At 28.9% G+C, this 144,179-nt stretch overlaps 3 protein-coding genes across 5 annotated transcripts; 2 read left to right on the plus strand and 1 right to left on the minus strand.

Moving 5' to 3' along the window:
• Positions 1 to 1,163: 1,163 nt before the first annotated feature.
• Positions 1,164 to 39,546, minus strand: LOC129971069 (phosphatidylinositol glycan anchor biosynthesis class U protein-like). The gene is made up of 13 exons (XM_056084540.1): positions 39,396 to 39,546; positions 39,111 to 39,317; positions 27,894 to 27,958; positions 26,824 to 26,895; positions 26,493 to 26,555; positions 25,621 to 25,718; positions 15,094 to 15,194; positions 14,261 to 14,358; positions 11,217 to 11,353; positions 9,978 to 10,121; positions 5,858 to 5,982; positions 5,266 to 5,408; positions 1,164 to 2,165 (listed from the first exon to the last, which is right to left on the minus strand). Exons 2-13 carry the CDS (start codon positions 39,256 to 39,258, stop codon positions 2,055 to 2,057), a joined length of 1,305 nt encoding a protein of 434 aa, XP_055940515.1. The 5' UTR covers positions 39,259 to 39,317; positions 39,396 to 39,546; the 3' UTR covers positions 1,164 to 2,054.
• A 325-nt stretch (positions 39,547 to 39,871) lies between these two features.
• On the plus strand, positions 39,872 to 77,623 carry LOC129971501 (heat shock factor protein 3-like). Of its 2 annotated transcripts, none has more exons than XM_056085328.1 (11): positions 39,872 to 40,130; positions 50,223 to 50,331; positions 51,216 to 51,340; positions 55,926 to 56,123; positions 59,393 to 59,560; positions 61,934 to 62,202; positions 64,155 to 64,781; positions 68,781 to 68,928; positions 71,566 to 71,619; positions 72,932 to 72,971; positions 75,939 to 77,623. In XM_056085328.1, the coding sequence occupies exons 1-11, from the start codon at positions 40,014 to 40,016 to the stop codon at positions 76,208 to 76,210; spliced, it is 2,127 nt and encodes a 708-aa protein (XP_055941303.1). In that variant the 5' UTR covers positions 39,872 to 40,013; the 3' UTR covers positions 76,211 to 77,623. The 2 variants fall into 2 exon arrangements, with proteins under 2 accessions (XP_055941303.1, XP_055941304.1); XM_056085329.1 differs by having other exon boundaries at positions 68,781 to 68,886.
• Positions 77,624 to 91,457: 13,834 nt separating this feature from the next.
• LOC129972523 (uncharacterized) lies at positions 91,458 to 94,165 on the plus strand. 2 transcript variants are annotated; one of them, XM_056086687.1, is made up of 2 exons: positions 91,458 to 92,096; positions 93,690 to 94,165. In XM_056086687.1, the coding sequence occupies exons 1-2, from the start codon at positions 91,503 to 91,505 to the stop codon at positions 94,149 to 94,151; spliced, it is 1,056 nt and encodes a 351-aa protein (XP_055942662.1). In that variant the 5' UTR covers positions 91,458 to 91,502; the 3' UTR covers positions 94,152 to 94,165. The 2 variants fall into 2 exon arrangements, with proteins under 2 accessions (XP_055942662.1, XP_055942663.1); XM_056086688.1 differs by having other exon boundaries at positions 91,458 to 92,046.
• The last annotated feature ends 50,014 nt before the right edge of the window (positions 94,166 to 144,179 follow it).

Genomic DNA, 144,179 nt, shown 5'->3' on the forward strand with positions numbered 1-144,179 from the left:
TTTGTAAAATTGTATCAAATAATATTAACAATTTTTTTGCACGATATCTAACATAAAAATAGATAATAATATAAATATCATTCTATGCATATGACGGCACAGTTATGTCACAAGATGTGAAATAATAAACCATTTAATGAGTCAAAATGAAATTTTAGTAGCCATTGGCATCAATTTTAAATATTATATAGCAAGATGCTATTCATCAAATTAGAAACATGCAGTGTTGTTATAAGTATATTTCAAGAGTCAAAATATATACATCCAAAAGACTTTCTTATACTTTTTATGATAAAGAAAAAATTCTTACATTTTATACTAGACATTAAAACTTCAATCACTTTATAGTTGAATAAAACTTCATATTTGCCCCAACAATATTTAAAAAATATTTTGTATCCAAATATCAATAGGAATCTTTAGCACGAACATAATTTTTGATTTCAATTAATTTTGTAAATATATATATATATATCTACAATATACCCTCTAAGTAGCACATTTATCTTTATCAGCATATTAGCTGATATAGAACAAGAGAAATAAAGACAAAATATACTTTAAATTGGAAATATATGTGAATACAGAAAGAAAATAAAAATTAAAATATTGAAATGGAGAAAACAGAAGTAAAAAAAAAATCACCAGAAATGCTAAAGGATTTACATCTTGTAGTATATAAGATATTTTAAAGATAAAACACGAGAAAACAATACAGTTTCATTTTATCACTAATCAAAATAAATTTCTTTAAAAATAAATTCAAATAGCAAAATAATGCCTTTATACATTTATAAATGAGCAACAATTTTCTGTTTTCTTTAATAAATCAATGGAATGCAAAAATTGTTTTCTTTAAAAGAAGAATAATTTTTGCATTCCAACTGCGATTATAGAACGTAATCAACAATTAATATGATGCATTTTTATATTAGTTTATTGAATTTTCAATACAGAAAAAAAAAAAATTAAAGTTAATCACAGCAATGTTGCTCAATACAGACAAAACAATATTATATATACATCACAGAAAATACCAAAAATAACTAATAACACATTAAATATCTGTGCTTCATTATTTTTTTTAAGAATGTATTCCACAGAGTTTCTTAGATACAAAGATATTAAAATGACAAAAAAAAAAAAAAAAAAAAGGTTCATGACTAGAAAGAATTAATGATTTATACTGTGCATATATATATATATAACAACAAGAATGAATGTGTATATAAATTTCATATAGCAATTCTAGAAATTCATATTTAAGCCAAAACATAGAAATGATCTAAAATAACATATTTTACAAAAAAGTAAAAAAAAAAAAAAAAAATTATGAATATCTTTTACTCCCCCCCCCTTTCTTCCTTTCACTACATATTATTCTTTGTTTAGTACATTAAGTACATATTATTCTTTGTTTAGTACATTAAGGTATAAAATAATATTTTTTAAAGTTGTTGGTTTAAATATAGAGGCTAAATGGCACGCAATTTCTATTTACAATACTTCAGTTCAGTAATCACAGAAATAGTTTATAAGGGTATGCCATTTAGAATTAAAATATTGATCATCATTCAGATGATTAGCCAATTTCAAATTCAATTTAGCTATATCCAAATCAGTTCAAAGTTCGTATTTAATAAGTTTAAAAATCATACTTCAGATACTTGAAAAGAAAAGCAGTAGCTTAAAATATAATAACAATCAATTGGAAAAATTTCACCTTTCTTATGATATTTAATTATGTATACCAGAGCAGTCGGAGAAAATTAATCAAAAGATTTAATAAATTCATAATAATCAAGTTTTGAAAAGATAATTTTTAAAAATAATATTATAAATCAAACAAGTATAGAAAATAACAGGTAAAAAAACTACTAATTTCTTTTTCCTTTGCTAAGTTACCTGACTTCAGTTTCCATGAACTTTGTATAAATGAAAAAAAATATTATTCAGAGTTTTTCTTTATGTAGCACTTTAAAAACCTGATTAGCTAATTATTTAAAAATTATGCACATTTTTAAGAAATTTTCCATTTAAAACTTGGTATCATTCTACTGCAATCTCAATAACACAAGGGATCCATCTTCATTATATTTTACACCTTTTTCAAAATAATATTCCCTTTTTATGAACGCAGATAAAATATCAGTAAGTAGAAAAACCTAAAAAGAGAAAATGGGAAAGAAGCATTAATTTTTTTAAAAATTAAAACTTTCCAGAGAAATTATCAAACAGTTTAATCCTTTGCTTATCAGCAGTATAATTGTTCACCAGAAAGTTTTTATCATTGCTTATAGAACAGTATAAATGTTGTACCAATAACAAGCTGGTATTTCCTTTTCTTAAATAAACTTTCCAGCAATATACTGACTGCCTTACGGAATTCCTTGCCTATCGTATCCATGCCATAGAATCAGGAGATTTTTGACCAGCAGATATTAAAATCAGTATCGGCATTAATAAGTTCTGTGAGCCATGTTTTCAGCAGCTTTTATTTTTTAAAAAAAGAATGCATGGAATGAGTAAGTTTAATTTCATTCATGAGTTTACTCAACCAAACTGAATTGCTTTATATCCAGTCTTCCATTTTGTGATATCAATTTTTTCATATCAATAATAATTTTTAACAGAGAATGCTGACTTATATAGAGAATTTCATACAGAGGCAAGCTTATAATGATGTTTCTAGAAATAATGGAAATCACTTTGCAGCGTAATATTATCACAACTTTAACATTATACAGAAAAATAGCAGTTATAAACAAATAACCGATTATATCAACTTGAATTAATGCATAAACAATAATTCACATCCACATATCGAAGTAAACCATAGCCAATATTACTTTGTTCAATTACATTTTTAAAATTTGTTCATTATTTGCGTTTTACAAAATGTTTGGATAGAATTTTTTAATTGTAATTTAGTTATCACTTAAATACAAAACTTTAATAAAAAAATTTCAAAAATGTGATACAAGTAATAAATAATTGAAATTCTCATCAAAAAGTTAAATTAACAACATACTTTCTAAGTATTAACAATATAGTGAGAAATGTTTGATATCATAATTGTTTCAAACTAGGATAGGTAAAAAATATTGTTGATTTTGTATGTAGTTTATTAAAATTCAAAAATTCAATTATGATTTAACCTATGGAATAGAAAATAGAACTTACTGGAATCTTAAAACATTATACATAAATCATTACCTTGTTTGCAAAAACATGATTGATAGACACATAAAAGTAAAATGAACATCACATTGCTATGTCCAAGTTTTAAAAGAGCTAAATTCATAGTTTCAGCAATCCTTTAGAAATTTATTAAATTTCAATTAATTTTCATATTTTAAAACAACTGCAATGCAGGCTTTTATTTGTATTATCTATATAAATTATACATATTTGGTAAACTTTTACTTATTATGTCAAATACTATACAGCAAAAGATTTCATATAATTTTTTCAGTGCCCTCATATATAATACTGTCTCCTACAAAATCAGTAAATTACCATTTTAGGGGAATAAATGAAATAAAATTGTGATACAAAACCATTTCCAAGGTTCAGACAAAGGACAAAATTATAAAAGAGCAACCTGCTTACTATGAAGCAGAGAAATAATCCATTAAAGCTTAAAGGTTATCTTAAATCCAAGAAGTTATTTTTAACAAATGTGATTAAGGAAAGCATTTTTTACGATTTTCTCATTCTGGATACCTAAAGATTAAAACTTATAAAGAATAAATAATATAACAAAAATTCATAATGATTAATATTTATTAAATTAAAATCTAATATATTTTAAGACATTAACAAAGAACTGAAACTATACACTAAAATAATTTTATGTATAATGCACTGGTAAACTGTAAGTTGCTGACAATGAGTTATTATTGCTTAATCACTACATGATTTCAACCTTTCATTATGTGTGTTTGTGCATACTAAATATTAGACACATACAAAATGTTCAGCAAAAAAATGTCATAAAAAGTTGAATACAAAGGTAATGCTAATGTAATGTAGTTTCAAAGGTAATTTCATATCTTTTTATAAAAGATTTAAAAAATAAAATTTTATATAATTTTTAAATAATTCAATAAAAGTGTACATTGTCATTTTATTTGGTCTCTTGAATGTGTTACAAGTAAACACATTCAAGGAATTTTATTGGGTTGGCAACTAAGTAATTGCGGATTTCACTCATAGATGGCTTCAGTTGAATTTTTAGGTTTGCAGACGTAGTACAAATGTAAAACACATTTTGTTATTTGATAGTTGTCAATTCAGCTGTCAATCAGTAAAAAAAGTTTTTTGATCGGTTGCGTAGTTTTCGTTTGGCATTCGATAAAAAATAGAAAATCAAAAGGAACATTTTCGTCATATTTTGCTTTTTTATTTCCGCAAAGGAAAAAAACGCATCTCAAGCTCATAAAAAGTTATGTGCTGTTTATGGTGACGAAGCCTTAAAAGAACGGCAGTGTCAAAATTGGTTTGCCAAATTTCGTTCTGGTGATTTTTCACTCAAAGATGAAAAACGTTCTGGTCGTCCAGTTGAAGTTGATGACGACCTAATCAAAGCAATAATCGATTCGGATCGTCACAGTACAACACGTGGGATTATGATGCTGCCTGAAAGATGGCAAAAGGTCATTGATCAAAATGGGCAATACATTACAGACTAAAGTTATTTAGTTCCATAAAAAAATTGTCTTTGATTTTCTAAAAAAAAATCCACAATTACTTAGTTGCCAACCCAATATATGAATTTATTTTCAGAAAACAAATTATAATCACTACATGTAAAATGAATAGATTGTATAATATAATTAAGTTTATATAAGTCATAAAAAAACATAGAATTATTTATGTACGAAGCAAAAATTCACGTGATCATAAATTTATTAAAATTATTGGCAAAAGAATCGACATCAAAACAAATAAATGCAAAAATTTTGATTTCTAATAGATTTATATAAAAAAACAACATAATGAAAAATTAAGAAAATAGGAATGAACCTGAGATATTTAATGGTTACAAAATGAACACAGTAAAAAAAATTAAAAATTTTATTAAAGGGGAAAAAAACAAAAAAACTACAATTTCTCTGAATAAAAAGAAAAAAAAATTTCAAGGTAAAGGAGAATTTTAGTTTAATTATTAATTTTATGTAAAAAGTAATAAATTCATATATTGACTATGATAAACAGAAAAACATAAACCAATTTTATTTTTAAAAAAATGAAAATTTTTACCTGCCCAGTATTGAAAGCCAATGTAATAGCAAAATAAAAATTGGCATTGGCACTTCCAGAATAAATCCATAAATGCCAAAGGGTAGGGGCTAGTAATGTGCAACTGGCCAAAACACAGCAGACAATGAATTTTTGTCTCATGACTAAAAAAGTGAATAAATAAAAATTAATTATTCAATAAGATAAATGAAAAAAAAAAAAAAAAAAAAAAAAAAAAAAACCCTGACAATTTGTGTTAAATCAGAATGCTAATATTTTAAAGAAAATATTATTGTACAATTATGAAACAATTAAATTTATCCAAGTATCAGCAAATAAAGATATACAATTACTATTAGATGAAGCCAGAAGCTAACTTGATTAGGATTTAAAGTACTATACTGAAAATAATAAAATTTAAACTAAAAAAAAAAAAATTCTTTTGAGCATTTTTTTTAAAAACATTTTTTAAAATGTGCTTAAAGCAAGATATTGATGAAAGTGTTGTAAAAACATTATTGGTTAGAAAAAGTAAGAGAATTCAAGTGTTAACATATTTCCAATTTATTCAATTGCATGATTTTAATTAATCTTGAAAATACTTGTTACTTACAATGCAACAGGTGGCTCCAAATAGTAAGAAGAGCTAAGTAAAAACCAACCTCACCAATGCATGGGTATGATTTGAAAATAGAGATAATGATGATATGTACGAACATAAGGAAAATTGGATCTTTCCTAGAAATTAAAGAGGAATACAAGTATAACAAATATTTATTGAAGTTAATGTTTTCTCTTTGTTTAAAAGATGAATTCATAATAATCAGACAAAACTCTCAACAATATGTAAAAAATATGAAACTCAAAAACATAATATATTAAGCAAAGTAATTAACACAGAATTAAAAACAAATTATTCAAAAAAGTATTGCCATTGTTTAGTTAAAAGCTACAAAATCCAAAAATGTAATTTTCAGATACAGTCTATTTTGATTCATCATGAGAAATAGTAAAATTTATTTTACATGTTTGTAATTTTCATGGTAAATTAATTGCTTTAGATTATAGATTAAAATGTTTAATAATTAAATGGAAATTCTAATTGGCTGTAATAGCCCATACATCAATTTTTTTATGGATTTAATTATTTCTACTTCAAAATGTAAACTGCTTTTATGATCACTTTTGAATCAGTAATTATTTAGGTGAATTATTATTTGTAATAATTAAAGTTATGTATTAACAACATTAGTGCAGAAAAATAGATTATTAATTATAGTTTATATTAACATTGTATCCTTATACATTGCATTAGATATTTACTTTAAAATTATCTTTGGCATTCTTCACAAAATCTATTTATCATGTTATGTAATAAACAATTATTGCAAATATAGACATTTATTTTAGCGACATCTTAACTGAAACTCAGAAAATGAATGTAAACCAACTTCATTTTCTGAGTCATTTTTTCAGCTTGACTCATGATTTAAGATTCTTCCATTTTATTTGGCAGGGATTTATACCCAGAATGATATTCTTATGGTATTACCTTTTTATATTATTGAATTAGGTCATTATACTTCTGTTAAGAGATTGGAAAGTGAGGAGTTTTAGGACTTTAAAAACCCTTGAACAAAGATAACAATTTTTGAGTAATTCCCTGAATGACCATATTTGAAAAATATCAATTGAGAGTGTTTTTCTCAAATTGGATACATTTTGCTTCAGTCAGTTGACTTTATTTTCATTGGTATTATTTGTTTTATTCTGCAAAAGTATCCGACAATAGTTTAAGAGTTCAAGTTTTTATACAGAATATGGGTGAGCATATTTCTTCTTCATAACAAGACAGGTTGCCTTGATAATGTGCATCAAATCATGCATGTTACAGACTGACAGGTGTTTTTTTTTTCTTGTGACTTAATAATGTTACATATACTATCATACTTTATCATTGAAAGTCTGGATTCCAAAAATTTTGCTCAATAATTATGATGTAGGTTGTTTGAAACAAGACATCAATAGAGATACTATATTTAGGTTTTAGTTCTAGTAACCAACAAAGCAAGATTAAGCTTTATAAGGGGCCTTAAGCAAATGCAAATCTCAAGGTTCCTTTTCACCTTTCAGAACCAAACACTTTCTTACTGATTTTAATTCAATTTTTATATAAATAGTTCTAAGCAGCAAACTTTGATACACCGAAATAGCAAAATGCTTAACTGCATATCGCCTTATCTTTTTGACAATGTTTAATTTACATTAAATTTTCTGCTTGCTAATTACTCAAACTTTGCTAAAATGTCACATGTAATAAAATGATATATTTTTTCACGGTATGTACATTATGTACTTAGCAACAATTATGGACTTGCAAAAGGTATTTGAAAGGGAAAGGAGAGATTTTAATTTTATTGCACTGGGCAATATACCTAAAATACTTGAAAATGTTAGCTAGCAAGAGAATATTTTGTCCAAGTAAATATTCTCTATCCAATGTCCTGTCAAAAAAATTATGTTTTGTGCAGTTTTGTCATTTTAAATTCTAAAATGTTTAATAAATTTTGGTAATTTACTTTAGAAATGAAGTTATTTTTTATGTATCTATATATAATTTAATAAGTTTTTAACTTTGGAACTTTACTCTCTTAAATACTAATAAATAAATCTAAATAATCTTTGGAAATAAATTTGTTTAAGCTTACATAAATTAAAAATTCTCTTAAATTTTAATAAAATATTGTTTACTTGTGTTATCTAGATTAATTATTCTAAAAATAATTAAAAAAAACGAATGATTAAATTTTCTTTTGAATCATTAAATTTTCTGATGCAGCAATGATTTTTAATTTCAAGGAACATACAAGTATCATTTTAAAGTTATATTTTTGCATCAGATATGATTTTCGTTAATTAACAAGTCATAAACATAGTCAGCACTAAAAAATGAAACTTTTAGAAATTATATATAGAGTTATCTCAAATTATAAATGACCTCCCCCATATGTCAACAATAGTTTGGATGTTAGAAACTTGAGGTTACAAGAACCATTGCAACGTAAATGAACATTTTATTGCAAGATGACGAAAGGAAATATTTATCATTTATCATCTTCACTTTTGGATGTTTTGGAATTTAAAAAGAAGAACATTTCGAAGAGCGAAGGAATTCAAAGTTTCAATTTATCACACAAACATTTGCTTGACTTTTTTTGGCAGTAACAAATTCCGGTGGAGTTTGATTCAATTACAGGTATAAATACCGGTACTTTCTTGCTTTCTTCAACTATGTTTATAAGAAAAAATTGCACTGTATTTAAAGGGAGGAAAATATATTAAGAATTTGTTGTTATTCTAACATAATATCCCATATAGGCACTATTATTCTAACATAAGTTTATTTTTTGATTCCCTTTAATGGTAAATTTCTCTCATTTATTCCATATGTTAAGTTGGGATAACCATTTAAAAAGATTGAAAATGACAGCATTCTGAAAATTTTACTATATAATTTAGAAAAAATACTAAATTTAAATGCATGGTTAACATTTTCCACAATGATTTTTCAATTGTTATTTTGAATGATATTAAAGTTTCTATTCTTTTCTATTCAATAATTTTTAAGACATACATTTACTAATTAATATTGTACAATATTACATTGAATTAAAATTTCTGATTGAAGTTATGAAACAATTTAATGTAAAGTAAAAATTACTGTGACCTATCAATTATATATATATATATATATATATGACAATCTTTATTTTACATTAGAAGCCATGTATTTTTAACTACTGCTAATTTTTTATCTGTTTCTTTGAAATGGCAAAGTTTTATATGTATTTGTGTTAATTCTGCAGAATTTGTATTCCAAATTAGATTTTGCCATTTGGAAAAACAGAATGCATTTTAATTTTTTAATAAGGACATTTCTTGTATTAAAAAAAAATTGTAAGCTATCTCATTAATTTTTTTTTTCTAGATTGACAAACAGTTTTGGTTTTTAAAAGTGACAGTAAAATCCTGAATTGCAGAGAGTATTCTAATTAATATATATATATATTGGACTTCTTTTCAATATGCTAAATAATCTCATACATCTTTTCAATTACCTTTGCATTACATAAGCACACACTGTTTTTAAATTTGGAAAACGTTTTTCATTGCTAATACACTATCACACTTCATTCAGTGCATTAAAATAATGTGACAGTTGCAGAATTTCGATCCTTCAGTTTTTCACTACAGCTCTAATAAGTTATGTTTTACCTTTATGTAAAAATATTAGGATGGAAAAATAAACCAGACTCATGTTATATCTGTGCATTTTTAATATATATTATTTATTAATATATGTTAAAATATGGAAAGTAATAATCAGGTTAACACAGTGTGTATTGATTTTGAATAATAAATATTTTACATAATTATGAAATAGTATACACATTTGCTTGTAAATACTATCCTTGTTCACCAAGGAATTTTATTTGGAAAATTTATAATAAATATATTTCTCATTTTTCTCCAAAGACATACCATCATATCATCCAGTCAATTTTTATTTTTTGAACTTATGAAATACTTATTAAATTATTTCAAAATTGCATCTTCTAACTACATCTTGTCCACAAAATACATGCAAATGACTTACAATACCACACAGACAAAAAATGTTAGGGGGGGGGGGGAAACTTTGGAAACTATAAGAATTATGAATACATACTTACCTTAAACGAACTGCAAGAGGAATCGTGTAAACAAATACATTCAACTGAAAAATACACAAGAAAAAGACTCTGAAATGTTCAAACATCTCTGTGAAAAAATACCAAAACAAACCAATGTTTGGAGTTAAATCTGGAACGGATAATCTGAAAGAGGCAAAAATATTTTTATATAACATCAAAAATTGTTAATGGAATTTAAATAGCAATTAGTTTGAAATTGATAATGGAATGCCTTCATAATAAATTTAAAAAAACATCTTTTTAATAATGTGCAGTGATTATTCAAAATACAAGTATTGTAAGTATAGTAACTTGTAAAATGCATACTTTAAAAATTAAAAAATGAAGCATAAGAGCAATAATAAGTAACAGAAAGTGAATTTAATTCTTAAAAAATTATTCATTTTAGAAAAACAGAAAACTTATTTTGACAAGGTTACTTTCTGAAAAAATGAAGCATGTTTGCTAATTTTCAGATTTCAATAAAAAAATTTAATATAACTTTTTTACATATGAATCCATCCTTTCATTTTCATCACTATTTTAATTATTATTTCTTAAAATTAATACTAGTATTTCATTATAAGAAATACTAATTATAAGAAAACACATAAAATATATAATTTAAAAAGCAATATTTTTTTGAGTTTCTATGAAATTTTTTTTTTAACATTTGGAGTAAATCACTATTTTAGGTATTCATTAAATGATAATAATTGAAAAAAATAAATGTAATTGGATTTGAGATCGGAAATTGTGTCCGTAGTTCTTGTTGGCATAGATTTAGAATGATTTAAGAATTTTGGCATAGTCAATTTTGAAACATTTTAGTAGAAGGAAAAAATAATATTACATATTTTCTTGTTAAAACTTCTTTTCAAGTCCTTGCAAATGGGAAATGCACGCACAAGAACATTTGCATACGAACGCAACAATTTATAGAATTTAAGAACACACACCTACACATGATGACACACACACATAAAATTCAAGTTATTAGAATTTGTAAACATACACAAGCCCAAGCATTATAAAATACTTAACAGAACATCTACCAGCTTTCCACCTTTAATAAAATTTATTTTTATCATGAAAAAGAAGAACAGATATATCTTTTCTAATTAGTTTTACTCACACATTTAAGCATTGCAATTAGTGCAGTGAGAAATTAAAGAAAGAGTATAAAAAAATTAATTTCTTAAAGTATTAAAACTAACTAAAATTTGAAAAATAACTTACATGCAGCCAAAAGTACTCTCAAGGTAACGCCAGGAGCCAGTAATTCTACGGAATCCGCACAATAATCCAATTATTGAAACGACAAAACCACCAAGAGTGAAAAATATCTCAAAATACCTTGCTCTGTCATTGGCTGTCTAGACATAAAAAAAAAAAAAAATGTATACAGACAGTTTAATTTTATCTATTAATAAATAAAGCAAAGTGTGTATAAAAATGTAAATGTTCATTTGTTAAAAATCGGAAATCTCCAAAAGTTCACCGCTTGCTTTTAAATTTTAACACAGTGTTACATTCAAATACAGGTAGTTTTTTATATACTTATTACATAGATGTCATGTTTTTATATTGTTTTGAAAATGGAGATGGTGCTATTTAAAGCAGTGCGATCTGCTGGAGGTAAAAGCAACACACGCTATATTAATTCTTTTAAGATCTCAATATTTCCAATTGCATTGTTAAATTGAATTTTCCTAAATTTTGATTTAATTTCATTTTAATTTAATTATTCCAATTGACATTTCATTGGGATTGAGCTGTGTATTTTATCATAGCTTCATTTCACACATTCAGTAGAATGGCAAAGGAAAAGATTGCTACATGCACATATACAAATCTGGTTTTATAACAAAACCACTTCAAACAAAATTAACGACGTAATATGTTCTGCAATCCCCAACATCAATAAAGATTTCCATGAAGTTGAGTCAAAAAATATGATACATGTACTTTGTGGTTCACTGAATCCAATTTCACCAAGCATGATAGATGAGAAATACTCCAAGCATCTCTAAACTATTAATATCTTACACATTTACAAGAAATGTTGGATATCCACTGCAAGAGGAACAGCAAAAGATGGCAGTAAATTAGCAACCATAGAAATGTGAAACGGATGTATCGAAGTAAATAATTGGTGGATTGTTCTATATTTGCCTTTACTATAACTCAAATTAGGAAAGGAGTTGGCAAAGAATCTAACATTATCATAGAAATTATGATAGGTAGATTTTACATCAGACATCCCAACCAAGATAACTGCCCATTTCGTCGTATGCTATTAACAAATCTCCCTGGGCCAGCATCTTTCCATTAATGGAAAATTGTCAATGGTTTTACAATGCCTGTTTCTTAACTCTGAATTTACTGGAAAATAATCAACACTGGAATGCATGCATTAATAAAATGTGCGACATGTCACATCTAAATAAAATTTATACATTGTATGCAATCATACTGATCGCTCTCCCTTATCTCTAGCAGATTTGGTAAGAAAAATAAATAACATGATTAAAAATATTTTCCATCATACATGTAAGAAAAATTCAAGTATGAACATAGATTTCACAGCAGAAATGTACAATGAAGCAGTGGGTCATTGAAGTTTTGTGCTTAGAAATCAAGGTCAAAGTTCTCAATGAAATGGGAATCCTATTACTGAATTGATCTGCTACTGCTTCATTCAATGTAATGCGCCGTGAACAAAATAACAAAACAGGTTATCTTTTGTCATAAGTGCAATCAAATATTCCTAAGCAAATGTTTCAACGTAAAATACATTTACAATCAAATAATACAATGACTTTGCTGGGGAAATCTTTTTTCTCAGATGTGCCAGAAAGAACTGGTAAAACATTTTCAATTATATTAATTCTGGCAGCAATTACATGCAAAATGATATGCCTCATGTCTTATATCAGGAATATCTGCGATTTTGTGACCAGAATGTTGGAAGGACTGCCAATTGAAAGAACTAATAATTCTGCTTTAATATAACCGTTGAAACTCACATGTGCAATAATTTCAAAGCATCTGTCATAGGATAAGCATGGTAGAAATTCAAACTTATTGTTTGAAATAATGCATAATGGCACATTAAAATTTGCACCAGACCTTTCCTTGTTCATTGTAAAATTTGTTTAGAAATATCAGACCATTTCAGAATGAATTAATATTCCTTGCAGGAGATTGAAGGCAAATATTGCCTATAATTCCTTGATTGACACCAGCATATGAAACAAATACTTGACTGAAATACTCTAATTTGTGACAACGCATAAAGACATCGTAGTTAAAAACAAATATATGCATATGAGCCCAGCTACAAAATGATTGATTAGCTGAAATATTCTTATATCAGTTGCCAGAAATCGAGAAAGGAATGGTGCCAGTTGATCTGACCTCAGAACGAATTTCCTTACTTCATAGTTTCTATATTTTAGTGGCATAAAAAAAATGGTTGAAAAAAGTATTTTCTAATATTCAAAACAATGACAAAAATCATGACTGGCTGAGTGAACGATCTACTCTTGCAACCAAGAACAGAGACATTTTTGAGCTTAACAATATTATTCAGTTTAACATTCAAATTGAAGCAGTCACATACAAGTCCATCAACACAATTGTGGAAATAGATGAAACAGTTAATTATTCAACAGAGTTTTTGAATTCACTCAATCTACCAGAGATGAAATCACACATACTACAATTGAAAATCAGATTGTCAATTGATTGCAAAATATCAACCAACCAAAGCTTTGCAATGGCTGTATTCAGCTTGTATTAAAAAAATTAATGAACTGCATCATAGAAGCAACAATTTTGGCAGGACCTTTCAATGGTGAAGATGTCCTCATTCTTCACTATTCTTAAAATTCCAACAAATATGCCATTTAAGAGATTGTAATTCTTAACTTGAATGGTAAATCAGCCCAGAACCATCAACAAAGTTCTGGGCTGATTTTTAGAATTGCACGGTTTTGATCCAGATATGGATTCTTCTCACATGGACACTATATGTTGAATGTTCTAGAGTCAGCAAAACGATCTATCTCTATATTTGCTCTAATGGAATTACAAAAAATGTTGTATATCCACAAATATTGTAAAGTTAATCATATTTGAAACATATACTTTCTCTTTCCTTTTCTTTATCCCTCCTCCACCCCAATTTAACCAGACTGAGCCGCAGCAACACATGGCCAGGTGGAGCTAGTTTAATAATAAAATTGTTTTAAAGTAAAGTATTTAACTTCGTGTCTTACCTGATATACATACATGACAAGTGGCACCAGAAGTGTACAATAATAAAATGAATGGAAAGTTAAAAAAGCAAGAACACCCCCTGCTTCAAGCCAATAGCCTGAAATGAAAAGAACAGAATTAAAAAAAAATAACATTTGTAGAAATAAAATGACAACTAATGACATAGATTTAAAAATAAAATATTTTTCATCAAGAGGAGACAAAACACAGGCAACAAAAAAATTGTGAACTTATGTGAATTCAGTGGATTTTATAACAATCTTATTTAAAGAAAAAATTTTTTATCTATTTTTCAATTATTTTCTAATTTTATTATATTTTTCAATTTTAATGTCATTATTTTAAAATAGTCCAGATTTCATTTCAATTAATTTTTTTTTTATTTCTCTTTTGGTATATAGTGTCTAAGGAGAGTTACTACTTTTTGCCTAATGGTTCATGTTAAATAGAAAATATCATTTAACACAAAATAATGAACTTTCTTGCTTATAAAGTATTTGCACGTTTATCATGTTACATATTTCTTAAGATCTCTAGCTTATACTTGGTATTTTCATTGTGCTATAGGTTTCATTTTCTGCAGATGCCACTGCTGAATGTCTTTTGAATAATGCATACATAATTATACTTACTGATAAAATATCTTAAGAAATATTTCTCTATACTTTGGTTTATTATTATCTGTTGACATATTAGATTTTAAATCTTAGTTTAACATAGATTTAATAGTAATAAATAAACAGAGAAATCTTACCTCATTTCTGATTTTCTAAATCTAATTATTACTTAAAATTAGACTAATATTAACATAAAGGTAAAAATAAATACTTACCTACGGTGGTCAAAAACAGAAAGAAAGCCAAAAGTAAGTTCTGAAATAATACAGTGGATCTTCCAGCACAAGAAAAGACTGAATAAGGATTTAGCAGGTATCTATTTGAAAAATTAGAAAAATCAAAAGAAATATTTACGCAAACTTATCCAATATTGTTATCTTATTTCATAATCATTACTAGGAAGCAATATAATATATTTCTATGAATAAAGAAGAATGTGTGTGTGTGTATCTGTTGGCACTTGAAAAGCCAAATGGCCTAGAAAAACTCAAGAATTTAAAAAATATATAATTAGAATATTAATTAATTAAAAATAAAGCAATATTTTGGCACTTTTTAGATGACTTCCAAAAATATTACAATACTACATAACTGATTTCTCATCATTTAAAAAAAAAAAACTGTCTTTTTAATTACACCAATTTAGTTTTTATACAAATTTTCCCTGAAGTTTGGCAATTTTTAAAAAATACTCTTGTTTTTATTGCAAAATTTTTAACAACAGATTTCATTGTTGCTCAGAAATTCAAATTGTTTTAATTCTTCCATTAAATATTTGATCCAATGTTTTTCTTCCATGCTAAAATTAAAAAAGACGTCATTCAACATTTGAGTTGACATGAACAAGAAAGAAAAGCTACAGCACCCCAATAGTTAGAAGACAGTTGAACCAAAGCAATAATATTTTTAATGGCACCATGATGCCATGGGATTTGGCACCATTTGGGTGGTTTATGCACTCAATGATCAGGCGACAAAATAATGTGACTTTAATGTCTAATAATTTATTATTTAAAAATAGTTTGAAGAAGGAATCTGAAATTATGCTTAAAAATTAACTGCAATGAAATACAGTAAAAACTCCTGGTGAACCAGGAGATTATCACTGGCAGCAAGTATGAAATAAACAGTAGAGTTGTATGATTTTTTAAAAAAGAGGATGACTAGAATTTGGGAAATTTACTTCTGCCATAAATATCTGTGTTCGCTTAAATCAACTATAAATATTTTTAACAAATTAATAAAATAAAAAGAACAAAATAATGATTTTTCTGTTTCTAGCGAACAATAAATGTATTTTCATTGATAATAACTCACTAAAAATGAAATTTAAAATTATTTCAATCTGTTCAGAAATTCAACTTGATTTTATCTAAAATATAATATGTTATTTCCAAACATGTTTTTGTTAAATCTGCAGAATGCAATTATAATATTTTTGTTAGAATTTATTAGATGAAGATAAAATAGAGGACATGTGATGACTCCATACCAAGCAGCATTAAGAGAACAATAATAAATCAAATCATTCATTGCATTGAAAATTACTGGAATTAAAAGATACCAACACTTTTAATTCTCTTTGCACCCACCCCCAAAGCATTAAACAAGTGTTTAAATGTTTCACAAAATACTTTGCAATGCAAATTAAAAAATTAAGTGCTTAATTCATTATTAATAATCCAGATAAATTTTATAAGCTCTATTTTTGAAATCACAAATATTATTTTTGCTGAAAACAGCATTTTCAAATACAAATTGCATTTTTTTCATTTAATATTTTGTAAATGTTAGCACAAAGTAAAAAAATAAAACTCTAAAGAATTTGATTTTTTTAACAGAATATGGCCATCATTTATGAAGATTTTATTATTACTACTGGTGCTTTAATTTTAATTATAATTTAGGAGGAATAAGTTTGACTAATCAGCTGACTTTCTTTTGTTTATTTTTTTATGATCTATACTAATAATAAAGATGAGAGACTAAAGACTCTGTCAATTAGTGCTCTATAAGCACAATCATTTGATCTAGAGCTACAAAATGTGGATATATATACACTTTGGAGGGTGGAAATGTGAACTGTGAATGCTTTTTCGAATTTTTAATTAAAATGTAAAGTAAAAATTAAAGGAAATTTTGACATTTCACCACCATAACTTCCAAAAATATTAGACTTTTTTTTACCTCATCATAAAATTGAATTTTTTTTAATCATAGTAATTAATTTCCAAAAATATTAAGATTTTTTTACCTCATCATAAAATTGATTTTTTTTAATCATACTAATTGGTGCAAATTTTTCCTGAATTTTGGCTTTTTTTTTTTTTTTTGCTTAATTTTTATTAACAGATTATATTGTTGCTTTGAGATTCAAATCGTTTACAATGCTTCCTCAAATAATGAGTCATGTAATTTTCTTCCATTGTTGAAAATTAAAGAAGAAAGATTCTGTTAATTATATGCCCAATTTACAAAAGAAATAAAAAATTGAAACTGCAATACTTTGAAAGTGAAATGATGGATGAACCAGGTATTAATGTTTTTAATAGAGCTCTACTGTCATATGACTGTTCTTCATTAGACAAATTCACATACTTATTGAGCAGAGCATACAGGACAATTAAAATGACAGATTTTCATTGCCTAACAATTTGGAGAAATCATAGACATAAAAATACATCTATAAGACTTAAATGAGATTAAATATATACAAAATTGCTGGAAAACCAACTGGTTGCCAAAGAGGATTAGCTTATAATAAATTCTTATAAAAACTTACTTTTTTTATTGTTTGATTTATGGAATACGGAGCCAAATATTAACCCTTTAACAGAGACTATATGACAAATTTTCTCACCTTAAAAATACATATAGGAAAAGTTTCATGCTCTGGCAAAATATTTCGTAACTAAAAAAAAAATTTTTTTTTCTTCCTGTCTTTAATTTTCTCACAAGAAGTTCAGACAAACATGTCCATAGTTCTCAAGGGACTCGAGTATTCCCCAAAACTTTTCTGTGATGTCTTAAGCCCTTCTGTGTGAACATTTATTACTTCTTTAAATTAGGTGCATGGAATTTGTTTCCAGGCTCCTTTTCTTTAAATGCCTGGAAAACAAGTTTAACTGTGATCATAATACAAATTTTTTTTTCAAATCTAACACTCTGCTGTGGAATTTTCCTTCAATTCCACATTCCATCAATAAAGTCTTACCATTCTCCAGACTTTTTTCGTAGTCAGTACATGTGTTTGTAATCAACAAAGAAAGAGTTCCAACAGAGAAAACGAATTCAAAACCCCATAAGTAGACACCAAATTCAATGGAAAGTGTCACTTGCAAAAAATAATCGCCTAACTAGTAAAATATCTACATAGAAAAGCAATATGGAACTTCCACTGAATGCATTTTTGGTAACTCATACATTCTTTAAAAAATACAATATGCCAAGGGAAGGAGAGGGCAAGATTTCAAGAGCAGCAGGAAATGGCAAACTGAGAGGGACATTTGGATAAAATGAAGTAAATTTTGTTCAAAAAGGAAAAGAATGGAAGACTAGCAACATAGTTTAGCATATATATGTAAGATACAAAAAAATATAAATATTCTTCTTTAAGCAATTCTATATAAATAAATTGAGGCATGTCTCTCATTCTCTTTTGTTTTTTTGCAAATATGTCTAAACTTTTTTTATGAAATACTTTTATTGTAAAATAATACATATTGTTACGAATTCTGTAAATTGGTGTAATTTGTCTTATGATAATGAATGTTATATGTATCCCATTGTATTTCAATAGCAAGTCGCCAAATTGGCGAGATATTGGCTCATTGGCGATGTTTTAGGCAACTAATTTTTGTCACCAAATTTGGCGACATTTCGCCAAGTTTGGCGACGGAAGTTGGAAACCTTGGCGACAGAGAGAATTTTCTAGAGGGATCCTGATTTCTTGAATTCTCTCCAAGGTTCTGGATTTTTCTAATATGACATAACTTCCTGTTAGTGACGTCACTTCCGGCAGAGAGCATATAAAAACAAGCACGAAAGATTAGGAGTTGTATTTCGGCCACGGCAAAGTATAGACAGCAAAGCACTGTGAAGTCTCTCCTTACCGGGGATAAGCCCCTGCCGGGGCTAGGCGCCCCGTCAACCCAACCATCAAGCTAGGAGTTGTATTGGAGCCTTAGACAGCAAGCAAGCTGTAGGCTGGTGACTGAGCTATTGAATGCGCAGTCTTCGTTAAATAAATAGCTTTATTTATTTTTTTAAAAAGGATTCTGCTTATTGAATTTACTCTAAGCACATCGCAGGAAATTCGTAACAAATTGGCGTCAGAAGTGGGATCGAATAGTGAAGATAAAGGAAAATGGCTGATCTTCATCGAGAATCTCTGTCGAAACTCACTGTGGCCGCATTGAAAGACGAACTGTCGGCGAGGAATTTGCCCACATCAGGACTGAAAGATGACTTGATCGAACGTCTTCGAGAAGCTCTTGAAAGAGAGCAAAGTTGTGGTGGTATATCCGACAACGTTGGTGAAACGAATGAGCAGAGTAAGAAAGCTGCGGAAGAAAAGCAGAAGGAAGAATCCGCATTGGAAGACAAATTAACGCAACTTTTGTCATTCATGACAGAAATGAAAGCTGGACAAGTTGAAATGAAAACAGAAATGAAAGCAGGACAAGTCGAAATGAAAGCAGGACAAGCAGAAATGAAATCTGAGATGAAGGAAATTAATAACGCCGTGAAGGTAGCCAATGCTAAAGTAGAGGGATTTGAAGGAAGATTAGAAGAAATGGAAAAGAAATTTGAGAAATTGAAGCAAGAAATGGAAGTTCAAGTTACTGAAGAATCAAGAGAGTCCTATGAAACTCCTCAAGAATTTGGATTGGCTGCTGCAAATCAATCTCAAAATGCTCGATATATGCCTGTTGTCAACAGACCCTGTATAAAATTACTGCCGTATGACGGACAAACATCTTGGCAGGTGTATAAGACGCAGTTCGCCATTGTCGCAGAAGCTAATGGCTGGGATCCAATTACCAAAGCTCGCCAATTGGCTTCTTCTCTCCGAGCCGAAGCTGCAGATATACTGAGGACCATTCCCGATAATGAACAGTTAAATTTTGATGCTCTTTCAAGTGCCCTAGAGTTGCGTTTTGGCGAGAAATGCCTGAAGGATTATAGCCGACTTCAGTTAAAGACTCGCCAACAAAAACTCAACGAAACCCTTCAAGAGCTCGCAACGGACATTGAAAAGCTGTCCCACCTCGCCTTCTCCGATTGTCCTACTGAAGTAAGAGAGACTTTAGCTGTGTAGTATTTCGTCGATGGCGTCAGAGACGTAGAAATACAAAAAGCACTACGAATGGCGGAAACTAAGGATCTGAAGTCCGCTTTAGTCTACGCGATCAAGTTTGAAGCGGCACAACAAGCATCGAGAAGGGATCGTCACTTTATCAGAGGTGCGGAGGTGAAACGAGATGAGGATCCTTTACTTAAAGTTATGACACAACTGTTAGAGGAGTTCCGGGGGATGAAGCAGAGGTCTGGAGAGGAGACAGGCAAATTTAAAAGAAACAACGCCCGTTGCTGGAAATGTGGAGCAGAAGGCCATCTCCAAAGGCAATGCCAGGCTCGCCAAGATCAACGGCCTAGGAGCCTGTCGAGGAATAATACTCAGGAAAAACTAGGTAGTGGCGGTCTCGCGGGGCGGAGGTTGCCAGAAAATGAAAAGCCCCATTTTGAAGTGTTACAAATTTCATCAAGCAGCGAGAATGGACTGTTTATTGAAGCGAATGTAAATGGATTTCCGTGTCGAATGGTCGTTGACACAGGGGCCAATGTCACCATTTTGCGCCAAGATTTAGCACAACAACTTGGCGTAAAAATTCTTCGGACACCGCCCTGCGTTACCCTTTAGACCGTGAAAGGGGATAAAATCCCCATTATTGGCAAGATGCATATAACAATTAAGTTTGGAAATGTGTTATATGGCCATACCGTGTTTGTAGCCGAAATCATCGACATTTTTATACTCGGTTTGGACTTCTTAACAAAACATAATTTTGTAATTGACTTTGAGAATAATGTGCTACGCTCAAATTCGGAAGATGTAGCGTTATTCCAGTTAGGAGCTGTTGAAAGAGAACCGTGTCATCGAATAACTTGTAAAAGTGATATTACTATTCCAGCTCGAATTGAGATGCTTGTAAGAGGGGCCGCTGAGAAAAGTCAAAACTTTCGACATGGTCTAACTGAATTTCCGGACTCTGAAAATTTTCCAAAAGGTGTATTGGTTGCTTCCGCACTGGTAGATCTTTCGAAGGAAACTGTACCAGTCAGAGTTGTTAATCTAACTGGTAATCCTAAAACAATCAGGAAAGGCGACGTATTAGCAACATGTGCTCCAGTCACCTGTATACAGAAACATCCCGAAATCATGTCGAAAAAGCCTTCTAAAGAACTCGAACTGAATCTGTTGAAGCCCACTGAATTGAATGAGGAACAGAAAAGTGTAGCATGGAAGCTTATTGACGAATACGAGGAACTGTTTTCCTGTACATCTGGTGACCTCGGGAGAACGAAATTGGCTCAACATCGAATTGAAACTGGGAATCACTCTCCTATTAAACAGAATCCCCGAAGACTACCAATTGCTAAGACAACAGAAGTTAAAGATCTACTAAGGGACATGCAGGAACGAGATGTCATCGAGCCTTCGTCGAGTCCCTGGGCTTCTCCCATCGTGTTAGCCCGGAAGAAAGATGGATCTACGAGATTTTGTGTAGACTATCGACGGCTCAATGATGTCACAAAAAAGGACAGTTATCCACTTCCACGAATCGATGACACGTTAGACATTCTTAGCGGAAACAAGTGGTTCTCTACCTTGGATTTGAAAAGCGGTTATTGGCAAATAGAGATACATCCTGAAGACCGTGAAAAGACAGCATTCACGACAGGAGGACAAGGACTTTGGCAGTTTAAGGTCATGCCGTTTGGTCTCTGTAATGCACCAGCTACCTTCGAACGCCTCATGGAGACAGTGTTGAACGGACTCACTCCGGAAGCTTGCCTTGTTTATTTAGACGACATCATCATTGTAGGGAAAAGTTTCGAGGAACACCTCAGCAACCTAAGGAGAGTATTTGAAAAATTGAAAGAGGCCAAATTGAAGCTAAACCCCTCCAAATGCAACTTATTCCGTCACGAGGTGAATTATCTGGGTCACATAATTTCTGCTGATGGTGTTAGAACTGATCCACAGAAAGTGTCAGCTGTAAAAGACTGGAGGCGCCCTAAAAATGTGCATGAGCTTAGAAGTTTTCTCGGTCTGTGCACATATTACAGAAGATTTGTTAAAGGATTTTCTTCAATCGCGAGACCTCTCCACAGGCTGACTGAAAACAAACAGAAGTTCTTGTGGACAGACGAATGCGAGGAAGCATTTAATAGCTTGAAGGCGGCTCTAACATCGTCTCCCATTCTAGTTTATCCGGATCCCGAAAAGCAATTCATTCTTGACACGGACGCAAGCCATGAAAGTGTCGGAGCAGTTTTATCCCAAGAAATTAACGGTCAAGAACATGTCATCGCATACTGGAGCAAGTGTCTTTCAAAGCCTGAAAGAAATTACTGCGTCACCAGAAAAGAATTACTGGCCATTGTAAAAGCTGTTGAGAACTTTCATAGTTATCTTTACGGTCGGAAGTTTCTGCTCCGAACGGATCATGCGTCCCTGACATGGCTTTTAAATTTTAAGAACACCGAAGGCCAGATAGCTAGATGGATTCAGAAACTTGAAGAGTACGATTTCGAGATCAAACATCGCAAGGGGTCCCTTCATGGTAATGCTGACGCCTTATCAAGAAGACCATGCTCGAATGCTTGTTCTTACTGCACTACAGTCGAGAAGGAATATGACATGATAACACCTGTCATTCGTCAAATAAAGGATTCGGTATCGACACAAATAGACCGTTGGAGCGATAAAGAAGTCAGAGAAGCTCAACTTACGGATCCCGACATAAAACCTATCTTGGAACTTCTTGAATCATCTAGCACTAGACCCAGTTGGCAAGATATCTCCAGCTATCGTCCGGATAGCAAACGCTATTGGGCTCTCTGGGATTCACTCCATATTCGTAATGGTGTATTATACAGAAAATGGGAGTCTGAGGATGGCAAAACATCAAAATGGCAATTAGTACTCCCACGATCAAGAATACCGGAAATGTTGGAACAATTACACAGTAGTCCAACCGGAGGTCATTTTGGAATATTGAAGACCATCCAAAAGGTTCGGGAGCGGTTTTTCTGGAGCAAAGTAAGAGATGACGTAGAAAGATGGTGCAAGTCCTGCGATGCATGTGGGGCCCGAAAAGGACCCAAAACACGATGCCGTGGAAAATTACGGCGCTATAATGTAGGGGCACCATTTGAAAGAATCGCGTTGGACATCTTAGGGCCTCTCCCACGTTCAAATGATGGCTACAAATACATCTTAGTTGTCAAGGATTATTTTTCCAAGTGGCCCGAGGCTTACCCGATCGCTGATCAAGAAGCTACAACAGTTGCCGAAGTATTACTGCAGAACTGGATTTCTCGCTATGGGACGCCCCTTCAGATGCACTCTGATCAAGGCAGAAATTTCACTTCTGCTGTATTCAAGGCACTTTGTGTCCTTCTTAAGATTGATAAGACACAAACTACACCCTTACATCCCCAGTCAGACGGCATGGTTGAGAGATTTAATAGAACGATCTTAAACCATCTCTCTATCCACGTTTCCATGAATCAACAAGACTGGGATCGGAAGCTTCCTATGTTCCTGCTTGCCTATCGAAGTGCCGTCCATGAAACCACTGGATTCACTCCCTCCCAGATGCTCTTCGGTCGTGAACTCCGTCTGCCCTGTGATCTCCTGTTTGGGCGCCCACCTGATGTGCCTTCTTCTCCTGAAGAATATGTCCATGAACTACAGGAACGTTTAGAAAGTGTGCACGAGTTCGCCCGTAATCGGATCGACATCGCAACGGAAAAGATGAAGACCAGGTACGACATGAGAGCTACAGGACATGAATTTCACGAAGGTGACAAGGTTTGGTTTTGGAACCCGATTCGACGAAAAGGACTTTCTCCAAAGTTACAGACAAATTGGGACGGTCCATATACAGTCCTAAAAAGACTAAATGACGTTGTGATTCGTATCCAAAAATCTAAGAACTCAAGGCCTAGGGTAGTGCATTGTGATCGGCTGGCCCCTTATTTTTGTAACTCTAGGGACGAAACTAGCTGATCGAAAGAGCCACTTATATGCTTGTATGTAACTGTGTACTGTCGACCATTGTATATACTTGTAAATAATTTTTACCTATTCAAGGATTGTACTGCCCGGGACGTGCAGTCCTTGAGAGGGGGGCAATGTTACGAATTCTGTAAATTGGTGTAATTTGTCTTATGATAATGAATGTTATATGTATCCCATTGTATTTCAATAGCAAGTCGCCAAATTGGCGAGATATTGGCTCATTGGCGATGTTTTAGGCAACTAATTTTTGTCACCAAATTTGGCGACATTTCGCCAAGTTTGGCGACGGAAGTTGGAAACCTTGGCGACAGAGAGAATTTTCTAGAGGGATCCTGATTTCTTGAATTCTCTCCAAGGTTCTGGATTTTTCTAATATGACATAACTTCCTGTTAGTGACGTCACTTCCGGCAGAGAGCATATAAAAACAAGCACGAAAGATTAGGAGTTGTATTGGAGCCTTAGACAGCAAGCAAGCTGTAGGCTGGTGACTGAGCTATTGAATGCGCAGTCTTCGTTAAATAAATAGCTTTATTTATTTTTTTTAAAAGGATTCTGCTTATTGAATTTACTCTAAGCACATCGCAGGAAATTCGTAACATATTAATTTCATTATACATCATTTTAAAAGACTCATTAATAGCAGTTTAAAGAAGAAAATCCATTTTAAAAAACTGAATGGATAAACTAATTTAGATTAATAATAACATTCAATGAAAACATACGCAATTCATCTACAAAATTATATGTTGCCCTCTACTAGCTGCACGTAAGTGGTAACAGGACAAATTTATCTCACCTTTTTCAGTTTTAATAATTAATAAAGAAATTGCATTTTTGATGAATGAATTTGTTTTATATATATTCACTGAATCTTAAAAATTTCTTTCATAACAAATATTTATTTAAAAAGACATTTCCTTCTTATGCCAATTAAAAAAAAAAAAAAATCATGGACAAAAGTCATGAATTTAAACTTATTTTTAAAACATTTAAATTATTTTCAATGTTTCTGAATTTTTTTTTAAAGAAACATTTAAATATCAGTTAAAATAATTTTTATGGCAAGAAATAAAAGTAAATAAGAGTTAAAAAAAAATACTCTTAAAAAAAAGTGGAACAGAATTTTCGCCACCACCCCTCAAAGGGTTAATTTTTATTCACATCATTCAGACAGATGATTCCTTTTCTTAAGTGAGGATTTCTATTGACTCCCTTCTTCACACATATAAATAAATATAAAAATTTTCAAAAATGATTATGAAGAACTAATTAATGATTAATAAAAATATTTAAATTATTTTTGTTAGTAAAATTTTATAAAGGACAAGATATTTTTTTTATCTGGTACATCAGTCAGGTTATAAATTCACAATCTGTTTTAGATTGTAGCTTTTAATAACAAAATACAACTATACACACATTACTTACACAACTTCAATTAAATAGCAAACCCATACAATATTATCATATTTCAAAAGTAATGGTTCTGTATTCTTTGGAACCTTTTTAGCTTGTTCCTTCTTAACCTAATAAAAAAAATATGCATATCTAAAATATTATGCACAAAATATCCTTCATAAATCATAAATCAGCATAAAAATAAAATAATCATTTATGCAAAACAAAGCAAATCTCAAATATATTTTCAGAATTCTATTTTTGCTTAATATTTGGTATTTTAAATTTGTATACATTTCAAAAAAATTTATTTTTATAGCAGCTAGAAATTCATTTAATAATGGAAAAGTTGGATACAAATATTCAATTTATCTTTGCATGCATTTAATTAATTAATTATTTTTTTTCTATTACATTTTAAAATTCAAAATCAAGCAATGTACCATTGTAAAAAATGGAGTAAACATTTTTAGGAATGAAATTCTTTTCTTTTAATATAGTTAGAGATATAAAGACAGGAAGTTAGAGAAATGATATTCATTGTGTTAGCCTTTACTACTAATCTCAAATTTAGTATTATTCTTTCATTAAATTTCACAAGGAAATTTCATTTACTAATTTCATTACTAGCAGAATAGTACACAATATATATATAACAACAACTACAAGTTTTATACAATGTGCAAGTAGATTAAGCATTCTCACTAATATAAAAGTCCTATTCAAATGATTACAAATATCACTGTTCCTTGCAAAACTAATGACAAAATTCTATTTCTGAATTTGCAAATGATATTTATTTGTGAAATTTAGTGCATGTATAATAATGTCACATTATTTTGAGGCTAGAGACTTTAAAAAAAAATGCTTAGTAGCTACAGGAAAAGTAAAACTTAACTTACATATTCCTCAAGATAATATTTTGCAAAGTGTGACAGGATCGTAGAAACCAGCAAGTCACAAGCCTATATAAAAGGAAGAAATTTTTACAGTTGCATACATTTCATAGTAAAATCGCATACAAAAATTTAATAATTTTTTTTTAAAAATTAGAAATAAATTTTTTAATAATAATAAAATTTTATAAAATTAATACATTTTTTTCTAAAATACATAAATGAATAAACATGCAATAGTTGAAAAATTTACAGAAATAAAATGTAGATGTTGTTCATATATTTTTATAAATAAATTATACTTATAATTCATAAATAATTTTTTGAACAATATTACAATAAAGAGCACGTCTATGCTGTCTGGAATGTAGGTTACGAGATAGTCATATACAGCCAATGCAAATGGACTCTGAAAAGAAAAATTAGAATGAGTTAAAAATATTAATCATATTAGTTTTAATCAATAAATCATAACAAAAAACAAAATCAAAGCAATTAATATAAGAATATTCAAAAACCAGGATATATTTGGAAAGTTTAATCTCTGGAAATTGCAAAAGGTTGGTAGATTTTTTTTTTTATTCCAGGATTATCATGTGTACTTTTTAAGAAAAGGTTTCTTTAACAATATATACAGATATTTTATATAGAATCACACTTGCAGAAAAAATTGGTCAAGAAGGAAGGGGTCATGAAAACTATGTAATAATTTTTCACAAATATTTTCATTACTTGTAAGCAAAAATAACTAAGAAAATCTTCTTGAATAATAACAATAGAAAATAACATGAAGTGTTAAACAATTTGTGATATTTTTTTTCCAAACTAATTTTAATTCATGGTTTTGGTATTGTGAATACCAAAATAGCACCGCAAGTACAGAAAGTTACTTCAAAGGCTTAGATAAGAAAAATAATAAATGAGCAGAATAATGATCCATTATATTATGTCATATTCCATAGAAATCTAATTTATTATTAAAACAAGACAACAATAATGTGATTTAATTAGCATACAAATGCTTGATTCTTTTTACATTATAAAAGATAATATATAATAGCAATATATATTCTTACAAAATAAATTCTGTCCATTAACAGCTTAGAGTATATAAATAATAAAATCATATTAGAATTCAAAACTTCTACCAAAAATGGAAATACACACACAAAAATAATTAAATACATTTCTGTGATACTGATATTAATTTCATGAATCATTCAATCTACTTATACCATCATTAAAAAAAATAATAATATTTAAATAAGATTCAATCTTATAAGCATAACAAATAAATTCTTAAAACATTTTAAGCACTGCCTACACTATACAAAGATGACATTGGCTATACATATGAAAACTGAAGTATTCAGTCTTATTTTTTAAAGTTTTCAACATAAATTTTACCTCATGGATAATATCACTATCATAAGGATTAATGCCTCTCTTCCATAAACTGACTCCTTCAACAGCTAAAAGATAAAATAATAATTTTTGAAAACTTCACAAAAACATTTCTCAACATGCATTGATGACATCTTTTAACAATTCTTCCCTAAGAGAATAACAGTTTTCTTGAATACATATTAAATATTATTTAGTAAAAAAAAAAAAAAAACTTAAATGCACCAATTTAATATAATCATTTTGAACAAGTGAATGTTATGATTTGGTAAAAAAGTATATAAACAATAGAAATTTCTTCAGAAAAAAAAAAAGAGATTAGATTGCTATTATAATACTAGAGAAGAGCTCAGAATCAAGTTGATTAGACTACAATAATTTTAATCTGTATCACAGTAGTTAAGTAGCTATTCAATGTAAAATAAAAGCCATGAATAAGAAATGCTGATTTGTTTTAATTTAAAAACTTTCATTTAGTACTTTCAAACATATTGGACTTCATTCAGAAGCATAATAATACAAAGAAAATATAGATGTAGTGACGAGCGCCTGTTGGCGAGCGCCATCTGCTGGTTGTTAGACGGAGTTGACGCTGGTTAGACGGAGGGCAGATCAGACGGATCTGGGCGAGAGTGAAGACGTAGCAGATCAGACGGATCTGGGCGAGAGTGAAGACGTGGCAGATCAGACGGATCTGGACGAAAGACGAGACGCGACGTATTCGACGAAATCTACTGAATGTTCAATTCTTTTATGTTAATGTATATATATCCTAAATGTCCTAATCGTCCTAAATGTAATTAAATGTGCGTTCTAAAATAGTAGTGATTTCTGAGTCCTACAAAATATGGGGGTTCGGCCGAGATATTAATGAAGACCGGTACATAGACGAAAGAAGAGCCTAACAGGAGTGAAATTTGACGTAGAGCAATTTGACGTGCTACAATAAACCTTTTGGATACCAACTCCTTGTAGACTGACGCAGTGTGGATCGACGTTGAAGAAATTGTGAGTACAATTTTGATTTATTCTCAAGTATGGCATTTCTTACACGAGCACGAAAGAGCGACTTACTAACTTTAGTAGACGAATTAGAACTAACGGCACCACAGGATGCCAAAGTGCGACAGTTAGTTACAATGATAACAGAGTCGAAAGACTATGACGAAGAGTTCGTAAAAAACTTACTTTTAACTATCACTCAGGAGCGCGAAAGGTTAGATGCTGAAAAAGCCGAAGCCGAAAAGATAGAGCGTGAATATACTTTGAAAAAGTTAGAACTTGAGTTAAAAAGTAGAGAAAATACTTTAACTGTATCAGATATGCCTAAGTATGATATATTAAAATTGCTAAAGAATTATGATAATAGCGGAGACATAAGTGTTTACCTTTCGTTATTTGAGAAGCAAATAAGTAGGGCTAACATTGCAAAAGAAAACTGGATTTCTTATTTACTCGGGTTATTACCATTGGATATAGTCAATTTAATTGCTCGCGAACCTGATCCATCAGCTAATGACTATGATTACATAAAAAAACTGTTGCTTAAAAGATTTAAATTAACTTCCGAACAACTCAGGCAGAAGTTCTTTACTCACAAACGAGATTCTTCTTCATCATGGCGGGATTTCGGTTTTGAACTGAATAACTTTTTTGAGGAATGGATAAATTGTTTAGAAATAACCGATTTTGAAGATTTAAAGCAGCTAATGGTCGTTGACCAGTTAAAGAGTAAAATACCAAATGACGTACGCGATCATTTTCTCGACGATTTGCCCAAAATAAAGAAAGTAGAAGATTTGGTTAATAAACTGGACGAATATGAAGCTGCACGAAGTCACCTTAAAAAGGAAACAAACAGAAATTGGCGTGTTTCCGAAAACAGAAGTAAATTTGATATCGCGAAAGAAGCTAAAAATTCACCATTGCCGTTCGTTCGTGCTCAAAAGAATTATGCTGATGATAATTACTATAACAAGAGTAATAATAAATGTTTTAATTGTAATGAGACTGGCCATAAATCAACTAATTGCAAGTTTAAAAACAAAGGATTGAAATGTTTCCAATGTGGTAACTTTGGCCACAAAGCCAGTAACTGCCCGCAAAGAGATTTTAAAGTGTCTCTCTCTAATAAAGTATATACTCGTAACTCTCCAAAAACTGTAAATAAGCTTAGTAAAAATGTTGAAATAAATGGTGTAAATTGTGATGCATTAATTGATACTGGAAGTGATATTACTATGATTAATTATGATTTTTATTTGAAAATTGGTAAACCTAATTTAATGACTGATAATGTGAAATTAGCTGGTATAAGTGGAGATAGCATTACTCCTCTAGGTTTTTTTTATTGTGATATATTAATTGATGAATATGTAATATCAACTAATGTGTATGTGTTAGAAATAATGCCGAACGACATAATCATTGGCATGGACGTATTAAATAATCTAAGCTTTTCATTTCAAGAAAATCAAATTATCATTCATGAAAAAAGAGCCCAAATAAATTACACCCGGCTGGTGAGAAACGAGGTCAAGGTCGTATCACTACGTTCCTCGGAGCTGAAAAGAGACAGTCAGGCACCTATTTTTGCTGAGACTGGCAATAAAATAAATACACATCCTCTCCCATACTTCATTCATTTAACGGATTCGATAAACTATGATGAAATCGACATGAGTCATGTAAAAAAACCGTTGAGACAGGAAATAAATCGTCTTTTAAATAAGTATTCGCCAAACAAAACAAAAAGTACGGATTTGCAAATGAAAATAATATTGAGCGATGATATTCCGATTAGTCATAACCCTCGAAGGTTGCCCTTTAAAGAACAAAAATTCGTTGAAACTCAGATTGATAAATGGTTACAGGAAGGGATAATAAAACCCAGTAGTTCAAATTACTCTTTTCCCGTAGTTTTAAGCAAGAAGAAGGATGACAGTTATAGGTTATGCATTGATTATCGTAAGCTAAATAAAAAGATGATTAAAGATCGGTACCCTTTACCCCTCATAGAAGATTTGCTCGACAAACTTGAGCAATCAAAAATATTTACTACTTTGGACTTGAAAAACGGATTTTTTCATGTAGACGTAGAGAAAGATAGCACAAAATTTACGTCTTTTGTAACACATCATGGCCAGTGGGAATTTCTTAAAGTACCATTTGGACTTTCCAATAGTCCGAGTGTATTTCAGCGTTACATTAATGTGATATTCAGGAATTTGATGCTAGATGGAACTGTACTGATTTATATGGATGACATTATTATTCCATCCAAAACCGAGGAAGAAGGGCTAGAAAAATTACAACGTGTTCTAAAGGTTGCATCAGAGTACGGTTTGGAGTTTAATTTTAAGAAGTGTCAGTTTTTAAAACCACAAATAGAATTTTTAGGCTATAGAATCCAAAACGGAACTATACAGCCCTCTGTATCTAAAACGGTAGCTGTACAAAAATTTCCACAACCACAAACTGTTAAACAAGTACAAAGCTTTTTAGGCCTTACTAGTTATTTTCGGAAATTTATACCCCACTATTCAAAAATCGCAAAACCTCTTAGTGATCTACTAAGAAAAGACATTGCATTTAAGTTTGAATCTGAACAAAAGGAAGCTTTTCAAAAACTCAAAGATATTTTAACTCAGGAGCCAGTTTTGCATCTCTATCAACAGGGATCAGTTTTAGAACTTCATACAGATGCTAGCAGTCAGGGGTTCGGAGCAGTGCTGCTGCAACAGGGAACCGACAATAAGTTTTATCCTATTCATTATTTTAGTCGAAAAACTTCCCCACAACAAGAAAAATATAGTAGCTATGAATTAGAAGTTTTGGCTGTGATCGAAGCATTAAAAAAATTTAGACATTATTTACTGGGTTCTAAGTTTAAAATTGTGACTGATTGTTCCGCTTTTCAACAAACTATGAGTAAAAGAGATCTTACACCAAAAGTTGCAAGATGGGCTTTACAATTAGAGGAATTTGATTACCAAATTGTTCACAGATCAGGAAAACAAATGGCACACGTAGATTCTCTTAGTCGAAACGCAGTACTTGTAGTTACTCGTTCATATAGTGAAGTGACCACTAAAATAGCCAATGCTCAAAATCAGGACGAATTCCTTAAGAAATTGAAAGCTTTGATAGATAAACAAGAAGACGGTGAACACATTGTGAGAAATGGAGTTTTATACAAATACGATAATGGTAGAGAATTGCTCATAGTCCCAGAAGCATTACAAAGAGAAATTATTCGAGAAATTCACAATAAAGGACATTACGCTGTGGCTAAGACGGAAGAAATTTTAAAGCAAGAATTTTACATACCAAAGTTGAGGTCAAAAATAGAAAGTGTGATTGCCAATTGCGTGGAGTGTATTCTTTGTAATAAGAAACGTGGGAAAGGTGAAGGTTTCCTTAACCCCATCCCAAAAGAAAATTTGCCTTTAAGTACTTATCACATAGATTTCATTGGCCCTATGCCTTCTACAAATAAGAACTATCAGCATATTTTTTCAATAGTCGACGCTTTTACAAAATTTGTCTGGTTGTACCCGGTTAAATCAACATCTACTCAGGATGCAATAACTAAACTTAAGCTTCAACAATCTACTTTTGGAAATCCGACGAGAATAATAACAGACAGAGGTTCAGCTTTTACCTCAAAAGAATTTGAAACATACTGTCAGGATGAAAATATTGAACATTTCAAAATTAGCACTGGAATTCCTCGCGGAAATGGGCAAATTGAAATAATGCATAAAATTTTAATACCCATTCTATCAAAACTCTCAATAACAGACCCTACCAAATGGTATAAACATGTTGCATCAGTGCAAAAAATAATCAATAGTACTGTTTCGAGGAGTACAAAGTTTACCCCGTTTGAGCTTTTAACTGGTGTAAAATTAAAAGATACAACTGATTTACATTTAAAGGAAATATTGGAACAAGAATACACAAAAGCAATGATGGAAGATCGAAATAATATGAGAGAAGAAGCAAGGGAAAACATTTTGAAGATGCAAGAAGAGAATCGGAAAAGTTTCAACAAACGAAGAAAAGTGGCGCGCATCTACAAACTTGGTGAATTAGTGGCCATACAACGGACGCAGTTTGGAACTGGACTCAAACTAAGACCAAAGTTTCATGGACCATATCGGATTGTTAAGGTTGAACCTAAGGATCGCTATGACGTGGAAAAAGTTGGATGTCATGACGGACCAAATACAACTTCCACAGCAGCCGATTTCATGAAAGCATGGTCTTCAGACTAAAAGAAAAAAAAAAAAAATGTTTATTGTTTTTTCCAGATACTGTTTTCTTTTTTTTTATTCTTTCAGATTTTTCTACTTTAACTTTCGAGGACGAAAGAGACGTCAGGATCGCCGAATGTAGTGACGAGCGCCTGTTGGCGAGCGCCATCTGCTGGTTGTTAGACGGAGTTGACGCTGGTTAGACGGAGGGCAGATCAGACGGATCTGGGCGAGAGTGAAGACGTAGCAGATCAGACGGATCTGGGCGAGAGTGAAGACGTGGCAGATCAGACGGATCTGGACGAAAGACGAGACGCGACGTATTCGACGAAATCTACTGAATGTTCAATTCTTTTATGTTAATGTATATATATCCTAAATGTCCTAATCGTCCTAAATGTAATTAAATGTGCGTTCTAAAATAGTAGTGATTTCTGAGTCCTACATAGATGAAATCTTAAAGACATTAGGATAGAAAGACACTTAAATACACTTAGACTGAAATCTTAAAGGGCACTAGGAAGATAATATATTTACAGTCAAACCCTTATACATCAAACTGACCAAGCCACAGTTTTCCAGTCATGTAGGGTCCAAATGATGTGGTCATGAGTCAGGAGAGATGCTGCAGGCAATGCCATGCTGTTAATAAAACCACTAGTGCTGGTCTTCTACTGCTGAAGTAAAATTTCACTACAGAGTCTTAGTGAACCAACCAACATAAATCCCACATTGATTTTTGCAGTTATTTCATGTAGTGTTCGATTGTGTGTTAATAGTAATTATTCTACGCATACATCGCTGGTCTCAGCCATTAAATGCAGGCAGTTTCCCCTATGTTGTCTATAATGGGAGGTTATGCCTCAAATTAGATATTCACAGCACACTACACTATGGATTTTGAAAAACCTAATGATTTCCAGAATGGAATGTTCCATATGTCTAGCTTCAACTAACATCCCATATTCAAAGTCTGTTAATTCCTGTTGTGCTGCCATAATCAAGTCAGGAACCTTTTCTCATTAATAACTTGAATATACTGGGTGCATAGTGTGAAACAGATGCAAAAATTAAACACTTTTGTGCATGCAGGGATACATAAAAAGAATATTCTACATACAGGATTTCTTCCTGACTTATAATAAATTCTAGTTTTTATTGAAAAGTTAAAAAAAAAATCTATTTAGAAATGTTTACAATTTTAATCTTAGATTCAAAACCACTTTTCATATTTTAATATGATTTGGGAAGTCTAAAAATGGTTATAACTTTGTTTAAATGTTGAATCCAGCTTCATCTCATATTTATACTGGCAACAATATCTTTAGCAATAACTAATACAAAGAAATTCTGAAAATCTGAGATAAGAACAAATCGAATAGAATCAATATAGGTTACAAACATTGAAGATTCAAATAACTGGTAAATTAGATAAAAACGGATTTACAAAGTTATTTTCACCAAACATTGGACGACAAACATCTATGACTATAAAAAAAGAACTATAATCAATCAGTTACCAGTTATGTGTTAGCTTAGAAAACTTAATTTATTAATACCAGATAATGCTGCTTATTTCCTTATTTATACAATTTAAAAACATTTACACTTAAAAAGTAGTAGAATGTCCTTCCTCCCAATTTTTAAAATACCAATTCAAATTTTAACATTGAAATGACACAAATCTGGCATATTATCTTATATTGATTAATTAATTTGAATAAACTAATACATATAGTTTTTATTTTATCTTTATTTTTTATTTAAAAAACTAGATTAAATATATTTATATGGATAGAAATAATAAGCATAAAAACAAGAAAAAGCGAGTAAAAAAACACTATTATTACAGCTAATTTTACAGTTTTTTTAAAAAAATTTCATTTACAATTTCAGATTCTACATCTCATAAAAGTTTTTCTCAATTATTTTTCTTTGAATGTTGTTGCACTTCACCAAGAGCAGGGAGGGGGGGGGGGGGGAGAAAGAAAAAAAAAGAAAATAAAAAAGAAAGAGGGGAAAAAAACCTCTTTGTTTCATTAGCTTTTTGTGACAGTTTTTTAATTTCTCTTCCCTTCTTTTTAATTTCTCTTTTTCTCTTTTTTTTAATTCTAAAGAGCTAATACATGGTGCAATACCTTTTATTTAAAAAATAAAATAAAAATATTTGACTAGGAAACATATATATTGCAAATTCACATCTAATGCAAAATCAAATTGTTAATTTTTGTTCATTTCTTTTTGAAGAAAATTCACAGCATATTCTCAAAATGTCTGAGTAATATGTCCTTTTTAATTTGTCATTTAATGCTACTTTTGGAAACTTAGCACACTATACAGGGTTTAGTATATATGAGTTGCTGAATATGCTAATTTTCTTCGAAGGATAATTTACAACTGCTGCGTGTGATATTTTCATCTTTGTGTCCACAAACGAATTTTTGCATCTGGCTTCTTTATTCGTACTATTTAATTACAAAAACATGTACCAACCACAAATTATTCCTTCTATTGAAAAAAAACTCAGGAGAAAATTAAGGTAATTCAATGTTTTGAAAATGAGGTATAAGCCCTTAACTTGCACTTCAAAATGATATGCAATTTTTTTTCTACATTTAAAAATTAAGCAAACAAAAAAATTAAAATGCATGCGTGATGCACGGGATTCACAAAAAATCAGAATTTCTGATCATACTGGTATTAATATTAAATTCTGTGATGTTTCTTGGATTTACTGACTATAATTTTTTTTTAATGAAAGAACAATCAGTAGATTGATGTGGTACTCAATATTAAGTAACTATAAAATTTAATTAATAGTTTATGTTGATTTTTTGGCTGTGATGCACAGGACAAACTAATGTGATTTGTGGACAAGTGTGATTTGTTTGCACACACTTGAGATTTATAACATTTCTCAATATATTTAAGTTGTTATATTTAGAGAATACATGACAGGTGAGATACTAATAATGTATTCACATGATGCAGATATTTATTTACATAAAATAACTGCCAGTAGATGGCATTAGTGTATGCATACTTTGAAATGTTTAAAAAAGTAAATCGTTAAAAGTAACGAAATGATGGACTATCGCTCTTCCTAAATGCAGCTAACCCAATTATGCAGGAACAATCTTATAGTGATACAAACATAGAGATAGGAAACTGGATCTTGGTAAATTATGATGGAAAGGAATACCCTGGACTGGCAATTCAAATTGAAGGTGCAGAAACTGAAGTATCTGTGATGAGGAAGAGCGTACAAATGGTACACATTAGAAATGGCCTAAACATGAAGACAAACTGTTCTACACACAGAATAACATAGTAAAAAAGATAAACGCTCCTGAAATTGTAAATTCAAGAGGATACTACAGCTTTGCAGATTTATATTAAAGACAGATGATGTATGTTTTCGTAACAACAATCAATTAAATTGTATTTTTTAAAAACCTTTTTTTTTTAATCATTTAACAAAAATAAATATGTAAACACCAAAAATTTCTGAATGTCTTTTATTTTCCCCTTTCTTAAACACTTATTTTAACATGAACAATGCACAGGATAAGGATGTGTAATGTACGGGACAAATTTAAAATGCTTATATTTTGAAAAATTATTAATATGAATTTGTCTTAATAATAGAATTTATTTTCTTCTTAAAAGTACAAAGTAGATTAGAAATTATTTCTGTCTGAAAAAAAAATTAGTACTGCTAGTAAAACTTATAGCAGTTTTAATGTGATGCACGAGACATCCTTTAAGATATATCTAAAATCATGAACTACAATTTGAAAAAATTAAAATGAAAGTAATTTTCTTTTTAAACTAAATAAAAATATACCTGTAGCTACTTTGAAAAGCCAAAAATTGAATAAAAGTGTAGAATATTTGTTTACAGACATTATTGAAGTGTACATGCATGAATTCCAAAATTTTTTCAATATTGTAAGCACTATTTTTGACCTCCATGAAAACAAACTGTTTAAAAACAAAAAAAAAAAAAAAAAAAAAAATACATGAATTAAATAGCTCAGACTGTATGTTTGACTAATCTATAAACAAAACAATTTTTTTTTAATTTTATTTTTTGAAGGTATGGTTCACTTTTAGGAGAATCGCCCATGGGATAAATTCTTCTATTACTACCACAGTTAATGTAAATTTTCAAAGACTACCAAAGTAAATAAGAAATAATAACACAAATCACAGAAGAGTTTTGGAAAATACACAATATGTATAACAATTTTAAGAAGGTGTAAAAATTAATTTTTGCAATAATATTCCTGAATGTTGTGGCAGAAACATATTAAATTTTTAAAAACTAAATTTCTAATTAAAATTTTGCTAAACCTGTCCTTAGTGAGCCCCTAATATCCAAAAAGTAACTTCCCACTAAATTTCCTAATTTTAGTGATTTAAGCAGCATATTGCTTTGTCTATCAGAAAATCAATATATCTTGAAAATTTTTTTTTACTGTGAAACGAAAAAAAAAAAAAAAAATGTAAAAGTTATAAAAAGAGCAAATACAAAAACTTATAAAAATGATATAATCTGAACAATAAAAGTTTCTTAAAATATTTTTTTAATTCCTTTTAACTTTTAAATATCAGACTAGTAGAATTAAAAAAATAATAATAATTAACATCTGACAAGATTGGTATAACAAAAGATAATTTTCTTAAGAATAGGGACATCTAAAAGAGTACACTGCAAAAGAAATTTCCATTATTGGCAACTTGTATCTTCAAATTAAAATTTCATCAAACAGGATTTTACATAATCAGTTAAAGCAATAATTATTTATTATGATTACAATAAATAATCATATGGTTAAATCCTATTCATAAGTCATTTTTACAGACTGCTCAAAACAACAAATTAATGAGAATAATAATTGAATTTGTAACATACTAAAGAGACTTCACAGTAATAAGAATCAAAAATGGCTAAATATCATAAAAATCTTTCATGTGTGCTTTTAGAACAACTTCTCCCATGATTGATGTATCTATTTCTTTTGCACAACATACTTATTTTTTGTCTACCATAACTAATCTGTATACTCTTTAAAAAATAAGGAGGATTAAACATAAAATTACAAGGCATAACTAAAATAAATTCTTCGCTATTTAGAACTCTAAAAGTAAAAGAAGCTTAAATGGTTTTCAAGTTACAATAAATTTTGCATATATCATATTTCACTCTTTTAGAATAACCGTTTCAATATACAGCGGTGCTCACAGTTGAAGGAAGAAGGGCAGAAAAAAAGTTTATCAAGCATTATCTTAACATGTATTGAAACTCTTAGTTCCCATCATCAATTTCTTCCCTTTTGCCAGTTTTTTCTTTTTCCCTTTGATATATCCTGTAAACAAAGATTTGGAATTGTTTTCAATTTATTATATTCATCCAGAAACAAACAAAAAAGAATAGTTTCTTTGCACTTCTTGAGAAAATTAAGCACTTTTAAGGTCTTAAAAATGGTTCCAAATTTAAGCACTTTTTGTGATGCTATGCACCCTGATACAAATGAAAACCCTGCCAATTTATTGCCTATTTATACAGTTTGTACACCATACTACAGCTATCTGTATATTTGCATACTGTTATTCCATGACTTTGCTACCTCAGTGTATATCGCCTATATTTTAAAAGGCATATTTAACATCCATGATATTATTCTTCAATTCTGATGCAATAAAATAGGATTTCAATATCAATATTTTCAAAGCACAAAATTCATTTTATAATTTTTTTCCATTACACTTCTGCAGAGTACTAAGCTGTACAATAATGGGGGAAAAAAGCTTTGTAAGAAAATTGTAATATAATGTACATTATTGTAGGCAAAGTCTTATATTTTAATAATTTCGGAAACAAAATAAATGTACAACATACATCAAAATTTAGCATTAATAATAGCATATATGAATAAATAATATACAAATAAGTCACCTCTTTTCCATGAATTCATTGGAGTGGATATTTCAACTCGATTTCCTAAGGCATCTGCCTTATAAGAAAGTATATAACGAATACCGACTGCCATCATAGAAACACCATACAGATGAAAACAATATGGTTCAATATCAGATTCAGACATGTTTGATAAAATTTTCCAGTCTTTTCTTTCTATACTGCAATCAGTTCTCTTTTTACCCCCTACAAGGATAACATAAACTATTATATATGCTAAAGAAAATGAATTTTAATGCATTCGATATATGAAAAAAAAGTTACTTAAAAAATCTTTATTTAAAAGCCATCCCCGGCTTTTATTAACATTTTTAGCTGTTTTTTTCTGCAACACTCCACTGTCAGGTTTAGAAGCAAACAAACAAAACCTAACAGCTTGTGAATTACGAATATTGACAATATTTAATTCATTTTCCGAAAAATTCTTGTCAAGATTACGTGTAATATTTTATTTTCATAAAAATATAAATGAAACTTTGAAAACACATTGATAATTTTGCAGACTATCATATTTCATTTCACTGAATGTTTCTTTGAATTGTCATGCTTAAAATGCTAGAATATCTTTTCGAATATATATAGCTGATATTCATGAAGTTAATTATTTCAGAATATTTTAAATTGTTTTTCATGCCAAATTCGAGCGTTTATCGTTTATAACAAAACAAGAAAAGAAAGAAAAAAAATCCACACCACATTTTAATTCTTCTATTCCCGAGATGGCAATACCTTATAAAGTATATTTTTATTTTATTCTCTCCATCAAGTTTTTTGACTGTTGTTGACTTCGCTCATGATACATGAGTCAAGTGGATTAGAAATGAATATTGCTTCCATTTAAAGAAAGATTTCTGTTTTAAGACAAATTTACAACTGCATTGAATGCCCTACGCAATGCATTCATTTGAATCAAATTCCTCGAATGTCCCGGCTTTCCTTGTAAAGCTGTGGAAATTAGTGGAAGATCCAAATTGCGATGATTTAATTGCTTGGAGTGATGTAAGTATAAGAGTTAAAAATATTAGTTTTTTTAATATTGTTTTTGAAAATTTAGGAAATTTTATTACTTGTCATTCTCTTAAATAACTTATAAGAATTTCAGATTTCCAGAAGTATATGCGCAAAATGTTGACAAATACTATTATTACTTTCGATTTTGATATTACATTAGCAATGCGTAGTGAATTTTAACTGCATTTTCTAAAATTGATTTGATCTATTTAATTCTTCTGGGTGTCAAATTGCGTAGTATTGTTTTGTTGCGCGTAATGTGTTATTTAGGGCATTCAATCTTCCGGTGTCAAAGACATTTTTGTCCATCTGCCTTTAGTATCTCCAATAGTTTGTGCATCTCTGACTAGCCCTTTCTCTATTTTTACAATTATTCCCCGGAAATTAGTGAACTTCTTCATAACATTGTGATGTAGAACGATATTTTGCGCAGTTTTCCCTGTTGCCGGTTTATTTAATGCTTCTTTTTCTTCCCTCCGCTTTTGTTATATTACAGTGTTAAATTGCGCAAATATTTTTAGTCTATGGTTAAAAAAATCGGTTGCATATATTTGCTTTTTTTTTTTTTTTTGCACATTATTATTTGCACTCTTGAAGTTGCGTTTCAAACGCGTGTGTAATGATGAAATTTTTGCAGACGAACGCCCGCAAGTTTTGATGTAGCTCAAAGAAATAATTACTACATTTAGAAGTTAAAATAAGCGATGTTCTGTGCAAATATTTTAAAGAATTAAAAAAAAACCATTTAATTATTCATAATTAAATTTCTTTAATTTTTTAAAAAATTAATTTGTTTCTTTTTATTCTCCTACTCATTCATCCTGTTCAAAATACTTGTGCTTGAAACGTTTTATAGTTAATTGCTTCTTCTGCAAATAATTATTGTACCAAAAATTGTATAAGCTTTTTTAAATTCAAATCCTGAACCAATCCATAATTGACTGCTTGAGCTAAAACGTAATAAAATTTTTCCTTTTTGCTCTCTGTCCTGAAATTTATCATTTATAATAAGACAATTGATTGGCTATTTTTATTAAAAAAAGAGCTGTTAAATTGCTTATTTTAATCTGTAAATAAAAGATAGATTTTTTTAAAATGATATATTCTTTGCATGAAGTGTTTTTTAATTATAAATGGTAGTAATATTTGTCGCATTAAAATTCATGTCTATTAATTTTGCTAAATAATTTTTGGCAATATTGCTGAAAATGAAAATCCATTACCTCTCCAGTTATTAATAAGAATATTGCATATAGATATGACTAAATTCTCAATAGAACAGTGTATTGTATTGAAATAAAACCATGCCATTTAGATTATGTATAATTTTAAATAGTTTTTATTTGAAGTATTTTATTTATGTGTTTATGAATCTGGATCAGATGTATTTTTTTAGTCATTTTATATTAGTTTCATGTTAGATAAAGGGAAAACAAATAAATAAACTGATTTTTAAAAATATTTTTTTCTTAAATATTTATATTATGGATTGGCAGTTCTTGATACATTGTATATAGATATTTTTTGGAAAACTGTAAAAGATATTGACTACAAATGAGGAGTTTACTTTAAAAAAAAAAATTGATTTCAGAGTAAATCTAAAGTATATGATTTATATATTTCTGTTATTTTATTAAGCTCTTATCTTATGGTGTAGTAATTTATTCCTTTCATTTAAAATTAATTTCTTCTATTTTAATCATTTTCGATAACTGATTTTTATCAATATCCATGAATTGATAGTTATAAGTAGATGATCATCCCCATATATTGATGAGTGCAATAACAATTATATTAATCCACAAAGATGGGTATTAATGCTCCTTGCCTGACTAGCCCAAGTTTTTTTAATAAAACGCACAAAAAAAAAATAACATTTATACTGTAGAAAAGGTAGATTGCACAAAAGTACAATAAATAAAATGTAAGAAATATTTTCAGATAAATACTATTTTAAAAATATTTTAAGCATACATTTTTTTAAAGAAACAATGGGTTTATTGTGCTTAAAAAAGCTGAAAATGCCAGATTAAAATTAAAATTATCATTATTTTTTTGATTATTTATTGATAACAAATAATTATTATTAAATTTGAAATGAAATCTAGTTATTTTTTTTCTCCTGGCAATCTAATAATGAAATGCAAGTGCTCAAATCAGGCTTCAGATATAGTTTTCAGAGACGAGAAAATGAGAGAAATTCTTAAAATGTCTGTGGTCACATACATTTCAACTTCTATATACTTCCTGAATGCAGCTATTGTGAAACTGGAATTTTCGAAAAACTGTAGTTTGATTTTTTGCGATATATATTTTGTCTCTGAAAGCCAATGAGTCCTTCCTAGTTAAGCACTTTCTTCAAAGATGAGTTAGTATCTTGCTTCTTAATAGGTTTAGTAAAACCATTTATTTATCAAATTTTTATTTCCAAACAGTTTGAAAAATCTTGTTTTGTGTATGCATCATTTTAAATTTAAACTGTCCTACAAAATGTTTCAGAACTAGATTTTCTGAATTAAATTAACTTGTATGTAGAAGAAAAAATTAAAGGCTTTACCGGGGACTTTAATTAAACATGAAATTTTAATTGTATTAATATACATTTTCTCTAATTATTATTAATTGCATATCATTATTTATTTTCTTGTTTTTTAAATTTTGACATCTATTAAAATGCCCTTTAAGTTTAAGAAAAGAAAAACATATAAAAAAAGAAAAAAAGACATATAAAAAAAGAAAAAAAGACATATAAAAAAAAAGAAAAACATATTTCACATAATGTTGCCTAGTTTTGCTCCGAGAAAGCTGGGGCTTAAACATTTGAAAGTTTTAAAGCAAATTACATTCATCTGTTCATTTTGGAAAAATTTATCTGATTTTGAATTCTCTCTCTCTCTCTCTCTCTCTCTCTCTTTTTTTTTTTTTTTTTTTTTTTTGAAATTATATTGAGGATTTTAGTTAAAATACATTTTTGAAAGAAACTCAATTTTATTATTTTTTTAAGAAAATATATATTACGAATTCAATACTTTATTTTTATTGAAATTGGTGGATTATTTCACCTATCACCATCATCATCAAAGTAAAGAAAATGAAGGGGGAAACAACAACAAAAAACACTGATTTAAGCTTTTATTCTTAATGTTAAATAATAGTTTTAAGAAATTGTACTTATATATTTAAAAGAAAAAAATTACTTTGAAAACAAAAATAGTGGTTCTATTATGTTATGTAAAAATGATACTTGCTAGTTTTAACAGCATTAAAAAAACACTAAGGAAAAATTTCGTCAAATTATAAAAGTATATTCAAGTGCATTATTATTTATTATGAAGAATTTTAAACATGCAAATCACATGCTATATAGTTTGACAGCTGAAATCGTAAAATTGACATTATTTCTTTTTGTTTTTTGGTTAAATAAATGACATACCAAAAATATCTAGAGGTTCATACAATTTCATTTCTTTTCTAGAATTCAATGAGCTTATGCAATTTTAGAGAATTATTCTATTAAACATATATTACCAAATATTATCCAACTCTACAATGATATGAAGATTACTTTATAATAAGCTTATTAAATCTTTATTTGCACCCTTGAAGTCCAAATTTTTCCACCTGATGGCACTGTGTGCCTCATGTGTTTGTTTATATTGAGTTAGTCTCTATCTGTATACTGTTATGTCTAGTTATGTTGCTTTTGTCTTTGTGCACTTTGTTGTATAAATGTGCATGGTGTTTCTGAAATAAAATGTGAAAAATCCACTTTTTGCCTCCAATTTCTTTATGACGTGCAAGAGCTTTGTGTGAATGATCTATTTGCTAATTGAAATAGGAATCTGAATTTGAATAGAAGTCTGATAAAAAGTTTTATGAAATAAGGAAGAAAAAAAATATGTTCAGGCTTGTTTTCTCGTCTTCCTATTATTTGAATAGCTATATTCGGATGCGATTCCAAGAAATTAAAAATTTACCCTCGTTAATGTGTGATAGAAGAATTAGAATATTTTACGAGATTCTTCTACTCGGATGCACTGATTATGATAATAAAATGGTAGTTTGCAAAGCTGATGGGTATTCTCAAATGATGTTGAATAAACTTTGAACAAAATGTGAAGCAGAAGCTAAAGAAAAATTAGAACAAATAATTTTCAATTCCAAAATGAATGCATGAGTATAAAATGAGCATGACTACATTATTAATAACTACTGATATTCATTGAAAAGGAAAAGCTCATTTTTCATCCTACTATGGGAAATGGCAATTGGTGAGAAAATGTTTTCTTTGCAATAATTAGCTTTCTTTATTCAAGCCATTGAAAATGAATATGTGATTATCTGGAATATTACCTTAATCCTCTAACTACATAATTTTTTTAAATCGCTATTTAGATGCGATGTTTGCAAATAAGTTAAAATATTTTTAAAACAAAGTGAACTGATACTATATGTAACATGATAATATTATGATATAATAAATAATCACTAAATTGTGAAAAAAGCTGGATGCAATGGAAAATGGACAGATTGCCAATCCGTGGAAATTGCAGGATAAGCAGCTGGAGGGTTAAGCTAAACTTTTACATCTTTTTTGTTAGAGATAATGTGAACTTAATATGGGCTACCCTTTAAGTCCCTTTTGGCACTCGCCTGAATGAATACTTGAATTATTTTTAAATTCATAATAATATATATATATATTTATGAAGTTAATTATGTTTTAGAAAAATTCTCTATACTGAAAATAAGTTACAAATCAATTTTTTTTTTTTTTTTTTTTAATTAAGAATTGATAGTGTCATAGAATTTTGTGTTTCAGAAGATAGTTTATACTACAAAGAGAATAAAAATTTGAAAAGTTTTCAACCATATTTAATAATAAACATCTTACTTCATATTAGAATATAAACAAACTTTTATAAAAATTATGAAATAATTACTATTATACTATCATTTTTATGTTATATTAGATAATCTCATATTTGCTCCAGAGAATTTGATAATTACTTACATAAATTTAAAACAAATGAAAATTATTAGTTTTTTGATGAACTGATTCTATTTGAGATTTTTTAAGTGATTCCCCCTTCCCTTCTCTTCTTATTTATTTGCAATTTTAATAATTATTTGCAATTGTTCGATATACGAATAATTATTCAGTTTCTCCATTTTATTTGTGTTGTCTTTGTTTACATATGTCAGGAATATCAGATATTTTCAAGATTCTGAATATTTGATTATAATTTTGAGCTTAGTGAATTGTTTTTTAAATTTGTTTTCAAAAATTAAATGTGCCAATGTAAGAAACTTGAATCAACTTAACAATTAAATGTAATAATAAATATACAAAATGAACTCTTTCTTCATTAATCTGTTATTTTGGCAACCATTGTAAACAAAGACCTTTGACCGGAAGCGTTCTGAGGGACACACAGTACAAGGGTTACTATTCTTAAATGATCAAGTAAAGTATTATATTTATGGATGGTGAACAAATCTCATAGCCATCCTACATTTTCTTGGAAGTTTCTCACAAGATCCAGGATGTTTAAAAGTGCCTAGAAGTTTGTTTTTGTAAATTGATTTAGATCGATAATCTTTTGAATGTGCATACTATAAGTCTCTTATGGATTATTGGAATATCCACTTTATCAAATACAACCATCAACTTCTATCAAAAGAAGTTTTCATGAAGTAGTAAGTTCTTTATATTTGTTTCAAGGGTAGCTAAAATAAGCTTTAAGCTTGTTTGTGTTTATCAGGAATAGCAACAGATATTTTGTCTTCTGTACAGACATTATTAACGGTTTTTACTATCATGTTTGTTCCTCAAATAGATATTACTCTGTTTCTCTTGACCAACTTATAGAGCTTAGCTGGATTCTTTTTTATCAATATCTTGTAAATATTATTTTATCTTTTTCTGTTTGGTTGAGCATACCGGCAATTTCAGCATTGTATTTGTTTTGGGTAATATTCATCAAGGATAGTTAATTGAATATTTACATACATTATTTTAATAAAACTATTTGTTATCACTGAGAGTTTTAATTAATGAATAGTTGTGTGAGCATTGTAAGGATATGACACCTACTAATAGGAATGTCATATTTAGCTCAATAATAGTTTTTTCAGACGCTACTTGAAATTTATTTTGATTATAGACTGAAAATTCTTAACCCTTTCAAAAAATTCAGATATTTTTTAATTTTTTTTTTTTTTTTTAAATTTGAGATTGGAAGTTAGTTTCAAATAAAGTTTAAATTTCCAGTGTTTCTTGATAGCATTCCATTTGCTGTCTCGAAATAAGTGAAATAAATTATGACTAACAGATTTAAATTCAAGAATGTCCTGTATAGGTCGCTTGAAGAATTATGAGTAATGCATCTATCACTCAAACTAATTTATATTCTAACATTTTAAATATCTAATAATGTCTAATCTTTTTTTATTATTGAATTGTCTGGAAATTTGAACTTAAACATTTAGATTGATATGAATGATGTTGGGATTTCAAAGATAGCTAAGAGGTCAAGACTACAATTGTATTTAATACATTAATATTTTATACTATATTTTGAAGCATAATTGTAGACATATATGATCATCACAATAACCTAATTGCATATTTTTAGAAATTTTTGCTCCAGAAATATGTAACATTAAATTAGTTACCCAAATTATAAAATCATTATTACATACTGGAATTTTGATAAACTTGTTCTGAAAAACATTTTACTGTAATTTTATATGAAGTTACAATCCACATATACCTTTAATTATTTCTATTTTTAAAAATAGTATTGTTTTCTTTTGCTACTTGTTTATAATGCTGTTTAAGGAATTGTTTTATATTTCAATAATTCTTTAAGTAAATTTCTGGATCAGATCTATATAAATTCTTGAATAAAATTTAGCAAAATGTATGATTTTAAAATGGATTTCTTGTACAAATGCAATAAAAATTCCTCACATCAAGCTGGAAGGAAAGGTAAATTCCTTATCTAAATTACTGCTTTCAAATTCCTTTCAATTCTTTAACAAAAACAATAAAATATTACATATTGAAGGAACCAGTGATATTTTTTTATTATTGCATAATTCAATATTTATTGTAAAATAAATTATATTGTAGCAACAAATATTTTAAAATTAATATTCAAATACAGACTTGTTACAAAATTTATATTATTATAAGCTGAAGTGTTAACTATATGGTGTTGATGAACTTTAGACTTAATTGCATGTCACTGGTGAGCATAATCAGTAGACTAATTTATATAGGACGATTAATCGTTATTATGTACTGTGTGCAAATACCCATACTACGGTTTAACTATAATGGTTGTCTTTTTTTTTTTTTTTTTTTGATACAGCAATAAAGCAGGCATTAAAGCAAAAGGCATTAAATTAATAAAAGCTTTGGAATAATGATTTTAATCGTAATATAAAATTATGCAAAAATATACAAAATTATGTAGAATATTTGTATAAGTTTTGCAAAATATAATTCAAATTTCAAACAATAATCTATTTTATGCTTAGGAAGATAACTGACATTTGGTTAGCAAATTGATTGATCACTATGCTCAATTTTATGATAAGTATATTTTTTGGATAGCAGAAATATGAATTAAATATTTTTGACAGTATTTAATCACATTTAAAGAAGTATTCTATCTGATGAAACAAGTATCTGACAAATTTCTAGTATATTCCTAATGATTAAAGAGATTCCATAATCTGTGAGTGATAATTCGATTTTATGCATAATGTTGTAAAGAAAATATTATTTTAGAAAATAATTAATTTTAAAAAGAGAAATGGCTGTACAGTTAAACTGCAGCATATGGTGCAAAATTGTAACTTTTTTTAAATAATTCATCAGATGTGCTAGTGATTCCTCTTAATTTCTTTTTTTATTAGTTAATTGGATGATAGATTTGGTAGATAGAATTGAATTTGGTAGATTAAGATAGTAAACTAAAACATGATTCTCCTGTTTTACAATAGAAGTAAACCAAACACACTTGCATTTTCAAGATAAAGATTATAATAAAATATATTTTTATTGAACTAAAACACGAGCAGCTTCTAAAAAATTTTTTAACTAATCATTTTTGCATAATGTTATCATAAAATCTTTCATATCCTTTATTTTATTTAATTAGCTTTATTCAAGCTCTTAATCTTTAATCCACATACATTTAAAAAATTTCAACGGATGGAAATGGGATAGAGGAAAAGTTTTATTTCATTTTTTTTTCAATTTGGCAACATAAATTGATGCTTAAAAATGGGGTTGAAAATGGTTTTTAACCCTAGCTTTTGAACAATTGCAGTTATCTAAAAATTTTAAATATAAAAGCTGTTTGTCTTCTGTCTTAATATCTGATTTGATTTATTTTTCTGTCTGCAATCTTAAGGAATTGGTAGAAAATAAAAATTCCAACCTCTCCCCCACCATTCCAGCCTCTTTAAGCTAGATGCCCCTCTCTTTTATGAACAAGATTTTTATTCTTATAGCTATTAAGTTAACAACATGAGCAAAGTATTCTATGTATGTATATATGTAATGATATTTTAACTCTAATTTCAATTTAATTAATTTTCAAGATTTTATCCTAATTTAGCCCATAGTAACTTCATTCTAAAATATTCTCTTATTTCGTGATCCAATTCCACTGTCTCTACTTAATTAATTCAAGAGAATGTTAAATTGTTGAATCAGCTAAAGCTAACTTAATCAGCTAAAAGCTTAACAATTTAATTAATTTTCAAGATTTTATCCTAATTTAGCCCATAGTAACTTCATTCTAAAATATTCTCTTATTTCGTGATCCAATTCCACTGTCTCTACTTAATTAATTCAAGAGAAACTTTGTTAAATTGTTGAATCAGCTAAAAACTAACTTTCCCACACTGCGCGTGAAGAGATAAAATACTGCTGATCAGGCAAATTCTTTTTTAAAATCTCCCTGTGTTTCCCCTGCCTTCTCCGCGCATATAACGAAAATCCGTATTGAAATCTCGTAATATATTAGTACTATGAAGAAATGTTTTCCCTATCAAAATCATAGGTTATATAAGACCAGGGATAAAATGTCCAAGAGCTCTTCCCTCATTCCTTTTCTGTGCCGTTCTGAATGCTCATCGCTTGTACATATGCTTGCTTCTTCAAAATGAAATAAAACGATGTCACAAAAATTAAAGGTATCTTCATTGTCTTCAAACTGCATCATGCTTCACAACAAATAATATTACATATATATAAATATATATATATATAATATTAATAAAGTTGGTTTTGGCTTCTGAGGATAAGAATCTGTGAAGATTTGATGAAATTTTCATGAAGTTGTGCCATGAGAATCATTGCAGTAGGTAGTCTTTTTATAAGGAATCTACCTAAACTTATTCTTTTGCAAAAATTTGTAATTGCTCAAATAAAATTATTCAATATGTAATATCGTACATATGTATACCTTCCAATGTTCATGAATCTTTTCTGGTAGAATTTGTTGTAGTGATGTGGATTAAAAAAATATCTAAACTTTTATTCTAAAGTTTTAATTACATACATGTTCTCTAGCAGTTCTAGTACTTAATGAAATGCCTTTTATCAATAGATATTCACATACCAAATATAATTAATTATAAAGAAATTGATATAATTGTTTTTTCTTAAATTTAAAGCTGTTTTAATTATGCAAAAAGTTAAGCAATTTTTATTGTTCATTTACTTACATTTTAAGCAACAATTAGGCATTTAAATTGTTAACAATACATTTATGATTGTAGTTAAGTAATATTGCAATCCAGTATTTATTATGGGAAGGGGGTAGGAATCTGACAAAGACTGATAGTTTAATTAGATGGAAAATCACCGTATTATCGTGTTTGTTGTTCTTATTTGATTATCTAATTGTAAAATCAAATTCAGCTCACTATATATTTTTCTCTTGAATTTTCATAATTGTATTTTTATTCTCTTGAAAAATAAAAGAATTATATTCTAAGGATATAAAGTATTTATTACTGATCTTAATTTTACTTTTATGTTTTTTTTTATTATAGAGTGGGTATAGTTTTATCATAAAAGATCAAGCAAGATTTGCCAAAGAATTGTTGCCACAATACTTCAAACATAATAACATGGCCAGTTTCATTCGTCAACTAAATATGTGTGAGTATTCTTTCTAATTTGGTTTTGTTAACACAAAATAATTCTTTTTAGTGAATTTTGCTTAACAATTTTTCAGTGCTGCTATAGGTTTCTTTCTCTCTCTCTTATATATAATACATAATTATATTTTCATTTATTTGGAAGAATTTAGAATGGATTAAATCATTATTATATATCTTTAAAAAGGTTTATTTCTAATATCTAGTTTTGGAGGGATAGATTTTTTTTTATGAGTTAAGAATTGCATTACAATTTACTCTTGACTATATTTGGCTTCTGTACTATCTAAATTAGATTTTTTTAAATTTCGTGATAAAATTAAAATAATTTTCTTAGCTTAAGTGTTAGACTTTCTCAAAAATAAATAACTGTAAATATCAGTCTTTTCGTTTTAGATATATTTTTTTTATATATTATAATTTATTAAAAGTTTTGCTTATTTAAAAAAAATATATGTATAATAATACTGTATAATATAAAGGAAGTTTCTTTCAGTTAAATTTTTAACATTCAAATTTTGTTGTAACAATGTACACAATATTTTTCTTATTGGACTTCATTTTTTCCATAATACATTTTTAAAATGTACAATACAGTAGATAACAAAAATTTATTTAAAAAAAAAACTGGCTTGTATTAAAAAAATAAAAAAGATATGAAAATAGGGTTTTCAAGGGAATAAAATTATTAAAGGGAATAAAAGTATTTTTAACTATGGGGAAGGGTGAAAATTTCCAGAACTCAAATCTTTCATCCTTTTCTTGTTATCAGATTTGCATTTCTCTTATATTAAGTTAGATAATTGGAATATATTATCATTTTTTTTTCTTTACTCTATTGTATTTTGTAAAATACCTATGACATTAGTACTACTTTTTATGCAGATGGCTTTAAAAAAGTGATGAATTATGAAAAAACCGGATTGCGAAATGAAAATAATGAAATGGAGTTTCAGCATGGATTTTTTATAAAAGAGAGAAGTGAACTTTTGGAACTTATTAAAAGGAAGGTATGAACATTGCCTTTTCTAAAAAATAAGAGACATTTGAAATTTTATGTATAGAGTTAGTTGCCAAACAACCAGTGATATTGAATGGGTTCAAATCAATGGATTTTATTTAATACATTACTGATCTGTCAATGATTTAGTACTGACCCATCTTAAAAAGCAAGTTTATGTACAATTTATTCAAAGACTAGGTGTTGTATCAAGATAATATCCATGTATTTTAATGATTCAAATTCATCTCTGAAGAATTAAGCATCAATTCAAAGAAATATTTTCCCTTATTTTAATTTAAAAGTGTTTTTAGAATTTAATTTCTATATGTTCTTGCATGTGGCAGGAAGTGAAATGAACCCATTTAATTTGTGATAATGTTCGTTAATACTACAATGATAAAAATTAAGTGTAGTTAAGACGATTGTCATAAAGTTAAAGTAAATGAGATGAAAATAATTAGAATCAGTAAAATTATTAACAAAAAAAAATTTAATAATTAAATTATTTACTGAACAGAGCAAAGTTTTAAAGTTGAATGAAGATCAATTTTAATCATCGCAAGTAGGGAGATTTGAAATTTGTTAAATATATTGAACATCTAACAAAAAAAGGAATCAATCGTAATAAAGTTTTTTTTAATGTGGATATTTTTTTAATTAAAAATACACCTTTTATTCTTTTTTTATTCAATTCAATAGTTTTTGTTACTGATTGAGGTATTGATAATATAAGTTATAATATGATTAGATTTTTTGAGATACTTAAATTGAAACATCACTGATTGTGAACAAATAAATGAAAATATTAATAATTTGATTTTAAAAATAATTCTACAAAACTTAATAGAAAATTTGCAAAATAATGAAGAAAATAAATTAAAAGATAATGGAAGGAAAAATAACATTTATTTATAGTTATTTGGTTAATAAAAATTTGTGTTAACATTCATTTTGTATCAATTATTATAAATCTTCAGACCATTTTTGTTGATATAAATTTTGTGAATGAGAAATTAGTTCTCCGAGTTCTTAAAATGGTTTCATTTTATTTGTCTTTGTATCAATTCTTGTTCATTTACTAATTTTGGAAATAGTAAGGAAATCCTTTGACCGTCTTAAACATTTCGAAGAAATGTCATTAGATATGAGGTTCTATTTATTTCCTTTTATCTTTTTATGTTCTTTTCGCTTGTAATCTTTGTAAATGCTCTTTCACAGATCCCTCCCAAAAAGAGGTGATGTTTTCATTTAAAAATAAGTTGGACTCGGATTATTTGTGAACTGAGAAAGTGAAAATTTGCAAATAACTCGTAATATTGTGAGGAAAAGATTCTGATTCACACAAAAGTTTAGAACAATTTTTATTTACTGTAAGGGGCCTAAACATTAAATTATTACGAATAAATAGAAGATTTCTGTTTGTAAAATTTTATAATTTGCTGTTTTTTTTTTTGTTTTTTTTTTTGTTTTTTTTACAAAATAATTATTTTTATGTTAACCTTTATTTTATTTATTACTGATTTTTTTATAACATTTTGAAATTAACAAGGTTGATTATTTCGGCCGTGTTTAATGATATTATATAAAATATTCTTTGTGTTACTCCTGAAAGCTTTTCTGCCATTTGAATAAGCAATCAATATGCATTTTTGAGTTAAAATAAAGTAATACAGTCAGAAATGACTCAACACTCACAGGGGGGGGGATGAATGAAAAAATATCTAAAAGGGCGGTAATCAAGGTCAAAGATTGATGAAGAATTCGGGAATTGTGTTCATTCTTCTGCATCTAACCCTTAGCGTGGTAGAATCATCAAAAAGTAGTTATCTTTAAAATACTGAAATGAACAGTAGTATTAAGACAGAAAAACAAAACAAAATTATGAGAAAGTAAACATATTGCGTTGTATTTCATTTTTTATTATGTGCCATCACCACCCCTATTCAATTTTGTTTGAAGCAATTTGTTTAGATACCATATCCCATTTCTCTTTTTACTTTAGGCCTGTTTGAATTTTTTTTGTTGAATTTCTTTTCTTTTTAGAGCTGGTGTGCATTAAGTCAGGTTATGGCTTTAATATTCTAATATTTGATCCATTTTAAGTTGCTGAGTGCTAATATAAATATTATTCACATTCCACGATCTTGACTGATTTTTCAGTTTAATTAAATTAATATTGTTTTAGGTAATAAGTTGTCTTTCTTTCTGTAGAATCTCTTGTTTTCTAATAAATAGATTTGATTCCATTTTGATCAGGAAATGTACCTGCATAAAATATTTCCTCTGATTTTTTTTAAACTTTTAATTACTGATAATACTTAAAAGTACATTAATAGTGTGATTGAAATCTTCTTAATATGATTCTTTGTTTGACAGTATACAAAAGAATGAGAAGAGCGTACTATTGACTGTAATCAATAGATATCATCTAAAGACAGAAATTAAAAAACCTTTCATTTTTAATGAAGATATTTTAAATGCTTAAAAATTTCTCTTTTTTATATTTATATTTTCCAAAAATTAACTAATGATGCAAAAATAAAATTGAAAAATTGAGTATAAAGCATTATATAAACTTGTATCTCTAACACTTATGTGCTATTTCTATATATGGGGTAGTTAGTTCCTCCTTTAAAGATGACATATATCATTATCTAATCAATTTTTTAAAAGTAATTAGGCCGATTTCTTAATTAATTCAGGCAACTTCAAAACTATTAATCAAATGTTGATGTATGGTATGGTGTTAAAATTAATGCAGTTTTTCTTTTAGAGTTGTAACATATTTGTGAAGCAAATACATTTCATTCAACTTCTGCTTCACTTTACATTATTTGTTGGTTGTAATCTGCTTCTATCTTTTCATTATGATTCAACTGAAGTTCTTTAGATATCACTTCTTACATTTGGGTATTTATGCTTCTCTAAAGTTTTGAAAAGTTCCTGCAGGCACTATAATAAATGAATATAGATATTAAAGGGGAAAGTGAATGTTTTATCATAACATTTCATATTACCTTAAATTATATTATTTAATTAAGGAAATGGTTAAAAAAAATATTGACTTTTATATTATGATGAGATTGGATTTTTCAAATATTTATGATATCAATCAATTTGATATATTTTGAAGTTTGCAAAGAGGAAGTCTACTTCAAGCTAATATAAAATCTTTACTATATCCTGAACTGATGTAATAAACATAAAAAAATAATATAAAACAATGCATTAATGTATGAATTCTACAGTGAATGTATAGATTTATATAACAAATTAATGTCAAAAATTCATCTTTGTATAAAATATTGATTGTTTTGTATGGATTTTTATGAAATTAAAATACTCCAAAGTTTTAGAAATTTAAATAAGTTTCACTTAAGTTCTATCAATGTATTTCTTCTAGTAAATTGCTTAAAAGTCCTTTTACTTCCCTCCCCCCCTCCTGCTAATTAATTTAGCCTGCTTTTTTTGTATGAGTGTTTTTATTTTATAAAGTCTGTTAATATTAAAATTGTGTTGGTTTTTTTAAACATTTAATGTAATTTTATTGATTTTTTTTTTTTAAATGAGCTGTTTATGGCATTGCACTCTTAATTCAGTTTAATAGTATACTTACCAATTAAAATAAAACTAAATGAGCATGTTTCTGCATACCAAATCTTAATTTCGAATAATTTATTTGTGGAACTGTAGTTTTTATTACCAAGGGAAAAAATTAAAAAAATTGCTCAAATTATATATCAGAAGACAATACTGGATTCTTTGGTGTAAAATGCGGAAAAAGCTCATTAGATTAGATTTTTTCCCTCACTAAAACAGCCGACATATTTAAACCTCAATGCCAGTTTCGTGCAAGACGATCAGAATGATTTAAGTGGCAAATAAAATTTATAAAATTAGTCTATCTGTTGAGGCTAAAAGTTTTAATACCAAGGTTTTATTTAGCTATGCCTCTAAAAGAGCAGGCAACCATTAATGCCACATTTAAGTGACATGAGCTTTCATATGAAATAAAAGGTAGTAAAATAATGCAGTGAAGAAAAAAGGTTTGTGTATAGCAAAAAATTTTATTGTTTTTTATTAATTGAAGTTGAATTACCACCACTTCAATTTCATGAGAGCTTATAGAAAAGTAGAGAGAATACATAGATGAATGAACTGAATGGCATAAGGCTTCTAATAATATGAGTTACATGACTATGTATATTTGAAGCTTAAAAATATTTGACTGAAGAAGTTATTAAGAGAACATTATATATTTAATTGAAAATTTTAGCATGCATTTATCCCATCGAATCAGCTGGTTGCCAAAGGCAGTTAATATGAAACCAGACCAGCAGTAATTGTCTGTGGGATTATTCATATATAGATTGCAAATGTAATAAAAGATCAAAGATAGGAAAAATAAATTATTTCGGGATTAGAAATTAATGGGGCATAAAATTGTTAGCATATTAATATTTTGCAAATTATTTCTTACGAGGTTTCCCCTTGATTTATTGTGTAAATAGAAAGATATTAGTACTGTGATTCTGGCATTATTAGATTTATTTGCTTCAGTATTTCATTAAATTTCTTTAATTTATTTTCAGATTTCAAATCCTAAAGTACCTGATCCTCCCTCAAAAACGAATGCAAAGGATATTTTAATAGATTTAACTTCTATTCGTGAGAAACAAGAAAATATGGATAGTATGCTTTTAAAAATGAAACAAGAAAATGAACTCCTCTGGAGGGAGTTGACAACTATGAGACAGAAGCATAAAGCTCAAGAACAAATTATTCAGAAAGTAAGTTCTGCAATGCAAAATTGTATCTTTAAATGTGGTGCATTTTAAATTTAGCATTTTGATGTTTCACTCTAATAGTTTGTAATCATAAACTCTTACTGCCTATGATCCTATGACATGATATTTGAAAACTATATTCAAAGCAAAATTTTTATCTACTAATATTTTTCAAAATTTAATTGTTTAAGCTTTGCGTTTTGAAGTGTAAAATTTTCTTAAATGTGCTTCTAAATTGAAAGTTAAAAAGTTTAGATTAAGATTTAAAAGCATATATATTTGAATAAAATACGGATAATTGCAATTACAAGTGGAAATTCAGTATTAGATTGGTCATAGCTAAATTCCAGCATATAATTTTATAAAATGGCAAGTTTTAAATATCTCAATATCTAATTTTTTAAAGTAATTCAAAGTCATTTAATCTTTATATATCATGAGAAATATCTCATGGCATATAAAGATTAACTGACTTTGAAAAATAAAAAGAATCCAGAAAATATAATGCATCATACTATTTTGGTGTTGATCTTATTTTTTAAATAACTTATGTTAACGACCGTTTATTTAAAACAATTTTTTTAATTACCTTTTCAAAATTTAAGATTTTTCTTAAATATATCTAGATTCTATGTCTTCTTTAATCTAATTTTTATTTCAGGGAAACTAGATTAAATTCTATTTTCTTATCATATACTTCATCATGCTACTTTTATTTTTTTAGATCTAATCCAGAACTGTCTCTTGGCATTGGCATAGCGTGGATTGTATAAATGGCATCATTTGGAATTTCTGATAATTTGGTCTAGAATTCTTGTAGCTTTTGGGTAAACTGGGGATGAAAAGAGAATTGTCTTTATTTTTGATATTTTTTTCCCCCTTTCAATAAAAGATTTAACATTTTAAATAGCAAAATTTTTGGAAGCACAGGGTGAGTCAAAATCAAACATAAGCAGCTCTTAATTGAAAATAGCATGTTAAATTTTCTTAGAAATGGATCTTTCAAATACATTTTGCATTGAACATTTTTTAAATTTATAAATCAAATTTTTTAAATCATGTCATGGGATAATATTTAATTTTTTTGTATATACATAATTGCTATTTCAAGAGCTGTGATATTATTATAAGTTGGTGTTGTAGATTTGTGTGTGATCTGAATTATTTTGAAAGCTGCATGGCAAAGCTGGGACATTTTTAATAGTTCTTGCTACAACCCAGTGCCCATGATGATAACTGTGCAATAGTATTGCTTACAATTAATTATTAAAACTTGAAACTTAAGCTAAGAATTGAAAAATTTTTGCCTATATGTGTGCACGTTTGCACATAAGATTAACCTAATCTGCCAAATGAAAATGTGTCATGAAGAGCCCATGTAGATCATTGAACACTACAACAACTTCTCCTGTTTTTTTTTTCATTTGCTAGTTATGGCAGATAAAATGAACATGCTATCAATCATGAGGGAAAAAAATTCTAATTTATAAAATTGCTGGCAAATTTAAATCTATAAATACTAATAAATTTTATATGTCGTCCAAAAAGTGGGTATTTTTTTCCCACATTAAAGTTTAAAAAAATTTTAAATTTTGTTAATTTTGCATTTATTTTGTGATTTTATGAAATATGATCATTTTCTTTAAGTGAGGGAAAATATTTTTGAGAAATATGCAATAGCTTCAGAGATCTTCGAAAATTCCTGATTAATTTAATATTGGAAATGTCATTTTTCAAAACCCTGTAACTTTAGAAATTATCATCTGAAGTTTCACATTGTAAGGGCAATTTCATAACAGCAAATCAATTAAAAAAAAGATTGGAAGAATTTGAGATAGTAGGTAATTATGTTAATTTGTTTGGTTAATGAATTTGTTAATTAGAACAAGCATTTCTCTCAGACCATTTCTATTGATCCCATTTTTATAATAATAATTCTTTTCATTCAAGACTATATATCCAATTATATTACATTAAAGAGCAGCAATCTTTAAAAATGAATCCACTTAAAAATTTTTTCATTGAAATGAAAAATTTCAATGCTTTTTTGAAAATAAATCTTGGTTATAAGTGCAACCAAATTTCAAGGAATTCAGTAAAAGCACACTCACTACTACTCAATCTTCAAGAAAATCAGTCTTGTCTTCATGCTCTCATCTTTATAGTGGAAGAAAATTCCTGGATAAATAATTATAGTAAAAATGAATTTTTTTTCAAAGCATAAGTATTTTTGTAAAAGATACTTGATATATTTTTAAAAATAATTAAAAATAGGGTGAAAGCTTGTATGAAGATTAAATTAATATCTTTAGAAAAATAATTTTATAAATTTTAAAATGTGAAAATTATCTTTGTGCTGTAATAATTCTGAATGCTTTGGTGAAAAGCATCAACATTTAGCATAATTTTTAATTAAAATTTCAAAATAAATAAATAAATCTCTTCAAAGTATTTCCATCCTCCCAAGTATATTTGTGCTAAATTTGTAGCTCTAGATTTAACAGTCTGTCAGGTAGAAAGCCAACACACACATATACAGTCACCTTTATTGTTAGCAAATTGCCGTCTTAAATACAAATGTTTGCAAACAATTCAAATGATTTTTTTTATTTATTTATTTATTTGAATTGTAAATATCACAAATACCCAAGGTGTATTATCTGATTACTTTGGCTTTATTTTTTCTATTGAGATATTAAGAATTTTTTTATGAATGTTCATAACCTTAATATTGAAATCCACAGAAATAGAATATTTATGAGTAGTGCAAAATTATCTTTTGATAAAGAGATTAGATTTATTACAAAGAAAATAAAATTAGTAATATGAATATTAAATCAACAATTATTTGCATGTGATTACGCCAGATCAATGATCTTTTATTGCAGTTTTTCGCTGCTTTACTTTTATGATTCTTGTCGCCTTCTTTAAGCTTTTTAGTTTGGATTCTTGATTGCACCTTTGTTTTTGGCACACCCTGTATATTCCAAATATATACATTTTGTTTCTAAATTAAAAGTAGGTATAGAACAAGATTATTTTTGAGACTTTCTTTCTTGTCCAAAACTTTTTTCCTTCATTTTGTTTTTCTGTCTTTAACAAAGAATTAAAACATTTATATTCTTTTGAAACAACATGTTTGGAATTTGCTTTTTCTTTAAATTTCTTTCAAATCATCAACAAGGTAGAATTTGTAATTATAATTTGGAAAAGGTAAAACATTTTTATCAGCTTAAATAAAGCAAAATAATAATATATATATTTATTTGTAGGTTATTCAATTCTTGGTATCGATTGTGCAGAGGAGTGGGAATCAGAATATGGGTGTTGGTGTGCAGAGAAAAATTACAAGAATGATTCATGACAGCCCTAAAACAACTTCATCGCAAGTTTCCAGAACCATTGATGTTTTACGAAATAAAAATTCAGAATGTATAATTGTAAGTTTTCTTTTTCATTGTATATGATCTTTTTTTTTAATTATTTTTTAATGTTTGTTCTGGCATTATTGGAAATTGCCAGCTTCTGAATTAGAGAATTGTAACTTCAAGACCTAATCAGTTGAAAATTTTTCATATATGTGAGCCTGATTCATTTTAGGGTAATTATTAGTAGTTGTGACAGCATCTGCAATGTTGTCCTAGGAAGTTACAACTTTTAATGCTCTACTGTTCAGTGATGCATATTTGTTCTTTTATAAATTTAATTGGTGCAATTATATGTAACTTATTCTATTTTAGAATATGCTTAATTATTTTTAATTTTGAAAAATACAATCCAAGCTTTGGTCTAGCAACAGAAAGTATCAGAATGAAAAATTAATTCATTCTGTTACATATTGGTATATTACAATTTTTAAATGAAAATACTATTATTGATATTCTTCAAAGTGTATTTTTTTTCTCCCTTTGAAACTATCCTACTTCAATTGGGGGGGGGGAGAGCTATATTTTTAGTTGAGATTTCTTAAACAGACATAAATTCAAATAAAATTTCATATGTTTCATTCTTTAAGGAGTGTTTCTCCTGGAGAGTGACTTTACTGGTGTTTATTGAGAACAAATTTATTTTTGGAGAAGATGAAGTTCCTGTGTTTTTTTAAAATGGTGAATTATACTGAGTGATCATTAGGAATAGCATTTTATTGTTGCGATTTCAATTTAGCTCAGGTTTCAAGAAATTTCATTAAGTGGTTGAGGTCGATACTTTAATTTTCAGATTCAAGAATTTGTGTACTTGTATAGTCACGGAAAAAGAGGAGCCATCCAGCTTTATTCTAGCATATTCATTTTACAATCATAAGAAAGTCATCATTCGAAGGGACTTAATGTATCCTTAATGATTTTTTTAATTAGAAATTTTACATGGGGACATCTATATAGAAGAACAAACTTCAATCTTTTCAATGGCATCAGCCATTTTTCTCATAAAATTTTAAAACTATGTCAAAAATTATTCACTGAAACCAAATTACATTAGTCTAGGCCTATTCATTTAGAATTTATACGACTAACAAAATTTTGATTTTTCTAATGTTAAAATTTGAACTTTTATTCATATCTTGAAAAGTAACGTTGTTGTTGGCCTAAACTCTTTTTGCTATGAATATATAAGGTATTTTACATATTTTGCACTCATTTCTTATTAAAATGTAATTTTAATGTTCGAAAATAAATTTTAAAATTGTACTTTGAAATTTTTAAAATGGCAACACTCTCAATTAATTTTCTCTCTCTCTGTGTGTGTGTATATATATATATATCAGTAAGCTAGTTTTAATACTCAAATTAAGATTTCTTTTTAAAAATAAAAATATATTTGATATTTCTCAAAATCAAATATATTTATTAAATATATTCGATTTTATTGTACTCAAACAACAAAACCTTCTATTTTGGTGCTTTCAGCAAAGTTCAGGTGCAATTAAAAAATTGTCCCAAATATTTTCATTCTAAATATAAATTATCATGAATGAAATAACAATAAATTTTAATATTAATACTGTAACTTTGCAGATATTTCTAACGTGTCATAAAAATATAAAATATTGTTATTGAACGTAAAGAGAATATCTAGATTTTACGTGCCTACATATGGAAAGAGCCCCTTAAAATAAGATGTCAAATATTTCCCAATGTAATCAATGATATAATCCAAAATTTGTATTTTGGGTATTTTTTCATGTGAAATACATTGATGATATTAAAATTTGAATATGAAAAATTTAGATAAAGCATTTTATAGTATCCCTTACAATTTTTAGAATGTTACCATGAGTTTTCACATATTAGAATCGATAGCAGAATAAAACTGGGTAGCACTTTTTTTTTTTTTTCTCTGTGACTTTACATAAGATATAACATAGATTTTACTGTTACATTACTTAGTCGTGTATTGTTGTAATAAAATATATCATGAAATAAATCTTCTACTTTATGTTGATTTTTTCTTAAATTTTTCTTATAAATTTGCATATTGCAATATGTAAGTCATATAAATTATTGGCAAAGTGTACCTTTTAATGATGGAAGTGTTTTTTCATTGTTATTTACTTTTACTTTAGAAGTGGAATTTTGAATTGATTGTTTCTAGTGCTACAACTTTTTTTTATGATTTAGTTTAAATTTGCTGAATTTCCATGAATAAATTTCCAGCAAAGCTCAAATGTATGTACAAAATCATGTCCTCATTTATTCTAAATAATGTTTCTTTATATGAATTAGTATGATAGCTCATAACACCATATAATTTTGGTTTCTATCGCATATTTTTTAATAGCATCCTAATCTTTTTTTCAAATATTTTTCTTACAGGTTCCAGAGCAGATTGTTAGTCCATTGGGACCTGTTATACATGAAGTAACAGATAATGATCATGATGAAGCAAATCATAGTCCTGTATCTGTTGTAAAATCGCCTGCTGTGATTCATGTTGCTGAATCTCCAGCTAATAAAAATGAAAGTGATGGTAACAGTAAACCTAGTTTTCCTCTTGTTTCAAAATCAAGTAAAACTGCTTCAACTGCAAATAATTTAAATGTACCTGTGCAGCAACTAGGAATTCTTGAAGCTTTACAGCAGAGGTAATTTTTTTTTTTTTTCTTCAAATGTGAATATCTAAGAATTGATTTTCTGCAGTAACTTATAACTTGATTAAAAAATTTAATTTCTGAAAATGTTAATAGGGTTTATAGAAATGTTTACTATAAAATTTTAATCTTTTTCAACTTTAAATCTTTTTTTCCTCCTTTTAAAGGATGTTCTATTTTTTTTTGTTTGTGAATTGGTAATTTATTTTCTATGTATTTTTTCCTTTAAGAATTTAGATACTAAAACATTTCTGGTGTTTTGGTGATATTCTCATGTTTGAAAAGAAGTGATTGTTGGCTTGAAACCCCACTCTATTGAAAAAGCTTGACTCTAAGTTACCTAGTCCTTTCAAACTGTTACAAATCGGACCTTTTCCTTTTGAAGTGATATAGCGATTTGGAGAAAAGTATATTGTCCTTGAGTGCTGATAAAAATTATAAGAATCAATTCAAAAGAACTTTGATTTAGCCTTAAAATAGGACATTTATCTAAATTAAATTGGACCCCCCCCCTTTCCCACTGTGGGATACATTAAAAAAAAAATCAAAATACTATTTTTTTTTTTTTTTTTTTTTTTTTTTTTGTCAATGGATAATGCTTGGGATTTGAAGACAAATGGAAATACACAATAAAAGGGAAAGAAAAGAATTTGTTTGATTTATGCATCCAATTAGAGTGATAAGGGGAAAAATCTAATATTTATGTATACACTAACTACCAATAAGTAATTGGACACTTGTGATAAAAGAGATTATTACAATTTATTCATATTCAATAGTTAGTAGAGCCTCCACCTGAAGCAGTTACAGACTTAAACGTCTGGGGTATGCTTTCCATAAGTGTTTGAATGATGGACAGTGGTATTTTCTTCTTCTCGACTTGGAGAAAATATGCAAATTATTTCACTGATTTTGGACAGTTGTTTCACCCCTTAATTCAACGATTGCACTCGTCCCTGAGATTTACTATAGGATTCAAGTTTGGAAAGTCCCGAAAGGATTGGCCATTTCTATGATATTCGACGATTATGCCTTTCTTGAAATCAAACAGCTCTGAATTTCATGGCATTTTGCATGTAACTGATGCCAACGATATTTAAGAACAGAATGTGTGACATAGATCAGGACCTTATACGTCCTCATTTGCATGGGTGTCTAATTACTTATTAATACAGAGAGTGTGTGTGTGTGTGTGTGTGTGTGTGTATATATATATATATATATATATATATATATATATATATAATATAACCATATTTCAGCCATTTATAATTTTCATGTAATTTCATTTTATATTTAGTGTTATGATTTATTTTCAGTTTTTTCCTTTTTTACATTGATTTCACTTAAGTAATTGATCAGTTATATATTTTAGAAAACACCATTTTACAAATCTTATTTTATTATTATTTTCTTTTTGAAGTAACAATATTTACTGTACATTGAGGTATTGCATGCAAAGGTATCAACATTTATTGGTGCAACATTATATATCTGTGTATCTTGTAAACTGCGACAAAACGTTCTGATAAGAAAACCAGTTCAATAATAAACTTGTATTTTGAAGTTACTTTATAAATATAAACATGTATGATTTTAAGAATTGGAGCTTTGATTTTTTTAAAATCATTTCACGATTATATTTTATTAATTAAAGTTATCATATATCTATATTAAAACATGTTAAATTTATTGTTAATGTTTTTATTTAAATTTTTTCGTAATTGTTTTAAAAAGTGTATTATTATTATTATTATTTTTACATTTTTGAAAATATTCTTAAAATTAATTTATTGTAGATCATTACCCCTAGCATCCCTTTGTATCTTAATCTAGACAGTTTTGAATTTTCATAGTATCAAACATCTCCACATTGTAATCTTGTAATTATATAATATTTAATGTAAAGTGAACATTACTATCTAATAAATGATTTTCTGTTGTAGATCTCCAGCAACAAATAAAGAGGAAACCAATCCAAGCGAATCAATATTAGGGATTCCTTTAGAATATATAACAGATCAAGAGAATGCTGAAGTGGCAAATGTCATATCAATACCAGAAGATGATACAGTGTGCAATGTCATATCAATACCTGAAGATGATAATATTGGAAATGTTATTTCAATCCCAGAAGGCAGTACCATCAGTGATATTATTCCCATCTCAAAACTGAGTAATGTTATCTCTATTCCTGATAAAGAAGCTATCAGCACCATCCCAACAACTCCATTGAGCAATGCTAATGACAGTATCTTTACAGGCTCAGAATTTTTTAATTCACCAGACATTGCTGCATTTAGTGAATTGCAACCTAGTACCTCAAACGAAAGTAGTTCTCAGGGTTTGCGATCGTCTCTTTCAAAAACTGACTTTGTTGATAGCCTTTTATCAGAATCATTGCAAACACCTAAAGTTATCACTTCTGATGATGATATGTGTAATTCTGCAAGAGAAACTAAGACTGAGATAATTAAGAAAGAAGAAATAGAGCCTTCAGCTACCAAGAATCCTACTCATGAGGAACATAATTATCAGATAACAACTACCGAGTCATCTTCAAATTTAGTGAAGTAAGATAGTTTGTTATGTTAAAATGCATTCTTGGGAATTTTTTATTACTGTATATTTCTCAATAGAATCCAATCTGGGAAAAGCATATTTATTCTTCAAATATTTACCAAAAATTCATTGAGTTGAATTTTTTTTTAGATAAATTGTTGCGAGATTACCCAATAGCCTGCTGTTATTAATCTGATTATTGGATAAATTGATCTAGTTAAATTATTATTAATCTGGTATCTGGAAAATAAAATGTTAGCTTATAGTTTTAATTCTAGTTAATCAAAACTAGCTCAACCCTCCTCCAATACTTACCTTATACCAATACTTAATACATACCTATTTCTGCCATAGCTGGTCAAATGACGGGACTTGTCAATGAAATGAATGATGTGTATTAGAAAGAAAATAAACAAATTAACTTCATTAGAATTAAACAAAACTGTATATTGTCAATTTCTATGTATTACAAACACAAATAAGAATTTTTAACTTTGCTTAACCTTTTTTTTTTTTTTTTTTTTTTTTGCACATATACAGGATGTTTCTATTGTACATTTTCTGCAAATATATTTTTCACATTTAGAAAAAAATTTGATGGTTTTATTTTTGTTATAATATCTTATTTGACATGTCTTACATTGATAAGAATCTCTAATAGATTTAGGCATAGATCGTTTTGTATTTGTTCTTTCTTTTGGTTGTTCACGGGCTTCTCGAAAATCGGCGGCAAGTTCCACTGCTAGCTGGAGAAAAAATCTTTTCTTGAGATATTTTCATCTATTGTTTATTTGTACAAAATCCAGGCATTTTGCCAGCTAAATCAATGTGCAACTAATTGAATACAATATGTTGAATACACATTACATCATAATTTCTGATCCAATAACCTTTTAAAGCAATAAATCTTTCTCCTGGTCAAATGTCCAATTATGGTAAATAATGGTATACAACAAGTATTACTCAAAATAAACAACACAAATATAAAATAGAATATTAACTGTATATAATTTTTAGAAAAAGTCATGAAGTCAAATGTTGAAAGCGATAAGAAGTTATGCACGCTTTCGATCCAAAAGTTCATTTGACCGGTTATGGTATGTTTAATGTTAATTTACAGTCTTGTGTATAATTTATTGAATCTATGCTAGTCTTATTAGTTGTGCCATTTTGTTTTTTGTTTGAAAGACGAGTTGGGTGATAAATTCTTATAGTAAATTCAAGCTACATTTGAGGAAAATTCTAAAACAGATGGCTGCTTGACATTTCTCTTCTCTCTCCTTACTCTTTCATAGCTTTGTCCAACACAAAAAACTACAATGATAAATCATTACAAAAATAATATAACTCAATTTTGCAAAAAAAAAAAAAAAAAAAAAAATCTTATTTATTTAAAATTAACTTTCTTAAATAATAGAAACTAGTAGCACTATATACTGGCATTGTTCAGAATTAGAATCCTTTCATGTGTAAAATTCTTAACATAAAAAAATATTTTTTATATAAAATATTATTGTTCAGAATTAAAATTGGAATATCAGTGAATCAAATGATTTTTCAAAACTGCTGATAACCAATTTTTACCATAAGTTATTTATATTTGTCATTAATCCTGTAAATTTTATTTGATAAAGGCTCACATATGAGAAAGGATTTTGAAATGGCTAATTATTTAAATATTCTCAAATTACTTGTTCTCATTATTTTGGCACTATTATATCCTGAAACTCCTACCGAACATCTATTTCGTTTGCTGGAAAAAACTTTACTGTTCCTATCTTCACTTGCGTTTGAGCAATTGATTTATGTTGACTTTTATCATTATTAATTTAAAATCAATAAAACATTGCCAACACATATTATTGATGTAAAATATTTTAAAACTTATATTATTATTTAAACTTATTTTTTTAAAAAAATAGTGGCAAGAGTGGTTCAAAGTTTTATTGTAGCTTGTTAGAGAAGCATCTATAATTGTCTGTGTTGATAAATAATAAAAAATAGTAACAGTTGGAGTTATAAATTAATAGCAACGAAAATGAGAAGAACACAGAAAAGAAATGTGATATTTTTGAAATGGTAAAATTTTGAATTTTAAGATGGTGTTAAAATTCTTTTTTTCTAGAATTAATTTCCTTCTAAGTTACGGAGAGAAAAGACAAAATTTTAATTTCTAATTAATTGAATATTTAATTCATTTTTGTGTTTTGAAAAGTTGAGAGCACTTCATCTTTTATTTTATAATAATTGTGAAAAATGTGTTTGAATTTTGCTCAGTTGTTTATAAGGAGATGTGCAACATGCATAAATGTTTTTCTATGATGACTTTTATTTATATTGATAGAAATAAAAAAATGCTATATTTAGTGATTTATCACTTGCTCAATGTTCTATGCTTTTTGTGAGCTTAATAGATCTATATATAAACTGACAATATATAGTGTAGAATTAGAAAAAGTTCCAAAATTTCCAGCTTAGGCATGGAAATATATAGTATTTTGTAAAAATTATGCCACAAGCAACAAAATCGATATAATTGAAACATTATGTAGAATTTTCAGATCTTGTGTAAATTTGTTAATATTTAAACAAAGATCTGTTAGTTAATGCTATTTAAACAATTATTTTTCGTTAGATTTATAATTAAAATATTTATCTTTTGAAATAATTGTGATTGTTATATAAAAGTTATTTTCAACTAAAATTTATTGTAACATAACTATATATAACCTTTAATTCAACCTGTAATATCATTTTTAATTTTATCAGGAATATAACCTTGGCTTTAATATTCATGATATTTTTAACATTATTTTTAATAAATGTCTTAGTGACATTTTCTTTCCTAAATTTAACCAAGAATATGATTAATTTAAAATGCTTTTAATTAAAATTCTTCTATAATTTAAATTTTCATCTAATCCTTTAAATTTCCTGTGAGCATAATGTTAAAATATTGCTTATAATACAAATTTAATTAAGTAAATTGAAAAGTTATTTTTTTATTTTATTTCTGAAGTTGGTGAGGGAGATCCAAAAATAATTCTCCCTTAATAAAAGAACTTAGAATTGTGTAGTTTATTTTGCAGCTTTATTGCGCAATAGTTGCATTCAAAGTGTTGTTTATTAAAATTATTTATTTATTCATTGATATTTTTTAAAATTTTATTTGTTAAAAGTATTTTTTATTATCATTTATGCAAATTGTTAAATATTATAAGCAAATATATGCCAGCAAAAGAAATGGTTGTTTTCTTTTGCTGTACTCTGCTTTTCTTAATTTGAATTATTGGATAAATCTTCTTAATGTGATGTTGCCATCTTGAAATTGACACCATGATGGCAATATGGAATGTAATGAAAATCTCTTAATGATCTTTGTGGAAATAACAATTTAAATATAGGTAATATACTCAGCATTGTGATTCGGATAAATCCAGCATTTTCTGCTTACTCATCTTTCTTTGCCCTTCCTAATCTTAGATTTCTAGAAATGCATATTAATCAAATTTTGGACAGATGGATTATTGAGAAATGAAATAGGTTTCTGATCATTCATTTTTTTTAATCATACTCAATAAGAATCAATAAAAAATTTTAATAAATTAATCCATTACAACCTATTTTTATTCTAACACAAAATGTCTCTTATTGGCAGCTTCTGTTGCTAAATTTTATTTTGCTGAAATCGTCTTATGCCTTTCACAATCTCCATATATTTCATTCTGTTCATTACTTTTGATTGCAAATGCTTCCAAACTAAATTAATTTTCTATTAATTTTAATTATTTTATGACTACTCTATTTTTTGTTCTATTTTTCAAGTTGATTACATGTACATGCATATTATATTAATGTGTGCATATATTTTAATATTTTGATTGAATCATGGTGTATTATCATTGTATATTCCTACTTTCAGGCTCTTAAAAAAGGACTGTCTCCCATTATAAAGCTTAAAACTTGCAATTTGTTTTCTCCTTATTTATTATATTATGATTATTTTTCAGAAATGCTCTAACTAATCATCTGCTATCTGTTGATGAGAAATTAAACTATGCACAAGACCAATTAGCATCTGGCCCTTGGAATCTTGATGTTCAAAATCTTCTTGGGGTATGTGGCTCACCGAATAGTTGGACTTCTCTTGATCCCCAGGTAGAATTATATGGAACACCAATTAAGTAACTTGATATTGCATGCTGTTTTAAAATATAACATAAGGGTATGCAGATTTTTCAGTTCCTTAATAAACTCAATTTGCACAAAATTATATTCAATCCGTAAAATAAATTTTTTCGGGTAGCAAACAATTTGTTGATTTCAATAAGACATTAACCCTTTGTCATTTAATGTGATTGATAACTTTTTGTGTAGGCATGGCACATGATGCACATTTGTAAATCTTTTTAGCTTTCTTACTGGAATTCTTTTATCTTTTAATATATTTTTCTGTCCTGAAATTTTGTGCTTCTTTTTGAATTATTTTTCTTTTGTTTTTTGCTTTATTTATTGTTTCAAAGTTTTGCTGTCCTTTTCTGAAGTATTTGCATGAATACATTGTCTAATAATCAAATTATCAAAATTTGTTATAAGCATTTCAAATTATGTATAATTTTATTGTTTCTGACCCCCCCCCCCCTGCTTTTTTTCCTCTGATTTGAGCAAAACTTTCATGGTGAATTTAGATTTTACTGACAGACATTATTATGAAACTACATTCCAGAGTAAATAAATAAAAAGAAGAAATAAGTAAAGTGACTTGTGATAAAACTATTATTTTGATTTAATATGATTATTAATTGTAATTATTTCCTACTTTTGTTAAATAAATCAATTTTTAGGATTTGCTCTCTTGTATCAAGAATATCCTCCAAAATATAATTTTTCAAAATAAATTTTAAAAAAATGAAAATAAAGCATAACTATAGGAAACATTTAGCTTAGCTTTGGAAGTAAAATATAGTTATCCTATAAATAGGACATTGGGTATGAACATGTTTATTTTTAGTATATGGAAAGTTACATTGCATTGGATGGTGGACATTTTCTTTGACATACACCACTTAAGTGTTTCTTGTTACAAATCTATATTCTTTATTGGGTGTTCTGAAGCAGTCTATTTCAATAATTTTTAATTATTTGCTTTTATTTTAAATATGAATATCTCTTAAGTTATAACTGTATTACCATCCCCCCCCCCTGCATCAGAGCAAGGTTTTTGTTGTTAGATCAAAATATTTTCTCTACAAGTATCGTGTTCTGATTATGCATCTCAGTTCATTCTTTGTTGCTTCTTTTGATGAAAAAGGAAAAATCAATTACTGTTTAAAAATACGAGGGTTATTTATCTGAAATTAACAAATGTTTTAATTAAAAATATTTCTAAAATAATTGTTTTATATATTTTAAAATTATTTAATTGGTGTTCCAAATTTTGTGTCTTCTAAAATTTTGTTTTAAATATTTGGTACAGAAAGTTAAAGAACATTTTAAGCTTTTCAATACATTTATTGTGTTATTTCTCATTGTTGTTTCCTTGATGTGTGTGTTTTCTCGCCCATGATTAACTGTGAAACTTTTGAAATGAATTTCATTTTTTAATATTTTAAATTTATTTAATACCAAGATCTTTGGTAAGCATTGTTAATCTTTTATATAGAATGTAATATTGATATATGTGCTTATTTTTTAAGCATTTGATAATCATTTTATATTACATCTCTACTCAGATCAATTTCTATTATGCTTAAATTTTGTTCAAGCAAAACATAATTTTTAAAAATTATCATTAAAAATGATTTTGCAGTAAATTTGCAGTTTTCAAGTTCAATTTTTTCTCATATCAGATAGACCGCAGTGGCCAACTGGAAGCCTCTATCTTAGGGCTAGAAGGCTGCAGGTTCAAGCCTAAAATTCAACTATCTGGTGTTTACATTTAAATTCACTGGTGATTTGCATGAAAGTTTGGAGAGGAATTTGTTGGTTCAGATGTTGTTTAAATTTAAAATGATTGCCTTTTTAATGATAGCAATTTAATAGTCATATGAATTTTTGTTTGGAATGAATATTAAATATTTAATCCTATGAATTTCTTTCATTGTTGAAAACTAAAGACGATGGATTCTGTTTAATATTTGTGTAGTTTACAAAACAAATAAAAAAATGAAGTTACTCGTGAAATTTAGAAATATAGATGAACTGGATATTTGTTTTTAACAACACTATGATGTTATGGGCTATCCTCATTAGAAATGTTCATATAATTAAAACAATTAAAATAACACAGCATTAATGTCAGACTTGAATATGAAGTTATATAAACTTATTCTGAAATCAAATATAACCAATATTCTCAATGAACCAGTTGGCTGCTTGAGATGACAAGTTGTATAATATATGCAATTTGTATTTTCTTTTTCAAACCTTTTGAAGAAAATCTTAAGTTGTAATTTGATTTATAATGTTATATTCCCCCCACCCCACCTAAAGTGTTTCATTAATTTTGAGTTTTTTTAAATTTTTAAACTGATTATGTTGTAAATTGTTATGGTTAGCATAAATTAGGAAATAACTATTCATTTGTCGATTTCCTTTATTTATATTTTGTACTATTCTTAACAAATTTTTTTAAAAAAAATTCATTTTATTTGCGATAGCATTGAATGTTATTATTCTTAGGATTGATTTGTATGTGTGTGTGTTACAGAGTATATATGCTTTATCATTCCCATTTTGATTAATATAAAGTTGATATTTTATATTCACATTGTATGAATTTTCTCTTTAAAATAGCTTTTCAGTAGTGATGAACTTGCCAACTATGATGCTTTTACGAGTAGTCTACCTGTAAGTATAGTATTCCTTTTTTTTCCCTGTTATTAATATTAAAAAGAAATTAACAATAATTACAATTAAAAACTTTTAATAATTATTCCAAATGCGAAAATTTTATATTGAAAAAGACTGCTTACTTTTTTCCTTATTTATTTTTGTTGAGAGAATTAACTCTTTTGTAATTTTATTTTCTAATTAAACTATCACATTTACATTTTGTCAAAGTAATTTGTTCATTTTGAAATTTGATTCATTTTGAGTGATTTGATTTTGGCTTTGATAAATGTTGGATTTGGCTATAATTTTGCGACACTTTGTTATATGGATAACCCTTCTGTTTAATCCACTTCCTCAAAAAAAAAAGGCATGTTGAAGGAAATGTCGCTGATATCGATTCTTTGTTTGAGTGGAATAATTTAAAGCCAAATGACAGCATAATGTCAGACTTGAACATGAAGTTATAGATATAAAAAGCTGCAAGTGATTTGCTCTTTAGGTATTGATAAATTTCATACTTAAAATTATAACTTTGCACCTAGGCAATCTGGAATAATAATTTTGCTATAAACATAGTCTGACGAATATGAATATTAAATATTTTAGTATTCATATTCTTCGCAAGGTAAGAATAAGTAATTTTTAAAGGTAGTGATATCTTTTTTGTCCATGACAATTCATGCTCTAAGAGAATATTAGAGGTGTTTTCTGTCAATAATTTAAAGGTTAAAAAAAATATAACTATTGATTCTGCTATGAAGCTATGAAGATTCTGCAAGAATTTTATAATAATTTATGTCTCAGAAACCAGTATATATTTTGAATATTCTGGTGATGAATAGCCCTATTCTAAGAAAGAAAGATTGTATATTACTACTGTTGCAGAAATGCTTTTGCCTTGTTGGTGCCTCATCTGAAGTATAATATCCAGAATATCCACTGATTGCAACAATGTTTTCTTCTCAAATATAGATTTGTCCAGTTGCTGTAATGATTTTGCTGATAATCATAATGCAGACAATGATGGACTGAAAAAAAGTTAGAAATATGTTCAATATCAATGTAATCTGTATATACCATCAACATAGCATTGCTTGAGTACCAAAATACATATACTATATGATTGCAAAATAGAATTTTTTATTTATTATTGTATCTTGATAAATACTTTTTTTTTTTTTTTTTTTTGCATATAGAATAATTGCCTTTAGCAAAAGTACCTGCAGTTAAGGAATTGCCAAATTTTAAATATATGTAAAATGATAGAAATAAAAAATTTAAATTCTGCTTTTTATTAAAATTTTTAATGTTTCTTTTTTTTTTAAAGGATGACATATGTATAAAAACCGAAACAAATGATATTATGGGTAAGTATTAATTGATCTATTGAATTTGTTTAATTCTTAGCTAAAAACTATAAAATTTTCACCATTATAGATTTTAATACATTAGAAATTACCATAGTTTTTAGAATGTGCAATTTTTCATTTTTTCAAGTCATTGTTGTTATTAATCAAATCCCAAATGAATTTTGGAAACTTGCATTGAATTATGTTATTTTTAGTATTTGTACTAATAATCAGATGGTGCATAGTATCCCCCCCCCCTCCTTCTTTTTGCCAACTATATGTAAAATAATTAATTTAGAACTGAATATATTTGATTTTTTTTTAATTTATAAATTTTTATTATCAAGATTTATTCATCTGTGGAAAAGGCAAAACTAATTCTGAGAACTAGTATTCTAATTTTTTTTTCATAGTTTATTTCTTGGAAAGGCTTTGTCTATAAAATTGGTGTAGTTTATTTCGAGATTGATTTTTGTTTCATACTTGAACATTATATTTGTTGGTGTTATATTGCATCAACTTGCTGTACATTGATTTACATGGACAACAAATACAACTAATTAGAAATCATATTTATTATTCTGAAATAATAAGCTGAAAAATTATGAATAGTCTCATGAATATTTTCAAAAGAATATTAGTGATCAGAACTTTTAAATTAGGTTAAAGAATGCATTAAAAATTTAAAAAAAATACTTTAATGTGCCTTTTTAATTATTGGTACATACTATATTAAATAAAATAAAAAATCTAGCAAACAAAAATTTTAGATAACTTTTGATGTCTTATATTTAGATTTGACTTAATATTAATGAACAGTATTTCATATTTTTCCTATAACTGTTTACTAGTGAATTGAAAAATTAGTATTTGATTAAAATTAGTATAGTGAATAAATTAGTTATTTGATTTTTTTTAAAAAAATTTTATTTAATAATCATGTCTTTAGGAAAGTTATGATTTCGTCATTGTTATTATCATTTTTAATAAGTTTTGCTTAGCTATATTTGCCTTTTTTTTGTGCTTAAAAGAATCAAATATTTTTTAAAAAATTTTTGATATTAAATCTATAGTTACATAAAGCTCAATGTGTGTGTGTGGGTGTACGTGTTGACGCTCTACAGGTTAAACCATTCGACCTACAGCTACCAAATTTGGCACATGCATACCTTGGAGGTCAGGAATGTGCACGTGGGGTCTCTTTTTTGTATTTTTAATTAGAATTTTAATTATTAATTAAAAACTAACTTTCCCACCAAAAAAAAATCTTTTCATTTCCCCACCGCCAAATGAGTAAGGCTTCAGTTTTTTTTCCCAAGCTAAAGATGATAGGCTTAAGAAATTTTCGGCAGATTATTTCAAAGGATTCTGTTTATTTTCTTAATGTTTGATGCATTTAAAATTAAACATTGTTAATTAATCGATCTTTCAGATTCATTCTGAAGTACTTTTGAATTAAAATAAAACACAATAAAGGAAATTAAAAATTTCTAAACTGCATAGCGTTACCTCATCTGGAGTAGAAAATTCACGCATTTGCGTTACCATAATTGGCGTTGAAAATTCACCCATGCACATTGTGTTCTGATTGTTGACAACTATTTTCAACTTATACGGAGTTGGTTTTGAAGGCTTAATGTGTTTTCGACAAATTATTTCAAACGATTCTGTTTAATTTTTTAGTGTTTGATGCATTTAAAACTAAACATTGTTAATTAATCGATCTGTTCATGATGAATCTGAGAAAATTTTGTTGAAAACTTCTTGAGATATTATATAAAGTAAGCAACTCTGTTTTCAGTACTTATATTTAAAAGAAATGCTTTGTTTCAGTAAAAAAAAAAAAAAATTATATTTATTGCAGTTTAATCATTTCCACTTTAATTTAAAGCATAAATTCTATGGGAGCTAACAGAAAATTAGAGAGATGCACATTACATTATGGCTGAAGGCATTTATAATATTATTATGAGTGAATTATATGACTATTATGAAGAAGCAATTAAAATGGAAGTTCCATAAAATATTTCATTATTAAAATTTTAACGTGCATCAAGATTGGCGAACCAGCTGATCGCCAAAGGCGGCTAGTAAGAAATAAAAATTTATTAATAAAATCTAATATGGATGATCTCTTGAAAACAACTTTATCAACATTTGTCAGACTGCCTGTTGCCAACTGGAAATAGGAAATATACATATAAATAAGTTGTATTTTTCTTAGTTAATTTTATTTACTTAGACTTACTTAGCAATGTACCAATTGTAAACTGAAATTTAAAAATATTTATGAATTTAATTGTGATGAGCCTTTAATATCAGTGCTGTTCTTTTTGAAGAAGATTTTTGTAACCAGTAAATATTTTTAACCCTTTGTGAAACTTGTGATGAAAAACTGTCTTTTCATAAGATTAATAAGCTGGTCTCTCTCTCTCCCTTTTGCATTTTATTCTGTAAGATTTTTTACACCTTCTTTGAATTTTACTATAATTTACACCTTCTTTTTTATTATATATTATGTAGGGTGCTTTAAATCATTTGATGTGAATAGATAATGATTGTAATTATGTGAAAAATTATAATGTGGCATATGGTATGTAGTATAAAGCATGAAGAGAAATAATTGCTGATTATAAGAAAAATGATAATGTAGCAAAATTGATGAATTTAATGAATACTCAAAATCCTGGCAAAGAATCCTTATTAGAAGCATAGTACTAGGGTAGTTTTACACAAATGTGTTAGTGTTACAACATACACTAAGAAAATAAAATATGATGAAGAAACAGACAACCATGTCAGCCACTTCACGGAATTGCCCTGAATTAAAAGAGCCATGTGTAACTATACGTTTATTTTGTTATCAGCAACAGAAGTGTTAAATTATTTTATGCATTATGATTTTATTTTATGTAAAATTTGTCTTCATATTCCTCTTAACTATATTACTACTATCTTGGGATTTAAAATATTTTTCATTTTCAGGAAATGAAATCGTCCAGTTTACTCCCAACATGCTAGAAGTTGAAATGGATATAGAGAATTCACCTCTATTTGAAGCTCTTAATCAGGATGCTGAGGTCCCTAGCAGTGACTTTAATTACCAAACAGAACCTCTGCTAGATGTATTAAAAGACACTGTTATTTCTGAAGATCCGAACTTCTCAACAAATCAAGTCACAACGGACGATACTTCTCAAAAACGGAAAAAAAGTTCACCCAGAACACCAAAAAACAAACGCCGTAAAGCAAAATGAAATTTTTTAAAATATGATTTTATTCCATAAGGAATATCACTTTTTTTGAAGCCTTGTACATAAGTTGGAAGCTGTGTACTGTCTTCATTTCCTCCAGCTATATAACACTATGCACATATTAACAGTACTAGAAAAATGAAACTGATATGGTTTTTTTTGGTAAACTTTGTATATTCTTACACGCATTGCTAAATCTTGAAAGGCTCCCAATGGAATAAGGAGGCAATATTTGTTTTTAAGTTTTATGTTTATACTGTTGTGAATTCATTATATTAAGATTATATTCTCATGTGATATCCATGCCGAAACAATTATTTTCTTAATTTTCTGTATATACCATCATGAACTCTGGAAAAAGTAAACTAATGAAACAAAATAAATTATTCTTCCTACAATCATTAACTTAAACAGTTCAGAAGCATTCATTGCATAAATTTCTACTGCAATATAAAGTCTGATGTTAAATCATAATAGTATTAAAGATTTTACTGTATATTTTTATTGCTTAAAAAAACTTAACATAGAAACAATAAATGGTTTTCCACACTATTCAGTATTTCTCATTTTTGTATTATTATTTTCATAATATGCTAAACATTGTGGTAAGTTGTTTTTGCTAATTTTTTTTAAATTTTCACTTATACATAGCAAAGACATTTTTTTTTTTTTTATTTTGGGAATGAGCTGTAAATAATTATAAAAGATTATAATGAATGATTCTACATGTATTTTTCACTTGTGTTCAAATGTTAAATTATTTTTAGTCTTGTTATTTCGTGCATCTGTACTTAAGGATTAATTGTTCCTCTGAACATATTATGTTCAAAAATTACATAAAATTCCAACGAGCAAGAAGAATTTATACATATGTTGTCAGTATTTTTTTTTAAATCTTTGTTGTATTCTTTATTATATTTTATAGATTTAAATAATTGTAAATTATTCTCATTCTTTTCTTGAGCACATAACTACCTACAGTTTGATTTTTAATTCGTAATGTTTACTAAATATAATTTATAAGAAGCTTATAGATCTGTTCTGACTACTTAACTTCATTCATATTTTTGTGTAAATAAAATTTCTTCGAAATTTATGTGTTTAGCAATTTTAAAAAGAAAAATTTCTATACATTTAATTTATTTTGCAAAATTTATAGATTGTAAGAAAGAGAAAAATGAATGCTTCCTGGACCTAATTTTTCAGTCAAAATTATTGAACTAATTTTTCAAATAATGTAAATCTAATAGTATACAAAGTATATTGTAACAAAGTATTTTATTAAATTATTTTGGAATTAAATCTGCTGTGAAATATGTTTCAGTCACATAAATCCTTGTTAAATGGATCACAATAGTTACTGCTAAACTGTATATGTAGCAGTTGAGAATGGAATAAAATTATTTTCTAAAACAATGTTGTTTGTTTTGTAATGAATTCTCTGTAAATACAATCTTGTCTGCAATTAAGTTTTTATATTTCTCAATATTTTCTTTGAAACACAGTACACAAGCACCTTCAATATTTTTTTTTTTTTTTCTTTCCATGTAATGAATGCTTTTTTCTCTCAGTCAAATTTGCATGATTTGTAGCCTGACTTTTTACAGGGGTGTTTGTGCTCCGGGGAAACCCCGGAATTCCGGGGATTTTGAACTTCGATACCCGGAAATTCCGGGGATCGTCGTTCAAAAGGAAGTAGGAATAATAATGAATTATTTATTTTGATCTGGGTAATTTTGTTTGCTTTGAAAGCAGAAAACGCAAGGTCAGTGTGTGTGGTGAAAACTTTTCCTTTCTTTCTCCAAAGGCAGTGATAATGCGTGAAAAGGGGGAAAAAACTTCTTTTTTGTTCTTTCCTTATTGCGAGTTATGACTCATTCCCCCTGTTCTCGGACATTCTCTTCTGGATTCTTTTCGGCAAGTAGGCGCGGCAGAAAAAAAAAGGGAGAGACTTCGTTCGACCAGATGTGCGATCACGTGACCTGGGTTAAAAGGTCTTAATTTTGCAAAAAAAGTAATTCATTGAACTTTTATAATTAGGTCATTCAATACTTCATAATCGTAATTTTTCATTTCTCCCCCCCCCCCCTTCTCGAAACTCCAAAATGTCGGTAGTAAGTCCGTAAAAGTTTCCGGGGATTTTTTGGGGTCCCACAAACACCCCTGTTTTTATATAAATAAATGCATGCAATTTTTTATTTGCAAATTCTCAGATTAAGTTAGGAAAACAATTATTTAAGATGCAATAAGAAATGCATATTCATGGAAATAGCTGGTCTTAAATTGGAGATATATGTCAATATTCACAAATCTTTCAACCGTTTTTTTTTTTTTTTTTTTTTTTTTTTTTTTTTTACATTCTGCATGTTATCATTTGATAGGAACTAGCTAAATTTGCAAATTTAATGTCATTTGTATAAATTTTTATTTTAAACAAATTTTGTCATGTATACAATATGTTAGAGCTTGAAAATTTGATTTTATATTCTGAAATCATCCATGTAAAAAAATATCTAAATGAATTTTTTAAAAATTTAATTTATTGGGTAACTATTTTTAGAAAACTCTATATAGGAATATGGGCTGTGTTCAGTTTATTCTTTTACGTATAACTTGGCATTTAACAAAATATTTTCAAAAGTCTAATTTTAAAAGACATTTAAGCTGTACTTTTAATATAATGTTAATAGACATAACCTATAAATTGGTAACAATACCTATAAATCGTTACATTCATGAAGAAAAAAGATCTTCCAAAATGCTGATAAGAAAAAATGTACTGATATGAAGCACATAATTTCTTCATGGGTGTAGATGCTCACTAAAAAGGGATTCTTCAAAATTTTAATTAAGCATATTAAACAATGCTCATTATGAGAAATAATTTGATAGCAATTTTATTTTCAGGTAATAAATTCCTTCAATTTTAATACAATTTTAAAAATTCTTTTTTAAAGTATATTTTTATAATATTTTTCATGGTTTTAACTACTGTATTTTTATTTATGCTCTTTTGTGATATTAAATAGGTTTGTGTACAGTAATATCTGCTATATAATTGAATAAGTTTTAATTAAAGTAGAGGAAGAAAGCCTGTAACATTATAATATTTGAGATTACATGATTGATTCTTCTATCTTATGATTGTTTTTTTTAATAACCGTGCAATTGTTCTATTTATTTTGTAGATGAATCTACCAAATTGAGTCTTGTCACTTTTGTATGTAATTTAGCTACTTGCATTAGCCAACGGTGTCATTTCTTTCTTGCTTGTAATGTAAAACTCTCAGTTAATTTCATATTAAAATGATTCAGTATATTTTATTTGTGTAGTATTTGCTTATCTAATAACATCTTAGTTGGATTGAAACATATTGGCATTTATTTATTTATTATTATTTTTAAGAATAGCCAGAATAGTTTATGAGGGCTGTGCGTTAACAGATTACACACATACAAGTGAAATAATAATGGAATGGTACAATACAAGTGAAATAATAATGGAATTATCAAAAATGGGGGGGGGGTAATCCCTAAAGTCAAAAGTAAATATGCTCCAGAATTCTTTTTTTTTTTTTTTTTTTTTTTTTTCTTCTGCGTTTTTGTATTGAAAATGCATTTTTCCACCCACCATGCTCAGATTTCATAACGATTCTCCAATAATAATTTTTTCTTTTTTCCAAACGATAATTTGCCTAATATGATAGTTGAGATCATTCCAATAACATATTTAAAAGAACTATCGTTGCTTTGTCATTATTCAAGACGGCAAACTTGGAGACAAGGTCTTTACATAATTCTACATCGGTCTGAAACAAGCATATCATTGTAACATTTAATTCTGAAGATTTATATTTTTAATTTCTAGAATTTTCTTACCAAAGATTTAATTTTTATTGAATTTTTATGGCTAATATATTTATTAAATTTATTAGGAATTTTGCTGTGTAATTTATTAGGAAAGAAATTAAATATATTCCCAAAGAGGTGTGATTAAGCAACTGATTACACGGTGAAAAAAGCTGAAGATATTTCTTTAGGGGCAAGTTAATTAGTGCGATTCCTACATAGTGAAGTAACAACTTTCATCGCTTTGATGAAATCGATAGATAATTTTTTCAAAATAATTTAAACTGCCGACAAATTTTTAGACCAAGAAATCAAAAGCTATCAAGTACATTTTCAGTTGTTTTAAATAGGAATTTAAAATACTGATGATATTAACTTTTAAATTGAAATTTTCCAGCTAAAAGAAGATGCGAAAGTGATTTACTTAGTATTGACAAAACTAGTTAAATATGTTTTGCTTCCCCCCCCCCAATGGGTTCATTTAATTATTTGCTCATTAATATAATAAATGATGAACGTCTTTGAGAATGGGTAATATGTTTTGCTTCCCCCCCCATGGGTTCTTTAATTATTGAACACCTTTGAGAATGGGTAGTCTTGTGTACAACCGACCACCCCGCCACCACTGAACGAAGCAGTAACTTCAGGATTTGTTGTGGCCGATTGCTGTCTAAAATGGGTAGTCGATATGCAGTAAATGAATGCAGGCTTAAAATAATTATTTTTTTAATACAAAAATGCATGTGAAGTTTTATAAAACGATTATGGTCAAGATATTATGAAAAATTTATTGAATCTTAAGCCCATGATACCTTGCCAAAATTCCTTATTTCTCAAGAATCTTTCTGTTCTTGGATTCAGTTCCTCCTCAATGCCTTTTTAATTTGGATTCTTAAACAGGTATTTTTAATGGACTGTTGGAAGTGTTAAGCTTCGGAACCGGAGGGTTTCAGGTTTGTGACCCGATTCCACCAAAGAATCGTCGTGTAAGGGGGTCTGTTGCACGTTAAATCCGTCATGATCAAACGTCCTCCCGCTGGCGTGATGTGGTGTGGAGAGGGGGGTGCCAGTTCAGATGTCGTCCTCGTCATCTGACCGCAGTTCAAAATTACGAGGTCCGTCCTAAAATAGCCATAGTGTTGCTTTAAACAGGACGTTAATATAACGAAACTAAACTAAAGCACCATTTTGATAAAACTAAATCTTCATTTATTAACTAAAAAAATTTTAACACAATTGCTAAAGCCTGCCTGCCTTACTAAAAATTGATCTGAACTCATCAATTATTTAAAAAAAGTTGAGAAAACCAAATGCTAATAGTAGTATGAAATGAAAAATTATTAAAAACTATGCTCATCAGTGAAGAATTTATTAGTTTTCATAATTTTTTTATCAAAATTATTGTCTTTGCTATACTAATGAATTAAAGAAAAAAAAGATACACGTTTGTACGGCCATTATATTAACTTTCTGAACTATTTGATACTATGACGGATTTTTAGTTTATGCTAGTTTTCAAGATTTTAGGTATGGAGTTGTAATTCTATAGAATTCCTGTGATATCTATAGAATAATAGAACATAAAGATGTGATAAAATATTTATAGAAAATATGAAACATTTGAAATTTTACTGCTATAATGAAAATTATTGTTGTTAGTAGACTATGAAAAATGTCCCTTTAAAAATTAATGGGTTCAGGAAAAATAGCTTAGCTAAATCACATCATTAATAATTGTGTGTTTTTTAATTGTGATTGTGAAAAAAATATTTTTGCTTGTTAATAATTGCAGAAATTATCACTAAAAAACAATCGTTTTTTTTAAAATTTTTGCAATAGAAAAGCACAACATTTTCCAATTGTGTTCTAAATATTATCGTGAGAGAGTATAAATTTTACAAAAAATGTTTTTTTTTTTTTTTTTTTTTTGTGAATTGTGAAAGAATATGATTTTTTTAATGAATTTTTACAGAGTGTTCTGCAATGCTCCGAAAGATTCACGGGTTGTTAATAGCCATCAAGATTTACAAAAATTGAAATTGAGCATTGTTGCAAATCATGAAATACAAATATATAGTTTGTGCCCAGAAAACATTGACAACACACATAAAATACACGCATAGAGATGAATAACCTTTGTGCCAGTGTAGCGTGGAAATCCCTACGAGGTTTAATGTCAACATGTGGGCAGAGATACTCGGTGTACATGGTGGAGTTACAAGGGGAGTACAGGCTGTTCATCATCTGAATGCAGCTATGTACCTTGTTTTTCTGCAAGACGACTTCCAAATAAAATCCCAACTTTACGATACCGCTGTGAAGGAGACATACTACTCATGGATAATAGTGTCCTTGCATATTTTTTCCATGAGGTACATAATTTCCTCGATGTTACATACCCAGTGTGGACCTGGACACCCGGAATTTAACGCTTGGTCTTCACGTTCGTCGGATCTCAATCAGTGAGATTTTTACCTATAGATGTCTTTTACATATATAATTAGTTTATGCTATGAAATGATCATCAAAAAATTTTGGTCTTACAAGGGGAGTGGCATGGGTTGGAAAATTGAGTTTGGAATTGTATAACGGTTATATACCTTCAAGATATTCATTTATTAAAATTTTAAAACGCAATAGCAATCAATGCAGAGAAAATGACTTTCATATTTTCAACATAGCTTATTTACCAGTAATTTGCGAGCATTTTAAAAGTATACTCGCTAGAGCATTGGTTTCATATTCCTGAAACTTAGTTTCTCACCTGGATTTGTTTTTTCTTTTAATTTTCTTTCAAATTTCTTTCAAATGTTTTAAAAGAGTTTTAATTACTAAATATTTTTATACAAAAATAAATGTTTATTCTCCTATTTCTTGAATTATAATTTAATTAAAAAATAATTATAAATTTAAATGCGACTTTTTCAAAAAACACACTATAAAAATTATTTAAATTGAATTAACTACTTACAGATATTTCAATTAAATGTTATTCCTTTTTAATGCAAAACGTTAATTTTTTTCTCTTAATATTCAAACTATAATTTAATATTTAAAAGAGATATAATTATAAACACAGATGCTTTTTAAAATATATATATATATATATATATATAAATATTTAAATTAATTAATAACTTACAATTAATTCGTTCCAATTAATATTTAATCCTTTTTTAATTAAAAATAAACATTCATTCACCTAATATTATTAAAATTATATTTTAATTTTTAAGTAGAAAAGTTAATACAAATATGACTTAAACAGTGGTAATTATTAATTATAATTACTGACATCATAAAATTTTATTCAATATGTTTTTAGAAATTTACAATCATTAATTTTCAATGACATTAAAGAATCAAAATGGTAATTACCGTAGAAGCATCGGGAACAAAATACATTTTAACATCTTGTACAAACTGATAAATAATGATTGGTCACAAGAGCAACATTTAATAAAACAACTGGAAAATAAACTTCATTTACAGTGAAAAATAGTTGTCTTTTTTGTTGCATATTAAATATACCATATATTGTTATTAAAAATTTTGGACCATCTGCCTATGCATTTAATAACATAACTTAACACCTGCCTTCTATTTCTTTTCGATTATTAATATCCGAAAAGTTTGCTTACATATTTAGTAACTTATCAGCTGCTCTCTTTAATTTCTGATATAAATACATTTTAGATGAGTTAAAACAAGCAGTTTGACAATATAAAACAAAAATTTTAACCTTTTGATATTTCAAGATGATAATAATTTTTAAATTACTTATCATCTTTAAAACAATATTTATAAATATTTTAATGTTTAAAAATTAAAATATAATTCAAATACGATGCGAATGAACATGAATTTGCATAAAAAAAACTGTGACATATTAATTAAAATATATGTAAGTTGTTAATTCAATTTAAATTTTATAGGTTTTTTAAAACAGCATTTAAATTTATAACTTTTTTTAAAAATTAAATTATAATTCAAGAATCAAGAGAATGAACATTTATTTTTTTAGTGCAATATTCTGTGTCCCCCCTCCCCCTTTTTCTTTTCAGAGAATTTTGCAAGGAAATACTTTTGAGTTTTTTTTAAATGAAATTTTGTTCGATTCAATTATTATGATATTCCAATTTTTTTATTAAATTACCATGCACTGAATTAATATTCCCTATTTTTTTCTATTATTTTAGATGAAGCACAATCGAATGCCTGTAACGTTACAGAAATCTTTTACACTTGAAAGACTCTGTGCGAAGAAAAAATGACGCACGATCACATAATATAGAGGCCAACTACAAAGCGAAAATTCTCTCAAAATCTCTATTAAAAATAAAGGGAAATGCGCGTATGTATGGACTTTCTACAGGTCATATCCTTTGACCCAGAATTATCAAATACACACTAATATGCTTTCAGGATAGAAATGCGCTGATCGAAGCGTTTTTTTTTTTTTTTAATTAATCAAATGAAAAGTTAACGCGATTTGACATTTCCGCGCGATAATTTACGAAAATATTACAACACAAAAATGATTTTCGAGTTGTTTTAAAATAAAACATTATAAATATTAACTTTAAAATTAAATATTACTTTTCAATAATACCATTTTATTTGCCTTTAGACTTTCTTTAATTTAATTCTATGATTACCTTCTACTGTTGAAATAAATTGAGGAAAAATTCTTTTTGTTAATTGCTTACTTTACAAGAAAAATAAGAAAGAGTAGTTACTATTGCGCAAAAGCTATTTGAAGATAGATTACGTTGATATTTAAGTTTTCAATGACACTATGATGCCATGATTTGGTTCTATTATGTTTTAGCACCATAGTCATGTTATGAGAACCATTGCAATAGGTAGTCTTCCTATAGGAATCTACCTGAAAATAAATGATGTTTATACAAATATAAAATTTTGAACTGTTGTATTACATATCTCTGCAGAAAAGTTGCCAACTTAACTTAAGATAAGAATAGCACAAAGAATAAAAATCGTATTTGGACTATGATCTCTAACGCGAACTATTTCCAAATATTGCTCTGTCATGTTTAATGCATTGTCGTAATTTTGTCCTCTACAGCATTTAATAGATAGCCCTATTTCCTTTAAAAAGAGAAATATTTTATCTTCCAAATGTGGAGACGTATGCTCTTAAATATGAATCAAATGAAATATATTTCGTGGATTTAGTGTTTTATTTCAATTGGAATTATCGAATTATTCCCATTAAATCAAATAGAAAGCATCAAATAATCTGATATCAAAATCATTCCCAAACATTTTGTTGAAAGCATTTTCTCTTTGTCCTAAATAGCATTTTTTTAAAATTGAAGATTTTATATTGAATTTAAATGAAGGTAGCCAGATTTTTATGTTGCAATTTATTTAATAAATTAGTAAATATGGTATTAAATATGTATATATGAATATATTTAGAATTTTTGAGAAATTTGTTTGAATTCATTTGTTTTCTGGAACTCAGTCAACATTATGGAAATATAGAAAAGTAATATTTGATGCCGTATATGAAATCCACATTGATACATTTAATTAAACTTACCTTATTGCTTCCATTTCGCAATAGCAGAAGAAGGAAATTTACGAATATGTAAAATAGATCATACTTATGAATTTAGACCTAGATAAATGAAATTGGTGTATCTCAAAATCTAATAATCTTTAATGTATATTGCAGAGAAATATCGAAAGCAAATTGTCTATATCGCAACCTTGTTCACAAAAAAACTCTCTCTCTCTCTCTCTTTAAAAAATGAAAGAATGGTTTAAAAGGATCAAATGAAATACATGAGAAAAAAGTAATAACGAAACCACGAAGAGAAAAAAAAATCAGTTCAATAAATAATTCAAAAAGCAGACAAATTCAGAAAAGATTAATACATATAAAAATGTTAAAAAATATTTTTACAAAAACAGTATTATCTTTTCAACCAAAACACTAAAAAAGAATTGCCATCAGAGGAAATAAATTTGTAGTAAAATCATTTACATCAACAACCAATTTCCTGTGTTTGCAGAGCAAGTTTTCTTTTTAGCTAGCTGTTATTGAGTGGATTAAAATCGGAAGTATGAACGAACCCGCTCACAGAAAAAAAAAAAAAAAAAACTGTATTGACATTTAAAAAAAAGGCTTCATTTAGGGGCCCTCTTTCAGGCAGGGGCCTATCGTTACGCCTTGTTCACCAAATCCTTAATTCTGCGCTTGAGCATCGTCATTTTCCCTAAAATGAAAGCTTCATGTTAAACATTTAAAAGTTAGAATGTTAAAAACATTTCATTGAATATGATTCATAGGATCAAAGGATTGTATAATAATTAGACTTCATAATTTTTTTTCAAAAGAACATTTACTGACTAAAACAAAATAAAATATTATTTGCATCTTTTAATCCTTTTAGAAATAAAATTAAAAGCTGAATTTTATGAAATATTATTTTTTTGAAGAAGCCTTTGAGTCCCATAGTGTATATCATACTTTAATGCTAAGCTACTGTAAAAAACATGTTTGGTTTCAGCAATTCCTTATTGAGTTTTTTGCTTTAATTGAAATTTAATCATTTCCATTTCTATATAAAGTTCAAATTTTAGAGAAAACGTCAGAAAAATAGAAGAATGCATTTGCACATTGCACAGAACCGGTGTAAGGTTTCAATAATAGTATAAGTTGTATGACTATCGAAATTTGAGGCTTTTAAAATATTTTGCCAAGGAAGCCATTAAGACCAAGTTAATATTATACAAAATATTTAATTGAAAATTTTATCATCCATTAATACCGGCGAATCGGCTGGTTGCCAGAGACAGCTAGAAAAATTATAAGATACAAACTGAGTACTATATATTCCTTACAAATATAATTTATTTTTGTTTTCTTTTCTTATAAATTTACAGCAAATTCGATGATAATATAATAATTTAGTTTACAGCTAAATCGGATTTGATAGATAAAATTGCTGAAACGGCTTCTTAACCAAATCTTTTTAACTAGATCTCAAAAAAACTTTTTTCTGTATTTTCACACTTGAAAAAGATATTTTTGTAAACACGAAGGTAACTATAAAGGTCAACATAATTTTAAAAACTGAAACAAAATTTTGATAAATCCAAATAAATTATTTTTAAATAAATATTTGTAATATTGTGAATATGTAAGCAAAACTCGATAATGAATTTCGGTTTCATTAAATAAATCAATGCAAACAATAATGTGTTACAAAAGAATATTTAACTCTGAAACATTAAGATCACTAAAAGATTTGTTTTTAACAGTTTATGAATGTTATTCGATTTGTACTTAAAAATTTTTTTATGATGTCTCATGTTAATGATAAATTTCTAATTTTTAATTAAAAAGAGAAATAATGGCACTGTTGACTATTAGAAGCCACAGAGAAAGATATCTAATTCTCTGTGTTAGAAGCTATTGAACTTTGAAATATTCTTTAGCAAATGAAATCGTCTGATTTTTTTTTTTTTTCTTTTCGACGTTCATTCTTTTGATTTTTTTTTTCTTTTACGGGAAAATATACAAAGAGGAAGTACTGTAAATGTAAAAAGATTCGACTAGAGATTTCGGCGAATTTTCATGTTTTAGAAAATTTATTTTTGGAACTATGTCTATCTAACATAAACCCGTAACATAACTAGAATTTAGAAGGAGGAAATCTGATATATGGTATTCACTCCAAATTTGTGTTTAAATCAGACGGTGTACAAAATTTCTTCACAGAAAGTCTATCTATCTAGGCTAAGTGTTCAAAAGTCAGTAACTGTTAAATGTACAGAGCTATGAATAAAATTTTGATACACATTTGCCATTAAAAATGCAGAATGTCTGTAATAAAGTTTGAATCAAATCCATCAAGAGATTGGTCATTTAATGCTTTCTTTCTTTCTTTCTTTTTTTTTTTTTTTTTTTTTTTGTATTTAAATCAGATAAATCGAAAACACAACTATCTAGATAAATGAAATTTAGTACACAATTTTACCATCACATGTGTACATCTTTGTCAAATTTTGGGACAAATCAATGGAACGGTTGCCCTTCTAATGGCCTGTACTTTCACATGTATGTAACTGCGATACTCTAATATTTAAGAACGCGGATAAATGAAATTTGGCAAAACAGATTTTATATCTAAAGTATAGATCCTTATCAAATTTTGAATTTAATTCGTCGAAGAGTTGACTGTCTCTTGGTATGTATTTCTGCATACATACAAATGCTATTACATAAAAGCAACAACTTTAATCAATGATTTTTGGAACGTGATTTTGAAATTCTAAAATTGTAGTTCTTTGTAGAATTTTTTGATTTTACTAAGTCGGAAAAAGTAATCCAAAATACATATTGTGCGAGATTTTGAAAATAAAAATCGATTGCATTAAAGGATGTAACACCTTTATAATAGAGTAAGCGCAAAAGTTTCCCAGAGCCCATTCCTACTGTTTAAAGTCAAGCGTCACTTTTGTAACTCTTCAATTATTTATTTTGCACTTAATGAAAAAGATACAGATGCTGATACATAAAAAAAAATAACTCATAAATATGATATTGTAGTATGGACATCAATATTGGATTTTTGAAATATCCTGCTCACAATATTTATTTCATTTCATATATCATATTAAATGATCAAACTTAATAACATTTCAGTTGAAGCAAATTTATAGGATAATGGCATTTCGTTTTAATGCTTCTTTTATGTAGTATGTCTTTCAAGGCTAGAGTAAATTATTATTTTATTGAAGTATAAAATTCAGTACCGTTCAATTATATATTGCATTTATACACTTATCTATATTTTAAGTATGAATATTTTATTTTATTTCATGATAAACATATGCGATGTATAATCAACCATTCATTGTATAATTCATGTACAATGAAAAATATAATTTTTATTTTGTAATTGACGCTTTTTACATACAGTGGCTCCCAAAAGTGTTCGTACACCAACAAGAATCAATTAAAAACCTCATTATTTACCATTATATATTCTTATTTTTAGATGAAAATTTTTTCATAGCATATTTTTACAGTTCTTAATAAAGCAGTGAAGAATAAATTTTAATTATGATGCAAATTATTTTTTTTTAAATGACAATAAATAAAATTGCACAAAAATAGGACACAAAAGTGATCATACAATTTAAAAAAACATCACTAAATATGAAATTTTCTAAATTTTTATAAATGTTTAGTATTTAATAGGATATACTTTATTCTTTCTAACAGCTTTTAAACGTTTGGGCATAGATTTAACTAAACGGTCGGTTACTCCTGCACCGATCTTGTTCCATTCTTCGATCATTACTGCTTTCAGTTGAATTTTCGATTTAATGTCGTGACTTCTTATTCGCACCTCTAATTCTTTCCAAATATGTTCTATAGGGTTTAAATCCGGTGATTGAGCTGGTGTTTTAAGGGTTTGAGGGCAATGATAGAGGCAAGAAAGTCGAACATTCATGGCCGTGTGCTTAGGATCGTTGTCTTGGTAATACACAACGTTGTTTAAAATGCCCAATTTTTGTGCTGACACTTTTAAATTATTATTGAGAATATTTATATAAACTCTATGATCCATTATACCATCAATGAATACTAAATTGCCTACTCCAGCCGCTGACATACACCCCCAAACCATGACACCTTCCAACTAAATTCTTGGGATTAAGTTCGTTTTTTTTTTTTTTTTTTTTTTTCTCCATACAATGATTCTCCCATCCGACCCAAAGATGCTAAACTTCCTTTCATCTGCAAATAAGACACGATTCCAATAGCTCTCTGGCTGGTTTATCATATTTGGCAAATTTAAGCCTAGCAATTCTGTTCTTCTGACTTGCAAAGAATTTTCTTCGTGCAGAGCGGCCATGTATACCAGCATTCTGAAGAATTCTACGAATAGTTTCACAGGAAATAGAAGTTCCATTTGATTCATTATATTGTGAAGTAAACTTTATTGCACTCAGACGTGGATTTTTTAGAAATTTACTCACAATATTTCTTTGACTTCTAGCTGACAGAATTTGAGGGTGACCATTACGAGGCTTGTTTGCAATCCTTTTTCCCTCTCTGTAACGTTTTATTTTGCTTTGCACCGTTGAATGAGGTAGATTAGTTATAGTTGCAATGCCTCTAATTGATTTTCCAGCTTTAAAATGAAATATAATTAATTTTCGTACGTCTAAACTCGTTTCTTTACGAATGCGGGTCATATCTAAGAATAAAGTAAATAGAATAAATAATTGTGATATTAAATACTGAAATCAAACGATTTTAGTGTATTTTTCAATTAGAAGAAATATAAGCCGCAAAAGATGTTTTTATGATGAATTTAAATAAATAATGTTTGGATGTACGAAGACTTTTGTGTTCTAATTTTGTGACATTTTTTATTTATTTATTTTTTAGAACAATACTACTTGATTTTTTATAAAAATATTTGTTCAGTTTTATTAAGAACTATTTAAAGATGCTAATTAAAAAAAACCAACTAATAAAATGCTTTATTAAGAAGTATAGAACACAATTTCTGCAAATTTCTTTAGTGTACGAACACTTTTGGGAGCCACTGTGTATAAAAATACCGAGACTCAAATTAATGATAAATAGACATGAAATGTGCACAAATGGCATGCAAACATTTAGATTATGTATGTAATATATTATTTTTTAAAGCTTATAATGATCCAATGGTAAATCAATTATCTGATCTTTTACTTCAACATAAATTCATTCCATTTTCAGAATAAGAGAGGTAAATTATAATTTTTTGCATCACGAGTTTTTTTTTCTGAGCCAGCCATAAATTAATGTTATACACTTTTTACTCTTGTGATATCGTATTCTCAAAAGCAAAGTTTTAAATATTATCTTGATTATTTTCTAGAATTCAAATCATAAATCTCTTTTTTTCGTCTAAATTCTTTCTTTCGTTTTCATTCATCAGACGTATAAAACTCCCAAGTATTTTTAATAAATAATTAATTAACGATGGAATTAATTCTATAATCGTCTGCTTCGGAAATATTTTATATTTATACTTGGATAAAAAAAAGAATAAAAGACAGCGTTTTTTATTCATAAAATCCACATCTGTCAACTGTGTAGGGTTTTGTGCATTCATCTCATTTGCATCCCCCCTTCGGGCCCGACTTAATTCTGATCGCTTTGATAAAGAATTGGAACTATTAAAACTGTTTCGGATTATGTTCTGACAGAAACTAGACATAACAAAGCGATAATGTCCGACGAATAAATTAACACAAAGATAAAGAATATGATAACAATTTTTTTATTGATAATAAAATTCTGCGAGGTCTTTCCGTCCATAAATCACACGGCATTCATTTGAGAATCGCAATGATGGAATCTTCTGATGTTTTGAGCGTGTATTGCAATGTTATCAACTACGAAATGGCTAGACATTCTGTCGAAGAAGATGATGTTAAAACTGCAATACGAAGAGTGAAATATGCTTATTTACCTCAAAGGAAATGGTTACCTGTGATGTACTGTACCAATCTTCTCGAGAGGATAGCTGATTGTTGCGCTTATTTGCATTTATATGCCCCTCTACACACATCAATGGTGTACTATGTCATGAATTTTGCAGTTAGTGAAATGCGAGAGTGGTTTCGAACATTTTTATCAATCTGTGAACCTTTAAAAATATGCAGTCTAGGTGGAGGACCGGGTACTGATATCATTGGAGTTGTAACAGCGCTACAAAGAGAGTTTGGTTGTTTCTATACTTCTGCGATAATATTGGATATAATTTCTGACTGGAATATTATATTTGGATCTGTCATCGATGAAATCACGTCTGGTTGCTATGCTGACATAGGAAAATGCCTAACTTGGGAATTTTTTCAATGGTCATTAATAACGACTAATTTATTGAATGAAATGGATCCAGACGTGGATGATACTATTAAAACTGCAGATTTTGTAATAATGAGTAAGTTTATATCGGCTATTTCTTCTCGCGGAGCATCTAAAATGATCCAAGTAGGTTCTGTCATTTTTTTTACTATGTTTAGAATGAAAAATAATTATTAAATTGATATGAAAATGAATTTTGCTTTGCCTTTCAATTTGTTTTTAAGTATAAATATGATTCACCCTGTAATTTATATAACTAATTAATAATTGATATATTTTTCACTTACCTTTTTATTATTGTGTCAATTACTTTTCATTTAGTAAATTGTAGTCATAGACAATTTAAGTTGACATAAAAATGGAAACTTAGGTTGCGATATCAAATTGAATAATTCTTAAATACATTCGAATAAGAATTTCAAAGGTTTTTAACTGTAGATTTATTATTATAATATATTTAATCCAATTAGCTATTAATGGCGAGAGCAATTAAGCCATAAATAAGTACATTATCTAATAAAAAAACTATTTTGGATAGAAATTCCCATTTATTTAATTCGTACAAATTAATGGCACATCATCCCCAGTAGCGGATTTCCAAATAGGGAGTTGCCAACGGTCGAGTGTAGCTGCAAGCAAGTCGTTTAAAAATATTTTTACTCTAGCTGCCTAATAAAAAAAAACAGTAAAAATATTCAGAAATAAAAACTATACTCTGTGTTTTCATTGCATTATTAAAATGATATGAAATAAATTAAAATATAATTAATTACGTGTTTATAAAATATCGATTTTAATAAATTTAATTCGTTATGCCATATCCCACTTAAAAATATCTGTTAAATAATAATTTTCAATGTAACTTTTATTTGAAGAAAATAGTTTCTTTATAGTCTAATCAAAATAGTTAAATGCTTTTATTTGTAAACAAAGAAATTTTTAACTAATAATTATGGTTAGATTTTCATTCATTTTATTATTTGTAATTATATTATTTTATTTATAATTTGAAGAATTTTAAAATGAACAAATAAAAGTATATATATATTTTTACAATTTTACTGAAATAAAAATACTAACTGAAAGATATATTATGAATATATTGATTAAGTTGAAAGTGTTTTGAAATGTCAAACGAAATTACTATTCGTTTTAGTATCCTGAGACTTCCACTCTTCGACGTTTCTATTTCCCTAAGGGGTGAATGCGCGCATTTCCGGCATTTTATTTTATAGTTAAATATAAACATCTCCTCCCTTCATCTTTCCTCTCACCCCTATTTTCTCGAATTAAACCTATCCTAACGCATGCGTATAAGCGCAAAGGATTTTAGAATTCGTTGTTAAAATAGGAGACTCCCATATTGTATCATGTCTAGTGGCCCAATTGAAATCCGCTTTTTGCTTCAGTTTGATTGATTGAGTTTTTAGTGGAATGTTTCCAAAATCAATTTTAAGTAATTTTCGATTTATGTGATTATTTTAAATTTCTCAGTTGACAAGAATTATTTTCTCTTCCTATTTTACATGTAATAATATGTAATTTACTACTTGCAGCAAGTTAGGCAATAGCAGATAATTTAAAATTTTGTTACTTACATTTTTTTGAAAACAAAAGCATTATTTTCAAATTCCAGCAATAAATAGCTTCTGTTTATATATGTTCATAATTTTTAAATGTGTTATGTTCACCTTTTTTTTTTTTTTTTTCCTCCCACAGAACATTTTTAAAAGGATGAAACCTGGTGCAGTTCTTCTTTATATCGATAATGATGGAGGAAGACATCATAAATTAGTGTCGAAAATTGCTGGGGAGTGTTGCCTTGTACCTCTGATTAGACCTTTGCAGCACCTAAAGTATAGCAATGAAGCTTTGAGGATTAAAAGATTTGGTTCGTGGAGTTGCTGTGAAACAAAAATAACAGTTCAGATAATGGAGAAAAGGTCCGGATTTCTATCCGTATGGAATTATTTTCCATCGCCGCAAGTTGAAAAAAACTATTGGGATACATATTTGCAAAATTTCAGGTTTATGTCTGGCAGAAATCGCCGCCATAGGGGTCGACATAGCGATGATTTTGAGAGACTTAGTCGACTTAGACGAAAAAAAATCAAGCACAGAAGAAACAGAAAACTACATTTTGAGGATTTTCGTTCTTTATCTGCTAAAATAGATATTTAAAAGATATATATATGTTTTTTCATAGAAGTAATCATGGAAATAAAGGATTTATGTTGCTTAACTACACGAGCATTTATTTTTTTTAAAAAATTCATTTCAGTATATATTATTATATTACAACATGGATTTGTTTGGATAGAAAGTGATATATATATATATATATATGAAAAGAGGGGAAGGTCTTAATTCATCAACTCTTTGTAATCTGATGGATCAAGGCGTGGCAGTACTGAGGAAAACAAATTAGATGAAGAAGATAATGGCACAATTTTTATTTTCGATCTTCGCCAGCATTATCTTAAATTAGTCGATCGATAAGCATTTCAGTTAAGCTTTCTGTAAGAGGTTTTGCATCAAGCGACTCATAGGAAGGTCACTTCTCTTGAAAGTTATCGAAGAAGGCAACATAAATTTGAGCTAACTCAAACCTTATTTATTCTAATACTTAATCGGGTATCTCCAGATTGCTTTGAAAATAGAAAAACACGCACTTGTCTCCAGATTTTGAATTAAAGTCCAAAGCTTTGAAGCTTCAGTGAAAATGACAATATGCTTAATTTTGTAGTCAAACTCAAATTCAAGTTCATATATATATATTTTAAAAATCAGGGTTGTAATAAAATAAAGACTAGGTTAGAAAATTACACAGAATGAAGATAACAATTGTTTTAATAAAAACTTGGCTGGGAACATTTATCTTACTTGAAGCTTAAAAATTAGTGTTGTTGGTAGTAATGGCAATTAAAGGTGACAAAAAACTTCAAAAATAATAAAATATGACCATTAAACTGTCTATCACCTCCCATGCACCACTTCCCTGCAGTCGCACTTTTAATTTAAAAATCTTCTGTACGTTGATATTGATTCAAACTTTGGTTTAGCTACAAAATTAAGACTGGCATAAAGAGTGAAAAAAAAGTAATGATTTTATATGATAGTCAAAGTTTTACAGGGGAACATTCTAAGTTGGTTTTGATTTCTTGCTTTTTATTTTTCTGTCTTTAACTAACATTTGTTGCTTGCAGCTTTAATATGATTTTTCTAAAACATTACATTACATTTCTTATAACTGACATTTAAAAGTGTGTTAGTTAATGAAGCTGGTCCACAAAATTATGGCCACGGATTTAAAATGAATGTTGATAAATTTTTAGTGTTGAGCTTCTTGATTTTTTTTAAATATAAAGTCGAAAATAAACGAAATATAATTATGAGAAATGATGATTAGAACGTAATATTATTTTTAAACGAAAATCAATCTATAATTTTCATTCCGGAATAATTTATCATATAGTTATTTATGCAATAAAATCTTTGGCTTGGTTCTTTAAGATAGAGCATTTCTTACTCACAACATTTTTAAGAAGACGAATAAGAAAAGTTCTCATAACGTATTCATAATTGAGGACTTCCAGAGTGATTCACTGGAAAAGAGCGGGAAAAGTAGTCGTCTTGTGCTCCTCCATATTAAAAAAAAGTTTCTTTGTTTTATTCGAATATTATATCACACAATTTAATTCTAAATATCTCTTACATTGTTAAATGTAATGAAATAGAGTAAAAGTATGATTAAATGGTAAAGCAATGAAGAAACAAGAGATAAATGTTAATAATATTTAGTATATATTTCTATAGAAAGAAATTGTAATAAAATTTAGTTTTATATAATTGCCATTTATTTAATTGACAATGAAGTATTCTAGGGAAAGATCACATACATATGAGCAAGTAGATTTTAAATCATTATACTTACTATATTAAATTATTATACTAATTGCACTAAGTATGTTTATTGAAATGAATTACTATTTCTGAATTATTTTTGTAATATAGTTTCTTTTGATCGTTTTTAGTCGGAAGGCAAAATATACACATAAATGAATAAATTATCGATACAATCAAATAGGGTTTGATAACTGAAGAAACAAAAGACTGGCCAATTTACCGAATAAATAATAGTATTAATTGTCAGCAAAGGAAAACTAATTGCATTTTATCTATAATTTAGATTTATCGGGAGGCTGAAAAATACAAAGCAATCGGATTATAATTTATAAAGAATTTATACAATATTAGATGCTAACAATTTTTGAATATAAACATACTTTAGTTGAAAGTGTTTTTTAAAGGTATTAGCATATAAATTTAAAACTAGATAGAAGTGAGTGTCTTTATGTTTTAAGGGAGCTTTCAACCATATCGTACTTCACATTCGACGGCACTTTCTTAAGATAATGCGATGAGATTGACTTTCACTAACTTTCAGTTTGTGAACTTCAAATTACACAACAAAGCTTGTCTGTTTTATGACAGAGTTATGATTATAATAGAGAAATTTTGAATTGAAGTAATAAAATGCTTTCTTAAGACTGCTGAAACTGAAGTACAAATGTACTGATATATTCATTAACTCCTTGAAGGGCCATGGCAAGTATGCTTCCCACCAAATTATTAATCTTCGAATGAAGTTATATAGATTAAAATAAATTTTGACGCATTTTTCAATAAGACAGAAACTTAGATGTTTCAGTTCTTTGTTCACACAAAATGCCTTGTTTTGATTTGTTACTTAATTGTTAATTAACTAATCAAATTTATTTAACAACTTAAATAAATCACTTTTCGTAAGCCAATCTCAATTCTAAAAGTATTTTAATGTACCACAATTAGAAAAAATGTCCTTTTAAAGGGTTAATATCCAAAGGGGATAAAGTTTTACTTTCTCAAAAATTTCATAATAAAAATATTATTTCCTTTCTCTTGCAATAAAAATTATGGACCTTGAGCAAGGCGATAAATGTCAAGAGTGTTAGATTTTATTTCATAGTCTAGCACATGAGCAATTTGGGTTTCATTATAAAGATGAAAAACGAATATGTATTTAAGTCACTTTTTTTAACTGATTAATGCTTAAATTTGATACAAAATTGGAATTTTCATAATAAGATAGCTTAACAAATTTCATTTATCTAAGTCATTGCATTTTTGAGTGATCACGTTTAAATTCATTTAAATGGATAAGACTGACAGACCGCCAATCCTTTGATGGATTCAGTGTAAAATTTGGTACGAATTTAAACTTAGATTATGAAACAGTCTACCAAATTTTATCCTTCTGTCTTTTGGTTTTATATTTATCGTGTTCACTTACACTCAAACAAATATACTTAATGTGTAGAAATTTCAAAATTCGTTAGAAATCTACACATTTGAACAAAGGATAAAAATTTTATCCTTCTAGCTGAAGCATTAAGTTATTGTGCTTACAAACATTCAGAATTTAACCGAAATCTTCAAATTCAGAACTGAATAGAAATTACAAATTTGACGTAAAGGCAAAATTGTATCTTTCTAGCTCAGAACACTTTTAAATTATCGTGTTCAAATACAGTTCCAAAAATGTGTCTTTTGAACTTCGGGAGTTCTGTAATGTGGGAATTCACACGAGCGTATTTAAATTGTTTGACAGTTGTAATGTTTTTTCTTTGTTTCGTTATTCGAGGATATAAAAAAACGCACTGATAATCTTATCACGAATAGCTGTGTGAATACTTTGGTATATGCATAATTGATTTGTATGATAAAGAATTGAAGCAATTCGGCCAGCAATGTTGTGACTGATATAAGATATAACAAAATGATTGTGTACGACAAAATTAACATAAAGATAACAAGTCTGATAAAACTGTTTTATTTTTTATTATAAAGATTCTATGTTGCTTTATTTTCCCATTGGAATACTTTCCTTCCACATATGAATCGATATTCGTGAAAACTTTATCTCGCTTTGTTGTTATTAAAAACTTGTTTTTACAGTTGCACTTTTCTTTCCTTTGCTGTTTTTAAAAGCGGATGTGTGTGCCTGCGTTTTTTTCTGATAGAATTTTAATATACAGACCAATGGAATAAGAGCTACCAAAGTTGGTTGATATATACAAGTTAATTATAAAATAATCATATTTTAACTCACTGTATTTTAAAGATTATAATTATGAAAAATAAGCAATATTTCATAAGGTATTGTTTTATAACAGTAATAAACTTAAAAACTATTTTTGGCAAAGTTAGAAAAATCAAAGACATTAACATAGCAATTAAATTAATGTCATTGATTTTTTTTTCCTTTTTAGATGAAACAAAAGTTATTTTTCAGACATCAACAAAAATATAGAAAAAAAAATTTTTTTTAAGGAAAAGTGTGGTTTTATATTCTGGCTCTGATTTTTATTAAATTATTCAATAACAAGCAGATTGATGAGCATTTCAATAAAGAAACGTTCTCCGAGATATTGCTGGTCGTAGAAGGATTTCTCAGTTCTCCATAGGACGAAAACTTAGAAATGAAACTTATAGGATGTGTGAATTTTCCGTTAAAGCTCTATGGCAAGGCAACTTATTTCCACATATTTGAGTTGATTCTGGCTTCAATTTAGCAGTATTTCGTTATGCCGTGACTAGGGATTGCAATCTCGGACCAAAACTTCAATACCGGTATTCGGTATTTTCTAGATCTTAATACCGGTAGCAGAAATTTTAGAAAAAGAAAGAAAGCGCAGGTGTTTCTTTGTTTTATTTGCAAGTTTTATTTTATTTGCCAATTTCTTAGCATTTTCGGTATTCAGCTTTGACCTTGTATTTCCCCCATTAGATACTTTTTAGTTCAATTTTTTTTTTTTTTCTTATGTATGTGAGTGTTGTGTTATTTCTGACAGATTTATTTTAACTCAAAATTTCGTATTGGTATGTGTAGCCAAAAGTGATTAAAAAGCTTTCGGGAATGATACGAAGAAAATTTTATATAATATCATTAAATATTGTGACCAAGAAGCAGAAAACGGGGAATTAAAATATTCCTGAAAAAAATGTAATAATATATAAAAAAAGAAACATTTTAATATAAAAAAGATTATTTTGTAAAAAAGTAATTACCAAATTTTCATTTATTCTTCATAATTTAATGTTTAAGTCCCTTATATTAAATAAAAATTGCTCTGAAATATTTTACTGTGCATTAGTACCTTTTTCCTTCTGTATTACTAATTATCTGTAATGTTTACGTCTCATAAAACCGCGAGTCTTCATTGTTAAATGTAAACATATCCTCCTTTCATCTTTCCCCTCACCCCTATTTTGTCGAATTAAATCCATCCTAACGCATGCGCAAAAGCGCGGAGGGTTTTACAGTCCGTAGTCCAACAATATTTTATCACTTCTTTTGATAATACAATGCAACTTTGTATTCACAGTCTAATTAATTTTGCTCGTTAGGGGAACATAAAAACAAAAACGTATACTATTTTGCTATTTTGGCGATCAATGAACATATAGTGGAGAAAATTTTAAAAATTTCTAGTAAATACCGAAAAAACGGTATTTAAACTTGTGAATACTGGTATTACAAAATTGTACAAATGGCTTAAAATACCATTTTTCGGTATCCCGGTATTGCAATCCCTAGCCGTGACCAAAAGGAAAACTTTTCACTCTTATCTCGTTCTCTTAATTTTTCATTGAAGTTGATCGCAAAGTTGGAAAGTATAAGAATAACTGCGCATTATTTCCTTTGGTTTTAATCTCATGATAATTTGGTAATCAAAATTTAATTTATTTTCTTCTTACTGGGCTTGTGATAAAGCTAAGATTAGTGCTGACAGTTGAATATAAAGGAGAGAATAATAACTTTAATTGTAAATAGAACTTGACTACGACAATTATCTCATTTAAAGTTTAAAGATTAATAATAATATTAAAGTGGATGAAAAATGAAACCAGCGAAAGTAGTCTCCTCAAAACTATCTCGCATTAATAAACTTGCCAGGCTAGAGAACACTTTACATAGCATTGGCATACAATAGTTACGAAATATAAACTTTTTGGCGTGAATTTATCATTTTTTACTGAATCTATCATTTCATCCTTAGCAATTAATTCCCTAACGCTAAAAATCGATTTGTGCTTTAAACAAGTTTTTCTCAACGGATCAAAACAAACATTTGACACAAAACTGCACATGTAAGCACAAATTCGCATACCAAATTTGACATATTTAAGTCTCTGAATTTTTGTTTTTTAGAGGTACAGACCTACAAACAATCAAACCTTGATTGGAGTTGCCTCAAAATCTGACAGTTTTACCCCCACAGATATTAAGTTTGTGCACCGAATTTTATCTATTTGGCTCTCTTTGTTTTGTAATTTTCGTGTTAACTTGCATTAGGACAGGCGGATTTCCTCTGAACTGATTTTACTCAAAATTTGATAAAAATTTGCAGATTTGGTGTTAAGACCATATTTCAAATTTCAACAGTCTAACTCGCAGCGTTTGAGTTATCTTTGTCACAGACAGACGGACTTCTAAAACTGTTTTTCGATTTCAGGGATGACAAAAACGTGGATTCGTCAAAATCTCGTGTTCGAAATTTTTTTTTAACGATTATTATACTAGATATACGAGAAAGTAAAACTTAAAATAATGCATATTCTTATATTGTTTATCTAGATTATATGCTCCACTTTCGGGCGGTCACGTTTTTAAGGTAATAACTTTGGCCTGATATTGTTTGATTGACAGTGCTGGTCTTGCTATGAAATTGTACCAACATAAAGAGTGACGAGAAATTAAATGATTTTATATTGTGGTCAAAGTTCGATAGTGAAACATTCCGATTCGTTTTGTTTTGGATTTTCCTGACGTCAATTTCAATTTTAAACTGGCATCAATAAATGGAACTAGCTAAAAACATTTTTACTTTTTTGTGAGTGGCATCTGTAAGTGAATCGATTGATGAAGATTCTAAAGAACATATATGCGATTACACATTTAAAATAAATATTGCTAAATTATTTAACGTAGAGTTCAGTTTCTTCCAACATAACTGAAAAAATGAATAAAATAGGACAAACGATAAATGAAATAGAATGCTAACATTTAAATTGAAATTCACTTAAATTTGTGAATTAGTAATCATTTAACATGTTTATTCATTAAAATCGTGACCGTGGGCTTTTAAGATAAATGTTCTATTACACACAAAAATATAAAACTAACAAATAAGAAAAAGTCATGCAGTATTTTAGAATTTGATTATCGCACACAGCAACATAATCGATGGCTCGCTGAGGAATTTGGTGAACGAAAGTGGAAAACAGTCATTGTAATCGACCACTTGAAAAAGTTCGCTCATTTCACCCCCAAGATATAACAAAATTAAAATATTTGCTGGTTTTTGTCTGTACTAATTAACTAATAGAGAATGAGTGCGTTTGTGGATGGACACACAACGTTTTTAAAATCTTAACCTATTGAATGTGGCATATATTTAAGAGATAGAAATGTAAAACTTCCTTAAATTTTAATTTTTAAAAATATGCTCCGAGATTTTGTTGGATTTCGGCGAAAACGTATATCTACACCATTTTAAGGTTTTTTAAAAAACAGCTTTTTATTATATCAATTTAATTGTCAAAACTTATGGGGAAAGGCACATTTGTTCTCCAACAATATATTTCACAATGGCAAGGGAATTCATTGTTTCAAATATTTAGTCATATGATTTTTTTTTCTCTTGGTTGAAATCCAAGGATGAAAAAATTCTGTTTAGTTTATATGAATAATTATTTGAAGTTACATGGAATCGAAAGTTAGAAGATAAATAAGCCAGACAGTTTCTTGTTTAATCCTTTAGGTACTGATTTTTCTAAAAGGATCTTTTCCTTTGGACCAGATTTAATTTGATGATGCGCAGTATAATATATAAAAAGATCTATTGACGAATAAAATTTCATAACATACTAATAAATGTAGTAAAATCTGTTATTTTTCAATAATCTCAGCATGGTTTTTGAAGACAGCAAATTTATTGGACATAGAAAACGAAAAGAAAAGTACACAGGTATTGACAATTACGCACACAGCATCTTGTTCGCGGGAGGAATGGTGCCGGAACGAAGCGCCAGAAGCGTAGTCACACAGATATTCCTACGCGAGAAAAATAGTCCGCTCGCTTCATCCCAACAAAATCAATAAAAGTTTTATTGATCAATTAAATTTGTAACTTAAGCAAAACAAATCGGATGTATCCAAAGGATTAATCGCAACATGCCATGAGATTTAACTATTAGGATGGCTCTAGGGATTGCAATACCGGACCAAAATTTCAATACCGGTATTCGGTATTTTTTAAATCTTAATACCGGGATACCGGTTTTAATACCGGTATTAGAAATTTTAGAAAAAGAAAGAAAACAGAGGTCTTTCTTTGTTTTATTTGCCAGTTTTATAAGAGAGTGTAAATAGCACAAAAATAATATGTAACTTATAAATTATAACAGTATATAAAGAATCACAAAAAAAGTAAAGGAACAACTTATTTATTTATATCACAAAAAAAGTGTAAATAACACTATTCAGTCTGTGGTACTAATACAAATTTTTGAAATGCGATCTTAAAAAACATAATGCATTAATTGTACTGTCATTAAGCCCGAAAAGTAATTTTGTGCAAAAATTACTAGCTGTTGAAAACGCTCTTTCGGCATCTACGATAGTTAGTGGTACTGTTAGCAATGTGCGATATACTTTTTCCAAGTATTTACCTCTAAATCCCTCATCTTCAAATAAATCGATTCCTTATCGGATGGTTTTGGATACAGCTAATTTCTGTATTGTGTTTTGGTTCGTTGAAATTCTTATTTATCGCCAATTCTAATTTTTGTTCAACAGACAATTCCTTTTCACTATCGACAGTAGTGACATCATAATCTTCGATAATTGAACCGAATTCTTCTGAATGTGGATAGGGTTGTGGGTAAAAAATTTTAAGAAAATTTACTCTAAACTTAATCAGATTTGAATTGGTTATTTTCTTTTCTTTTTCATTTTCATTTTTAAAATCACTATAATTATGTAAATACCATAAGACATTTTCTATTTCGATATGCCTTTCCTCTGTGCGATTTTTCAATGTAATATATAATCTTCAGATAGTGATGTGTGCTGTTAAGAGTAAACGGTTCCAACGTGTTTTAAAATCTAATATTAACATGTATTCTGTTTTATTTTCAGTTAGTATGCATTTTAGTAATATGTCATCATCTATAGGGGAACGTTTAAATATTTTAACAATTTTTCGAACTTTATAAATTATAGGAAGCAATTCTTGATGGGTTAATATTTCATCCTCATTAGCAATATCTTCTGCAACAATTACATTGTCATTATCTTCATTGTCAATATAACTCTCACTCTTACTCTCTTCAAAGTTGGAATCCGAAGTTTCTATATCCACAGTATTTGGATTCTTCTGTTCTTTATTTTTTTGGTATAATTCATCTATTACTCCTAAATGAATTCCATGAGCAATTGCTGATTTGCACCAATTAACTTTCCAACTTTTTTCATAACTGTTGCTTCATCAGTCATTATGGATACAATTTCTTCGTTCAGGGATCATCCATGTTTCGCTAATTTAGATTTAAGCAATTAATTAAGCCATTAATTAGTTAATTTCTCCCGTTAGGGAGACATAAAAACAAAAACATACTATTTTGCTATGTTGGCGATCCCTGAACATATAGTTTAGACAATTTTAAAAATTTCTAGTAAATACCGAAAAACCGGTATTTAAACTTGTGAATACCGGTATTACAAAATTGTACAAATGGCTCAAAATACCGGTATTCCGGTATTGCAATCCCTAGATGGCTCATACGCACGTTGCATAGAGCAAGTGTAAGGCATTAAAATAATACTTTTAATATCGGTCTCAATTTGATACTTAAAATATGTTAGGGAATCGGTTGTTTTGAAAGTACACACGAAAAAATGTAATTGGAAGTAAACAGAGCTACTTTCTTAAGCAAACCATTTGGTTGCTATTGGATAATTGAATGTTACCATACAAAATTTGATTCCATACTTATAATTTCCTTTTTAAAAATTGATAATGAAATCGTTAGGAAAAGATTATATTTGTGCAAGTAGTTTAAATAAAATGTATCTACTAAATGAAATAATTTCCCATCTGCACTGAGTATATTTGTTGTTTCTGAACAACTATACTATAAAGAAATTATGCTATCATGTCCAGATTTGAAGATGAAGCAATTGTCAAGATTTATAAAAATATGCATTTTTAAACGGAAAGAAACAGAACTGTCCAATTTATTGAAGTGAGAATAAATCAGATTGTGTAATTCAGTAACCAGGTTTTGTAACCAATTGTAGTCAAAGTCCCACACCCTATTTAATATATTTAAATCGTTCTGTTTTTGAATTATCGAGTTTACATGTTGTTGAAAGTACAGACCGATAATCAGTCAAATCCTTGTCGGACTTTGCTTAAAATTTGACCTACCTACACATATAATATCTATAGGTAGGTGCCTACCCTATAGATATATGTGTGTACCGATTTTTCTATCTAGCCCTCTTCGTTTTGTTATGTTGGCGCATTGTAGAACAGTTGGACAGATTTCCTCTTGACAGATTTTTATCAGAATTTGATAGAAATCTGAAAATTTGGTGTAAAGACCGTATACCGAATTTCATCGGCATAGCTCAACATTTTTGAAATATTTATCACTGAATCATTTTCCAAAATGCGTTTTTCGAATTCAAAAAGGTTAGACCTTTGCGAAAATTCGTCAAAATCTCTAGTTTCAAATTTTTGACGATTACAATACTTTCTCTATTTGTCGTATCTGACTAATAAAATACAACCACGTGTTAAATTCTATCCTGTCAAAGTTTAGAACTTACTAGGGATGAAAATCTATTCTGAGGAATTTCTTAGAATTTAGATTTAATTTGACGCTTTATTCTTAAAATAGAATTAAAGTTGAATACACTCAATTCAATAGGATAAAGTTGAATACACTCAATTCAATAGGATAAAGTTGAATACACTCAATTCAATAGGATAAAGTTGAATACACTCAATTCAATAGGATAAAGTTGAATACACTCAATTCAATAGGATAAAGTTGAATACACTCAATTCAATAGGATAAAGTTGAATACACTCAATTCAATAGGATAAAGTTGAATACACTCAATTCAATAGGATAAAGTTGAATACACTCAATTCAATAGGATAAAGTTGAATACACTCAATTCAATAGGATAAAGTTGAATACACTCAATTCAATAGGATAAAGTTGAATACACTCAATTCAATAGGATAAAGTTGAATACACTCAATTCAATAGGATAAAGTTGAATACACTCAATTCAATAGGATAAAGTTGAATACACTCAATTCAATAGGATAAAGTTGAATACACTCAATTCAATAGGATAAAGTTGAATACACTCAATTCAATAGGATAAAGTTGAATACACTCAATTCAATAGGATAAAGTTGAATACACTCAATTCAATAGGATAAAGTTGAATACACTCAATTCAATAGGATAAAGTTGAATACACTCAATTCAATAGGATAAAGTTGAATACACTCAATTCAATAGGATAAAGTTGAATACACTCAATTCAATAGGATAAAGTTGAATACACTCAATTCAATAGGATAAAGTTGAATACACTCAATTCAATAGGATAAAGTTGAATACACTCAATTCAATAGGATAAAGTTGAATACACTCAATTCAATAGGATAAAGTTGAATACACTCAATTCAATAGGATAAAGTTGAATACACTCAATTCAATAGGATAAAGTTGAATACACTCAATTCAATAGGATAAAGTTGAATACACTCAATTCAATAGGATAAAGTTGAATACACTCAATTCAATAGGATAAAGTTGAATACACTCAATTCAATAGGATAAAGTTGAATACACTCAATTCAATAGGATAAAGTTGAATACACTCAATTCAATAGGATAAAGTTGAATACACTCAATTCAATAGGATAAAGTTGAATACACTCAATTCAATAGGATAAAGTTGAATACACTCAATTCAATAGGATAAAGTTGAATACACTCAATTCAATAGGATAAAGTTGAATACACTCAATTCAATAGGATAAAGTTGAATACACTCAATTCAATAGGATAAAGTTGAATACAAGCTCATTACACTTTAGCAAGAAAAATTAAGAACTGTAAATGATAAGAGACGTTGCTCTCAGAGAAATGCTAATTTAATCATTGTACAAATTCAAAAGTTACTATTACTTCAAGCGAATTTTTTAAAAAAAATATCTTGATCTTGAATAAATTTCAATTAACTTGAGACGAGTTGTCAAAACTTAGTTTGACTCTGCTTATTCAAAAGTGGCATATGCGCCATAAAAATTAAACTAAAAACCAGACAAAGTTTATGGAAACTTTTACAACAAACCAATGAATAAACCTTTGAAGTAATCCTAAATGATGCTACCGTGCCGATTTATTGGCATTAAATATTTCCTTAATCCATTTCGCCGAGAACAGGAAATTTTTAGGATCCAAGTAATCACTTTGCTTTTAATTTTTATTAATATTCCTCATTAGTTACAAAAATGTGTTAATCAAGAAAGTGATCAAATATAATCTGTAAATAAGAATTCGAAGACCACTATTAATATGTTTAATTTTCGAGTTTAACTGGTACCAGCCACGTGCAATTTTACGAGGATCGCCAATTAAGTGTATTTCTTATCGCCTAATGCGATTTGCTTGACGAACATCAATTTCAATCTGCAGAATCTAAGAAAGCGTGTATAAACTATTTTTCTGAAAGGCTTCTCAAGAATTAGGAACATTTTGGACCTCATAAATTTCAACAACTTATTTACTTTTATTGAATGGCAATATTTATTTCTTGAAAATCTTAATCCTAGCCTTGGAAACAAATATTTAATATTTATGGCAGAAAAGATTAGAAATAATTATGAAGAAAACGCAGTTTGTCAGTTCGAAGTATACCAGTTTTCTTATAAAGAATAAAATTTATTAAATTCATTTGGTCAGATTGAAGTTATATTCATTATTTAACCCTTTAAAAGGCTATTTTTTTATAGTCGTGGTATATTAAAATAGTTTTAGGATTAAGATTGGCTTAAGTAAAGTTAAATGAATAACTTAATTAAATTTAATTTGATTAATATGGCCAATTAGTAATAAACAAATCAAGATAACCATTGTATGCGAGATAAGGAACTGAAACATCTGACAAATTTTGCAATCAGACAAAAACTTAGAACTTGGGCCAGTCTACATAATTTCATACAAAAACTGAAAAATTTGGTGGGAATCCTTACTTTCCACGGCACCTGAAAGGGTCAGAGAAAATTTAATTTCAAGACGCGTCTTTAGTAATTTTATATTAATGTAGACATTAAAAAAATTTCAATACATTCTACATTTATACATTAAGTAATGTCCAACTTTAATATGATGGCAAGTAATTATAAAAATGAATAATTACATCATAAAACCAAATCTTGCACTTGAAAAATACACTTTATTGGAACCATTACATAAAAATTCATTTTTTTGGAACAATATTAGAATTCTTAGAGCAAGCACTTATAAAACCACAAACAAAAAAAAAGGCAGCAATGGATACAAATACATGCGTATAGAATGAACATTATACAACAAATTAAGGAAAAGCAAAAAAAGGCTTCATTTCTTGCAAGACATTTTGCTGCTAATTTACAATACTTAAGAAATTCAGGTATATAAAAAAGTTTAACGTAAAGAGAAGCAATATTCTGAATCGGATGCAATATTATGTTTCTAGAGGCTGGGTGATGTTAAAAAACAATTTAATTTTCCCTTGTCACATACACGCAGAATTTAAATTTTTTAAAATTAGTTTTTAACTATGATCATAGTAAGAACAAGAGTAATGTATTAATTTAAAGTAGAACTTAAGAGCAGGATGATATTGATTTCCTCATTATAAAGCAAATCAGTTCCGAATTGATAGAATACTAATCTCCAATTTATTAAAATGTCATTTTACAAAATGGGATGTTAAACAATGACCTGGAAACAAATTTCCAACTGCATTCAAAGATTTCAATGTAAGAAAATAATTCATTAAATATTAATTGTTTGATCAGATCAATGATCTAACAGTCTTCTCAATGTACTGTTTGATTAACGAGTATTTGATTTACTCTACACTTAGATCAACACAAGAACCATTTTCAGACTAATTTATACCTTTGGATTATCAAAAATCGGGCACAACAACTGAACTAGCATTGCACTGTCCAAATTTCTACATCGCATCAACATACACTACAACAAGTTTTAAATGCTCCAGAACCACATGCACTGCAAAATTTCGGTCGATCTTAAACTGCGATACAACATTCAAAACTACAACAGACAAACACAGCTCCAGGTAATTAATTATATGCATCCAACAGCGTCATAGGTCAAGCAAGGCATGAAAAGTTGGTGGTAAACCCGAGGAAAAGAACTGTAATAGAATTTGCGCAACGTTGCTAATCTAATTTAATACTTCCTTTGCTTTAGAAGACTGTAGTTGAACAACTGAAATATTCATGTGTAAATTGTAATTTCACATTTAATTGGAGCAGGTAAAGATGCTCAAAATAAAAACTTGTGCATGGTGCAGACGGGAACATTTCCCATGCGCTCCATGACGATTAAGAATGTAAGTGTTGTATTCCGTCCGATTGAATAAAAAAAATTAAAGCAAATTCCAATTAATCTTTAGAAAATTTAAGATGTTCTTATCAATGATAATTTAATCTCTTAAGATCTTCCACAGCCATGAAAAGGAAGTTCCAATAACACCAATAATGAGATAAATGGCCCCCCAAACAAAGGAATTCTATGGAAGCGTTAATGTCATTTAAATGCACGTAGAGAAAAATTTAAAACTTATGAAAATGCCAAGTAAGTTCTATTTCACCCTATATACTTGAAAACCACGCAAGTTTTAAAAGGAGGCTGAAATAACCTATAATACGACAAGTTGGACAAGATTGTATAAAACAAATATTTATGGCAATGAATTCGAATAAAAAGAAATCGACTTAAAAGCTCTACAAATGGTTCAGTTTTAAAAACCTAGTAAACCTAGTAATGATGACATGGAATTTTGAACTTTCGAATTTTGTTGCCATTTGTCATTGATTGAAAGTAACAGTGATACACGAAAGATCGCATATTAGGAATAAATAAAGGGTGGGGAAAAGAATTCAACTGCTGCTTTTTCTATCAATTCATTTCTGTTCATGTCAACGTGAAAGGTAATTATGGGGATAGAATACGGATACCTTTAAAAAATAACAGAAGTTTTGAACTTTGAATGAACGAATTATCAAATGAATTAAAAGATTTCAACAAATTCGTCTTAAATGTATAAAGATGTTCTTGTGAATTTGATACAAATTGAAACACGAGTTCAGAGAGGATCCGTAATTTCAGAGAAGTAGTTTTTCCATATGATCTTAAATGCACAGCCAACATATAGCCAATGCAAAGATTTGGAACTATCTGTAGATACTCGCCTACCTTTTTAAATAAGGCCTCTTTGCATAAAAAGGCATTTACTGATTCAATATTCTTTTCTATTACATCCAAAACGAAAAACAGTTGCTTGCTATGATGGAATCAAAAATGAGTATCGTAATAGTTAGGCATATTTGCACTGGAAATATGAATTTGAAATGGCATAAGCACATTCAATTTTTGTTACAAATTCTTTCAGTTTATCAGCTTAAAGGCTTTGAAAATTCTCTAAAAATTATTCACTTTAGGCTTTGGAATAAAATTTTAGTCCATTATTTTCAATCCTTATGAATCGAATGGACCATCTAAGATCTTGACCAAGATTTTTACGCTTCCTACAACACAACTTGCTAGTCCAGATCCAAAATTATTCCCAATAGTGATTAGATAATACGAGCAAAAAACATTAAACTAAAAACGATTCAGTTCAAGGGACTTTCTGCAGATCCTTTTGGATCAAAGTCTTTGTCATGAGTATAATTGCTATGGATAGAATCCTTATAATGAATCTATTCAAAAGATCCAATCTATAGTAAAAAGGTTATTCAAAGAACTAATTTAACGAGATCAAATACCATAAATTTAACATATTACAAAGATATTTGGCAAGGAATAATCCAATCTACATCAGAATTACACACGAAATCTGAAACTGATCAAGCCAGCTGTTCCCAAAAGATCTAGGTTTATTGGTTCCGTGAAAAATGTATTCTCCAAGTAGTTATTCAAACAAGCGATTATGGAAAGTTTTTTTGACGTGCTTCAACATTTAAAAAGTGTAGCACTAAATCTGCATAACCGAGAATATCAACTCGCAGATTACCAGCTCCTTTTAAGGAAAAAAGAAATGCGAGTCTCTTTGCAAACCGTTTTACATTAAAATATGCCGATTCAATGGAGAAATTTCCTTGAATTAAAATATTCAGGAAATTCCCATGAAGATCACAAACCATTCTCAAAGATCCCTAAGAAGCTCCTGCCATGTCGCTATTCAAAGTCCTTAAAACAGCACACTTCAGAAAGCAAATATATTTTACATGGTTTTGTTTTTTTAAAGCAGAACTTATTATTGAATACATTCTTTCATAGAGATGCTTAATCCACGATTTTTTGAATAACAAATATTGCTATTGTTATTTTTAAATATGCGTTCCAAATATCTGTTATTTCAATCATATTATTAATTAAAAATTATTACTTAATACTAAATATAAAATTTATTAATTGTAATTAATACTTAATTTACTAATTTAATTAACGTGTGATTGAATTAATTTATCTGTTTCAGCTTACTTCTTAAATTTTATTTTTTTTCTCAAACCAACTATTCATTTAATTTATTAGAGTGAACCATTTTCTGGAAAAGATGAGTTAAAAATATGTCATTTCTTTAAAATGTTTACTTTAGTCCTATATTCTACCAATAGATGGCGCTAGCAGTAAACAGTACATGTAATCAAAGTCAATCATGTCACGAGCAATAAAAAATGATCTGTATGGAATAGTGCATCATCAAATACGAATATCGGTGACTTCGCACTTTCCAGTGAAGCCTCGCACTTTCCGGTGAAATCACCGCTGCGATAAATTTCAGTGATATGCAATTCAATGATACGATACGATAATTCCAATAACCGGTCCGTTCACTTTTCATCCAATCACAGATTTCTTTCGAGAGCTTCCATTGGACAGATCGTATCGTCACCGCTCCGGCAAATTTCAGTGATATCGTATCGATTGTTAGTTTCTATCGTGATCCAAAACTTGTAATCGAAATATCAGTAAGATCGTATGAAGGATTTGAATCACACCCCTCTTTGAAAAGTATTGATCACTTGTATTTGTGACTTTTTGATATTGGTTACGTAATAACCGCTCTGAAAATATTCGTCATCCCTATTCTTTCATGGTATTGTGAAACATTTAAATAAAGTTTTGCAGAAACATCGCTATAGCATCACATTTTCAGAGACAGGTAATCTTGGAGATCAATTACTTCCAAATATTGAGATAAAATATGCTGTTAATTAGAACATTTCCCAAGAGAAAGTAGATGTCAAGTCAGTGCAAATTAATCCTATTTTAGAGATAGGTACTCCCACCACCTCCATTTCGCTTGAAATTGCCGAATTTAACACTGAACGATTAAATGTTTTCAGCTTTAAATATGGACTCCACTGAAATAGGAAACAGGCTTTTTATCTCGGCTTTTATATCTATGAGCAACATACCGGCCGACTTTTTAGAAATTCTCAGTTCAATTTGTAAGTTTCTCTGCGATTTCACTATTTAAATGGTTCTTTACTGTAGCATACGAGAATATCTTGTTGCTGAAAGCGACAGAAGTTTCAGAGTTAGCTGGTTATGTAACATAGAACACAAGGCAGCGTGTCTCATTATCCTCCTATGATAATCTATTCTATTCCTGTTCAAATACCCGTTTGTGCTGCGAATCATCCACACAGTGTACATCAGCTTCCCCATTGTTCAGTTAATTGACACTAAAATAATGAGCTCTCAAAGTGATTTCATTTAATCATTTTATCATGTTTCAATCTCATTAACTAGGAAACTTCAAAACCAGATTTTTAAACTTATAGGAACCTACTACTGAACTCGCTAGCAAAGGCGAGCAGTAGGTTTCTATGCATACACACCGGGAAGGGAAACGCACATACACACCGGGAAGGGAAACGCGCATACACTCCGGGAAGGGAAACGCGCATACACTCCGGGAAGGGAAACGCGCATACACTCCGGGAAGGGAAACGCGCATACACTCCGGGAAGGGAAACGCGCATACACTCCGGGAAGGGAAACGCGCATACACTCCGGGAAGGGAAACGCGCATACACTCCGGGAAGGGAAACGCGCATACACTCCGGGAAGGGAAACGCGCATACACTCCGGGAAGGGAAACGCGCATACACTCCGGGAAGGGAAACGCACATACACTCCGGGAAGGGAAACGCACATACACTCCGGGAAGGGAAACGCACATACACTCCGGGAAGGGAAACGCACATACACTCCGGGAAGGGAAACGCACATACACTCCGGGAAGGGAAACGCACATACACTCCGGGAAGGGAAACGCACATACACTCCGGGAAGGGAAACGCACATACACTCCGGGAAGGGAAACGCACATACACTCCGGGAAGGGAAACGCACATACACTCCGGGAAGGGAAACGCACATACACTCCGGGAAGGGAAACGCACATACACTCCGGGAAGGGAAACGCACATACACTCCGGGAAGGGAAACGCACATACACTCCGGGAAGGGAAACGCACATACACTCCGGGAAGGGAAACGCACATACACTCCGGGAAGGGAAACGCACATACACTCCGGGAAGGGAAACGCACATACACTCCGGGAAGGGAAACGCACATACACTCCGGGAAGGGAAACGCACATACACTCCGGGAAGGGAAACGCACATACACTCCGGGAAGGGAAACGCACATACACTCCGGGAAGGGAAACGCACATACACTCCGGGAAGGGAAACGCACATACACTCCGGGAAGGGAAACGCACATACACTCCGGGAAGGGAAACGCACATACACTCCGGGAAGGGAAACGCACATACACTCCGGGAAGGGAAACGCACATACACTCCGGGAAGGGAAACGCACATACACTCCGGGAAGGGAAACGCACATACACTCCGGGAAGGGAAACGCACATACACTCCGGGAAGGGAAACGCACATACACTCCGGGAAGGGAAACGCACATACACTCCGGGAAGGGCGTGTTAGACAATTATGCAAACAGTATAAACGTTAATTATCAAAGAATAAACGAACTTTTATTGCCAAAGATAGGGACTGAAGTCGTGCTGTCTTGCAAATTTTTTGGGACACAGGTATTAGAAGATAAACTCGTGGAATGAATTCTACTTCCTTTGACGATTTCTGTTAAAACATTTGATAAGGACGGCGGACTGTCATGGCAGAATGAAATAATGGAACATTGAGAAAGCTAATGTACATGGAATGGCTGATTCGTAGAACAAACCGGCATTCGTTGAAGAGTGCCATGGGAGAATAATGCTATACTCTTCCTTCTGTTTTACATTGCATGGCCAGCAAATTCTGAAACTGCTGACATTTTCAGTAATAAGAATCGAATCTTGCTACAATAATGGGCCATTTATGCACTAAAATCGCAGCGTCACTATGGCAAATTAATAAAAGTGAGCTAGGAATATCTAGAATTGAAGGACTGAATGCTTGAAGGGATCACAACAAAGCTAAAAAGGCCCATTTCTTCTTTCAGAAGAGTCCATTTTTAAAAATTAAAGCATGTAATCGTGTTTAGTATTTAATTTAGCCACTTAAGGAAAAAGGGTGGGGGCTGCACATCTAAAATAGAAAATTGAAAGTTAATGCAAAATAATCCTTTCTGAAATCTAAACATTTCATTATCAACATTTGAAAATATTTAATTTCCAAAGCTATTTGCCACTGACAATGTAATAACATGACAATGTTTCAGCAAAGCTTTATTTAAATGAAATGGTTAACTACAATTACTATGAATGAATGCACGAGTCAATTTTATTATTTAAAAAGGTAATATCTTCAAAAAATAAACTCGCTTTCTGAATTGTACAATTTTAAGGCCTATGGCAACAGAAAGAACAATTCTTCGAGTTCCAAGACCTTCTATTCTTTTGAAGTTCTGAATTACAAAGTTCAAAATCGTTGATTATATTTTAAGTAGCTCTTCTCTCATAAAGCCAATCCTACAATTTGCAGCAACCTCCGCAGAAAAAGTATAATAATTGTGGTTATAAAGATCCTTTACAAAATCAGTTTAACGCGCTTTTTTAACGTTTCATTTAATCTACTCCTACAATTGATATGATATAGAATAATTTCGAGTGAAAATAAGATGCTAACATGTGAATCTCAACGAGAGAAGATGTACATAAAAATTTCTTTTGCAGTGGTTTTCTGTAAAGCTGAATACTGTAAGCTTGATAATATATGCCATAGCTTAGCAAAGGCTTTTTGAATAAGGCACTTTACAGCCCAGGAAGTCTGCAGTCGTTAAGAAAATGAAGAGGCAAAAATGCACCGGTAACAAATTAGATTGAGGGAACATTTATTCATTAATTCACTTCAGACTATCAGAACTCTAGCATTTTCAGTAAATTTGGAAAATTTATTTCGATATGGAGAACGGCTAAAATTGTTCTCATAAATAAATCTTGAAAAGATTAGATTCGAAATCGTAGACCTACCTGCTTTCCACTATGATAAAGTATCGGAAGAACTGATCACGAAGAATGGAGCATTTCCTCACGAAAAATCTGCAAAATCCGAGACAGTACGTTTCAAAGCAGGGAACTCCAACAAGATTGCCCCTTATGCGCTGAAAAACCTATTACTGGATGAAACGAAGAACAAAGTCTGCATAGTTTCACTTAATACAGCCGGAGCTTTTGATGACAGAAGTATTTTTCTATCTTCGTAAACACAACTGTCCCAATAACTTCTATAGATCATGGAGAACCACTTGAACAGCAGGAACAATTAAGTATGAGATGATTGGGCTGATATGGCAGGTTGAAACTACCAGAAAAACCCTCTACCATAAACCTCTTTATTTTACCTTTTCCTTCTTGTGGAAAACTGTGGCAGACTGTACTCAAACTTATGATGCTACGAAATTGCCATTTGAGGGCTTTTGAAGAGACATGGTTTTTATTATTTGGGACAAAGATAAAAATGAAGTTGAAAATAGAATCATGTCCTACAGTTTAACAATTAGTGCACGAAACAAATAATTCAACCTTGAAAGGTTAGTCCTCTTGCCAATAACAATTAGAAGACTAGGTGCATAGCACCCTCGCAAACTTCAACGTGGAAGAATTATAATAAGACCAATCCAGAAGCCCAAGTACCGAGAAATTCTTTGGGACTTGAATTTAATATTCACAGAATATTTAAAAGAAAATATAGAAGATTATAGATAGATTGCCCAGCATTGCTAAAAAGTTCTGTCCTAAAATTCCAAAATGTTTCCATGTGATCTATACAGGAACAAGAGTTCCCTTTGTACTGGATGGATGCGGAGTTGGAGTGAAATTTAAACAATCGACAAGAATGCTGCAAAATAGACTGAAAAAACCGCAGTTGCAAATGCTAGCCTACAGAACATCTTTTACAGATGTACTTAATGTTCTGGCCCGCATCCCATCATCGAATCTCACGAGAGATCCGGGAAATGAATTGACTGACCAGCATGTTAAAGAGGCGATTACATTTCCCATTGAAATTTCAAAATCCAAAATCAAGAGAGAAATTAAAGCACTTCTGATCCACTAATGGCAAGACGATGGGATCTTTCAGTCAAAGGAAGACATATGGCTATGTACATGTCTTCAGTGACAAATTATCCTTTCTCTCTTGGGTAATTCAGTTCCTTACTGAACATAGATTTCCTAGCAATTTGTATTATACTAAAGTGACTAATGTCGCTGTGGTGCAATGGAAAACAATAACCTACGTATCTCAAGAACTGCAAGTAAACTTAACATTTCAAAAAAAAAACCCCGGCTAAGATACGAGATGGGAACACTGAGCTTATTTCATTTAAACAAAAATAAGTGTCAAAGACTGGAACATCTAAATGTGAACCCTGAATGCTGAGGATTTGGAATGGCCAACAAATCTCAAAGTAGGGCATGGAAAGGGGACCCATGTTTGAGTGCCATTGAAATTTTTTTCAAAGAGTTACAACTAATTTAATTACGTTTTGCCATAATATTCGCCTGGGACAGATTAAATGGATAAGGACTCGATTACGGAACCATCCTATGTAGATGACAAGCTGGATACATACGGATAATTGACATCTCCACTCAAATTAGGCAGTGCGGCTTGCATGCGACGGAAGATTTTCCACTCTACTTGTACATATATGCTGTCATAATAAGCTGAAGATTTATTACCTATGCGTATTCCAGCATCTACTTAAAATTTTGAACCATTTTGCTTTAATTTCATGCAAATCAAGAATTTGATTAGTGCAGAACAAATTTGTCTTTCAAATGAAGTCGATTATGTTACCCTTTAGATTTTTGAATAAAAAATATGGTCTAAAAACAGCAGATTGTAGATAAGTACATCGTTAAATCGGTAATGAAAACGGTTTATTAGAATTTAGGGAAAATTTTCAAATAAGATGCACAGATTTCAACGTCCTTCATTGGATGTACGTTTCATATTTAGAAAAGGAATGATGTTCCGTTATGATTTTTCTTCTGAATTACTGATCTGTATTAATAACTTTGCAAATTGATATGATCGATTTAAAATTGGACATTTCGAATATAATATGCGTATCCACTTGAATATAGAACACAGCCTGAAATTCAACTTTCACGAGCAGCAGAAAAACACTCAAGAATTATTCTTAGATAAAAGCAACTACTGAAGGACTACTAGTTCCGTTAACATACTTTAAGTAAAAAAGATTTTAAATTGAAGAGATTTAGTAACTAAAGATATACAAGGAAAAACATGAAACTAAGACCATTGTGCACTAGTACATCACCCAAAAAGTGCAATTCTAATATGTAATCCGAAAGTACGAAACAATTCATGAAATAATGTTATTGGTAATGGCAAGCTTAGAAAATTGGTTATGACCTGGATAATAGATTACAAAGATAAGAAGAATGCATTCCCAAAACAGGAAAAATACAAATCGTTAACTATAGGATTTGAGTAACAAAATTGAATTGAAGGGGAATCTGCATTGGCTATTATGGTTCATCCTTGTACTATTATGGTAAGAACGAATTCGCATCTCATTTTAGTTCAGCATGAAGCATTAAATTAGCAACAAAGCAATTCAAAAGGAACGCGGTAGAAACTGCAAGAAACTGACTCGGCAAGATAACAAATCTTTATCTAAAGTCATTTTAAGTTTGTAGATGTAAAGATGCTTAATAAGTTGATTTCTATTCGAATTCAGCATCGGTAGCCAATATAAGATTTATTCAAATAGGATTATTGCTCTCGCGTATACTGAGAAGTCTGAAAAAGCACGAGGAGAAAAACGATCCTTAAAACAACCGTTTTTGTCGGGCTGGTATTTCATTTTTTGTATTCTTTACGTTTAAGATAGATGTAGGTGTTCAACTTTCATTTTGAAGTCATTAATCGAGATTTTCATTTAAACATGAAAGCATGAAGAGGATGTCAGAAATATTCTACAACCATTAAAATATACTAATGAGTTTAATAAAAATACTGCAGAGGAAGCTACTTTTATTTGCAAATATTAATTTCTCAGACTTGTCTGGCCTAAAAGAATTGTATTTGTCTTGCCAGGCAAAGTTCTTTAAAGATGAATTTGAAACCGTTTTACACTCGATTTAATAATTAATGTGTTGTAAGATGAATATAATTTGATATTAGATGCTAGAGATTTAGATGAAATAATTTAGTTTAATCATCAGTGTGTGCTTTTAAGCCAGTTTGCCAGCATTTACTCTAGCAGAAATCTCGCTAAAAATGAGAAATCTCAGCAATTTCAACAGCTACCTCCATCTAAAATAATTCCATTTTACAACATTGCTACAGTTGTCCATTCAATTCAATGTGTATTCAATGTGTTCCGAGCTTTGCTTTTTGTGTGCCGTATACTATTTGTTACGTGTTAATGTCTTATAAAATAGATTCTGCTGCTTTTCTTAGCTACCATTAACTACAAATTAATCTACACTTGCTTCAGGTACCAAACTAAATGACAACTTTTTGCTTCAGAATAAAAACAAGCAATTGAAGGAGTAAACATTTTAATGACGCTAAAAGTGAAATTGTATAGAGATCTTTTTCAGCTATTTGAATAGCGAATATAACCGTTTGAGACTGATCAAATTATGCAATACAAGGATTTTAAAGAGGTTGCTTTAGTATCAATACTGAATTCTCTTATCCTGATATTAATATTGCACTGATTTCAAAAATGTTGAGGTACACATAAATATGGCGATAGAACCACGCCACCACCAATGTTGCCAGTTGTGATCCTACCATACATTACTTAAGTATATAAAGCTCCACAGAAATGGTCTGCAAATATACCTCTCGCCATACAATTTCTCAGGTTGCAGGCAACAATGGCTATTCAAAACCACATCTATAGTGGTAATTTGTAACAATTAACAATTGTAATAATTAAGTTTCCCTTTACGCACGTAAACCAGGTAAACGTTTACAAGAGTTAATTTTGTAAATAAAATTTTCATATACAACTTGCTTGTTTTTCTGTGAATTGCCATTCACAAGTCTCGATTACACATGGCAAAGACTTGGCTGACAAATTACCAAACACAGATTACCAAACTGAAATATTAAAAAATGAATCAATTAGCTAAACAAACATCACCCAGCCTTAAATGCTTCTTGAAATTAAAAACTCATTATTTGTCTATAAGACAAAAACATTACATACACTTCCTCAAATTGCAATAGATATATAAGCATATTCGGATTACACAGTTCATATTACTGCACATTGTTACAACAAATCTATCGAATTTGAAGCAAGCATGTCAAAATAGGACCAACTCCAAGTAAATCCTTTATTCGGGTATAAGAAAAGTAGTTTGAAAGAAATATTTCAAAACACGCAACGGAAGATTGTATAAAATTTGTTTCTGAATATAAAATATCGTGGCAAGATTGATTCAGTATTCATTAAACTCGGCAATTGTAAAAAATTACAAAGCTTGTTTTAGTTTCCATTTCAAAACATACGGTTTCACATAAATGCGAAATCAGTTTAAAGAAATAGTTTCTAAAGCTTTAATGACAATAAATGTGACTATACAAGTACTCGCAGTAAATTAAGAGTGGCCCGTAACTTTGACATGCTTTTGCTAGAACGATCACAGATAATGGTATAAAATGTCTGGATTACTATTTGCACTAAAATTTATCAAATACATTTCATATTACAAAAGGTGGAATAATTCATTGATCATTTGATCTAAAATTTATCACTTTTGCGAATTTTTAACAAATTTAAAAATGTATCATTTTATATTGTAAAAAATTTCATATTTTATATTCCAAGATATCGACTGCATTACCCATTTCTGCTTTTAAGACTTGGTCTTGGAACAAATAAATTAGTTCACATAAAGATATTTGGAGATATTTACTTTAGGAAACTAAAATCAATAATTATATGAAAAAAAGATAAGGATTCTGTTGATTTAATCTACTGTAACTAAGTATTGAATTTTGCACGAAACAAAACTTGTTTTGAATAAGGATATTCCTCTAAAATAGATATTTTAAATGCAATTTGATTCAACAAATATAAAGCAAGATTGAATACTCGAGACATCGATATACTTTCCAATCAAATTAAAGCAGTTTTGAAGAATATTTGAAAATGTTTGGATTATGCAAGATTTTTTAAAATGGAACTTGTACAATATGAAGTACTTTTATACTTGTGATTTTCATGAAATTAAATGCGTAATCACTATTGCATTTAATTTTCTAAGTTCTATATTTAATTGAATATAATGGTATTTTTAACTGGTTAAATGGCAAAATAAAAATTTGGCATTTTAATAAAAAAATTGGCATAAATAATGGGTATCAAAATTTTTAGAAGTCCAAATCATTCTGATTATTTCTTATTCCAGTTTCAAAGTTAAGATGAAGTTAAATGATTCAGTTCTTTTACAGTTGACCAATTTTAAAAATAGTAATCTACTGTTGGACTGATTAAGACTACTGTAATACTTGGATTATTTAATATATGGTATTCGTACTGAAACTTTCTTGAAACGTATCTCGACAGCAAGACAATTTTCTGCAAATTGTAACACGTATATTTTCATATGCAATGAAATGTGCTACATTTAGGCAGCATTGTTTATCAGCTTGTATCAATGAAAATTTTTGTCTTAAATAAAAGAGTTTGAAATGGGTTGTATAGTTTTATCTGAATGGATCAAATATGCGAGACGAAATTTTTAACTCGCTTTAAGAAATTAACAAGGACATCAAAAAACTATGTGCAGCTAATCGGATCTTTAAAATTGGTCGATTCTGTACTAAGTGATGATTCTACCCCAAACATGAATATTCCGAGTTGATTCTAACTTTCAGTGCCTGTTCTTCTCATTGCCAACACGATTTTCGTTCTATTTTTTTAATTTAAAAAATAGCCAAGTCTGACTGTAGGCTTTTGCATAGTGAACCTATGGTTAACGATACTTAAACATTTTCCATACCTATACCTTAGTTAAAAAATACAAGACCGGTTAAATATATTGTGTGCTTTTGCAAAACTTCAGATTTCCACCCGTTTTCGAAGTTGAAAGCATAAGTTAAACTCCTAAATTACAAGTTGGTTAGTTTAGCTAGTTTGTTAATTTATAAGCTGTTACCCGTAATTCATTTGGAAGCGAACAAAACTAGACTAATTTAACAATTTCCCACCCTCTTACCAGCCGGCTGGTACCCAACCCACCCTCTTTCTGATATAGGGGGAAAATCAGACGATTACTGACTGCTATCCATTTTACTAATTCGTTATCCTCTCGTATCTGGACTCGTTTTAATATTGGATCCTCGCTTTTCCTACTCTTAAAGAAGATTAACTTCATACTTTTAACGCCAGAATGAGAAAGAAATCTGAAGTTTAATACTATCCCTATACATCAAGTCTCCGGATTCTGTATCTTAGCATTAGAAGTTAATTTCCACTGATCTTAGGTTCACAGTAACATATGAATTATGTACCTAAGTGATAAACGAAGTAATTATTTATCATTGGACGTTTCCTGATTTATTTAAATATTTGGCTATAAATCTATACACAAGTTTTGGAAAACCTACGCAGTTATTTACAGATGCTAATCGAGTTGTTTAAACTCCTAGCATATCGATAAGACATTAAATATTCCTGCTTGAAGCCGATTCGTCACTTGGCACAAAACGATCAACTCTTGGCGTTACTCAAATCTCTAACAATGAAATATTCGAACCGATTAACCCCAACATGAAGCCATACGTATCTTGAGGAATGAATCTTGAGTCTCCAATCTTAAAACAATTAATACTTTCCTACAGAATGTATAAATTTTTAATTACTTTAAGATTTGTCGCAAATGTTATGCTCCTATCATTTCTAGATTAAAAGTAGAAAACGATTACCGAATCTGAGATGCCAAAGATTAACTCATGTATTGTACCTTAAATTACAAGCGCAGAAGAATAATCATTCGTAAAAAGTAAATTTACTTGCAGTAGTAGTTTAATTGAATATTATGGTTTGTAACTTATGATAAATTTTACTTGCAGTTTCTGCTGTACATGATTGATGAAATTGATCTAAAGATGCACATTTATATTATAAGCCACACTAATATATATTCATCTAATTACAAGAAAGTTATCAAGACTAACAGCTAGTGACCCCACTATCACAAAATTAAGCCATAAACAGGGATTGCAACTGGCTGTTACGCTCATTAACTCCATCCTCATGATTTTTGGATAAGAAAACAACAGCCAACGAAAGTTCAAAGAGTCTTCAGACTGTTGGTAAAAGGCTAGAAATCTTTTCCATCATTTTTTGAAATATTTAAATTTCCTCTGTATTGTAATGTGTTAAAATTACTAAATATGAGTCTTCCTCCAATTTCTTTGAGTTGGACATATTTTTTTATGTAATGCTGGACAGCCTATTTCCTCACTCACATATACACGTGTTTTCCTGCAAGCTACCGAGACTTGGGAGAATTCAATAGAATCATTTGAGTAGTGACTATTTCAGGAAAGGAAGTTCTACAGTGAACGTTTTATTTCATCCTTTCTGGCTCATTAACAAATCGTAGTGAACATCTTCCATTACATCTCGTAATGCGATTCAAATTCAGATGAAATAATTCAACATACTAATACAGAGTTTGAAACTGTACTTAATTTTTAAATAAGTCCTTAGTTTTATTCCAATTCTGGAATACGAATTTAATTTCTAGAATTAAGTAAAGTGTCAAAAATTTAAATTTCACAATGACATGTTTCGTATATTAGACATTTTGCAACACAAATTCTTGAAATAAATCCTTGTTTAACTAGGCGCACATCCATGCTATAAATATAGGCAAATTACCAGTTTTAGAGTTTTAAATGTTTGCATTTAATAATTGGATTTATGCTTTATAGGCTGATGAAATAGATCTAAAAGACATATTTAAAACTAGATAAATGGAAATATATCACCCAAGGCAGACGAATTCAGTTCACAGAATAGTTTCCTAGTCTTCTTAGATTAAAAACCATGGACAATATCTTGAAACTGCAGCAAGCCGACGTTGACTAGCTTGGAGTTCATGAAGAACACTGTTTCAACTTTCGTTTTCCAAGATGCATTACTTAAATCGCTGCCGTCATAGAACTTGATATAGTAATTTTATGTAAACCATACTTTTCAAGAGGTCCTGAAAAAAGTTATTGATTCAAATATATGGAAATTTAAAAATCATGAAAACTAAAATTGATAACTTATCGAAAGTAGCTTTCCACCATCTGCATTACAATCTCAGAAAAAGAAATTCTGAATATTTCAAATATTCAGAATAGAAAAATCTTTCCAGGAGACATTTCTAACTACATATTTATATGCAATCGGGAAGTTCAGTATCATGCAACATTTGCAGATGTTTATATTTTTTCATATAATGAGGGTGGAATTATGTACAACGTTTGAAATGCACCATTTCGCTTTTAATGATCTTCCAATTAATTTCTAATTCAGTTAAATGTCAGGTTAGAAAAACCATGCAACAATTCATATCGAAATGCCTCGCGAAGATTCTTGGCTATAAGTGCTCTCAATAGAATGCATATTTCTCCATAACAGATAAAATCTTTACAATAGATCTTGATGCTGTATTTTTAAACATTAAAGAATAATTTAACCATAATTTCGAAATGCATGGCTTTAAAACAGAGCTGCGAAACTAAAATTCCCTTTAATTACTGAACAAAATTTTGAACATGCCTCCTATCCAAATTGTATTAAAGAATGTCAACATACAAGTTAAACCATTAAGTCTGTAAGTTTAAACCTATTAAGGGATAAGCAAAAATTTCATATTCGAGTTCTTTTCAAGTGGTGTCCGATTTTGTAAAATAACTTATCACAATGTATATAAGACTAATTGCAAGCAATATGTTGCACACAGGTTAGGAAACGATGTCAAGTAAACTGCTTGTTTAATTAAGATGCAAATACCTATAACAATCACCGACTGTTCCACTCGTGTTGATGCAGACAAAGGCACCTGGTCGAACAGATATTCATATATATAAATATCAACTGTACTTTAGTATTTTTATAAATTCTATGATTTCTTCTGTTTATGTACTACTTTGGAGACAAAGGCAATATTAACTTTAAACCTTGCTATGCCAACAAGAACTATACTGGATAACTCAGCATAGTGCCGATAGAATTTGAGACTTGGCTACCACCATAACACACTTCTGATCCGCATATAAGACGAGTATCCAATACACTTATTATCCTAAAGGTTTCGGTGGTTCTTTATCGTTGAATTAAGAAGCAATGATGGAAATGTCATTTAAATAAATGTAAGCATTTGCATACGTTTCCTTCATATAAAATGAGAGCAGTTTGATTCGATAGAAACCTTTGGTTAAAAGTCAACGTTTTTAAAATGTGAATTTAACGAATTGAGGTGTTTATTTTATTAAATTAACAGAAACAATGCTGTCAAATAACTAGCTAATAAAATGTTAAAATTAAGGAAATTTACAATCTGGCATGCAATTAAAATTCGGCATACACCCTTAATAACAAATGCGACAAGAATTGGATTTTAATTTATTCACTGGTTTCTGTTATCTATTTAGACGAGAGTAAGTATGTTTTCATTGAAATGTAATCGCATATAGCAAATCTATTGAGGAAACTAAAGCTTACAATTTAAAATAAATTTTATTTATACCACAGGCGACCAGTTCTCAGATTAACTTTAGACATTGGAACAATTAATATGGAATGCATTTAAAGAAACTTGCATGCATTTTTTGATACGACTGAAACTAATCCTTCTACTACAAATTACTGTGACGCAAATTAAAAATTATGTTCTACGAAGTAAAAATATTAATTCAGAAGAAATGTCAAAAGAAAGTTTCAATGGCAGTTTTAACGCTGACAAAAGCAAGTGACTGAGTTTCTGATGGTTGAATTTAAATTTAATTTGAAGCAATGTTATGAAATTCAAAGTAAATTTTGAAAATGTATTAAAAATAAAACTATACGTAACTTATCATTAAAGAGACTTGGATTTAAGATAATTACATTAAATATATAAAAAATAAGAATATGGATAGTTATCAGATTTCTATCTGGCGATAAGTCCATTAGTAAAAGGCAATTTATCTTTTTACTTTTATTTTTATCATTTCATAGGTAAATCCTTTATCCATCTGACGACACTAGCTTATTTTTTAGTTCTTGTCTCTAACATCGACTTTTATTTACATATTTTCCTTCTGACTGAAAAGTTCCGGAGATATGAACACCACACTCGAGAAATTCTATTATTTTGCAATTCCGTTTAGTGAAACAAAGTGCTGAATTAAAAGCAGGTACTAAAACATTCAATGAAGCGAGTGAAAAGTTATGATGCTTTGTTTACATTCGACTGTTATTCAATAATAAGTAATAAGTGATTTCTGTGCCATGAACTTGAGTATTTTAAACAAATTGGTTGAGTCGACAGAAGTTACTAAAAGTCAATTGTTTTCATTTACTAATATCGCATTTTGGCTTAGTATGGCTGGATGAACTAAATCTCATTTACATTTATCTGCTATCTGATTGAAACATACTTGACTAGTTTCGGCATATTTAGAATTTATAGCATGCCAGAATACAAGATTTTCGCAATTTTGTCACATTCTTGATGAGTATATTAAATCAATATCTGGAGTCAGACACGATCAATTCATTTGATTCGAAAACTCGGTCAAATTGATTAATTCGGCATTCACGAGCAATATCGCGTGAATTTAACGATGGGATTTCTGTCATAATTGCAATACAATTTTAGCCAAATTTATACATTAAAAGGATCATAATTAAACAAATTTAATACAAAGAACATTTTTGATTAAAAAGGCATCGATTAAAAATGTTTCACTTACCCTCTTATTCATCTCAAATGCAATTCACATAATGGAAGGCTCCGATTTCATCTGCCAATCTGCATGTTCTTTACAGCATTGGGAATTCTTGCATAGGTGAAGTTTAAAAGTTGTGAAACTAATTCATATTTTCCAACATCTCTTTAGGCTCCGGAAGCAATAGCTGATTAGGTAACGGATAACCTGTAGAGATGAATATTGAAAGTATTTTCTAATTTCAAATTTATGAACTCAAATGATTTAAAATACAAATGTATCCACTTTACAACGACTGAGTAATAAATCTGACTGAAGATAAAAAGATGCAATACTTATGAGAACAGCTACTTTGGAAATTATTCCTCAAACTTTATTTGGCAAAATAACTATTTACAAATGTTATAAACACGATATGCATAACATTTAGTACTCCAAAATACTCAAAATTCGAAGACTCGTTTCAAATATATTCAGAATTTCAGGAATAATCAATGTAAACAATTTCAAAATAACTGTATGAACTGATTCTGTTCCAAATATACAAAATATTTCATTTGTATCGTAACTGTTCGTCCAATCATGGTCTTATTCCAAACAAAACTTGGGTCAGAAATTTCCATGCACTTTTATTTTTAATACAACAAATATTCCAATACAAGTAAACATTTTATTTACATACAATAAAAAGATTTTGTTTAAGTAGCAGAAATATTTTGGCAAAATTGAAAATTCTTAAAGATTGAATTTACTTAAGTTGCTCGATTTCAACAATGCACATAAACAGCTTTGCAGTTATGAAAATTAATACCAATATTGGATAATAATACTTTCTCTACCATCATATCCATCTTGCTATCTTTTTAAATGTTATTTTTAAAGTTGCAATAATAACCGAGGCTTAAAATTTCGAAGAGCCTTGTTAAAATAAGTCTATGAAACAATTACAGATTTTAACTATTTATTAGTTATAAAAGATTAAAATAGTAAAGGCTGTACAAAACTTATTTTGTTATCATAAGGCTAAACCAGACAAATTGTTTTTAAAAGTTACTCATTAGAATAATTATCACTTGCACACAAAAGATTTAATCTCTTCGCAACGCAACTTCGAGTACTGCAACTAAAACGATGAAAAATTGTTTCAAAATATGTTAAGATATTTTGGAAATCAGAGAATTTTTCCGAAATAAAATTTATATACTTGAAATTTTAAAAAAAAAAAAGAGTATTAAAATAGTTTACGTACACGTACTAATGTATTCAAATCTTACCTAGTATCCAATTCTGCAAGTTCATACGACATTTTTTCCCACATGCACTTCAGAGACATGTATTGCAGTTGTACAACCAGAAAAAGGAAGTCAAGCAGTTAATGCATTCAATAACTACGATAAACTTTCAATTTTTTCTTAATTGATGAATGCCTTGGTGCTTTACATCTGCAGTCATACATCCACAATTTTATTCCATTAGATTGAAAAATAAAAGGACAAAAGCCACACGTAATCAAAAATCACACTTTTATAGCACCAATAAATATAAAATACCTTTCTTGTCTCTTCTTTAATTTTTCTCGAACGGCATGCTTTCAAGAATAAGATAGGACCGCCGTGGCCTGATGATAAGCTCTCGTCTTCGGACCGGGGGATTCCAGATTCGAGATCCTATTCCACTGAAGAGCTGTCGTGTAAGCGGATCTGGTGCTCGTTAAATCCTTCGGGGTCAAATTCATCCTCCCGCTGATGTGTCGCGGAAGATTGGAGAGGGGGTGTCATCTCAGCTATCATTCTTGTCATCTGACCGCGGTTTAATAGTACGAGATCCATCCCAAAATAGCCCTTTAAAATGGAACGTTAATATAACTCAAGAATAAAGTGTTACGGACAGAACAAGAGTTCGTTCGTACCTGTTCCTCTATCAGCTATTCAGAAATCACAAAACGATATTTTTAAATCTTAAGAATGAACTGATGTTGTAAAGTCGTTTCTTCCTTTTGATTTAATTTGAGAGCTTAACATATATTTTAAGCTCGATTTTTTTTTGTAGAATAAAATGTCATTGCTTAAAAAAAAACCCTCTAGGATTATTGTGAAGAAATTGCTTAAATTAAATCAATGTCCACTTGACAGTGATGGCCTCAGAATAACCAAACCATATCACGGAAAAGTTTTCCTTACAAAAAATAAAACGGCCACCAAGACACTGATAGAACGAATCTTTCAGAAACGAACCCGATATTATCTGGTCTTGATACAATGATTCAACCACCATGCCAATGATGTCTAATAGACTTATTAAAGATTTTTCGCAAAGCCTAAATAATTAAAAAGGAATAGATAATTTCGCTAAAGGACATAATTATCAAGAAATTATCAAAATTTACAAATTTGCAATCTTTATTTTGTTGCGCTTCTTTGCTATAAAATAAGTTCATGCAATAGTTAATTGATGAACTTACTTGGCCGTGAAAGCCACGAATACTCAATTTTTTATTTTCAGAGTAACATTCATAAGAGTTGTGTGTCTAAATAAATAATAAAGAAAATCAATATTTGTGTACTGTTGACTGCATGCTATTGATGAACAAAGGTTCAAAAATCGATTAAGTTACTACGCAAGTTATTTTGTATTTTGAGCAGTTATTTTGTATTTTGACAGTTTTGCTTTTTGACCGATTGAACCAAAATTTGACAAAAGACTACACACAAATTCGCATACCAAATTTGATTTTTTTTACATTATTGTGTTTCTGAATTATCGCATTTACATGCATGTGAAAGTGTAGATTGACAGACGTTCAGCCTTTTGACACATCATTTATATATGATTAGAGCATAGGTTTTAAACCTTTGACGCAGGTTTTAAATTTGAACTTTGCATTTGAGATATTAAATTTGTGTACTAAATTTTTTTCACTTAGCACTTTTCGCTTTGTAATCATCGTGTTTGTATTCGGGCAGCCGAACAAACTGACACTTCTTTATGATCAAAATGTACAAATTTGGTGTAAAGATCGCATACCAAATTTCATCCGTCTAGTTCAAATAATTTTTGAGTTATTGTGTTGGCAGATGGACGTATATGAAAAAGTAAACATTATTTATTAATTGCATTTCCTTCCCCCCCAAACAACTATTTCTCTAGTTTTTACACCTAATTTATTAAAATTCGAATATTTTAAATTAGATCAGCATTTCCCTTTTCTCCCATATGCATTATTCCTTTTATTTTTGAGAAAAGAAGTTTCTATTAATAGTTAATGGTTCAGATTAATTCAAGAGTCAAATGACACTAATTAATTCGACAGTATTGGTAGGATTTATTTTCTATTTTATTGCATTTTTTTTACAATAACTGACCTATGTTTGTTATGCAAACTTAAAACATTTGATAAAAGGGTGCAAATATTTAAGGTGTTAAAGTACTCTTCAACTTTTATGAAAGCACAAAAAACACATTGTCCGAAGCGTTTACCACCAGTACAAAAATATTCTAAAGTCTCGATATGTCGTAATAATGTATGCATTATTATTTCGTTTTGTTCAATTCACATTATCTTGCTCAGTATGTGCTATTCCACTTAAAAAACGGCTATTAAGAAATAGAATTAAATAAAGCAGTGGATAAATATGAATTGATGACATACATAACCTGCAATTCAGCAATTTTTCCTTTCTTTCCTTCTATAGAATTATTAGTGTTTTATAGAATGACGAAAACCGGTCGGCAATTTATGAAACGATTAAACATTTTCACACATTTCTTAAGCATTTTGATAGAAAGCCAAATCTTAAGCCGGCAAATTATGAAATCTACCTCCATTGTGACTGGTTATCAGGGTAATGAAGAAGCCGATATTCTCGCAAAAGCAGCCACCATCGAAGGTGTTTCAGTTGAAGATCCAAAACCCCGGTGCCATCTTAAATAGCATTTCCGGGAAATATTTATAAGCAAAAATGGCAAAGTCTTTGAGATACTGCCAAAAATGTTGCAAATATTTAGTCATCAGAATAGTAAAGTTGCAACCATTCTTCTGAACTCGTGAAAAAATCCTGCTTGTCACAGGACAAGATTCGTTTCTCTTCTTTTCTTCACCGTTTCCACTTATTAGAAGATGATTATTGTTCCTGTGGGGAAGTCAGCGATTCCATCCACTTTGCGACAACATGCTCTTTTATACTTTCATGACAACGAAAACCCTCATCTTCGATGGAAAGTCTTTAGTGCAAAAGAGTCCTTAATAATTCCTCTTCCAAAAAAAAAAAAAAAAAAGAATCATAATTGATTCCTAATTGATCATAGTGAATTATTCCAATTAGATTAACCCTACTAATTTTTCAGTGCATTTTTTAATACGCCTCGATTGTATTCATAATACATCATTAAGTCTCCACAAATACCTAATTTTTATAATTGCTTTATTTTTTCACTCATACTCTACATTGTCATGTTCATTCATAAGGTTTGTATTGTACTTCAGATATTTTTTATTCTAGTTTTTATTTTTTGCTATGTTATATGCATTCGTATTTTGTCATCTGTATACTTCTTTTCAATTAATTGAAGTGATTTTCCTTTTTTATTTTAATAAAGTCTACCTATATCTATACCAAAATCAGAAAAGGGACCACATGAGCTCTAGAAACGGAACTGTGGTATGACATTCAGTACTAAATATCTCCGATGTCAGAAAAATATCTTGTTTCAAAAATCATGAATTTTATTATTTTTGACGACGAATAAAAATAATATGATGATAACTCCCATTTCTCATAGCTGTTGCATGTGCCTAAAGAAAGCCAATGATGCACAAAAGAATACATACTTTCAGTGATTAGTAAAGATAATAAAATGGATATTTTGTGCGTTCTTTATTTCAAAGCTAAATAATATGCTTATTATTATTTTTTTTTATACTTAGTCTAAAGATCATTAGTTTTTTTTTATAAAAATCTTAGGTATTATTACATATAATATCTACAGAAAATAAATAAAAATTCTTACATTTCGTACTTTACCCCAAAACGTCCAATACTTTATAAAATACCTAGATATTCTATAAAATATCTACAGAAAATAAACAAAAATTCTTACATTTCGTACTTTATCCAAAAACGACCGATACTTATAAAATGCCTAGATATTCTATAAAATATCAGTATTTCATATATTGCTGGTAACATGCACATAAGGGCAAAATATTTAAAGAAGAATATTTCTAAATAATGAATAGTTTGCTGATTCATTCCAAAAAAAAAAAAAACTAAGTTTTTCACTGCTCAGGTGTACGTGGATCACGAAATAAAACATAACCATTTTTCATTTATTCGTCTACAAGACGACGATATCACTTCAAAGCACAGTTCACCATGATTCCCATTTCTTACACAAAAGAAATACCTACACCTCGGAACGGTAAATCACAGTAGTTGATATTCCTTTGTTAGACCCCGCCGATATATATATATATATATATATATATATATATATATATATATATATATATATATATATATATATATATATATATATATATATATATATATATATATATATATATATATATATATATATATATATATATATAAGTAACCAATCTAAAGTAAGAATAGTTTGAAAACGAAACTAAAATGAAAACGAAACAGAACAGTTTCGAAATCGCAATTAAAAATTATTACCTATTCAAACTAAAACCGGAAAAGGAAAAAACTTCATAGTATTTAGAGAGCGCACCTGCAGCTACTTCTAAAACACAGATGAATTGATACAAAAGTATTAAAATCAAGTTAATAGAAAAATCAAATAAACCAAATAAAAATTAAACCAATTAAAAAAGAATCCGGCCTGAAGACTTTTTCAAGGGTCACCCTCAGGCAGTGATTCAAAGAAAGGTATGAGAAACTTGATAATAACTTCGACAATATTAGTATTGTCGAAGTTATTATCAAGTTAATGTAGTTAAGACTACATTACTATGAGAAAAAATAATTAAATACAATTTAATAAACGGGTGGAGATATATTGATGACCTACTTTTGATTAACTTCGACAATACTAATATTGCTACTAATTGCTATCCAAAAGATTTAATTCTAACGGAAACAAATAAAAATCAACTTGAGGCTACCTTTCTGGATTTAAAAATCGAAATTGCTAATGATAAAACAATAGTTGGTATATACGATAAAAGAGATGAATTCAACTTTAAAATAACAAAACTATGTAACTAACATTCCAATCTAAACTCTAAAATTTTCAAAAATCTCATTTTCTCACAAGTTAACAGGATCAAAAGGGTTTGCAATAATAAAAATTCCTATATTGGAGCATCAAACAACCTCATTAAAAATTTAATTAAAAATGAATTTCCTAGAAATTACTGTAATGTCAATTTTTTAATTAAACAAGGTATGGTTTTTGATTAAACCTTTGGCTTAAATAAAAACAGATCTTTCCTTGCATATTAGATCACTCAATTGATGACGCTGGGAGCCTACAATTTCTTACCTAATTTACCGTTAGTGTTTTTTAAAAAGCGAGAATCACAATGGATAGCTTAAAATTTCCTTGACTGCTGATGGTAAGTTCTTTCCTTTTCGTTTTCCCGTTAGTGCTATTTTATGATATTTTTGTTTATATTGTTGTTTTTGTTATTGTATTTTTACTTTGTAGTGGTTATTTTCTTCTAATTTGTTGTTTTGTATTTTCCTTTCTGTTAAAATGGTATATCTCTTGGGCCTAATTTCAGGGGATTTTCGGGTCATGAGGAATCATTATTAGACCTTTGTCTGGATTTCCTCACAGAAAAAATCCCTTTCTTTGAATCCCTGCCTGAGGGTGACCCTTGGAAAAGTCTTCAGGCCGGATTCTTTTTTATTTGGTTTATTTGATTTTCCTATTAACTTGATTTTAATACTTTTGTGTGTATATATATATATATAACCTAATTTTCAACAACGATTTTTCAATTCCCTGAAATTCAAACCATTTTCATTGTTAACCATGCACCATGCATTTTTTTAAGTTAAATGCATGGTTTTCTCCGATTTTTCAAATCGAAAGAAGAATGATTCTGTTTAATAAATGTATAGTATAGAATAAAGTAGTAAAGTTACAGTACTGCGAAAGTTTGAAAAATCAGACAATTACTTATTCAATAGCATATAATGTCACAAAACCGGTTTTATCTAGAAAAGATCAGATACACAATGAACAGAGCATATGTAAAAGTATTAAAATAAAACGGTTTTAATGTCTGTGACAATTTAATGCTTAAAAATAGTTTGTTGACAGAATTATGAACATGATTAACGCCAAGATATAACTGAAATTAAATGCATCCAATATCGCAGAAGAATATCACCAAAAGCAGCTAGTTTAATAATAAATAATTCATATAAAACTGCTATGCTACAATTAACTTTTTTTAAATGTTAAGTTTTTGAATGATTCTGAAAGCTTGCTTTTTTTTAAGTTCGCATTCATGTAATAACAAATGTAGATGGATAAGTATAAATGAAAAAAAAAAAAATGCTTTAACCTTTAAATATTTGATTACGTCTTTTTTAAAAATGCTTTTATTTAATAAGACGAATGTAATAGAATTTGTGCTAATTTTCTGCGCACTAGAGGATTGAAATTTTATGCGATTGTGTATTCTCATGATAACTTTATCCTCAATTATATTTTAATAATTCGAAATTTAATTATCAGGTGATTGCCGCTCAAATTAAGTTTTGATTCTGACCTAGTGTCACAGAATAGTAAAACAGCAAATCTGAGGGTTAAAAAGTAGAAAATAATTAAAATAAAATAAAAAATTTCAGCTGTTTAGTACACTAATGATAGTATGGTTTCTTTTCAAATTAAATGTATTTTTATCCTTCCCAGGGTTTAAAAAATTAAATAGTTTTTAAATTTATTTTATTTTTATATTTTCAAATTTTTTTTATATTACTTATGCTTTTTCTTAGGAAATTACTTGGTTTGCCTGACTGAATGGATATTCTGAAATTTTGGTCTCTTTGAGCTAAAGCCAGATGTTTTTTAAAAAACAAATATGTTCGAATGAATGTTTATATTTTGTTTAATTTTTATTTTTCCAAAATACAGCTGCAATAAATCTTACTGATGCAGGTGTGTTTTTCATCTGCACAAAAAATAAATGTTTATTTTAATCCTTTATGCATCTCTAATTTATAAGTTTACCACCTTTACAGATTTCTTTTAAAATCTTGAAAAAATCTTGTAAAGATGATAATTGGATACTTGACATTCATTTAAATGACAAAATACGTCAAAGAAAACGATAATCACATCATTTAATCATAATTAAATTCGAAAGTGGTATGAATGCAAAACTAATCTTTCGCGTCATGTTTTCCGAAATGATTCTGAATCCAAACTTTTGTTTTTCACTTGAGTTTTGCTTTATCGTAAGCTAAAATTCAGTAAGAAATTCTGGCTGATATAGATGTCGAAGTTTGAAACATGTATCTCAGCAACGACCTTCAACATCAGCACCAGAGATCATAAGCTGAATTGAATTTCAGCTTATGATATTTTTCTCTGGAAAAAAAAGATAAAAAAAATATTCTTTATACATAAAAGATTCTTAAAACAAATCATAATTATTCAATCTTAATTTCTGGAATTTGAAAATTCTATTGATAATATATATATATATATATATATATATATATATATTCAAATTCTGAGAAACTCGTATTCATTATCTCATGTATTTCTAACTAATTTTAACTGTACTGAATATTTACATATTGTATTATTTATTAATTTTTATTTGTTTCTCAATAAAATGATTGAATACGAGGTTACATGGCGTAATGTGTGGCCACTTCATTAAACGTTAAAAAATGAAATTCAAAATTTTAATCTAATTAAAATTTTGACATGACATGCTTTTTAATCTAGACATGACATGCTTTGAGGAAAAACAATAGAGAAACAATCCTTATAAATTTCCAGAAACTGAATCGCAATTATGCTAAACTATAAATATTCGTAGATTTGTGTTATTTATAAAAATTTGGAAGACTGCGAAGCTTTTCACACGCATGTTTTTTTTTAATTTATTTATTTAAGTTTACATACAGGCAGTCATAATTCCAAAATGTTTTTGTTTCCGAATTCAATGAATTCCAAACTGTAAAAATACATCAAAATATTTTTAATGTAGAGTATTTTTATTTATTTATTTAAAATATTCTAAATGATTCTTTTATTTTTAACGATTTTTTTAATGTTTATAATTCTTACTTTTTATATATTACAAAAAACAATGCAATTTTCTACTTTGTTTTAGATATACATTATTGAAATTATTGTAACTATAAAATTATTAAAGAATGGAAAGCTAATGAAATAATGTATGTATTGAGTTTAACAATGATTTTTATTTGTTTGTTAAAAACATCTTTTCAATTGGAATAATTTTACACTAATTTAATGAATTCCCCAACTTTTTCATGTATTCTAATATAATAATGATTTTAATATAATAAATTGATTGGCTTCTCATTGAAATATGATGTATGACATCAGAATTTCACCGAATTCCGTCAGATTCTTCATATTCTTTCTAATTACTCTGAAAGAAATTCGTCTTGAAGTAAAAGCACAAAAAGTAAGATTTTTTTTTTAAGTAATTTTTTGCTCTTCTTAATGTCATAGATATTTTTAAAAAATATATATATTTAAAAAATCAAAATTCTTTCCTCAAAAAACAATCTAATTTCAAATGAATAATAAATAAATAAGCTATAGAGAGAATTATAGATTAGTATTTGTAAAAAGAATATTGTCACTAAAAAGTGTCATAAATAATTTTAGATGCATATAAAAGATTTTTATGTTAAAAATATCTTTTATTTTTTATTAAGTGTAAGGTACTTGTTGTCTGTTTATTCAACTAATTAGATATAATCAATTTTTGAAATTTTTTAAAGATAGTACTGATATATCCTTACACAAATTAATTTCCTCTTTTTTCAATTTTTTCTCTTTTTTTCAATTCCTACTATTAGTTCACACTCTCCCTATATATATTTATATATCTTATTCAAATTTTCAATAGTTAATAAAATACTTTTTATTCATCCACTCAAGTTCAAATACATTTTTTAAAACTTGTAGGGGATGACACTTGATGTTAATACGGTTTTTCAAATATTAATTCATTAATTATTAAATTTAATTAATCTTTAATGCTTTAAATAGAGTTTTAGCAATTTGTAATGAAAATTGAAATCAACAGGCAGTAGCTCAATCGGTAAAATGCAAGGATTTCGGTATTTTTTACGTGAAGGTGAAGAATGCGAGTTCAATTCTTGCGAAAGTAGGAATTGATTAAAAATTTTTTTTTATATTGCTTGTTTGTTTTAATCGTCATTTTTTCAAGCGATCCTATTGCTAATTCTTACAGATTGAAAAAATAAGTTCATCATTTAAAATAGCACATTGAAAAAGAGAAATTTGTAGTAATGATCATACATTTTCTTTGGTTGTATCACACTTCAATGAATTATTTCAGACAAAAGAAAAAAAAAACGTAGGACCACGTGAGCGTGTTTCCAGAAATTTGAAAATATTTTAGATTCCCATTAATACGGCAGATAACGAACCAAGAGATTGCCACATTAACGAAAATGGAGGAGTAATAAAAGTTCACTAAAGAAGAAATTTCAATGACCAAACCTATCTTTATTATACAAAATATTCAAAATTTCACATTATATTAGAAAATTATATGTAATAAATATTACACATATAATTTGAAATCTGAGTTGAAACCACTATTTGGGTTGCGTTCAAAATCAGTGATATGTACATGCAATCACCTGTCTTCTCTTTAATACGCTGCATTCGCCCAGATTGATAACATCTGATTATAAGATGGACAAGATTACTGAGTCTATTGAACTCACTTTATAAAAGCCGAAAAAAAATTAAGGAAAATCCTTTTTTTATCTTACTAAACCAATGGTATGATTCCTCCCTCGACTTTTTGACAAACTTCCGCAAAAGCGCTTTATTCTTTACTTTACTGAATGCTGGAGACAATGGAGTAGGAATTTTTGTTGTATGATGAAGAAGTAGAGGGTGAATTATGTCGTATAGTGGGGATAGTAGAGTTTGAACTTTGTGAACAATATTTCTTCCCAATTTCCCAGATCTAAAATTTGATACAAATCTATAAGTTTGATATTGACATCAAGTATCAGATTCCTTTTTCTAATCTGTTGTGTTCATTTCGTTATCCCAGATCAAACAACAGCCGCTATAGAGAGAGAAAAAAAACGTGCGCTGATTGGCAGATTTTCTACAAAACGTTCAAAGAAATTGTCTAAATTTCTGATAAGCTTTGTAACCCGGTCAACTTTAATCACGAAAAGGAAACTTTTTTATTTAAAATGTTAATGTTTTAAGTACTTTTTATTAAATATGATTCATTGGACAGCGGAGTCTGTAAAAATTAGTGAACACTGTAATTTTTCCTCATTTTTTTTTATTAGCTCAAACCATATGAAATATAATTTTTTACAGAATTAGAACGTTTCTCAATTTTTTCATTCACTCTTCCATCAATGAAACTGAATCACATTTAGAGTAGATTCTCAGTATATCTTTATTACTAAAAATAGAGGATGTTTTTAAAAAAACAGCCGTTAGAAAAGAAATGAGCAGCATTGTAAATTCGAAAAACAGCAAAATTTAAATTTTGACATAACGTTAATTTATCTGTTTCAAGAAACTAAATATATTGCATCAGGTATTTTGGTCAAAGTTCCCAGAAAATAAACTTCTGAAAAGGAGTTTCTACGTATTCATGCAGATAACCTATCATGCGGATAACCTATTTAAAATATATTACTGGCAGGAAATGGGATTTTGTTGAACATCTTTATATTTAATTATAAATATTATTTTATATTTTTAAGGTACTTGCTTATTTTTACGGCTTCTCGATGAGTCTCCTGAAAATGCAAACCGTCAGCATTGATTTTTGCTTGTATAAAGAAGCTTGGTGATCTCGGCATAATCTGAAATTCAAGTAACCTCAGGAATTAAATTATTTTGACCCTTTATATGTCTTTTATAAGATATCGCCATAATGTGATATGAAATACAATATACTCCCGAGTATCCGGTTGGCGACTATACTGCTTCCGTACTATCCGGCCTGGTTTTTCAGAAACTAAAAACTGTAAGTTTTGACTTTTATCTTAGGGTTAGCTTTTCATATCTGTGTATCATTTTTCAGTGAAAAATAAAATAAGTTTGAACCAATTTTCTTAAGAATTGGGCCCACGATTTGCGTTGATGGGGTTTTTTTTCCATTTAAGTTTGGCATTACAGAATTTATGTTAAAATGTGAATAGTTTATATCTTTTAACTTACCTTTTCTTCTAATAAATTCTTCAAACGTGAAGTGCAGTATATAAACTATCATTTCAGAACCTTCTACTTTAACTCGACTTGTTACCGGCAAAGGCTTCTATGATTCTCCGGACCGAGGCCACATTCACATTCTCCGTGGCTTGAGATAAATGGGAGAAAATATTTGAATTTTCTGTATGTTAATAAAAAGAATTGGTACGCATAAAAATAAGAATTGAGAAAATACATATTATATCAGCGAATTTTGGTATAAAAGCTTGACCTTCTGGTATTGGTAGACAAAGAAATGAGTTCATAACATTACTTTTGAAGTTTATCTGGCCTTTTTGTTATCCGAATTGCCCTTCCACCACATTAGGCCGGATACTCGGCAGTGTACTGTATTGGTACTGTTATATGGAATATTGACTTTTTATATGCAATGGAAAAATCTTGGTGTCTTATGTATAATGAAATTTACTAATCTTGGCGTAATCTGAAAATCACCAAATGAATCCAGGGATCGTGAAAATAAACAAGTACTGTTGCTAGTTATTTATTATCTGGAATGTAAATCAATGAGTTATTATGTGCTTGATATTTTTTAGATCTCTTCGCAATCAAAACAGAACGATAATTACAAGGATGAGTTATTCAAAGAAATGGCTAAAGTTTTCAAAATTTTACAAGAACATCCTCTGATAGAAAATCTTCCAAGCACTAGTACTGAATTTTCCTCATTTACTCCCTCAACCGGTGTTGAAAAGAGAAATATAGATTCTTCAAGTCAAAGTCAGAGCATAAGTTCTACTACAAAGCATCCTAAAATGTTTTTCATTCCTCTTGAAAGAAATGGCAAGAAAAAGGCGCGTTCTGTGGATATGAAATATAAAAAGACAAACATGAAAAATATTTCTCCTTTAACGGAGATAAACTTGGTGAACGGAGAATTTTCAACCAAATCATATGCCGGAAGTTTTCAAAACAAATGGTTCCATAAAAGATTCAAATTCCGAAGATTCAATAACCATAATGGTGGAAATAACAGAATTTGGCGTCAATCTTTAGGTCATTCTTATGATCCCGAAAACAATCCAGAAAGGATTCCTTTTAGTAAGCCAATAAAACATGAGAAGAAAAGAAAATCGCACAAGTTACCGATCAAAAATATCAATTTTGATGGAAATAAAGAAATATTTTCAGCTTTTGATAACATTCGAGAAAATTTTAAGATTGCTTATACTTCTGGAAACAATTCACAAAAGCACTATGACATTTCTAACGAAAAAAAGAATATTGGCAAATATCCAAGATACAGCATCGAATTACAAGCATTCAAATCTGATAAAGCAGATAATTTTTTTAATTATTTTATTTCTTCTACAGAAAATTCAGCCAAAGTTTACGATGTCAAAGAGGAAATCCACAAAAAGATATCAAAACATACAAGCTCTACTACTGCACCATTTTATTTTAATAAAATTATAAAAACTCAAACGTTTGAAAAATCACCAAAAGATCATATACGGATAAATTCTCATTCTACATCTACAGAAACAAATGATTTGTCAACAGAAGGTAAAAGCAAAAGAAACTATATAGAAGGCATAGACTTTCAACAAGTTGAAAACATAAACCATTCAATGGAAGGCGACTCTTTTAGCAACGAGTTGCTTAATTACGTTCAGTCTCATTTCATTCTTGTGGTATCGATTCTTGTAATAAGCGTCACGCTGATTATAGTCTTGGGAATAGTTACATTATGTATTGGTAGAAAGCATGATGGCAATAAAAAAAGTGCGAGAAAATTTTCACCTGCAGGAATTCAAAGTTTTGATCTACCAGCAAGACCAGATTTTGATTACGATGATATCAAACCCAAAGCGGGTCCTTTGAAAAGCAGTAACGAAACAACCAGAGAAAAAGATGATGGAAAATCAATGTTCAGTATTGGTAGCCAATCGAGTATGAGTGATGTAAACAGTAAACATCTAGTGCCGTTTGCCAGACTAAAGAACACAGAAAGATGGAACCGAGAACTTTCTGGATTAGAAAGGAGTGCTAGAAAATCAACAGACCCAAGAAACAGAAATGGATTTGGCAGCAAACCTGGCGAAAGGCTGTTAAAGCTACATCGTAATTTCTCATCAAGAAGTTCTATGCTGCAGTCGTCTAGTTCTCAGCAATCTGCAAAATCAAGCCCGATTCAACGACGCGAGGAATTGGAAAATTTCTCACGAAATCGAGCTAAAACGAGCTCAAAGTATAACAGTCCTGTTGTTCAAAAGGCAAAATGCATCAAGTCAGTTAGTCCCAAAACACCTTCAAATCCATTCGAAGAAGTAGAAGAAACAGTAGTTAAAGAACTTCAAGATATCATTGAGAGCCCTGAATGTCCACCAGATATGCCACCACCTGTTGAAAGTAAATTAACTTGTGTGAATAGATTGCTAGCGAATAGGCCTTCAAGTTTTAATGTTCCTCCAATAGAGAAACCTGCTGTAAATATCATCAGACCTCAAAATGATGCTTTTAAGAATACTGATAAATTGTCAAGTGATCACAGGAAAAACAATTTATCTCTTGAAGAATTTTCGGATGACGAACCGGGGATAGATTACTGACTAAATCAAACAAAATAAATACGACTGAATAAGAATTTACTGGGATTTTCAAAAAGCATTGATTACAATTTTTTCATATTGATGATTCGTTACGTATTATAATTATAAGTTGTAAAATTGTGATCTTCAAGATATAACTATAAAGATAATAAAGTCCATTTTATTAAGTTGTTAAAAAATATTATGATAATGATTATCATTTATGTAGTAAATTATGTTTTCATCATATCTCTTATAATGCAGCACAGTAAATAATCAAGAGTAGTGGGAAAACTATATCACGAAGCCCTCCTACGTAGTTTATGGCCGAAAAAAAAATCAAAAATAATTTTATTTATCAGCTATGATCAATGCTGTTGCCTTTTCAATTGAAATATCAATTCCCAAGAATTATTCCATTTTTTTTCTCGCAATCACGCGAACTGTGACATTATTTTTGTCAGGTGTTTCGAGATCTTAAACCGTAACTCTTAGGTTAGTGGCCCACACCTACCAGACAATAACAATCCAAGATAATAAAATTACAACAACAAACTCCCGATACTCCAGATCGCTCGCACAACATGTGGCCGAAGAAAAATTTCAAGTTTCGCAACAGCGCAATTTTCTCCCTGCATCCAAAATCCATCATTTAGCTCGACTGTTCACTTTCACCTCTGATGAAAATCTCAGAAACACGCGTCCCAAATAATACTATAAAAAATCGATTAGCGCGAAGAAAAGCGAGTACAAAGTAGGGACTGGCACAACCAACTCATGAAATAAAACACCAGCCAAGAAAAAAAAGGTTGATAGTCACCAGATCTGTGTTCTTTACAATCTTCTGCAAGCAATCCGCAGAAATAAAATCACGAGCGACTTTTTCTTTTTTTGAAGGGCGTGCATTCCCGGAAGTTTTTGTTCAAACCATTGTTGTTGCTGGAGAAGTGATCTGAACTTAACTGAAGGACGTCCATAGTAGGCATGGAGCACAGATTTAATATCCCTCTCGCTGAGTAACGGTGTTCCCGAAACGGCGTGGGTACATTTTTAGGTGAAGGTCATAGCTACAGGTGGCGATATGTCTTCGTGAGAGAGGGGTGGGGCTGAATGAAAGGGAGTTTTCTGAAAACATACCTGGCTTTTTTTAAAGTAATACACTAAGTAATTCAGATAGAATTAGTATAAGGGGTTGCATATGAATTGAAAAAGTTAGCTCAAGTTAGAATTAATATTAGAAGTTTCGGTGTACAACAAATATATTATAATGAGAGAAATTTATACAGTGGATTAATATATACACTGTATATATTAATACTAGCGGATTAATATATACAGTGTCTCACAAAAGTGATGGGACACTTGTGCTTTACAAAAGGAAACTGTAATAAAATAAATAAATAAACATGTACAAAAAATTTTTGGGTGTGTTTAATATTTAAAGTTAGTAACAATTATTACATAACATACATTTTGTCAAAATATTAAAATATTAATTTAATAAAAATACAATTGTTTAGAACTGAGCAAAAAATGGCTCACATAAGTGATGGGACACTTACTTTTCCATCAAATATTTATCCAAAAAATTTTACTTTTTAAAAGTTTTTAATATTTTGTTGGATTTCCTTTTACTTTTAAAACATGATTTAATCTTCTTGGGATGGATTCGATTAATTTTTTTGTGATTTCTGGAGTGATTTTACCCCATTCTTCTTGAAGCACCGATTTTAATTGTTGTTTTGAAGAAATGGTGTGTTTGCAAATTCTTGATTCCAATTCTTCCAAGTATTCTCTATGGGATTTAAGTCTGGAGATTGTGGTGGTGTTTTTATTATTTCAGGACAGTTATAAAGCAGCCAGAGTCTAACATTCAAAGCAGTGTGCTTGGGGTCATTGTCCTGGCAGAATTTAAAATCGTTATGAAGGTTCAATTTTCGTGCTGAAGATTTCAAATTTTGCTTTAAAATGTCAATATACTTGTACTGATCCATTATACTGTCAATAAAAACAGGATTACCAACTCCAGCGGACGTCATACACCCCCATACCATAACTCCTCCTCCACCATGTTTTACTGTTGGCAAGTTCTATTTGCGAAATTCTTCCTTGGGTTTTCTCCACACCAAGATTCTACCGTCAGAACCAAATATATTAAATTTACTCTCATCAGCAAATATAACTTTATTCCAGTAATCAGAATTCTCATTTATGTTGGATTTTACGAAAGCTAGTCTGAGTTTTCTATTTATTTCACTTGCGAAGAATTTTTTCCTGGCTATTCTACCGAGATATCCAGCAGATCGAATTACCCTTCTAATAGTCTCAGGATTAACAATTATTCCATATAATGCTTGTAAATCAGCAGCAATTTTAGGAGTACTCTTTCTTGGATTTTTTTTAATATTTCGAACGATAATTCACTTTATTCCATTGGATAGCTTTGATGGTCGGCCAGGTCTTCTTTTATCCTGAATAATATGATTCTTTTTATATCGTTTAATGATATTGAAAACTGTTGAATGACTCAAGTTAACTGTTTCAGCAGTTTTTCTAATAGATTTTCCACGTTCAATATGCAAATTAATAACTAATTTTCGAATTTCAGGCGAGGTTTCTTTTCGTTTAGCATTCATGGCTGCACAGACCTAAAAAACACAAGAATTCCAAAACAAACTGGAGAGAAATAATGCAGACGATTTTATAAATTATTGCCAATTGCTTTTGAGTAAAAATAAAACCATCTAAAATATTTTTATTGCTTATTTCAGGCGATTTTTGTTGCATATCTAATGGTGTCCCATCACTTATATGAGCTATTTTTTGCTCCTTTCTAAACAATCATATTTTTATTAAATTAATATTTTAATATTTTACAAAATGTATGTTTGTACATGTTTTTTAATTTATTTTATTACAGTTTCCTTTTGTAAAGCACAAGTGTCCCATCACTTTTGTGAGACACTATATATATATATATATATATATGTATGTGTATGTGTGTGTGTGTGTGTGTGTGTGTGTGTGTGTGTGTGTGTGGGTGTGTATGTAATGATATTTTAAAATCTAACTGAAACTTAATTAGTTTCCTAATTTTTAGCTCAATTCAGCATATATTAACTTCATTCTAAATATTTTCTTATTTCCTGATCCCATTCCACTTTTTCTATTTAATTAATGCAACAGAGAGCTCTGAAAAAATGCTTTCGTCAGCGATTCCCAAGCTCCAAGTGAAGAGATAAAAAATTGCTGATCTAAACAAATTCTTCTAAAAGATCCCAACAATTATCACAAAGACAAATTTTAAAATGTTGTAAAATTTATTTTTGTTCAATTATATTTTTGGAAGTTATTG

Source organism: Argiope bruennichi, chromosome 6, assembly GCF_947563725.1.
Source record: "Argiope bruennichi chromosome 6, qqArgBrue1.1, whole genome shotgun sequence".
Lineage (NCBI taxonomy): Eukaryota > Metazoa > Arthropoda > Arachnida > Araneae > Araneidae > Argiope > Argiope bruennichi.

Bases quoted from the DNA above. Each gene is read 5' to 3' on its own strand.
- LOC129972523 (XM_056086687.1), top strand. From the start codon at position 91,503: ATGGCTAGACATTCTGTCGAAGAAGATGATGTTAAAACTGCAATACGA. The intron at 92,097-93,689 runs GTAGGTTCTGTC...TTCCTCCCACAG, and splicing joins GAGCATCTAAAATGATCCAA to AACATTTTTAAAAGGATGAA.
- LOC129971501 (XM_056085328.1), top strand. From the start codon at position 40,014: ATGCCCTACGCAATGCATTCATTTGAATCAAATTCCTCGAATGTCCCG. The intron at 40,131-50,222 runs GTAAGTATAAGA...TTTTTATTATAG, and splicing joins ATTTAATTGCTTGGAGTGAT to AGTGGGTATAGTTTTATCAT. The intron at 64,782-68,780 runs GTAAGATAGTTT...ATTATTTTTCAG, and splicing joins TCATCTTCAAATTTAGTGAA to AAATGCTCTAACTAATCATC.
- LOC129971069 (XM_056084540.1), bottom strand. From the start codon at position 39,258: ATGTCTGAATCTGATATTGAACCATATTGTTTTCATCTGTATGGTGTT. The intron at 10,122-11,216 runs GTAAGTTATTTT...TGCCTCTTTCAG, and splicing joins GAGAGTACTTTTGGCTGCAT to ATTATCCGTTCCAGATTTAA. The intron at 5,983-9,977 runs GTAAGTATGTAT...TTTAATTTCTAG, and splicing joins CCTCTTGCAGTTCGTTTAAG to GAAAGATCCAATTTTCCTTA.